The following is a 144179-nucleotide window of genomic DNA, read 5'->3' on the forward strand; positions in this document are numbered from 1 at the left end:
ATCTGAATATACAGATTAAAGCATACTCCCCCCCCCACACATTTAATTTTTCTTGAGAGTTTCTTTTTTGTGAGGGAGGGGGACAACAATGTTTTCTTCTGAAGCATGACTTTTATGTAAATGTTTTGCCTAACTTCACATGTGCCTTCTCAATGGGAGTAGGGGTAGAGGGAGTAAGTGAGTCTGGAGCTCAAAGTTTTAAAAACAAATATTAAAAATTATTGTACATGTAACTGGGGAAAATGTTAAATAAAGAAAACTGTTTAAGTACTAAGCAGAAAAAAAAAGGATGCAAAAAGAGAAAGGGAAGGGAAGGAAAGGGAAGAGAAGAGAAGGATAAAAGGAAATATAGAGAGCAAGGAATTTTTATTTTTTTATAATTTATTTTGAATTTTCCATATTTTTAAATTTTAGGTTTTGAATTTTCTCTCTCCGTAATGCCTCTTTCTCACCCACTGGGAAAACAAATAATAACATCAAATATACATGCAAAATCTATTTCCATATTAGTCATATCACATACACACAAAACTGAATCAGAAAGTTAGAAAATATATACTCACTCTCAGAGTTCATCGGTTCTTTCTCTGGAGGAGGTTTGAAAGTTTTAATCATGAGTACTCTGCAATTTCCTTGGATTGTTTTATCAGAATAGCTACATTTTTCACAGTTGATCATCATTACCATATTGTTGTAATTGTGTATACTCTGGTTCTTCTCAAATCATTTTCCATCAGTTCATATAGGTATTCTGAAACCACTTCCTTCATAATTTCTTTTATCACAATAATATCCCACCCACAATCAGCCATTAGCCAATTGATGAACATTACTTCAATTTTTTTTCTTTTTGCCATCACAAAAATAGTTGATATAAATAGTTTTATACATATAAGTTGTTTTCCTTTTTCTTTGATCTCTTTAGAATATAGACCTGATGATGACATTGCTGGGTCAAAAATCATTCACAATTTTGTAATCATTTGGACATAATTACAAATTATTTCCAGAAGGGTTGTAAGCCATGAAATATATTATCTATCTTCCTGCATCCCTTCCAGCTTTTGTAATTTCTATGTGTGAGGTAGTATAATTAAAACAAGTTATACAGTATCTCATCATGATGCACCAGGAACAGTGTTTAAGAAGTGTGAAGTATAAATACCTCCAGGTTAGTTCCACAGAAACAGCAAGTGGGGAGTCATGGGGCTAGTTGGGTTTGGAGGGATCCTCAGTCCAACCCACAGAACTTTCACCTCCAAGACAATGTGGGAAATCAGGAGTCTGAGTCTGGGAAGACTGAAGGAACCTCTGCTGATTAAGAAGGGCCAAACCCAGCTGTGTTGCAGAGGCACTGCCCTGGATAAGAGGGAACCTGTACACTTGGTGAGTACAAAAGCAGTGGGGGAAGGATGCTGCTGGCTTGGGGCACTTCGGAGGAGAGTGGAGTTTTGGTCTGAGGTTTCAGGTTAGAGCGGAGAGCTGAAGTGAAGCTAGTAGCAATATTTTCCCCTACCTCAGGATTAGAAGTCCTTATACTAATAGTTCTCAATGAAAAAAAAAAAAAAAAAAAAAAAAAAAAAAAGAACAGGCAAAGAAGAAAGAACTCAACCATAGAAACTTACTATGGAAATAAGGAAGACTAGGGTTCATTTTCAGAGGAAGACAATAAAGTTAAAAAAGCTTCTTCAACCCCAAAGAGTAACATTAGATGGTTACCTGCTGAGAAAGAATTTATAGAACTCCAAAACGATTTAGAAAATCAAATGAAAAAAGATTGAGGAAAAACTCAAATTAAATAAATGCATAAATGAATGAATAAAATAATTAAATAAATAAGGAGAATCGTTCAAGGAAAAAAAAAAGAGATTATTAAAAAAAAAAGTTAACCAACTTGAAAAGAGATAGAATATTAAAGAAGAAAAGGAGTTCCCCGGTATTTTTTGTTTGTTTTGTCTATGAGGTCATATAATATGTCTAGAAGGCATTTATCAACACATGTCTGAAAGTTAGAAAAGGTAATCAATATGGCTATGTCAATCTGAGATACATATATGCATAATATTGGACATATGAGAACTTGTAGAATTACTAAAGACAATAGGAAGGAGAATAAGAGAGAGAAAGAAAGAAGGGAGGAGGGAGTATTCAGATTGGCAGATGGAAAAACAAGTGATAAAAGAATTGAAGAGAAAACATTATCTAGAACAGAATTCTAGGAGGATAGACTATCCAGAAGAAAGACATGGTCAGTATTGTCCAAAACATTTATAGAAACCAAGTTAATATTAGGAGGGAAAACTATCAGATTCATTTATCTGAGACAGAAATTTCAGTAGATTTTTTTTTTTTCTGAAACATTTGGGTTAAGTGACTTGCCTAGAGTCACACAGCTAGGAAGTTTTAAGTGTCTGAAGTCAGATTTGACTCAAGTCCTCCTGACTTCAGGGCTGGTATTCTATCCACTGTACCATCTAGCTGCCCCTACTAGATTTTTTTTAATCTAGGTTTTTCATAGTATACTATGCTTGCTTTATTGGAAAATCAGAGTAAAACATTCAGTAATGAAGAGTACAATTTATAAAGTAAAAACAAAACAAAAATGTTTGACATGGACAAATAAATTAACAATACTTTTAATTTACCTGAGATCTTTACCTTATGATGAGAAGTTCACAGATCTGCTGACAATAATTCTGACTGGATTTTCAGAGAGTTCAGAAAAGGAAATCAATTGAGAAATTAGAGATGTGATTTTTTTCTCCCTTTGATGAGGGAACAAGAAGGAAAATAACTCAGTAGATGAATCCAAAGATAAGGATATTATTTCTGAATATCTGAGAGTCAAAGTTCTTACTATAGCTGATATTTCTTATCTTTAGACCTTGATAAATTCAGATTAGATGTTTAAAATAACACAGAAATCACATTAAGGACTACTTTAGCACATAATTGAAAAGGTGGAAAGTCATAAAAGAACTACCCAAAATCAAAGATTCTGGGTTTGGTTCTTGGTCTCAAAGCTTCCTACTCAAATGACTTTAGCCCAGTCACTTAAAATTTCCCCTGGAAACAATTTCCTCCTCTTTAAGACACGATTACACAAAATATCTTATCTTTCTCTATAGTGTCTAGTTCAAATCATTGTCATTTCAGATTTGCTGATACATTAAACAAGGCTTCATGCAAGGAGCTTTGCTGCAACCTCCATCCCTAACTCTGGAACTCAAACACACTACTCCTGGGTTTCTTATACAAATTGAAGATTCACCTTATTATTCATAAGGTCTAACCTTGTCCCTAACCAAATGTGTAGCTTTTTAGCCATCTCCAAGTCTCATGCCCCACATTTTCTACTATTTTTTGGAGTAATAATCAAACTAATATTTCAATTCTATTTCTGTTAAGGATATGCCAATCAATTTTCCTGAAATTCTAATCGCTATTCCTTCTGACTTGCTTTCCTTAAATACTAGAGCTAAAGCCCACTTTCTTATTTGTATTGTCTTCATCTATCAGAATGTAAGATCCATGAAGGCAAGGACTATGCTGCTTGATTGTATTTTATTCTTACCATTTACTGTAGTGTCTGGTATATAGTCTTCCTTCCTTCCTTTCTTTTTCTACATTTCTTTCTCCCTATCTTCCTTTTTTCCTCCTTTATTTCTTTCCTCCTTCTTTCTCTTCCCCCTTCCTTCCCTCCCTCACTTCTTCCCTCCCTCCCTCCTTTTCTTCCTTCCTTCTTCTCCTTCTCCTCGTCTCCATTTCTTGCTATTTTCACCCCACCCTCACCATCTTACAGATGAGGAAACTAAAGCAGGAAGAAGTTAAATGATTTACCCAGCATCACACAGCTACCAAATTAATGATACTAGAGTTGAATGCAGGACTTTCTGACTTCAGATGTACTGCTCTGAACAATGGTTCTGCTTCTTAAAATCTGCAGAATCTTTCAGTTTCTGTATCTTATAACATTATTGGAAACTGGTGGAACCTTTTAGGTAAAATGAGTGGAAGACTGTGTGATGAGGATTGGGAGGAGGGGAGATTTTTTTTTCTCTTTCTTTTTCCTCTTTAAAGTCAAAAATAAAAGGCCAACTAGGCATTTTTGTGATTTCTACCTTTAATTTGTCAGTTTTAGAAATGGAAATTTTTCCTTTTTGAATGGGAAAAAAAATCACCTTTCATTTATAATACTTTTCTTAATGTATCAGACAAAGAATGAAAACTATTTTCATCCCCTCTTTTTAACTCCTTTTAATAATACTTTATGTTTTCTTCTTTTAAAGTATATCATTGCAAACTGTCTTTAATGATCTCTTCATTTGTATGGGTGATTGTAACTTAGAAACCCTAAAGCTCAGAAAGTTACCTTTTCTTTAAGGAAAAAAAAAATCCCCTTTCTCAAATTTAACATTAAAAAAGCAGTGTTTATCACATGCATTTAATATCCTTTAAATCAGGGGTCCTCAAACTATGGCCAGCGGGCCAGATGCAGCAGCTGAAGATGTTTATCCTCTCACCCAGGGCTATGAAGTTTCTTTATTTAAAGGCCCACAAAACAAAGGTTTTGTTTTTACTATAGTCTGGCCCTCCAACAGTCTGAGGGACAGTGAACTGGCCCACTATTTAAAAAGTTTGAGGACCCCTGCTTTAAATGTTAGGCTTCTGTGGAAGGTCCTAGATAATTAAAGCATAAAGATTGTTGTCATGATTCCTTTTCTTTGAAAGTCAGGTAAGTTAGAGTTTTAAAATTATTATTTGTTTTTGTTTGTTTGTTTGTTTTTAATTTTAAAAGGGAAAAAAATCCCAAATTATAATTTCTTCTACAGAGTTGTGAGTTGACACTGAAGTTTAGCCAGAAACATTTCTGCTTTAAACATTCAGAATATAGGCCTGGTTTTAATATGGACTGAAGCTTTGGGGAAAACTGTTTGGACTTATATAGGACTGTGTGGTACTGCTTGCCAGGAACTCCAAACAGCTGCAAAACTTACTAATGCAAAAGAGGACCATTCTCACCATCAGTTGTAATCAAATCACTCTCTCAATAAAGATTTGAGATAGAGCCAAATAAATGGGATCTGCTCAAAAATCTGTTGCATTTTCTTGGGGGTAAATGACTCCTGTCTTCCCGTGTAAAATGACAAACAGGAGGTGAGCTAATTTTGCACCTTCTATGCTGACTGTGTGGCAGGCCTTTCTCAATGTTTTTGCATTCTTCCTGACTCAAACCTACTCTAGCTAAGCCCTGGCAAAAGGCTGATGAGAATTGCAGTTTTAGGATCTCCAAAACGGAGGAAGTCATTTTCGATCTAAGATTTTTTTGGGAGTTGATCAAAGACTGGGAAATTACATTGAACAGCACCCATGTGCAATGAGTCTAGGAAAAAGGTCTGAGGTGAATGTTTATTTCATCTCTCATCCATATATTTACCCCTGTGACTGCAAAAATAGTTTTATGGAGAATGATCAAAATACTTCATATTTTTGGATAGATCAAGGAGGGAGGGGACTAATTCAATAATATAAATTGCTTAAAAATAACTATTGATCACCTTCCACATCAAGCATGAGAAGACTTTGTTGTAACAGCTGACAGAAATAATTTTTGAGGGATAACAGACTAGCTTTAATAGGACTATATTCTGTTTAAGACTGAAATATTCTTTACAAATGTGAACTAATCAGGCTACACTTTGCTATGTGTGGGTATGAATTCTCTAGAGAGATCATCGGAATCTCTCTATGACCTTGGAAGTCCTGTGATCCAGACTCTCCATTTTAGAGATGACAGAACTGAGAACCAGACATGACTTACTCAAGATCACAAAGGGCATAGTAAGGAACAACTCTGGGATTTAAATTCAACATTCTTTCCATTGTATCACATCACTAAGATAAAATTGAGACTGTCTTCCCAGTTTCTAATATGTAGATGGATAAGTGAAGACCAGAAAGAACTAACAACATTTCCATATATCTGGAGCATGGCAACAGAACAATTGAGAATAGATTTCCAGGCTTTGAAAACCCAAGGAAAAACTAATATACCCAGATTTCTACTAAATAAAGACTTTTGACCTATAGGGTACATTTAAAATTCTTAATTCTTTGGAAACAAAATTTACTTCCACCTCAACCTCATCCTACTCTTTTGCCTTCATGCTTTGCTATAACTATCATCTTAGCAAAATTTTCTCTGGGGTTGACAAGTAAAATAACAGATGATAGAAAAAGCATTGATGACCTTTATTAAGCAGGTTAATTGAAAGAAAGCTGAACCTGAGTCCTTTAACAGTATGCCTCTTCTTTGACTTTTTCTCAGCACAAAACAATAAATTTTCTTCACATAAAATTCTCCTGAGGATGCCCAGAAGCCTCTTTATTCCTCTGCTTACTTTTCTGGAAACTATTTCTTTAATTGTTCTTTTTGCACTTTGGGGAATAACTAGGCAAAAGATACCCTCCAGTCTTTACCCTTGAGAAATGAACTTGGGGTTTAGGTCTCAGTTTGTCATTTTTAGTTTTAGGTACAGAGAGTGAAATCCCAGACCCTAGAACCCTAGCCAGGGGACCTTGAGAATTTCAGGTTAAATATTACAACCAGTCCAACAGGAAGAAGAGAAGCTGAGTCTTCAACAACTAGCCCAGGAGGCTAGCTTGAATGTAAATTTATGTTGATGGAACTAATGCTATATAAGAATTCAGTTAAGCTGCTCAAAGAACAAAGACTTATGGGAGTGGGAGAGATCTGCACAGAAATATTGATCATAATGTTGTTTGCTTATTCTGACTATAGCTTAAAAGCAAAATTATTCTTTTGTAAAAGCTAATAACCAAACAAAATTCCAAAGGATTCATGAATAAATGTGCTATCCATCTCCAGATGATAGACAAACTACAAATTGAATTATATTGCCTTTTTCATTTCTTTTTCAAGGAGATGATGATGATAATGATTGATGATGATGATGATGATGATGATGATGATTTTTTGGACATAGCTAATGCAGGAAATTGCTTTACATATTTGTAATAGGTTTTATTTTTCTTGACTCCTCAATCAGTAAGGGAAAGGAACAAAATTTAAACCAAAAAAATAAATTAAAAAAAAATTTTAAAGTAAAAGATATTCTGATTGTTAAATTCTTACATGAACCTGGAGTACTTGGATCCCAAAATTTGGAAGGGGGACTGAGAGAAATAAGAGAAGCCCCAAATCCCAACAACTTTGAGGATATCAGAGAAACCTGTGGGAGTTATTAATATAATACATCTGGAATTCAGACAATGAGGGTCAGAGTATCACTGTTTCAAAAGGAAAGAATTCTTACTTATAGTCACAAGACTAGGAAGTTATTATTCGAATGTTGTTCTCATTGAAAGGCAGAGTTTTTTCTTCCCACTACCTCAGGATGTCACTGAAACATCCCATGACAGATTTAGAAGGGGCCAAGAACTGCCTTACAAATTATTTCTCAATTGTATATTCAGTCTCCCACCTCCAAGCATTTTTAAAGGCTATTCCCTGTGTCCAGAATGCACTATCTCCTCTTCACCTCTCAGAAAAACCTCTCAGATCAGCTCTGTAAAACAGAGGGGAACCCTCTGTCTTTTAAATTCTTTTACAACTTTTCCTCTTCCTACTTTTCCAACCTTCTCCTACTTTACTCCTCCCCATAGTCCTTCTGATTCAGTGACGTTAGTCTCCTTGGTGCTCCCCACACAAGATAGTCCATCTCTTGATTCTGGGCATTTTCATTGGTTGTTCTCTTTCACTGGAGCTCCTCCAATACTCTTCTCTGTTTCTTGACTGCCTTCAAGTCTCAGCTAACATGCTTTCTTCTGCAACAAGTCTTTCCCACGTCTACTTAATGATGGTGCCTTTCCTCTGAGATTTTTCCCAATTATGCTGTATATAACCTATTTGTACATAGTTATTTTTATGTTGCCTTCACTGTTACATGTAACGCTCTGGCTAGCTTTCTGGAGGTCCTCCGAATGGGCCTTGGTTTCAGCAGAATGATCACCATGTGAATAGTCAGGAATAAAGTCCAAAGTCTTTATTATCTCCTTCACAGTCTGTCTCCTTCGCCTGGGGCCTGGCTAGCTTTCTGGGGGACCTTCAGATGGGACTTGGTCTTAGTGGAAAAATGCAGAAGGCAGGAGAATCACCAGGATGGCGAGAGATGGAATGTCTCTCTTCTAGTCCTTGTTGGTCCTTATATACTCTCTTAGTTACATCATTACAGTGCACTATGCATGTGTGAACTTAAAGAACCATAATATCCCCATGCTAAGTACTAAGTATATATGCAAACTAGAGAATCATTATCTCAATTCCACTGAGTTAACACCTTGTATAAGATTACTTGTTTCAAGTACACTTGACCCTCTACAATTACATTGCAAGCTCCTTGAGAATAGGGGCTCTTTCTGATGTTTATATAGTCATTGCTTATCACAGTGCCTAGCATATTGTAAGTTTATAATATGTACTTTTTGAAGAATTGACTCAAATATTTACTTTTACTATGAGAGGCTGCACAATACAGTGGATAGACCCTTGCAGTTGTAATCAGGAACACCTGAGTTTGACTCAAATCTCAAACAATTTACTAGTTATGTAATCCTAGAAATGTCATGCAGCTTCTCTAAACTTTATCTATGAAAGATGGATAATAGTATCCATTTTGGATTGTAGCTCTGAAGATCAAAGAAACTCAGCATTATTCTTCCATACATATTTCCATAGTTATTCTACTGTACAACAAAAAACAGATCAAAAAGAAAAAAAATAGAAAGACAACAAAATGCAACCAAACAACAATAAAAAAAAGTGAAACTACGAGTGTGATCCATAGTCTTCTCTCTAGGTACAGACATCTGGTTCTGTCCATCACAAGACCATTGAAACTGGCCTGAATCACCTCACAGATGAAAAGAGCCACGTCTATCAGAATTGATCATCATCATACAATCTTGTTGATGTGTACAATGTTCTCTTGATTCTACTTGCTTCATTTAGCATCAGTTCATATAAATCTCTCTAAGCCTTTCTGAAATCTTCTTGCTGATCATTTCTTATAGAACAATAATATATTCCATAACATTCATATACCATGACTTATTCAGCCATTTTTCAACCGATGAGCATCCATTCAGTTTTTAGTTCCTTGACACTACAAAAAAAGACTGCTACAAACATTTTTGTATGCACAGGTCCTTTCCCCTTTTTTATGATCTCTTAGGGAAACAGATCTAGTAGAGACACTGCTGGATCAAAAAGTATGCACAGTTTAATAGCCTTTTGGATATAATTCATTATTGCTTTCCAGAATGATTGGATCAGTTCACAACTCCACCAACAATGTATTAGTGTCCCAATTTTCCCATAAACCCTCCAATATTCAATCCAATTATCTTTTCCTGTCATTTTAGTCAATCTGAGAAATGTGTAGTGGTACCTCAGAGTTGTCTTAATTTTCATTTCTGTGATCAATAGAGATTTAGAGAATTTTTTCATATGACTAGAAGTGGTTTTAACTTCTTCATTTGAAAATTATCTGTTCATATCCTTTGACTACTTATCAATTGGAAACTATCTGGTATTCTTATAAATTTGAGTCAATTCTCTCTATATTTTACAAATGAGGCCTTTATAAGAACCCCTGAATATAAAGATTTTTTTTTCCTGGTTTACTACTTCCCTTCTAATCTTGTCATCATTGATTTTGTTTGCACAAAACCTTTTTAACAACATAATCAAAATGATCCATTTTTGCATTACATAATATACTCTAGTTCTTCTTTGGCCATAAGTGCCTTCCTTCTCCACAGATATAAGAGGTAGATTATCTTTTGTTCTTCTAATTTTCTTGTGGTATCGCTCTTTATGTCTAAATCATGAACCCATTTCAACCTTATTTTGGCAAAGGGTTCAGGTGTGGTTCAATGCCTAGTTTCTGCCATAGTAATCTATAATTTCCCCAGCAATTTTTGTCAAATAATGAGTTTTTATCCCAGAAACTGGGATTTTGGAGTTTATCAAACATTAGATTACTATAATCATTGACTATTATGTCTTGTGAATCTAATTTGTTCCACTGATCAACTCCTCTGTTTATTAGCCAGTACCAAATGGTTTTGATAACAGCTGCTTTAATTAGTTTTAAATCAATCACAGCTAGGTCACCTCCATTTGCATTTTTTTCATTAATTTCCTTGAAATTCTTGACATTTTGTTCTTCCAGATGAACTTTATTATTATTTTTTCTAGCTCTATAAAATAATTTCTTGAGAGTTTAATTAGTATGACCATGAATAAGTATATTAATTTAGATAGAATTATCATTTTTATTACATTAGCTCAGCCTACCCATGAGCCCTTGATATTCTTCCAATTGATAAGACTTTTTTTGTGTGGAAAGTGTTTTGTAATTGTGTATATATAGTTCCTGGCTTTGTCTTACTTAGCAAGTAGATTCTTAAACATTTTATACCATCTACAGGTATTTTAAATGGAATTTCTCTTTGTATCTCTTGCTGCTGGATTTAGTTGGTAAGGTATAAAAATGCTAATGGTTTATGTGGGTTTATTTTGTACCATGCAACTTTTTAAAGTTGTGAATTGTTTCTAGTAGTTTTTTATTTGATTTTCTACTATTCTTCATGTATATCATCATGTCATCTATACAGTGATAATTTGTTTTCTTCATTACCTACTCTATTTCCTTTAATATCTTTTTATTTTCTTATTGCTAAAGCTAACATTTTGAATAGAATATTGAATAGTAATGGTGATAGAAGACAACCTTAACCTTGTTTCACCTATGATCTTATGAAAATGATTCTAGTATAGACCCATTACATATGATGCTTGCTGATGGCTTTAAGTAGATGTCCCTGGTCATTTTAAGGAAAACTGCATCTATTCCTATACTCTCTAATGTTTTTAATAGGAATGGATGTTGCATTTTGTCAAATGCTTTTTTTTTTTTTTTTACATTTATTGAAATAGTCATATAATTTCTGTTAGTTTGGTTATACCAATAACCAATTATGCTAATAGTTTTTCTAATATTTTACCAGCCCTGAATTCCTGTATAAATCATACTTGGTCATGGTGTATTTTTCTGGTGATAACTTGCTGTAATCTCTTTCCTAATATTTTATTTAAGAATTTGCACCAATATTCATTAGGGAAATTGATCTATAATTTTCTTTCTCTGTTTAGACCCTACCTGGTTTAGTTATCAGCACCATATCTATATCACAAAAGGAAATTGGTAGAATTCCTTCTTTCCCTATTTTTCCAAGTAATTTGCACAGTATTGGAATTAATTGTTCTTTAAATGTTTCATGGAATGTACTTGTAAATCCATCTGGCCTTAGAAATATTTTTATTAGGGGGTTGAGTAATTATAACATGGTAGATTTTTTTTTTTTAAATGGAACTATTTAAAGAATTTATTTCCTCCACTGTTAATCTGGGCAAGCTTTATTTTTGTAAGTATTCATCCATTTCACTTAAATTATCAGATTTATTGGCACACACTTGAGCAAAATAGCTCCTAATTACTGCCCTAATTTCTTCTTAATTGGTAGAAAGTTCTGGGCAAACTTTATTTTTGTAAGTATTCATCCATTTCACTTAGATTATCAGATTTATTGGCATACACTGGAGCAAAATAACTCCTAATTACTGCCCAAATTTCTTCTCAATTGGTGGAAAGTTCACCCTTTTCGTTTTGGTACTAACAATTTGATGTTATTCTTTCCCTTTTCCAATGAAATTAGTCAAAAGTGTACCTATTTTATTGTTTTGTTTTTTTTCATAAAATCAACTCTTAGTTCTTTTTTTATTAATTCAATAGTTTACAAACTTTCAATTTTTTTAATTCCCCCTTTTATTTTTAGAATTTCAAATTAGATTTTTAATTTGTTATTTTTCTATCTCTTTTAGTTTCATGTCCAAATCATTAATCTTCTCTTTCTCTATTTTATGCAAGTAAACAACTAGTGACACAAAACTGCCCTTAAGAATTGCTTTGGCTACAAATCATAAATTTTGCTATCTTTTCTCATTATTGTCATTCTCTTGGATGGAATTATTGAATATGTCTACAATTTATTGTTTGTTTTTTTCCATTCATTCTTTAGGATTAGATTGAAACAATTAATTTCATTTAATTTTTGCTCTATTTTTCCTTAGTCCTTTATTACATGTAATTTTTATTGCATCATGATCTGAAAGAGATGCATTTACTATTTATTTCTGCCTTTCTGTATTTGATGTTGAGACTTTTTTGCCCTAATATATGGTCAATTTTCGTGTAGGTTCCATGTATTGCTGAGAAAAATGTCTTTCTGTCTCCATTCAATTTTTTCCAAAGGTCTATCATGCCTAACTTTTAAAAAAAAATTCTATTTAACTCCTTAACTTCTTTCTTAATTATTTTGTGGTTCTATTTATCTAGTTTTGATAGAGTGAATTTGAGATCCCCCATGGTACAATTTTGCAATTTATTTCTTTTTGCAGCTCTGTTAACTTCTCCTCTGAGAACTTTGATGCTATAACACTAGGTACATAAATGTTTAGTATTGATATTAATTCATTTTCTATAGTAGCCTTTAGTAAGATGTAGTTTCCTTCCTTAACTCTTTTAATTAGATTTATTTTCTCCTTTTACTTGATCTGATATCAGGATAGCTACCCCTAAATTTTTTTAAGTCAGCTGAAACATAATAGATTCTGCTCTAGACTTTTAGCTTTAATTTGTATGTATCACTCTACTTTAAATGTATTTTTTCTTAAACAATATATTGTAGGATTCTGGCTTTTAATCCAGTCTTCTATCTACTTCCATTTTATAGGAGCATTCATTCCATTGACATTCAGTTAGAATTACTAACTCTGTATTTCCTGCCATCTTATTTTCCTCATGTTAAAATTTTCTCTTTCCTTTCCCCTTTTCCCTCCCCACCAATGTTCTTGCTCCTTCTCTTCACCTGCAACCACAACCTAGGACTCTCTGGTCTGTACTTGGTACTCAAGTCCAGTACCAACAGAGGATATGCACTGTCTTCTTCTGATCAGTCACCCAACTCCTTCTCACATTCAGGCATACACACACACACACATACATGGAATGAATGCTTTGGTAGCTAAGGCCTGCTACAAACACAGATGCCCCCAGGGCACTCTTTGCTTTAGTTCTGCTCCTTAACTTGCAATGCTATTACTTAACCTCCCTTCACCCATGGATTCCTCCTTATCTTCCCTCACCCTTTGCTTCCCTGTCTACCCATTCCTCCTTCCTTATTATTTTATAGATTTTGGAGGGTGATATATCATTTATAGTATATATGTATGTAGTATTTAACCCATTCCCTATGTGAATAGGTTTTTAGAACTATAAGCCCTCCTCCCCCTCTAATGTCTCTGTATCTATCCTTCTACTGCACCTTATTTGCATAATATAATTAGTATTTTTATTTCTGCCTCAATTTTTCTATTTCAGTTGCCATATTGTTGGTGTTGATCTTAAATATATGGTATACATTTCCCATGTAACCAAAAAATAAATAAATAAACAATTTGTCCATGTTGAGTTCCTTGAAATTGATGTTTAATATTAATAATATTTAATTAATTTATATTAAATATTAATTATATTTAATTAATGATATGTTAAATTTTCTATTAACTTCAAGTTTAATTGATAGTCCTGAAAACCTTCAAATTTATTGAATGTTCATTTTTTCTCATTCAGTATTATACATAATTTTGGAGAATATTTTTGGCCACAGTGTCAACAGACATTGTTTCAGAATTTGAGGTCTTTTATTGTGGCTGTGTTGATAAGTCCTATAAAATTCTAATTGTATCTCCAGAATATTTTAATTTTTTTCTTGTTTCTTGCTAAATTTTCTCTTTAATCTGGGATTTTCAGAATTTAGCAAAAATATTCCTGTGTCCACAATGGATCTCATTGTGTTGGTAATCAGTGGATTTTTTCCATTTCTACTTTCCCCTCACATTCTATCACTCCAGGACAAATTTCTTGAATAATTTTTTGCATTATTGTGTCAAGATTACTTTTTTAGTCACAACTTTCAAGCAGTCCAATTATTGTTATATTCTTACTTTTTGATCTGTTCTCAAGATCTGTTGTTTTTTCTGAGATGTTTAACATTCTGTTCTTTTCTTTCATTTTTTATAATCTTTTTATTATTTCTTTATCTCTCATAGCTTCATTGGATTTCCCTCACCTAATTCTAATTTTCAAAGAGTTATTTTCATCTTTGAGAGTCTTATCTCTTTTTCTGGTTGATTAACTTTTTTTTTTTTATAATCTTGCTTTTCTTGGATTTTTTTTTTTTAGTTTTTGTTTTTTTTAGTTTTTCTTCAATGTCTCCCATTTGACTTTAAAATTCTTTTTTGAGTTCTTCAATAAATTCTCTCTGAGTAGGGAGCCATTTCATGTTGCTCTTTGGGGTAAAGAAGCTCTTTTTACTTTAGTGTCCTTTGATGAAGATGAACCCTGATCTTCCCTATTCCTCTAAGTTCCTATAGTTGGAACCACAGCAAAGTAGCTTTTCTGAGTTTTTTGTTTCTTTGTTTGTTTGTTTTTTAAATAAGAGGCAATAGTGTAAATTCCTTTACTTGTGGGGTGGGAGATAGTGCCTCTGCCTTCACTTCAACTCTCCCCTCTGACCAGAAACTCTAAACCAAGAGATCCTCCTCCTGCAAGTGCCCACACCCAGCAACACCTATGCCTCCCTGTCCTTGCCCTCACCAGATATGCTGGTTCCTTCTCTTCCAGGGGCCATGTCTCTGTAGCATAGCTGGGCCTGGCATTTGTAATCAGCCAAGAGTCCCTCACTCTTACCAAATTCAGACCCCAACTACTCAAGCTGTACAGGGAGGTGAAAATTTCTATGGTTTCTGCAGAGGCTTCAGCTAATCGAAACTCGCCCTGAGGCTCCCCACTTGGTTTTTCTAAGGAGCTAGCCTGGAGGTGTTTATACTTCATATAGGTTAATCCTCAACCTGAGGTAGTTCTTTAAATCTTCTTGGGTTATATCTAGAGGATCCCTGTGTTACCCCAAGTTTTCTTAATTTTTCACCAGTCTATGTTCTCCCTGAGGCACAAATTTGTTTGATTTGTGAGGGAACTCAGAGAGCTTGAAATTTACCAACCCATTCTATGATCTTCCCAGAATCCTCTAGCAATAGTAATTGTAAAAATATTTTAAAGCAAGTTTTTTTTCCCTCATAAATCCTCATTTCTTAAGCATAAAAGAAACAGTCAAATTTATTTTTAAAAATGCTATAATTGATAAATGATCAAAAGATAAAAACTATGCTTGAAGGGCTATAAAATCACGCATATCCTTTGACCAAGAATACAATTGGTAGGCATAAATCCCAAAAAGAAATTAAAAAAAAAAAAAAGGAAAAGGAACTATCATTAGAAAATATTTATAACAAAACTGTGCATACTCTTTCACACAACAGTGCCATTACTGAGTCTGTATCCCAAGGAAATCATAAAGGATATAAAAGGATCCACATATGCAAAAATGTTTTGTACCAGCTTTTTATGGTAGCAAAGAATTGAAAAAGAAGTGGATGCCCATCAATTAGGGAATGGCTGAATAAGCTGTGGTATATCATGGTAATGGAATATTATTGTTCTATTAAAAATGGTGAGCAAGCTAATTATAGAAAGGCTGGAACTATTTATTTACATGAACTGATGCTAAGCATGTTTTAAGCATGCTTGCTTTTTTAAAATGCTTGTTTTAAGCAGAACCAGAAATACCTTGTACATAATAACAGCAAGATTGGGTGATGATCAAGTATAAAAGGTTTGGTTCTTCTCAATAATTCAGTGATCCAAGGCAATTCCAATAGACTTTGAACAGAAAAATGTCATCTGTATCCTGAAGAAAGAACTATGGAGACCAAAAAATCAACATATGCTATGTTCATTTTGTATGAACATAATGATAATAAAATTTAATTACTATTAATAATAATTAATAATTTAATAAAATAAAAAATTAATTATTAATTAATAGTTAATAGTAATAATAAATTCTGGGGTTTTTTTTATCTCTCCTGTGTTTTTTTTTTCCCTTTTTTCCTGAGACAATTGGGATAAGTAACCTGCCCATGGTCAAACAGCCAGGAAGTGTTGTGTCTGAATCCAGATTTGAACTCGGGTCCTCCTGACTTCAGGGCTTGTCTTTATCTACAATACTAACCAGCTGCCCCTGGTTTTTCTCTTTTGCTCTGATTTTTCTCTCCCAACATGACTCATAAACAAGGTGTATTAAAAATAAATATACATACTACAATAAAAAATATTTAAAACTGCTCTCTTCTCAGAGCAAAACAATTGGAAATTAAGTGGATGCCCATCAATTGGGGAATGGCTGAATAAACTGTGGTATGTGATTGTGGTGGGATATTATTGTTATATGAAAAATTATGAGCAGAATGCTCTCAGAAAAAAAAAAATGTGGAGAATCCTCCATGAACTGAAGCAAAGTAAAATATACTAAAATAATAGCAGTGTTCTGGGATGACGAGCTCTGAATGACTTTGCTATGTTCAGCAATACAATGATCCATGGCTACTCTGAAGGATTTATGATGAAAAATCTATCCATACCCAGAGATTAAAGTCCTCTCCCTCTCCTTCTCCTTTTCTCTCCCCCTTCCTCTTCCCCTCCCCCTCTCCCATCTCTCTCTCTCTCTCTCTCTCTCTCTCTCTCTCTCTCTCTCTCTCTTTGTGTGTGTTTCTCTGTATCTTTTTAACTTGATTTTTCTTAAGGGTTAGGGGAGATCTGTTTTCTTTCACAACATGACTTTTATGAAATTATTTTGCATAACTTCACATGTGCTTTCTTACCAGCCCTGATGATTGGGTAAGTTGGAGAATCTAGAACTCAAAGTCTTAAAAACAAATATAAAAAATATTTTAAATGTAACTGGGGTAAAATAATAATAATTTTTTAAATTGTTTTGAGGCATTATTCTATTGGGGGAAATTTGAGAAAGTCAGAAAATTTCCAGATTTATTCCACCATCTCCCTACAATTTTCTCTCCATAGATCATCTTTTGCTTCTCTTTTTATTCCCAGGGCTTCCCACATTGCCTGGCATATAGTAAGTGCTTAATAAATATTTCTTTTATTGATGGATTTACTAAAATGACCTGGTTCATTTCTAATTGGCATTAGTAGGCAACCCACTGAAGAATTTAAGGAAGCCAAAGTATATACTAGTCCCAAATAAAACTTTAAAAGAAAACTCTTAGGGAACAAAAGAAAATTGAATGTTTCTACACCTGCACAATTTTTTTTTTTCTTTTCTCTTCTTTGCTCTCACATATCTTTATGTAACTGTCGAACAAAACCTTGCTGTTTCTCCCAAGTGACCTTTCAAATTCTCCTTAAACCACTTTGCTTAAAGTCCTGCTGATTTGCACTGCTCTTTCTCCTGTTTGTCTGCTGGATTGACTCTATGGAACATTCCTCTCTAATCATGACCTAAGTCATTACTGATAAGGAGGGGATAGAGGTGGGATCCTCTTCCACTGCTATTGGAATAAGGCTCACAAATATTTTCATTTTAATTCCATATGTTTCTTTTCTTCCTCTCACTCAAAATATGAATCAAAAGACTCTACTGGCCCACTATGACCCCTTTTTAGCCCTTTCATAGGTGAGGCTGTCTGGTTTACTGCTATTTCTGCTGACTTCCCTTCCCTTCTCTGAAAGAGTCTGTTTTATCTAAGTAGAATAGGATATGAAAAGTCTACCATGGGTCCCTCCATCCTGCTGAAACTGGGAGGCACTTTCATAACCCATTTCTTATGCCCCACATAGAGATAAATATAGTCAGTTTTTGCAGATACACATTGCCATTTTCTCACTCTTAATGTGTGTGTGTGTGTGTGTACACATATACACACACATATATATGTATAATCTACAAAATATGTATTTATATCAAAACAATATAAACATAACATCATAACATTTATCCTGGTGTTCAGAGTGATTTTTGTCCAGGGAACAGGGAATAACTCCCTTTACCCTATACACACCAACCTCCTCTCCCACTCCCTCCCTTTCCATCTTCCTCCCCTTTCCTTTTTTCATCTTTCCTTTCTGCCTCTTCCTCCTCTTCTCTCTTTCTCTTTCTCCCTCATTTTCTTTCCCTTTTCCTCCCTCCCATTTCCTCTCCTTCCTGTCCCTACTTCCCTCTTTCTCTCCAACCTTTTTTTTCTTCCCTCCCCCTCCTTCCCCTCATCTTTCACCTTTCCTTTCCCCCTCTGGCCCCTCCCCTTGCTCCTTCTCTCTTTTTCCCTTCCCCCCCTTCTTCCTCCTCCCCCTCCTCCCTTTCTTCTTCTTCTTCCCTCTACTCCCCTTCCCCTCCCTCCCCTTCCTCCCCATTCTCCTCTGCACTACCTGAAGATAAGGTCCTTGAAGACAATAATAGATTTCCACTGTCTTTCTATCTTCAAGCAGAGGGCTTAGAATCTTTATTTATTAAATTTTATTGCTGAATCTGTGACTCTGCTGAATTCCTATTGGGGAAATTCTTCCACTAATGAAGATCTTTGTCTTCTCTGCAAGTTGCAGTCTTAGAAAATTGACGGGATCACTTAGAAATGAAGTGATTTATCTAGGGTTACACAGTATATATCAGAAGTAAAGTTGGAACTCAGGTCTTCTTAGCTTTAGGGGCACTTTTTTATCTATGTCATGATGAACATATAAATGTTTAATAAATCCTCACTGAGCTGACTAGGCTTGAGATTTCATTATAATCTCATTTCTTTCTTTCACACCCAAAAGCATGCTGGTACTCCATTTCTTTGTGCCCTTGGGCATCTTTGACCAACTGAGATACAAAGGAAGTATGGACCAGAATAATAAGAGCATCAGTAGCAACAGCAACCACCACAACAGTAACTAACATTAGGGCTTATTGTGTGCTGGGTACTGTGCTAAGTGCTTTATAAGCAATTCTGCTTGTCTTGTCTTTGATAAATGTTGATTCATTTGAATTTGATCCTTCTAATCCCTAGAGTAGAGGGAAAGATGTGTCATTCTTATCCCTATTTTAGGAATCTGAGAAACAGAAGTGACCAGCCTGGGTTCATAGATTTAATAAGTGTGTCAGGTTACACATGGAACTCAGGTGTTCTTGACTTCAAATTTAACACTATGTACTGGACTAGCTAGTTGGGTCAATATTGTGTTTTCCCTTACAAACACTAATTCATATTCTCTCAAATAATTGAAAGATAAATTTATTTGTTGACTTTGAAATACGTTGTTTCTGATTTCAAAATAAAATTAGGTAGTGAGGTATAGTGGATCAGAAGCTAGACTTATTGTCCTAATGAAGCAGGTTGTGGTCCCTTTAAAAAACTATATTTCCTATTAATTTGTGATCCCTTTCAGAATCTCAACCATTCCCGGGGAAGACATATCCTCCCTAGATAAGTTATCTTTCCAGGATGCCAGGGCTTTTGATTCAATTAGAAATCCTGGTCAAAAAGCACCCCTTTGAAGTGTTAATTCCAATAGGAGATCCAGGCTGTCCCATCCCCAACTGGGTCTGACCTGCTTGGACTGTCCCAGCCCCCACTGGGTCTGAGGTGCTCAGTCTGTCCCAGCCTCCACCAAGACACCCAATAGAATAGCTTCCTAATAGGTCTATAATAGATCTTTTGCAGATGGACCTCTGTAGCTCAATCAAATGCCAGGTCTTTCTGTCCATTGAAAACTGAATTCTCAGTGCAAAACTTCATTTTCTCATAGATCTGCCACTATACAAGTCAGTCTCTTGGTAAACTGATTTCTATCTAACAATAAACTTTCATTTTGCAACTAATAATTCAGGAATGAGTGAATTCTTTCACTCCTAAAACCTGTGGCCAATTTAAAGGGGATTCCTAACAACCCTCTTATAGCCACTAACCTCTAGACCACCAGGAATCTAAACCACTCAAACACCATCATTAAGATGCAGTTCCATATTCTGTCTTAGAAACCTAATTACTTTGAGCAAGTACAACTTTGCTTGAAGATACAGTTTATTTATTTGTAAAATGGAGCTTTAATACCATAGAATTGTTGGACTACACCACAGGTCAGACAGAAATAGTCCCTATGACCGTTTGGAGTTGAGATGTCTCTAAAATTGCACATCAATTAACAATAGCATTTACATAGTGCTTATTATGTGCCAGACACTATGCTAAGTACTTCACTTATTTTTCACTCACTCAATCCTTACAACAACCCTGGAAAGTAGATGTTATGATCCCCATTTTATAGATAAGAAAATTGAGGGAAAGGTTGAATAATTGTATTCGTCACATATCTAGTAGGTATCTGAGCCCAGATTATAACTAGGTTTTTCTGACTCCAAACTCCAAGCTCTGTCTACTTCATTATCTAGCTGCCTGCGATATATTTGCCTGTTCCTTGGCTTTAATCTGCCAAGACACAATAATATGAAAAGATTTTATTTCCTTTAATTTAGAGATTATGAATATTTGATCTGGTGACATTTATCAATCACTCAATTATAAAAAAAAAATTATCATATACTTACTACACACTAGCAATTATACTAAGCCCTCAAGATATGAAGGCAAAAGTGAAAGAATCCTTGCTGTCAAAGTCCATATGTTCAAATGGGTTGGGAGCTACAATTTCCAAAAAAATAAATTCAAAGTTACCTTAGAAAGGAAAGATGCCATATTCTTATGGATAAATTATTTCTAGGAGGTAATGGGTAATGGTTCTCTTTATAATAATATTCTTGCCTAGAACATTTTGTTGATTAAATTCTCATATAATTTGGGATTCACATTTATCTCATGATCACTTATAATCTATTTGTTTACAAAGGATATAGATTCTATGATGTATAATTCTAGGCATCTTAATGGATCTTTCTAATTTGATAGATACTACATTTTTGCAACCTATAATGATACATCACTGTTTCTACTTACCTACCTTCATATCATACTCTGCTTTGAGCAATGAGCACAATCTCATTAAAGATAACCTTTGTTGGAATCCTTACAAAGTGTTGACTCATTCGAGTTGATAGAGACAATAATTATCTAATTTAGCATGGTACTTAGCAAATTCTCTAGCTCACTAATGCATTTAAGTACTTAAATACTTAAACACTTAAGTACTTATTATTTAAATACTTAAATACATTAGTGAGCTAGAGAACTTTGTAAGGATTCCAACAAACCTTTTTTTAAAAAATTTCTAATGACAATGATCTGATCCTATAACAATAAAAAATTGTATTTCATTAATAAATCCATTTGACCCATCTATCTATTAAATGCCTAGTTATTTTACATATTGTTTCTTGGGTAAATATGGATGTCTCATGAAATATTTTTATTCCATTCTTGGATAGCTATTTTGTATGATTTTAGACTTAATTCAATATTTGTATTTTTCTGATTTAATCATGGGATTTTAGACTAATTATGTACACAAAAGCATAATTGAATCAAGGAAATGCATGCAAATGTTATAGTTTTATCCTCCAATCAAGAAAGGTATGACTGACCATTTTCTAATCTTTCAACTGAGTTGAAAAGATGAAGAATAAATTGGGGATAAAACAGAGTTAAAACAATTGAGAAAAATGAAGCACAAGATTAGACTGAAGAAAGGATAGTTAGCAGGACCCAGAAATTCAGTTGTTATTGGAAATTCTAGGAACTGGTATTATAAATCTAATAGGAGTTTTCTGTTGTTTTACATAAGCATAGTATTTCCTCCATTGGAAAAAATATTGCTTTATAAATTCTTCAGATTAACAATAATTAGTTCACCCAAAGGGCATTAAAATGATGGCAAACTATCTAGAAGTTTAATAAAATAACAGGTCTATGATTCTTCAATCTGAAAATTAATAACAGATACAAATTCAATGCCATGTACATGTTTTCAATCTGAGGCAGTGTGAATGCTCTCAATTTCTGGTGGTCAAGAGGTTACTGGCAATAAGAGAGCTATTACAATTGGCCACAGGTTTAGAGTAAAAGAATTCATTTATTCCCGAATTATTAGTTGCAAAATGAAAGTTCATTGTTGTATAGAAATCAGTTTGCCAAGGGACTGACTTCTACAGTGGCAAAGATCTATTGGAGAAATGGAATTTTGGTGCTGAGCATTTTCTCATTGGGCAGAAAGGTCCTGGCAGCTGAGCAAGCAAACTAGGCCATCTGCAAAGACTTTAGATGAGAGAAGCTGTTTTATTGGGTACCTTGGTGGGACTGGGACAGCCCAAGCTGATTAGACCAGGATTCCTCAATTGAATGAGAATGTAGAATTTCTAAGGAAGTTGATTTGCCACTTAATAGTATCTCTTCCAGGATCTCTTCCAGGACTTATCCTGGAAGGATGGGTCTTCTCTAGTCTCATTGGAGCTTGAGAGATCCTGATCTTTGAGAACACAGAAACAATCCAAATATAATATTCTGGTGTTAATTAAAATGCATGTTAAAGCCTTTTCCTCCATGTGTCTTCCCTGGGGAAAAAGTATTTTTCTCCATCTTCCAAATGTTCAATTTGACCTCTGAAATCAACATAAAACCCTTTAGTCTCTATTTTTTTAAGTACAATTTTGTACTTAGTAAGTTTCAGTGATATAAAAACCAAGCTAAAGTGAATTATTCCCCCACCTCATAGAGGGATGTGTATGTGAGAACTAGAGAAAGGTATTAGGAGAAAGAAATACTTGTATATTTGTTATTGCTATGTCCAGTAAGTATCCCTTTGTAAAAGCTCATCTGATATTAAGTGGTTAAACAGAATGGGAGTGCTCATCCCAGCCTTTCCCACCCCATCGAAAAAAATATGTAGAAGCATAATCAAGGAGGGCTTGAACCACTGGAAATAAAGAGAAATTCCCCAGATCCTTCAACCTACTACAGAAACCTGAAAGACAAGGTATAAATATAACAGACTTGGCTCTCACAGAGTGGGGCCAGAAAAATCATGTTACATATGTACATCAAGCATTTCATATGATATGTTGGTATAATTCCTATTATGACTTGAAATCTATACTCACTTCTCAGGACTTATTAGCTCAACCATAGTGCTTCCTAACCTCTACCAAAGATGTCATATGTTAGAACAATTGTCTCCAACATTATTGTTTGTGGTATATTTTAAATATAAAATAGTTCTCCATATGGATATGTTATTTTGACATTTTCCCTCTATTTGGGTGTATTTTATACAAGATACCCTAAAAGTCTTAGTGCAGTTTTAATCTTTAAGCTTTAAAACTGCACTAAGACTTTTGGGACATCCTGTGTAAGACATTGCTAAGCCATGAGTGCAGAACTGAGTTAAAGGCTTTCTGATAGTGTATGAAGGTAATATAAATGTTATGGAGTTCCTAGTGCTTCATTCACTAATCATGAAATTAATGATGAGTTGTTCTCCATCTTTTTTTTCTTTTTTGGTTACACATTCTAATACAGTTTTCTTGCCAGCGTTTTTAATTTTCTTTTAGCAGTACAATCTATGAATACCCTATATCAAATGCATAACATATAATTGACCTAAATTTAGAAGGGTCACTGGTATTCTCATCTTTTGGTAATAAATATATGATACCTTCTTTTCAGAAAGAAGGAAACAGGCTTCCATAGTCCATTCAGCTGGTAAAGTAATTTACTAGTAATTCCTGAACCATTGTGAAGTATTTGAGCTAGTAATTATGGCTCTTATTCAGCTCTGCTGCCTTTTAGTTTTTTAGGGGAGCTTGAGTTTCAGTCACCTTCCTTCTTATAACCCTTCTGTTGTTCATTATATTGCTAATATGCAAACTTTCTGTTTCACATTTCATCTAACTTGCATTTTCATGGTCCTGGCCTTTTTTCAACAATGGAAAAAAAATTACCAGAAATTTTCCATATCCTCTTTTTCTGAAATTTATATTTCTCTTCTAATTTCTTTGCTTTTCAATTCTCTACCATATAATTTTTGGCTAGGCTGTGGTGTTTTCCTTCTTTTCTCTCCAAGGAAGGACATGGTGGACCAAATTGAGTCCTCGGGGAGCCTGGACTCTAGAGAAAGCGATCAAGCTCTTTTTCTCACATTTTTGAATCTTTATGCTCCCACCCTGGAATCCCCGAAATAATCACTAAAGCTTGATCCTGGTTTGTATCTAGGATTCTTCTAATGAGGAAAATAGAAAGGTATTCAATTATATAATACAAATCAGGTCTAGGGCAGCTATTAATTTCCTCCACACAAAAAGAAATGCTTAACACAAGATACTCATGTATGTACATTAATAAAGACTTAAATAAGCAAGGGTAATGACATAACTACTACTATATATTCTCCAGAGTTTAAGGACTAAAATATCAAACATGACACTATTTTAGGACTGCTGAATCATCAATCTGTTGTTAATTTGGCTTTTCCCTCTTCCTCTCTAATTCCATCTCTTCTGGATAATAAGACTGGGAATTAGACTCATTTTCCTATTTATGGTCATCTTCTCTAATGCAGAAATGTCTCCTCATGGTCAGATCCAAATGAGAGGTGAGAAATATTGAAAAATTAGGTTTACACAGTTGCAAGCTTCAAAATAATGTAAGATAAATACTACTGACAAATGGATTTTCAAAATGTGAGAAATAAGGGAAGGTTAAGTTTCCACAGAACAATTAAGTTTCAGTCTCTCAGAAGCCTTAACCATACAAGGAATTGGGGAGCTAGAAAGACATTAGTGGATTTAATTACTCAGAAGGAGTCTTGTGGTTTTGAGAAAATCACAATTTTAAGATAAGAGCTGATCCAGCTCAAACTGATTGTGGTTAATGGCTAGACTTGACCAAACTACTATTGTGCCTACTTAATAGACTAATTGAATATTGAACACACCCCATAGGAGGAGTTTTCAGCCATTTTTGTACATGGGTTGTATGATAGGGAGGGGGACTTGTTTATATATATTTAGGGGGAAATATACACTGGACATATGAGAAAGATTGAAACCCAAAAGGGAATGGACCAATCATTCACTGAAGGGAGAGACTGCACCAGCTAACAAGTATAAAGCTTCTCTCACTTCTGTACTCAGTGCTTCCTCTTCTGGAAGAGGAAACATTAAGACAATTCCTTAAGAGTTTTCTTTAATATATTTTCCTTGATATCTGATTTTTAGTGTCAAGTATGTTTCTAACAGAAATCCAGGTCACCTATGTACAGGAAAAGACTTTAAAAGATAACCAGGACTCCAAGGCCCAGATTCAGTTTAGCTAGCCAATATAAGTAATTTAGTTGCTATTTCTTTCAGGATAAGTAAAGGACAACTTAGCTTCCATCCATTATGGTAAGCACTGAGAAAGAAAAGATACCTGAACTAACACATGGTTAGTTGAAAAACAAGACAGAAAATGAAAACGCTTCCTTTAAAAATAAAAATAAATGAAAATGTTGAGTCATAAATTCTTCTTTTCAAATCTTCTTTCTCAATGGCTGATAAAGAATTCTGCCATCTTATAAATATCCTTTCACTTTAAAACAAGTTCTTTAGTCACACACATTCTTAGAACCTTACTATACTCTTCTCTTTAAATCCTTATTCTCCTTAGCAATTAAGCTTATTTGGCTTTGAATTATGATTATCATCATCATTCTAAATAATTATTATATAATCTTGAATGTTGGTGCCATTACATTTTCTTTTATGGATAATATCTGTAGATCATAAAACTATATAGATCATTTTGGCAATTAGATTACAAAGTGTCAACAGATGTGGAACAGAGGGGAGAAACAAAGCATTATTTATAATTCCAGACTGATTGTAAAAACATGAGGAAATTGAAGTTAAATAATTAAGCCAAGCTATATATTCTTCTACCACTTAGAATTCTTAGCCATTTTCAAGACTTAGTTGAGATGTTATCTCATATTACATATTATCATATCATATACTATCATAATATATTTCTTACTTGGATGCCTGACTGGAATTTTTTACTGACTTTTAATTCCAGGCCCTGGGATGTTAGTTTGAAAGACCTTTATCATCCTATAAGATCCCATCAGCTTTGCAACTCCACATCCTCACTGTCTTCTGCCTCTCTGGTTGCAGGATTAAACCATGAGATCCAAATCTCTATTAAGAAGAAAGTTTGCACAGATATCTCATTTCTCACCTGGCTACACTAATTTAGGACTTTTCTGACTAACTTCACCACTACTCCCTGAGTCTCAAACCTAATTATCTCCTCTTGTGACCATTACTATCATTGCCATTTCCTCTTTTCCCTCCTACTTTTTTCATCTTCCTTTTCTTTTTTTGTCTTCCTCCATTAGATTGTAAGCTCCTTGAGGACTGGGAATTTCTTTCCTTTTTCATGTTTGTATTCTTAGAATTTAAAATAGTGCCTGACACATAGTAAGTGCCTGATAAATATTTATTGACTATTCTTTGTGATCCACAATTTTTCATGTTATCTTTTATTTTGTAGTCAGTCAGTCAACCAGTATTTACTGTCATGAGCTTGGACAGACTTCAAGAGATAGTGGAGAATAGGAGGGCCAGGTATGTTATGGTCCGTGGAATCAGAAAGAAATAAACATGACAGAACAAATGCACAATGACAGCAAACTATATGCCTTGTACTTAGTGTCAAAAATATGGTTAGGTAAACTGACTTTCAAGGAACTCACAGTTTAATGGAGAGACAAAATGCAAGCAAATTATCTACAAACAAGATAAATATGAAGGTGAGTAGCCTCAAAGGAAAATGCTAAAATTAGTGCATATTTGAGAAAGGTTTCTTGTTGAAGGTGTAATTTTAATTGACACTTAAGAAAGCCAGAAAAAGAAGAAAAGAGAGATGAAGAGTAAAATGCTTCAAGTTGGGAGATAGAATATTTTATGCAACATACAGTGTTCCTGAATTACAGAGGGGAGGAGAATAAAGTATAAGAAGACTGGGAGAAGGGAGGTAGGAAGGGACTAGAAAAAAAGACTTTGAACATCCCATGATTTTATATTTGATAATCTGTTTACATGTTTTATGAAACAGTATCATGTAAACTTAAGGACATGGATTTTTTAAAAACTCTTGTTCTACTGTGAAGATAATCTCCCAAGGTAACTTCTGTACAATTAGTGCTTTAAATTGCTTGCTGTCTTGGGGAGAAGAAAGAAAGGGAAAAAAATTGGAACTCAAAATCTTACAACAGCGAATGCTGAAAACATTTCATTGGGAAAAAAATACTGTTAAGTAAAAAATGTCCATTGTTTTGGTTTGAATATCATTATCTTTTTTATCCATCCTTGGGAATTATATTTGGTACATTGACCAATGTATGAATTTTTTTTGCTTGATTACATATACATATCTGTTACAAGGGTTTTATTTTCAGTGAGAGCTGGAAAAATTGGAGGGGGAGAAAATTAATGCTTATTAACTGAAAAAAAAAATTAAGAACAACTTGTAAGGAGGTTAAAAACAATATGTACATATAAGAAAGTGAAACAAGTAAAAGAAAATATTGAGCTCCTTCATCTTTTCCTTCAGTATTACATTCCAGTCTTAGAAATGAACATCATCGATTTCATTTGACTATTGGAGACAGCAGCCAAGTCAAGGAATGAAACGAATGCAGGATGCTGTGGCCAGATTTCTATAGGATTCAGCCAAAACCTGCACCTCAGGACTTAGAGCATGCTGGTCAACCAGCATCCCCTGGGATTTCTGCTGCCCTGGACTTGTTTTCATTGGAATCCAGGAAAAATTGGCTCAGTCACATAGCTCTGTGGTGTTTTTTGTTTGTTTTTCACTGGGACTGTGCTGTGCTTTTAAAAATATAATTCGTCCATGCCGAGCCCTCTGGCCCATGATTTATACAGCAGAAGTAAGTTAATATTTTCACAGATCATCTTGACAGGAACCTGTACTGTGTAAAATGATCAGGTCTGATTAAGGAGGAATTCAGCATTTCTTTGTGGGTATGTGAATAAGTTTAGGTTCACATACAAGTAATGCCTTTTTTATTATTTGGTTTTGCTTGACTTTTTTTCAAGATAAGAAATAGACGAAGAATATTTTCTTCCTGATATTTATTTCCATTATAGTGCTATGCACAAGGCCCATAGAAGAGTATGATGTTAGGGAGTTAGAGGATCTAGATTTAAATCTGAGTTTTGACAATTATTCATTACATGAACTTTAGCAAATTATCTTTTCTCTGAGTTTCAGATTCCTCACCTATAAAGTCAGGGGATTGAGTTATGTAAACACAAAAGTCCTTTCCAATTCAAAATCCATGATTCTGAGGTAGCCCTAATCAACAAAATTTTCCCTCAGACCTTTCTAATAACCAAAATCTCTATAGTTGTGCCTCAGTTTTTTTCTCCACTTCCTCTTCATTTCTTTTGCAATCTGCTTTATAATCTTATCACTCATCTTAACCATTCTCATCAAAGTTACCAGTGATTGTTTCATTGCCTGATCTGATGGTCTCTTTTAATTCTTGATTTATTATATTTGGTGCTACTGAACATTCTTTTTGGATACTCTGTTTTCTCTAAGTTTTTAATGAGACTTCTCTTTCCAGATTCACTTCTGACTTGTTTGACAGCAGCTTATCAATTTTTATTTCTGGTTTTTCATCCATTTCACTCTCCTTAGCTACAAGTATACAACCAAAGCTTTATCCTGGGTCCTGTGGTCTTTACTTCACTTATTCTTACACATGGTAATCTCATCAACTCCCATAAATTTAAATAAAATTTTTAGGGAGATGACTCTCAGATCTAGATATCCAGTTCCAGTTTAATCTTCAGTGTAACTTTACTAATTATCTCCTTCAATTATCAATTTCCATTTGATTAGCTGGATTTTATACTCAAAATATCAAAAATAGAATTCATTTAAAGTCTCTCCTTTTCCAAATATCACTAATTTTGTCAAAGGTCTCACTAACCTTGCAATGTCTTGGGTTCATAATTTCCTAGACCCCGCCTTCTCTATAAACCAGCATATCCAATTAGTTGAAAACAATTTTTTTTCTTTACTATTTTTACCTTCACAATATTCTTTATGTCTGATTGCTTCTTTTTACTCACACAGTTACCGTCTTTCCCTAGATTATTCAACTGACCTCTCTCCTTTAAGGAAGTCAACAGACTTGTTTATCTTGTAGGTTACTATCAAAGAAATGTTCCTGATTATGTGACTTAATTATTTAACTTATGGCTTTCTATTGCCTTGAGTATCAAATATAAACTGCTAGAAAGCTCAAAAGATAAAATGCTGGATCTGGAGTCAGAAAGACCCTGTGTTCAAATCCAATCTTAGACACTTACTAGCTCTATGATGGACAAATCATCTAACTAACCATCCTCAATATCAGTTTTGTCATTTTAAAAATGATCAGAAAAGCACCTGTGTCACAAGGTTGTTGCTAGAATCAATTGAGATAACATTTGTAAAGCTCCTATTGTAGTGTCTACATATAATAGATGCTTAATAAATTCTTATTCCCTCCCTCTTCTTGTAAAACTTTATACAAGTAGCCCTAAACTATCTTTCAAGTTTCATTTTATATTTCTCCTCTTATCACAATCTGAAATCTAGCCAAATTGGCCCTTTTTCTGTTCCTTGCACACACACACTTCATTCCCCAACATAATGTCTTTGAACTGAGCCAAAGAGAACAAAGGACAACAACCAACATGAATTCTTAAATTCCTATTACAGGTAGCATCATTGTCCTTTTTAAGCATATATATTTTTTTTTACTATCTTACTTTTTCTTTTTTAATGTTGTGCCTTTCTTTTCCCAAAGAAGTAGTAGAGAAAGAAGAAGAATCTGATCAATAATTATAATTTAAATTACATTGTTTTGTTCTGTTCTCATATTATCATCTCTCCTCACCAAAACCGGGATCCCAAAGTCTGTTTCTTATCTGTTTTTTATATCTCAACTCCTTCCTAAACAAAACAAAACAAAAAAACAAACAAACATCATAAGCAGATGCTTATTTTGCTTGTAACCATCACTTTCCCCAACTCTAGTGGAATTCAATATTCTCCTCTCCCCTTACCTTATGTCTTCCTGTTACCCTATGGAACTTAAAATATTTTCCATCAAACACTATGGTATATATGTGGTTACTTTATTGAGTTTAAATAATGATGAGATCCTTCCATATTTTTCTCCATCTTTGCCTATTCTTTTGCATTCTCTTGATGTGAAATACTAAATTCTTTTGCTTCTCTTTTCTTTTTTTCCTCCACATTGTTCTGGTTACTCTTCTGAATTCTCTTTAAAGAAAACATCATTCTCTCAAGAGAAAATTTATTATTTTAAATAATTTTATTAATTAACAAAATTTAGTTTCTCTTCCATCTCTCTCATCATTTTTTTAAAGGAAAACGTAAACCAAATTTAGAACAAATAAACATAGTCAAACGTAACACTTGTGTCAGTCGCATCCAAAATATATGTCTTAACACTCTAAATCCATTCTCTCTCTGAGAAAATTGGTATAATATTTAGAAACACACAAACTCTCTGTATAGGCAATCAGAAATAAAATATTTGATCTTAATTCTTGTATACGTATGTTTAATAATTTAAAAGCTTAATTTTACTCCAGTCTGATCTTTCCTACATATTGTTGGAATCCATCTTTCTTTGCATCAGAGAGTAGATGGGTAGAGAAAGATATCATCAATATATTTTATTTTGCATTCCTTGTCTAATTTATTTTGCATTCTTCTCACTTAGAGATAGTTACAATGCCTAGCACCAGTTAGACGTTTCAGTTAGGAAATCTAAGAGCTATCAAAATGAAAAGACTTCCTTTTATTCAAAATTTTCAAGATATATTTTAGGACATTGTCAAGAAGATTGAATGTGCCCCATGAGGGGAAAATGAGCTGCAGGATGCAATAACTTTGTAATTTGCATAAAGGCATCAGCCCTCTGAGAGGTAACCATTTCTAAAATAGACCCTTTTTCCCTCACTACCAAACTGGACTTGGATTTAAGGAAATAGCCCATTTTTATTATCCATTCCTGGCTTCCATGCTTGCTATAATGGTGGCTATAAACTGTACACAGTTAAGGCAACTCGGCTGGAGTCTGAGCCAGTAGTCATTATTCTATAATCCATCTATTTCTGTGAGACTATGAATTTCTGGTTTCTTTCTCTTCTATTGTTGAGAAAAGCCTGTGTGAGGTCTCAAAGTTGTCTGCTCTTCTATTAACCTTCTTTTACTCCCCTACCCCATGCATATACACCAACCTCTATGTGAAATTTCTTCTTATTTTTCCATTTCCCTACCCTCCCAGTGACATTTTACCTTGTCACAAAGGACCTGATTTTCACATTTAGAAACTGTCATCTTCAGTAAAATCCAAAACGGAAAAGAGGTAAATGGAGTAATATACAAAAAAGTGGAATAATTTGCCAGAGATCTTTTAATTTGCTTTTACTCATTTCCAGCAACTCCCACTAATGTTTCTGTACCTAGACATATTCTTTTATTGTGATATTCTCTAAAAATGAGAAAGCTAGGCACTTTAGAGTATATTTCCATTTCTTCCTTAAATTTTCATGCCAGTAACTTCTCTGAAAGTTTGACATTAGCATTCATGGTTTCTTAAAGAAATTAAAATTACCACTACATTCCCAAAGCAGAATTGTGACATCAGAAGCTTAATGTGAAAGAGGAAAAAAGTTCCTACCAACTAATCATGCAGAAGTAGATTGGCCTGCCTTGTGAGGGATCGGATTTCTTTTGATAGAGGGTTTTCATTCTTTTGATCGAATTCAGCAAATTTGTTAGGTATTTACTATGTGCTAGGCACTAGAGGGATACAAAGACAAAAAACAAAATCTGTCCTAAGTGATATTAAGTGCTACTCCAAGAAAAACTACCACAACATTATGTATCCAGAAAATCACATAAGTATGGGAATAAGGATTGAATAGTCAACTAGGTGGTGCAGAGTAGGTCTGGAGACAGAAAGATTCATTTTCTCGAGGTCAAATTTGCCCTCAGACACTTACTAGCTGTATAATCTTGGGCAAATCCCTTAACTCTTTTTACCTCAGTTTCATCATGTGTAAAAGAAACTGGCAAACCACTCCAATATCTTTGCTAACCCCAAATGGAGTCACCAAGAGTTGGCCACAACTGAAAAAATGACTTAAAAATAACAAGTGATTAGATCTATAGTTTCAAGTTAGGGAAATGCATTGATCCAAAACTCCATTACAGATTAAGAGCCTTAGAAAGTTGCTTAGATAAATAAATAGTTCCCAACATTTTGGTCTCAGAACCTGATTAAACTGTTAAAAAAAAAATTACTGAGGCCCCCAAATAGTTTTTGCTATTAGAGAGAAATTATTTCTCTTTTGTGTTAAGATCCAGGTTTTTCCCCCTGTTTCTTCATTGAGGTTCCTAGATAAGCTTTAATTGCCAAACCTATACCAGTTTCACAGTGTTCCCCTTCACTGAGACCATTCTACAAAGAAAAAAGAAAAAACAAAAACATGCATTCAGCTCCTACTTCAGTAAGCTGACCTTCATTTGCCATCCTATTTCACTTAGGGCTATTTGGATGTTATATCTCTTGAGTTCTCTCACAACAAAAGCTGTTCATATTTCAAGTCTCTACTGGGTTTTGTGTTGTGAGCACATTCTATGTACTGATGGGTGAGCAGAATCAACTTTGCACAGACTTTTTGTACATTTTTAGTGTTGGGACCTCAGGGTGGGATCCCCACTTGCCTCGGTAATCAGCCAGGGTTGGGTAAACAGACAATTTTTAGGGCACCTTTCCTAGCCCTTTCCTCACTCTTGGAGGTGAGGAGTGTGATACTTAAAAGCCTATTCAGATATCCAGGGGATTGAAGAAGAATACCACTGCTGCTTCCAGTGACAAGATAGCCCTACGGCCTGGATTACTTGTGTGTAGGAGTATGACTATACCTCCCAGTGCATTCACACTGCTGCTTTATCACCCATCCAATTCCATAGCCATAGGACTTTGAGACAGGTTGAAATGGTGAAGTGGTATGGTGATGTCTTTTGATTTGTGGATAAATTAGATTTAAATGAGGCATTTTAGCCTCATTCTTTCAAAGAGGACAAACAGCAAACTCTTCAACTTGAAAAGGCTACAAGGCAAAATTAAAATGGAATATTGGTGCATGATTTTTTATTTGCAGATGATTCTGCACCCAATACAGCCTCCAATCTGAGATGTAACAAAACCCTTATCAATTATGTGCTGCTTGTGCTAATTTTGACTTAACAGTTAATACCAAGAAAACACATATTCTATCAGCCAGCACCAAACCATCTATGTATTGAACCATTGGTTAGAGCAAATGGAGAAGCTTTGAGTGTGGTAAATGAGTTTATTTACCTTGGCAATATAGTGTCTAGGGATGTATAAATGAGGTTGACACATGCATCACCAGAGCTGGTTCAGTTTTTGGGAGGTTCTAAAGGAAAATGTGGGAGAAGAGAGGTATTAGACTGACTAACAAACTGAAAGTGTATAGAGCCATTGTGTTGACTTCATTGTTATATGCCTATGAAACCTAGACAGGATACCAGTGCCATGCCAGGAAACTGAACCATTTCCTTTTGAATTATCTTAGGAAGATTCTGAGATCTCCTGGCAAGATAAGGTACCAGACACTGAGATCCTTTATCAAACTAAACTGCCAAGCACTCAAGATCTTTTGCTGAGAGTATAACTCTATTGGGCTGGCCACATTGTTGAAATGCCAAATGCCAAAAAAAGACTATTTTATGAAAAACTCAAATACGTCAAGCATTCACAAGATGGTCAGAAAATGCAACATGAGGATATTCTCAATGTCTCTCTTAACAATTTTAGGATTGATTATATAACATGAGAGACACCGGCACAAGACTGATCAATATGGCGTGCTCTCATCAAAGAAGGTGTTTTGCTCTATGAACAAAATAGAATTAAATTAGCTCAGAAGAAATATGAGGCATGCAAGTTAGAGAATCCACACCAAATACAGGGATTATTTGTGTCTGATATATGGCAGAGTAGTCTGAGCTCATATTGGTCTGATCAGCTACAGTCAAACACATTAGCATGACGATAACCTAGAGATATCATGAATGAAAGACAACAGCCAACCAACCAACCAGCACCCAACTTTCACCTTTTAGCCAAGAAGTTGTAGTAGGCAAGCAGCTATCCTCCAATAAACTGTCTCAGCAGGTTCAGTAAACTATATTGAAGGTAACTGACAGGCCACATATTTATTCTTCAATGAGTTAGGGGATTATCTACCTCAAGCAAGGTAAGACTTCCCCTAGGTGGGAGGATGAGAAACAATGTGTTCCAATGGTCATGAAAGCATTGTGCAATGCTTAGAGCTTGGTCAGACATAGAAGAAACCAGCAAGATCATCCAGCATCCTCAGTTAGTCATCTTGACTTTTGTCTTGGTACTTGGGGTTGGACAATTCTGGAGGAGAATGAGGCTAATGACTGTGCAAACTGCCACATTTAAATTAAGTTCATTTATGATATCAAGATGTTATTGGTCCTCTTCAAAAGCAAAGAATAAACAAGAGCAATAATATTAAACACAAGAATGCTTATGATTATACACTCATATAAAGATGAAACAGTCTCTCAGTGGGTTGCAGGGCTAGGATTTCAATGGTCATTCTCTCTGTTTTGGTTTGGAGAGCTGTCACACACCCCAAGCCACTAAACAAAGGGATATAATAAAATGCAGACAGAATCAACCACCAGAGTTTGAGATGAGAAATTAGAGTACAATCTTTAAGAAAATGAAGGACAAGATTAAAAGTGACTACTGGTCACACCCAGCTGAAGGAAGACTCAGAATAGAGGTTAAGAGCCATTAGTTAGTCTACATAGCTTCCCAGCTCCCCTCTCAGTAATATAGTCACTTGATCAAGAAACCACCATTAGGAACAAAAACTAAAACAAACAAACAAACAAAAAGCAGTTAAGTCTAGAAGGTACTTCCTATAGCTAGAATATCCTTTGGAGGCTTGAATTTGAAGAATGGAACTGCAGAAGTTACTACTTTGTTCTCAGTGCTGCTCCATATATTGATAAGATTGGAGGTAGGAAACTATAGTACAATTGGGGAGTTTTTGAGATTTTTTCCAGTTAAATATAAAACAACCTCTTTTTATATTTATATTTAAAACTTCCAAAAATTGCATTTATTATTTCAAAGTCTTTAACTCAGTTTCATTCAAAATTTTTATTCATATATTGAAAGCAAAATAGATCAAAACATGGTAAAAAATTCTTTAGTATTTGAGTTTGATGTACTAGATGGCTCAATGGATAGTGGTTGACACAGTCAGAAAACCTGAATTCAAAACATGACTCAAATGCTTATTGTGTGAATCTGGGCAAGTCACTTATTTACTGTCTCCATCAGTTTCTTCAACTATAAAATGGAAATGATGATGATAGCATCTATCTCCCAGAGTTGTTATGAAGATTAATTAAGATAATATTTTATATATATGCTTTATAATTCATAAAGTCCTGAATGAGACTGATTGGATGAAGTTTAAAAGATCTAAAAGGTCAGACTCTCAGTTATAGGAAGTTACAGAAAATGATGTGACCCACAGGAAGCAGACAACTTTGTTGACCATTGGCCAAGGATGGTTACTTCCTTTTAGTCTATTCAAAGAAAAGGCTTGGGTCTTTTGCCTTTAAATCCCAACAAGCCTGAAACTTGTCAGGTTCATGGGCACATGGTGGGAGCTAGGATGGCTCCTAGGTGTGCTGGGACTCTCTCTGCAGGGACTAAATAAATGCTTTCTCTTTGTACTGAAGATGTCTCTGATTTTAATTTGAGAAAGGGGGGTCTAGCATCCTTCCCACACAATTTATTGGGTCTTGTCCGGGATCTGTGGCTTCCCAAAGAGATGGCTGGGATCCTGATTCAAGGCCGTGCTAGGTTGGGTTTTCTCTGACAATACTTGAGATCAGACTCTCAGCCACCCTTTCTGTGAAGAACGGGCCTGTGCATAAGTTATGCATAATTCATGGGAGCACTATCTGTGAATGTGTCCTTGGATTGTCCTTAGGAAGCATGGTGAACCAGAAAAGAAGTCCTATAAACAACAAGAAGAAAGTGGAGCTCTGTGGTTGGCTTTGAAAACTAGGTGACTGCTTCTGAGTTTGATGTCAGAGTCATCAGAGGGTTATCTCTGCATATTAAACAGAATCAAGCTGTGAGACTGGATTCTCTGAGAGGGAACAGTACCACTCAAATCTTTGGAGCAAGAAAGAAAGGAGAAAAAATGCACTTGATGAGGTATTTCTGTTGTGTATGGGGAAGAGATAGTTTTCTTCTATGTAATTTTTGTCTGTGTTTGTGTCTTTGTGCAGAATGTCTTTGTCATGTTTGTTCTGAAAGCTAGAATTTGTTAAAAAAAAAAAAGAGAAAGCTTGATTTTCCTGTAGATTCCAACCCAAAGGTAGAATTGCAAGAAAGTCTGTTGAAAATCCATTTCAAGATTTCAAAACAAATACTATTTGAGTGTTAAGATAAATGAATTTTATTTATGTGTGTAAGGTAATTTGGAAGCATTTCAATTAAATTGGGGCCTCCTGGAGAAGGAGAGTGCATAGAGTAAAGTCTCATTTTCTTCCCCTTCCCCAATCCCTGTATGCAGGGATACATGAGGCTAGATGGAGAGAAAGAAACTATGCTCAATCAGTTTAGTAAAATTTGTTATTTGAGATACAATAGTAAAAATAGTTTTATATTTTGAAAATTTAAAGCCGTATTTGATTTGATTTAAAGTTAAAATATAGGTTATTAAAACAAAGTTCTGGTAGTAGTTTACCTGGGGGGGGGGTTACTTTTGTATCCCCCCAATTGATGGTATGTTGCTTTCTAAAGCTTTCTATTGGGTAATTTGTAAAATTATGAGTTATAACTTAAAATTTTGTCAGCTCTGCTGGATACATGTGTAAGTTTTATGAAACTTTTTGAAATCTATGAATCAAAGTTTAAAGTTTAAAAAATGATTTAATGACAATGGACAAGAAAGATTGATTTTCAAAACCAATTAATTGTTTAAATGGAGCATCTAGTTAGAAGGTTTATTGGTTTGGTATCATGTTAGAGAAAGGGAAAGAGTATGTTGGAGAGGAAGAGAGTATGTTGGAATTGGGAAGAGCGAGAGAGATGGGATGAATTACAGGGGGAGAGATGGCATGAGAGAAAAAGAGAAAGAAAGAGAGAGGAAAATGGTATATTGGAAATAGGGGGAAAAGAGAGAGAGAAAAGCGCAGTATTTTGGAAAAGAGAAGTTAGGTTGAACAGAAAGGTGCAAGCTCCTAGTAGAACTTGACATTTGCCAGGGAAAAGGAGACACCCCATGAGGTCGGGGCACATCTTTGGCTGGCAGCTGGATCCTGGGGAACTTGGCACCCTAAAAAGAGTTAGCTGTGAGAAGTGGGGGTCAGGAAGCATGGTGGAATTGGGAGAAATGCCACATGGAGTGGGGGAAGGGATAAGAGTTGTCAAGTCAGATTGTCAGGTAACAATCTAAATCCCCTTCCCCCACTAAGGGAAGTGTGGCTTACTTTTAACAAACTGCAACTCTTTGGAGCTCCCCTCCCCATTGCTGGTTGAAACATTAATTGCTCATATTGTTGAAAAGCCTACATTTACTTGGTATTAATAAATGAATATTTTATTTTCATTTTTCAAGTCTACAGCCACTCTAAGAGGTTTGTTGGAACCACAAATTTTCTGAAAGTGATTTATTTCTACTAAGGTGTCCATCTGTCTTCAGCAAATTATTTAATGCTTATCTAAGTGCCAATGATCTCCTTGTTTAAGGAATATGATAATACAACCATGAGCAGAATTATAATCTGATTTGATAAATTGATAGAGCTATTTCCAAAAAGTTTATAGAGACTCCTCAATTGGAGGAAGTTGACAACTTTTTTTTTTTTAAGAATGAAGAAATTATTAATTGATAATGATAAGGTTCTTTTATGTATAGTTAGGATATCCTATATTCTGTATGCGTTTTAATTGATTGCATTGAGTCATCTTAAAGTTGTACCTATTATTTAAAGGGACTCTGAGAGTAATAGTTTTTGCTTTTGTTCCTTTGAACATGTTTCTGTTATGGACAATATGCAATTTAGAGTTTTTCTATTTAGTGGGCATATTAAAAGCAAAATGATTTGTGTAATATTGAACTTAAAATCTAATTAGATATGAAAAATAAGTTATGAATCTCTTACTGTGATCCTTGAGAGTTAAGATTCATCTGAAGCTTTGATTAATGAGAATTGTTATTGGAGATAAAATCTCTTGGGACTGTAGTTAATATTTATTTGGAATTTTAAATTCAGCTATGATTGTCTGATCATCAAGTCAGTGATCCACCATTTGAAAGGAATATGCCACAAACTACTCAGAAGAAATTGTTACAGATGGAAGTTAGTATCTTGAAATGAATTAACAGAATGATCTTGGCCTCTACTGAAGGTAGAATCCTTGTGACTCAATTTCCCAGTGATCTTTTGAATGAGAACCCACCTGATTATTCCTGAGTCTGGCTTAAGGGGGAATTGTTAAAAACTAGGACAGTCACCTGAAGGAAAACTGCATTAAGGATGCTTTATCCTATATGTGCTCTCAGGTCAAGACTTGAAGGATCAGTTTTGATACTATTTAAATCATATCCCTGATTTTTCCTCTTATACCAAATTTCTGCAATCAAAGCAAGTAGTCAGTGGAAAATATAAGGCACAATACAAGTATATAGATAATATTCTGATTTGTAAACCAGCCCTGGAGGATTCTCTGGTTGCTGCTATAAAAATCTTTAACTTTGTTGCTTCCCAGGGCTAGAGTTTCTTTGTCTAAGGCCCACTTTCTTAAATATTTGGGACCATTCTCACTTTCCCTGTTGCTCACTGGAAGAGGAAGCAGACAATCTCAGCACTCCCTGATCAGGTCAAAGTTTTTAGAACCCTGAAAACTAAACTAATCTGCCTAGAGCCTTTTACACTGTATGTTGATGGAAGGTGGGGCTTGGTCCTAGGGATCTCTGTAACTCTATCCTATCCCTCTTGCTTATTTTGAAAAGATTTATACTGACTTCAAATGTGTTTTTCATGTTTTACATGATCATGGGGGCTATATGGAAAGAAAGGGGATTTTTGACAGCCAAACAATTCTCCATTAAGTATGCAGGGAAAACAATTACTTCTAGCTGTCCATGGACTTAGAAAGGTTTCTGTTTGTTTCCTAAAGGAAGGAGAATTCACTTTAGGTAAAAAAAACACATTACTAATTGCATTAAAACCTTCCCTTGTAAGGTCTAGGGATTTTTCTGGGGAAAATCATACTCACTAAAGGACACAATGTTCTACCCACTGCACCTATTCCTTTGAGTAAACAAAAGCAAGAATTTTGGGGAAACATTCTTTGGGATTTATCCTAGCAAAAGCTGTTTGGATGAGAGGCATTTATGATAGCTTCATTTCCCCACTCCCCCAGTCTTCCTCTGGATGGGGTTTCTGGTTACCATTAACTGTCCCTAGTAACTTTCATATTAACTACAATTTGTTTATTTTTTCTCTTTTGTTCATATTTAGTCCTTGTATTTTTAATATGTTTGTGAGAGTTACTTCTTCCAGACTCTGATTCATGAAATTCTGACTACTTGGTCAACTTGAAATCACCCGAGATCTGATCCTAACATTCAGCCCTAGATGCTGCTAATGCCCTCTACAAGTCACTTATCTCCCCTCTTCAGTCTGGACCCCACTGGACAGGACTGAATCTATGCCCCTTGTCAGCCTGAAACAGCTCCAGAAGATGAGACCTTTGTCTCTCTGTCCCAAATGAATCTGGGTCTGGACTACTTGAGGTAAGAATGATGTGACAATGGCCTTAAAGCCACAGATCTCCACAATATTAAAGTTCCATGCTTCCAGATGCCAGTCTGTTCTGTACTGACTGGGTTTCCAAGACAGATTGTGGGAGTTGGTAGAAGCAGGGTGTCTGATTCCTGCTCATTATTTTTAAGCACCAATATCCTGTCACCTGCTTGCTTATGCACTTAATCATTAGAGTAATTTAAGATTTAGCTGAGTTCAGGAGTAGCTAACTAGGTTCCTGAAAACTTCCACTGAGGAGAGGGTGTTGGTTCTAAATGGTAGAGGGCAGATTACAGTTAGTAGCAAACAGGGACCAATATGAAGGCCTAGGTCACAAAGATGCCCTAGTAGAAATATATATATATATATATATATATATATATATATATATATATATATATATATATACTTATCTCTGACTTCCTGTCACCAGTTCTTATATACCCTATTACAATTACATCATTACAGCATACTGAATATGTGTAAACTAGAGAACCATTACATCACCATGCTAAGTGCTAAGTATATGTAAAGTAGATAACTATTGTCTCATCAATTCCTCTGAGTTAACACCTTGTTTCAAGTATATTTCTCCAGAGTTCTGGCTCTCTACAGATAAATACATTAAGGTGTTTTTTGTTTTTTTGTTTTTTTCTTTACTTCATGCCAATTAAGGTAGAATCTGAAGACTTCAAGTTTAAATCTAAAAGTCATTTGGGCCTAAAGGATGATGTTAATATCTACAACTATCTTCTCCAGAAGATGCTTTGGCCATAAAGATATGTTAGAGAAAAGATTGTGACTAAACATGTAGAGACTCATTACCATCCTAAAATCAAAGCTGAATAAAAAGAATACTTTTAAAGTAACTAACATCTATGCACTCCAATTTTAGCATTCTCCTCTTCCTAAATTCAATTCCTTTTAAAGGGACCACCACTTTGTCAGTAACCCAGGTCTACACCCTTGACATTATCCTAGACTCCACACACTTTCTTATTAACCCCTCCATCCAATCTGTGCCAAAGTCTAATGATTTTGCCTTCATAACATTTTTCAAATGAGCCACCTTATGTCTTCTAACACTGTTATCAACCTAGTGTAGATCTCACCCTCTTCTTCTTGGACTATTTTAACAGCCTGCTGATTGGTCTGTTTTTCAGGAATTATCACACTCCTTTCCATTTTCTACTTATCTATTAAAATGATCTTCTTAAAGCATACCTCTGATTACTTTCCTTCCCTCCTTCTTTCCTTCTTGTTGTTGATTGATTTATTAGTTATTTTAACAATAAACAACAAATCATGTTCAACTGATCTCTCTTGGTTACCAAAGACCTCATCTGAAATCACAATCATAGGTGTGTCTTCTTTCTGATTAATCAGATCATACATCATTGGGATTTCCTCTGGCAAACATAAGGCAGTTCTTTTTGGTAAATAGGTTAGCCTTCAAGTGTGGTTGATTATATCCCTCTCTGATATTCAGGGAATGCCAGTTGCTCCATTAGAGAGGGCTGCCTCCAGCAATCTTGGATCATATTTTTCGTTGGGTAGATCTTTGCTTTATAGAACTGGTGTGATATAGCAATGATTTTGAGGTCTCCTGATTTTAGAGGGACTTCTGTTGTAACAATAAATCAGTAATCCTAAATCTTCTGGCTTTCGATTCTACCTTAGAAACTTCCACACCCAATCTGTCTGATTCTAAATAGACCACTTTTCAGTCAGATAGCTTCTGGCCTCAGGATAGTCCCACAAACTCCTCAGACAATAGTAAATAGACCACTCCTCAATTCATAGTTGACTGATGATCTGGTCAGTGATAATCAAATTCCAGAGATCACTCTTCAATTCATTACTGACAGATGATCTGAGTAAGGATAATCTGGTGAGTGATAACCAAATTCCAGAGACCACTCCTCTGAGCCATTAAATTGTCATGTCAATGATAGAAAGCTGGACAAATGGGTCTCCTCTCTTTTAGGACCTTGCTAATATCTTTCCGAATTTAGCCTACTTATAATGGCTTTACAATTACAAAAAACTTTGCCCCTATTTGGTAATGGGATCAAGCCTGCAAATTCTTTTGTAAGACACTCTGGACACCAGTTTGTAAACCTAAACTTTTGGAGTCTCCTTTCCCAACCTCAACAGAACCAGGTCACCACACACTTTGATCAAAGAAAAACCAAGCAAGAAAGTCACCCCCTGCGATGAACTTAATGCAGACTAGGTTTTGTTTGTAGGATAAACAAAAGCAAGGTCTCCACCCAAATTAATTAATGACTAGATCCTTTGGGAGCTGAGTTATGTTCTTAAAACAAAGCCTGCATTTCTGAGGAAATTAATTTATGGAGGAAGATTTTAATTATTAAATAAAACAATCCCATATCAGTCTTTCAAACTTCCTAATATCTCTGTGTTCAATTATAAAATTCTCAGATTTTCAAAGCTCTTCCTAACCAGTTACCCATTGCTCCAATTTTTTTATAACTCACAATTCCTCTTTCCCAGCCCCTCACACTCACACACACTTACATACTTTTGTGTTTCAGTGACATTGCTCTTCTAGGTTTTTGAACAAGAAACATGTCTTTATTCTGAATATTTTTTCTGATTGTCCCACACATCTGGAATTTTCTTCCTTCCCATCTCTACCTACAGACTTCCCTGGCTTCTTTCAAGTACCGGATAAAATCCCACTTTTCAAAAAATGCCTTTCATAGCCCCTCTTCCTTTCCTCTTAATACTAGTGTCTTACCTTTATTGATTATCTCCAAAATATTCTTAGCATAAGACTTGTATGACACTGGAGGAGAGACTGAGGACAATAATTTTGAGGTGTTCAACCTCCCTAAAATTCAATTCATACATAAGTCATTATCTTAATGATAAAAATTGATCCTCTTCCAGAATAAAAAAGGAATGGTGACAGCATAGGGTCTGGACGATAAGAAAAAATACATTGCTAGTATGGATAACATGAACAAGAAAAAAGATATGGAGACAAGAAAGAGAAGGATGAATTAAGATAATTGTGACTGTCCAAAGTACATACTACATATGGAGGAGTAGTGGAAGACAATGACAGAATTGTAATTTGATACAAGATTTTAGAGAACTATGAATACCGAATATAAGAAGTTGAACTTTACTCAATAATAAATAGAGAGTTAGGGCATGTATTTAAGCAGGGAATTACAGTAATAGTAGTTGATTGATTGGTTTAGTTGTTCATTCTGCAAGGTTCAAAATGACATTGCCAAGATAGTTCAAGGTAGAGTATAGTTGATCAAATCAATGTGAGGTGGAAAGACTTTACTATAGGTTGGTCATAAATAGTCCTCATGATCATTGGAGTAGCTATGCCTCTAGTTTTGAACTTCTCATCTTGCTTTTGAACTACTCCAATTCTGTTTCACTCACAGAGCTTAGCATTTTTATTTATTTATTTTTTTTTTGAAGAGGGTATACAATACTGGGCAGTTCTATATCAGAGTTCCCCATGTCACAAAATCAATTCCAAAATTCATCAGTGAGAATTGAGAGTTCTTTGTATCAATTCTTCTAAACACATGCCTTGTGTGAGTTGTCTATATAATATTTTAGGCAAATGTGCCTTTGGCATTCAGGCTAGCCAATCAGAGTTTTGTCCTTTTGGATATTTAGATTTGACTCAAGAAAGGACTCAAGAAAGGTAACTTATTTTGCTAGGTGATCTTCCAGAATCTAAGAGTTGCTAAAAAGAAAGAACTTTGGGAACTTTTGGAAAACTTTAGGATTTAGAGATTTTTGTCTACAGAGTTGAGCAAATTTAATTTTCCTGCTACTTTCTTTCAGGAAGAAATTACAATGCATAGTCAGTAGCTAATATAAGATGAAAATCAAGAAAAAGAAAAGCTCTGACAGTTTACCTGTTACTTCTATTTCTGTTTTCACTTTTCTGGTAAGCATTTTTAAAATAACTATAGCTAGAAAACAATTTTACTGCATGCTAGGACTCTCATGTTCCAGGCTGAATAGAGATCTAGCAAAAGAATCTTAAACTAGGCATTTGTTTTATTCAGAAGAAAAGTAGAGATTTAATTTCATGTTTCTAGCTTCAAAAACAAAAACAAAAATAAATATTCAAAATATGATAGCTTCTAAAAAATTTATCTCTCTGGATTAATGAGATAACTACATAAATGAGATAAGGCAAAGCTATAGTGTAGAAAAAGTCATTTCTCACTTCATCTTCAGGTATTTATTCTACTTCATAGATTTTCAGCCAGACTTTGAAGAAGAAACAAGAGAAGCTTTAAAAAAAAATTTCTAAGTACCTCAAGAGGCATGACTCTCTACTCTATAGTTAGAACACTCAAACTTGCGTCAGTCTCTGACAATTTTTCCTTGGTCAGGGAGCATTTTGTTGCTCTCCTCTAGAGAAGAACAAGGAGCTATAGTATCAGGGACACTGTCAACAGTCAGATGAGGAGCTATTGAATTAAGAACATTAATTTTCCCTCAAAAATCAAGGAATTCAGTCTTTCTAGTGAAGGCTGACTTCTCATTTGGTGGCCCATTCACAAAGCTGAAGTAAGCCCACCACCCTACCTTTTCTATAGTGGGGTACAGCTCAAACTCCCCAGGGTACGGTTGAGCTGTCTGGAGGTCTTGTGCCTCAGCAGAATTATCTGTCTGGGACACTTCGATAAACAACTTCTGTTAATCCCCTTACTAAGGAGAGCTTTTGTCATATCTTTCTCTCTCTTAGGGATGCCTATAGAGAACGAAAAAGCTATAGAATGGGGAAAGTTTGGGACTTGAGGCCTGTGCTTCTATAAACATTCGGCTTGAAAAAAAACCCCTCAGAACTTGAAAGCTTAAGCCACTGATTAGATCAGCTGAAAGGGAATTAGTCTCCTTCCACCCACCAGAAGTCTTTGCCTCTCCGTGCACTCCTAAAATGCCTTTTTTCCCTCTCAAATCTTGGGACTGATTTTTGACCTTTGCCCTTGGGCAGAAAAAGCCAGCTGAGATACTCACTGTGGAAGTGCCTCTTCCAAAGATGTACCCCTCCCAGCCTAAGAAGAAACCTGGCTACTCGGAGGACTCCACCCAACTTTCAGGGTCCGGGTCCGATTTTGAGCCCTTGTTTCTCCCACTCACTTTGCTGTTACAAACAGCTCTGGCTCTTCTGAGCTAAAATCTGAGACTCTCAACTTTTTTTTTTTTTTTTCTTCTCCTCAGGGCAACTTTTGCCTCCTGGGAAAGACACTTAGAACAAAGGTGCCTCTTAATACAAATTAGGCTGGGAACCCCAGAGGTTTGTGCTGTAGGTGTCATGGAAACTGTCCCAGGAGACTCCTCAGTCCCTGTCCTGAGTTGGAGCAGGAGGAGCACTGGAGGAACTGCCTTTCTAGCATAGTCAACATTTGGTGATTGTTTGATACAAGGGTTGAGCTGTCCCCTCTTCCCTCTTACCCCCTCACCTCTTGCCCTCTGGTAGGAATTTAGGGCTTGGTTAAGTTCCCCCTTGCTCCACCATGACAGCCCAGATACCTGTCAACCAGTAAGATGGGTGGGGCCTCTACTTCACTCTTGCTCTGGCCTTCTGGTCAATCCTACCCCTCCCCCATAGAATGGGAGATAGCAGTGGGGGGCTCAGGACCTGTCTTGAGATATCTTCTCTGCCTAAGTTAGCTTGATGATTTTATGGTGAGACCCAACTCTCTCTTTCTCAGAATTTCAAAGGAATTTTTTTTTAAAGCAATAATCTTTAAGCAGACAGTTAAGAAATTTGCACTCTTTTCTTGAAACCTAATAGATATCAAGGCCTCCTACCTGGCCTGACTCTCTGGGTCTGTCACACCCTTAATCCTTGCCACCCTGACTCCACCTACCCAGGAGAAATTAGCTTTCTGGGAAATCAGAGAGAAAGGGCAGTTAAGACCCTAGACTCTAGGCTACTTAACTTTTTTACTATGGAGAAGAACTTTTTGCTCCTAGCATTTTTCCCTCCTTTTTATTTGATTGTCATTCTATGCCCCTGCCAGCAATTAAGTCCTTCAGCTGGGAAGCTCTATGGGCAGTAGGGTCATTTGGTATTTTTAGGTGGGCTCAGCATTCTTAAAGGCAGCCCACAGACTGGACCTGATACATTCCCTGCAAAGGCCCCATTTTCAAATGTCACCATCTCAATCCTGGATGACACCCCACTTTTAATCTGCTCCTGAGATGCATTTTCTTTAGGCTTCAAGCTTTGGATTTTCAACTGCCCTTCATCCTGGAGAACATGGGACTACTGACTGGGACAAACACCCCTTAGATGCCCTGCTGCTGTTTTCAGACCTCACACCTCATCTGGCATGAACCCCCAAATGAACTAAAGTCATCCCTTGCCAGCTTGAAGCAGTCATGAAAGAAGAGACCTCCACTCTTTATCCCAAATGAATTTGGGGGTGACTACTTGAAGGGGAATGATGAGGGTGTTGTGCCACAGTTCTCTTTTAATATCCTAACCCAGTTTCTCTAATTGTCCTGTTCAGTTACTCTGCCTCAGGTTATAACGATTCCTTCTTAATGTTTGATAGGATAAAGGTCTTATGTCTTAGACCTTAGGCTATACTTATTCCCTCTTATGCTTGATGGGATACAGGTCTTTATCCATTTTAGACATCATTATAATATCAGAAGCCTCTCCAGGACCTCCCATTATGTCATCCTAGGTGCCTCCCCCTATTAGGTCATCCCCATCCAGGTATCTCCCCCATTATGTCATTGTTCTTGTTACCCTATAAAAAAATCTTGTATCTGACATTCAGGGCTGGATTCTTTGAGACGATATTCAGTCCTGGAAGCAAACCATGGATCCATTTGGTCCCAGTAAATCTCTCCATTAAATAAATTATTAAATTGTTCTCAATGTGGCATTAGCTCACAACTTTAATCTCCTTTGAAAAATATAGGTGTTCCCCAGTTTGGCAATCAACTCTGTATTACAAAGAGAGCTGGTCTTTACACAGAGAAGTTGATCCATTCAAAACAGGGGCTGAGAGTGACATCATAACACTCTTGGGTAGATAAAATTATCTCTATCCTCTGACCACCACAACCTCAACCCACCCTCACCCCACCCCCAGCCTTGGGCAATTTAGACAAAAAAGATTATCTCCACTGAAGCTTGATTGACTAGAATTCACCTTAGACTAGAGATTCCTTATAAGATTGGGTGACATCAGAGATTAGCTCAAACTTCAGAAATTGAGATCTTGAAATGAGGATAGAGAAAATGGGGAAAATGGGGAAGGGATGCCCATCAGTTGGAGAATGGCTGAATAAATTGTGGTATATGAATATTATGGAATATTATTGTTCTGTAAGAAATGACCAACAGGATGATTTCAGAAAGGCCTGGAGACTTACACGAACTGATGCTGAGTGAAATGAGCAGGACCAGGAGATCATTATGTACTTCAACAACAATACTATATGATGACCAGTTCTGATGGACCTGGCCATCCTCAGCAAGGAGATCAACCAAATCATTTCCAATGGAGCACTAATGAAGTGAACCAGCTATGCCCAGAGAAAGAACTCTGGGAGATGACTAAAAGCCATTACATTGAATTCCCAATCCCTATATCTATGCCCACCTGCATTTTTGATTTCCTTCACAAGCTAATTGTACAATATTTCAGAGTCTGATTCTTTTTGTACAGCAAAATAACGGTTTGGTCATGTATACTTATTGTGTATCTAATTTATATTTTAATGTATTTAACATCTACTGGTCATCCTGCCATCTGGGGAAGGTGGTGGGGGGTAAGAGGTGAAAAATTGGAACAAGAGGTTTGGCAATTGTTAATGCTATAAAGTTACCCATGCATATAACCTGTAAATAAAAGGCTATTAAATAAAAAAAAAGTTATTAGTTATTATCATTTCTCTCACTGGAAAGTAAAATTATAATTAATTCCAATAACATAGGTGATGGAAACAACCAGAATACTAGGCAATTCTAACCTTCCTTTTATATATGGGACCTTAAAATTATAGTTTTAGAGTTGAAAGGGACCTTAGAAGACTATTGAGTATAATTTCTCATTTTACAGAGGAGAAAATGAGAGCTCAGGTAGGTTAAATGGTTTGGCCAGGATTATATAGTTAGTATTGAAAGCAGGAGTTTGAGATCTTCTGAATCTGTGACCTATATCCTATTCAGTGACCCCAATATCTTAAAAGCTGTACAAGTCTTGGAAATTTTCTCATTAAGCAAAATAGACATTAAAAAAAAATCACCCTACCTATAGCACATGATTATTGTGAGGAAAACAATTTGTAAAATGTTATAACTATGAAGAGCTACTGCTTTATATTTCTTTATTTACACGGAAATGGCATTGGTTGATTTCCCCTGAGACAAGTGTCCATAGGCAGTGATGAGAGTCAAAGGAAGAAACCTTATTGAATGAATACAGAATTAGGAGAAGCCTGAAGCACTGTTGTTTATGCTCATTAGCTTCTGTTCCCATAAATTAAATATAACTCCACTTTTATATGACTTTCCTGACTCATTATTCTCTTAAACTAGCCCCCAAATGACACTGAGTCACTAGAAAAAAAACTATCAACAAACCAATATGGATTGCTAAATACTATGCTAGAAAGCTTGAAATAGAAGATAGAAATTCTATTTGTATTTTATAGTTGGAAAAATAAAATAATAATGATTATTTAAGTAGAGGTTTTATTAGAGTCATCCTATATCTATCAGAAACTAAAATTAGCTACCTATTTATTGGGCATTTGGAAATAGCTTCCAGGCCTAGTTGCCCAGATAAAGGGTTTCTAGGTTTTAAACTGAATGGTTTTAATGTTTAGATGTGCCCAAAATGTGCTGATAATCAGTTTTCAAGAGTGGGTGAAGGGACTTCACTAAGAAGAGAATAAGATGCCTTGCAATATTGTGTTGTTGCTTGTTTTAAAATTGCAAACTAAGATTCTCTTTGTGAACTACTTTGACTTCCCTTTGCTCTCATAAGATCCTAGATCTAGAATTGGAATGGACCTTACAAGTCATCTATTTCAACTCCTTGATCTTATAGATTAAGAACCTGGATCTGATAAAGGTTACTCTTTCATTTTTTTTTTTTTAACCAAATGATAAATTGATATTGTATCAGGGATGAGGTTTGAACTCAGGTCTTCCAACTCTAAACTTAGTTCAATTTTCACATATTTTCTTCTCAGTGTAACCCACCTTTCCCATATTCCTTGCCCACTAAGAAAGCTGACTTCCTAGCAAGCTGTCTTCTTGGGGTAAATAAATTCTCTTTTGGCACACAGGTTCTTTTCCAAAGAACCTTAGACACTGACCAGAGGGGACCTCTCACCCTCTATTCTCACACCTCATCATTTGGTGGCCCATTATGGGGATCCCTGAGAACCTGACTGAGGTAAAGCCTTTTCTTGTTGTTGTTCTACAGCTAGGACAACCCAAGGTTGTCTGGAGCTCTATGTACAGCAGAATTCTGTCTGGGGACTCTCACACTGGAATCCCTGCTCTTTGACAAAAAGTTCCCTTAATCAGGGAAAGTTTTTGTCATATCTCTCTCTTTGGGGATGCCTAGGAGAATAAGGAGCTATAGAATTGAGAAATTTGGGGCTTATGGCAAAATGGGACATTCTCTCCCTAAGGATTCTCCCTTTAGAAAGTCTCTCAAAAAAAACAGAGACAAATTTGGCTGAAAAGCTCTCAAAACTAAAAAGCTTAAATTAAAACAGAACTGCAGGATGATGCTTAAATTTGCTAGAGGGAAATCAAACTCCCTCCTTCCTGCTCCTCTAGGGTCACAGTGTAATGCTGGAGAAACTGAGCAAGATAGAGATTAGAAAATCTTTAGTAATTTATTTAATGGAGAGATTTACTGGGACCAAATGGATCCATGGTTTGGTCCCAGGGCTGAATGAGACTATTGTTTCCAAAAGCAGTGTGTGTATCTGACATAATGGGGGAGGAACCTGGGATGGGGATGACCTAATGGGGGGAGTCACCTAGGATGAGGATGACATGATGGAGGCAGACACCTAGGATGACATAATGGAGGGAGGTACTGGAGAGGCTCCTGATATTCTAATGATGTCTAAAATGGATAAAGACCTTTATCCCATCAAACATTAAGAGGGAAAGGTTATAACCTGAGGCAGAGTGACTGAATAGGACAATTAGGGAAACTGGGTCAGGACATTAAGAAAACTGTGGCACAACATTCTATATTCTCTGTCTTCTAACTATTCAAATCGTTGAATTACCTTCCTCTAGAAGGTCTTAGCACCACAATTTTGAGCAATACTATCTTAAGTAAATAAACCAAATAAAAATCAAAACAAAGCTAGAACAATGCAAGGACAAGTCTCTCCCTGATAATCCCAGAGTTTATACACAAAGCTCCTTATTGCAGTCATGATAGGTCCTCTGCAAGTGGGGAGCATCTTAGCCAGAGAATCCAGTTTGAGATGGACAGTTCACTGTGAGTTAGGTCTGTGGTCATTTGTGCATTTAACTCAGCCTCTCCTTATAGAGCAGTAGGGCTTAAGACAGCTCTAAATTCACTGCCCATCTTAAGAGGGGCACCCCAAGTCCTAGGGGAAAAAGTGGGGCCTGAAGTAGCTCCACTTGTCCCCTCAATAGAACAGAAGCAGCTACTAGGATCCAGATTTCTGAGCATTGCTCTGATTATAGAAATCGGTTACAGGAGGAAAAAAATGCAGTCACATATTAACTACAAGCCCAAGAAATTTTATCTCCAATAACAAATCCCATTTACCAAAGTTTCAGATAAATACTAAACAGATATTTACCATAGCCTTATATTTATACAAATCGGTTTGCTCCTTTTAGTCAAGAACCAGGGGGTTACAAGTTGATTTAAAAAAAAAAAATCTGGAACAGTTTAGAGGCAGGGGGGAAGGAAGTCACACTAAAAACTTCACTCCAGGCTAACTAGATGCTCCATAGAAGTAGCAGAGAGCAGTGGGGGGGTGAGTTTAATCTTTACCTTTGAAGGCAAAAGATTCCTACCCCACCCAACCTTTAAAGTAGCAGAAAGCAGTTGGGACGGGGTGGGAGGGGAAGATTCCATAAAACCCACATGTCCAGCAGAGTAGATTTAAAACATAACTTAGATGATACAGGTAACAAACTCTGAACCAAAATACAGCTTTAAATTCCCAATAATATAAAATTGCTTTTCCTATCATATTTCAAATAATGAAACAGCACAGTTTCTTTCTCTCCCTTTGGCCCCATGTGGCCATTATTTCCAACGGACTTCTTCTAAGCTCCAACGTGGCCAGAGTTGAAGCCTTCAGAAAAGTCAGATCCTTTTTGCTACATACTTTACCTAATTAGAGGCACATTAACTTTCACACATAACTTTCAGGCAAGTTAACAGAACTTCTTTAACAAGCTATTGATCTTTTTAAGATCTCATACTTAGAGATAACTAAATCTTGCCTGCATAGGCAACAGTAAAATTATTTCCCACAATTTTAAAACTGACCAAAAGAATACTCACAAATCTGGTATGCAAAGGCAAACTAGCAAAATTATTTCCACAATTTAAAATCATCCTTAAATTCCTAATCAAATGTTTCTCCAGCTCGAGTTCAGAATGATACTAAGTACAGTTGCAACATTGAAATTCCCAAATTTCTTGATCATCATTCTTAAATTTAATAGAGCTCTTAAATTAACAAAACAGACAAACAAATTACACAGAACATAGAACACACATAGACAGCACAGTCAAAACATTTAACACTTACCAGGGGCTGTCTGGGAAGAATAGCCCTGAGGGAAGTTGTCAGCTCCAGGCTTCCCTCCCATAATCCAAATGGAGCCTTTTTTTTTTTAGCCAGATGGTGTCTTAAAAAAAATACTGGGATGCCCAGAATTGTGCCAACAGCACCAGATGTGTTTTAGACACCCAGGTGGAGTCCCCTGCGTCCAGAAGACTCTACTCCCAGAATTTATGCCCGTCAGAATTTCATAATTCTGGGAATCCAGATGCTAGCATACAGAACAGAACAGAACAGGTCTTAAGACTTAACCAGATGGTACCCCAAAAGGTATCCAGACAGACTTAGACAGACTTACTCTCCTGTGGCCAAAATGGGGGTGTCTACCATCAAGCTGTTGTGGCTGGAAACTGCTCTCTTTCCTGGGGCGGCTTCTCCAGGCCAAGAATTCAGATCTGCAGCCACCCTGAGGCCCAAGCCAGAGACCAGAAAGTCTCTTATCTCTAATCCTGCTCATTTTCTAACATCTCGCTGGGGCCTCCAAAATGTAATGCTATAGAAACTGAGCAAGATGGAGAGTAGAGAACAATTTAATAATTTATTTAGTGGAGAGAGTTACTGGGACCAAATGGATCCATGGTTTGATCCCGGGGCTGAATGAGACTATTATCTCAAAGAATCCAGTCCTGAATGTCAGATACAAGATTGTTTTATAGGGTAACAAGAACAATGACAAAATGGGGGAGGTACCTGGGATGGCGTTGACCTAATGGGAGGAGGCAGCTAGGATGACATAATGGGAGGTACTGGAGAGGCTCCTGATATTCTAATGATGTCTAAAATGGATAAAGACCTTTATCCCATCAAACATTAAGAGGGAATAGTTATAACCTGAGGCAGAGTGACTGAATAGGACAATTAGGGAACCTGGATCAGGACATTAAAAGAGAACTGTGGCACAACAACAGGATCCTTCCTCTGCACCCCTACACAGTCCTTATCAGGAGGCTTCTGTATCCCTTCCAGAACAGAACCTTATGTCCAGCAATATCTCTTTAACTCTATCACCTTCACCTGAATCAGATCCTGAGACTTCCAAGCCCCCACTCCTCAAACACTCTGAAATATAGAATAGAACTCTTTTTTCTCCTTCTCAGGATATTGATTTTAATCTGTCCCCTGGGAGAAGCAGCAGACTGTCAGGGAGAGACACTCAGAGCAGAGATGTCTCTTTCAATGTCAAATCTCTCCGAGACTAAGGAAAAACCTGGCCATTACTCCAAGGAGCCCACCCAGTTTTTTGAGGGGTCCAAGGCCAAGACTCTCCTTCATCTTTCCTGAGGAGATATTAATATTAAACAATCAGCCCCCGATATATGGAAGAAGCTGCAGAAACCATCTTTGGGTCCTCAAATTTCTCCCTCTCAGCTGCTAGAAATAGCTGTTGAAGTCTTTAATGATAGGGATCAACTCGAAGCAGAGGAGAGAGGCTACAGAATTAAAGCCAGATTTGGAGAGCAGTCCCTACTCTTGGCTGCAGCCATTTTTGGGAACCATAGAGGTTCATGCTTTAGGTGTCATGGAAACTGTCTGAGGAAGCTCCCCAGTGTCCTTGCCCTTAGGAGAATTGGAGGAGAGACTGCCTCTAGGGGATGAGCTGTACTTCCAGTACCCTGCCCTCTGCAGGAGTTTGGGACTTGGACAATCTCCCTCTCCATCCACCACAATAGCCCAACACCTGACAGCCCAACATCCCTTTATTAAGACAACTGAATTTCTCTTTGCTATGGGGATTTCATTCTTGCTCTGGCACTCTGGTCTCACTTGCTCCTCCCCCCATAGAATGGAGATTGCAGGGGAACTTAAGAACTGTTTTGAGACTTTTCCTCTGCCTGGGATGCTTAGTGACCTGTCATTTAAACACTCATTCCTTATTATGCTCTCCTATCCTGCCCCCTTATTGGGACATCATTTAATGGTGAAATTGGGGACTCAATTTTCTCTTCTCAGACCTCCAGAGTCTCCCTGCAATACTCCGATGCTTTCTGTTAGAAAACAGAATGGGGAGTTTCAACATGGCGCAGGATCTTAGGATAGTTAATGAAGTAGTCACAGAATGGTTCTCCACCCTAGACCTTAAGGATGCTTTTTTTTTGTATATCTTTGCATAATGACTCAATTTTTCTTTGCTTTTGAATGGATGAATCCCCACGAAATAACTTGGGAAGTTCTGACCCAAAGCTTCTGAGATAGCTCACACCTATTCAGACAGACACTAGCTAAAGAGTTAAGACATTTGGAGGTGCTTAACTACAGTCCTATCCTGCTTGGCAATCCTGAAAGGCAGGGTTATGCCCTGGGCATTCCCAGACTCATTCTCAAAGAAACTGGACTCAGTTTCCCTAGAATGGCTCTTGTGCCTTAGAGAAAAACCCTCAGAATTTACCTTAGGGCACCAGAGCCTTTTAGAAGCCAAAGGGCATCAGTGTGGCTTGATAGTAGGAGGCTTACTAGATATCAGGCTCTCCTACCCAACCTGACTCTCTGGGTGTGTCACACTCTTAATGCTGCCACTTTGTTCCCTGAAAACACTCAGTCATGAGACTTTATTCATAAAGGCTATTGTTTCTTAAATGAAGGGGAATTCACTCCAGGTAAAGGGAAGCAGGCTCACAGATCAGCTGTCCTTGTTACTTATTGTTTGCCCCTGACCATGGCAACTTTAATTCCCCAACTTCTGACTCCTGCAAAGAGCCTACACATGTGCCCCTTGTGTGTGTGTGTGTGTGTGTGTGTGTGTGTGTGTGGCGGGAGTGGGGGGGGGGGTTCAAACTGCTTTCAGTTTTGTTAACAGCTTTACTAATTGAGTAGAAGCCTTTCCCTGCAGATTCTGTAGGTATCAAGGCACTTGCTAAAAGAGATCATACCTCTTCTAAGCCTATCTAGTTTCTTGCAGAGCAACAAATAGTCCACCTTTTACTTCTTGGGTATTTTAGCACTCTGGGGAAAGAAGGGTGGAATTGTCTGTGTCCTTCTTACTCTCACTCTTCTACCTTACTTTTTCTCACTCCAAGGATGAAAACTTTGTTTTTAGCATTTTCTCTTTGGCTTTTCTTGATGTCCGTGCCAGTAGTTAATTCCTTCTTAACCTTTTAGCTAGGAAGCTCTGTGGATAGTGGTGTTGTGCTACAGTTCCCTTTTATTTTCCTGCCTCAGTTTCCCTAAATTGTCCTGCCTCGGTTTCCTTAAATTGTCCTGCCTCGGTTTCTCTGAATTGTTTTGCCCCAGTTTCCCTAAATTGTCCTGCCTCAGTTTCCCTAAATTTTCCTGCCTCAGTTTCTCTGAATTGTTCTGCCTCGATTCCTAATTGTTCTGCTCAGTCCAATAACACCACCTCTCTTTCCTAATCATCATGATTCAGATAAGGAGAAAGACCTTCTTAGACATCATGACCCCAGCTCTTCCCTTCTGATCAGAATGTCTGGTGCCTCCCCCCATTTTGTCATTGTTCTCCTTTATCCCAACTTATCAGAATGACCAGTGCCTCTCCTCATCCTGTCTGAACAGGACTGATAGTCTGTTCCCACTCTCAGTGCTCTGACTCTGCCCCTGGCTCAGTTTACCCCCGGTAGCTTAGAGACATGTGTGTATATATACTTCATGGGAAGCACACATTAGTTGCTGGATGCTTTGGACATCAGCCCTAGGGGCAACGTGCCCCCAACACAATCTCTCCCTTTCAAATAAATTATTAAAAACACTCTAATCTCTATCTTGCCTCAGTTTCTCTGGCATTACAGTGGGGGCATTCAGGATTGTTGGGTGGGCTTATCAGCATCCTTAAGGCAGCCCACAGATGGGAGCTAATGCATTTTTTTTTTTTTTTTTTTTTTTTTTTTTGCAAAGGCCCATTCCCAAATGTCACCATCTCCACCTGGATCTCTACACTCTCCACACTTTTAATCTGCTTGTGAGATTTGGCTCCTCAGGCTCCAAGCTATGAACTTCTAACTACTCCTTCAACCTGAAGATCATGAAACACTCCACATCTCCTAGCCTGAGCTGCTACTATATTCAGATCTTTCACTTTCCCTCCTGGCCCAAACCCCCATTAAATATAGTGACAGCATTATGACCCTTGCCAGCTTGAAGCAGCTACAGAAGATGAGACCTTTGTCTTGTTACCCCAAAGGAATTTGGGTCTGGACTGCTTGAGGGGGGGAAATGATGTAAATTGTGTTCCCTTTAACCTTTGGGGGAACACTGAAATTATCTCCTTTAATCTATGATAGAAAGGTGATCTCAACCTCTCCCCTAGGAGGGGGCACACCCTCATGTCCATAAAGGAAACTCCATAACAAGTGATCTCATTCAATTTTAATTGAATTGAATTAAAAATCAGGCTTTCAGATTCATCCAGAGATTAGGCCCCAAGTTCGGGGGCCAAAGATCAAAGCAAGTCCCAATATATCTAGGGCTGCATGCCCAGACATCTTCGCAGAAGTCCTAACAGGATGCCCATTGCCCACTAAGAAGTCTGTCTTCCTTGCAAGTAAGTTTCTTGTTAAGAGACAGGTCATTTCTCCAAGAACCTCCACAGCCGTGGACCATAGCATTCGAAGGAGCTGCAAGGCAGCCTTTGCTGACACAGGTGTTGCAGACTGGGAATGAGATAAACTGGAGGCAGAGGGAAGAGGAGAGAGGTCAGAGAACACAACAGTCTCTTAGTCAGAGAGGTCAGAGAACAGCAACTGCCTCTCAGTCTCCTTGAATCACACTCTCACAAGAGAAGATCCATTCTACAGGTCTGGGTTATTTTTCCAGCAGCCACTATCAGATGACTCCCATTATTCCAGCAGCTCTCTCATGAATTCCAACAGTTTCTTAGTGCAAATAAAGCCATTCTTTGCCACAAACCTCTGTCAGTATTTATTGGGATTTGCGAATTCTTTCACAAAGCTTGCCACCATCAGGGGATCCCATTACTGTTAAGGGATCTTTTACCCTCCATTTTCACACCTCATCATTACTCATTTTCTAGGGTGGAGGAAAAACAAAGCTATTTCATTTCTGCTAGACAGAAAGATTGTTATCCACCTTGATATGACATGACTCTCAATATGAGCCAAAACCTAAAGATTCTTTTAGAAACTTTACTAAAAGAATCAAGTTAGGAACATATAGAGTCAAAAACATAAGACTCCACTGGATTTTATGTTCCCAGGATGAACACAGACCATGCAAGTTGAGTTCTCTGCTGAGGGGCTATCAAAGGGAGACCAAGGGCTTTAAATGTTGGGACAAAGATCACCAGCCCAAATAAATCAAGGGGATTCTCAAGGTGGAAGCAGAAAGGATTTTTATTTCTATCTCATGAAAAAGATCATCTCTCAACAAGCAGTCAGAGAAGGAAAGTCGAGGTACAATAAACAGACAATGATTATATATGGGTCTGGGGTAACATTCCCTATACACAGGACCTGTGCCCTGATTAGTCAGGACAAACGACTTCATATTCTAAGTCATAAATGAGGAAAAACTTGTAAACTTTAGGATCATTAAATTACCTTATATGAGAGTTTTAATGCCAAGATGGCCCTAACTTATTCTCAGAAAGAAAAGAGCTATATCATTCCAGTCTTTGCAAACTACATGATTTCTAGAGAAAGAAACTTGGGCCTGAGGCACTGTCACCCTTCACTTAGTTTTCAGAACACTGTTTCCATCTTGTGAGATAGCTTTCATAGTTCACTTTATTCCTAAGTTACATAAAAGTGGTTTAAAAATGAGGAAAGAAAAAACATGAATGTGTCTCTCATATCTCAGAGGATTATATCATAGGTTAAAAGAAAAAATTCTAGATTGTTCAACATTCTGAGGAAGAGGAAGAGGGAGTGTGGATTCTCTGATACAAAGTCACACAAATTGTGAGATCCAGATTGATTAATAACTAGGGAATTAAAAACCCTGAGAATAAGTATTTTGTCTAAGAACTTAGAATTGGCCCAGGTGATATGTTTCCAGTATGAGTAATGACTCTAATCAATGCTACCTCCAGAAGCAGTCAAATTATATCATACACAGTAGATTTGTCTTATTCTCATAAGGATTCCAGAACCAATTAACTACATTAAGCCAAGGTAATCAGCTAAACCAATGCTTCACTTTATTCATTTATTTGTTTTCCTTAAATAAAAGGGAAAATTCATGAAAGCTCTTTAATTATGTGGCTTGGAAACAAGTGTTATCATCACATTTTCATTCTATTTTTCACTGAAACTGAATGTAGTCCATCTGGCTCCAGAGGAAACAAAAAAGGGAGAGGGAGATTGCTCTGAAGTGACCTTATCTTTCACATATCCACATGCTAAAAATGTGTTTGGCCTCAGTGCTAAAAGCAAGTCATATAAGTACATCCCAATGTTACCCAAAGTTCACACCATAATTGAAAAAGGAAACATGCACAGGGATACCCATTCAGGTAATTTATAGGAAAAAATATGTCATAAGTCAACCAACCAATATGTTCTGTTTCTATAAGACAGTATAAATGCCCAAACAAAAATTAAATCTTCTAATCATTTTGCAATAAGAGGTGGTAGTTGGTAAGAGATATAGCATTTAATTCAATAAATTAAGGTTGTTTGTATTCAAGGAAGAGCCAAGAAGCTATTTCATTTGGTGAGGGAGGAGAGAAAGCAGAGAGGAAAGCAATATCTTAAAGATTCACTAGACCATCAACTCTGTCATAGTGCTGAAAAAAGAGTGTGTCTTGCAGTGCTGATAGTTTCTCCCTCCTTCACTGAAAATTCTCTTGGCATGAACATGAAAGCATTATGATAAATGTATTAAATGATAGAATTCCTTGTAAGAAAGGTAAAGAAAATGGAACACTATTTTGAGATCTTTGGTGCATCCAAGAAGACTTCTAAATCACTGAACTTACAAAGTATGAGTGAGAAAAATTATGATCTTTTACTTGTGTTTGAATTGAAAATTCTGAATATAGGGTCATGGCTGCTTCATTTCAAAGAATCAGATCTGTGGAAAGAGTGACTCTTTCATCTCAGAGTAAAACATCTTTACAAATTTCAAAGAAAAGCTGGAATAAAACCTTTCCCAAGAAAATAATAAAATAAATCAAACAAACAAAACCCCAACCCTGTTAGAATTATTCAAGTATGAAGAAATGTGCTGTTGAAATATAAATGAAGAGAATTATGAATAAGAGAGCAATGTAAAGTTAGGTACTAGGGAATCCAAGAATTAGGACAGATAATAGCAAAGATTTAAAAAGGAACTAGAGAGTAATAAACAAGCATTTTTAAGCACTTTTTCCAAGTTCAGTGCTAAGCACTAACAATATTAAGATAGATTAAAGGTCTTTACTCTCAGGAAACTAACATTCTAATGAGGAAATAATATGTAAATGCATGGAAGAGAAAAGGTAATATATGGGATGTGATTTAAAAGGGGAAGGAACAAGTAGCTGGGGAGATAAAGAATGGTCTCCTACCATAACTGATATGCAAACTGTGTCTTTCAGAATGCCAGCAAAAGAGTGAGTTAGATGACAAAAGATGATATTCTTGCATGTTATAGCATGGAGACAAGACACTGAGTCTCAGTGTATGGAGAATGTAATATATAATATAAGAAGACTGAAAATATATGAAAAATATATGACTGAAAAAGACTGAAAAATATGAAAGAATCTGGTTGTGAAGAATATTAAATAACAAACATGTGATTCTTGTGGTAATAGGGAATCCCTATAATTTATTGAGCCTAATATGTACAGATCAATGTTTTAGGAAAATCAACCATGGCAGCTGAATTGAGGATATAATCAGATTGAAGAGAGACAAAGAAGACTGATTTTAAAGCTTTTTTAATATTCCAGGTCATAGGTGAAGAAGAGGGCCTGACCCAAGGAAGTGATTGTGTGTGGTAGATTTTTTGAAAGTAAAAGTGTCAAGATTTTGCAACAAATCAACTATGATAGGAAAGTGAAAGTCAGGGAATTTTCCCAGCTTTCAGCTTCCCTTTTAATCTTGGCTTCATTGGTTTTGTTTGTGCAAACCCTTTTAAATTTAATGTAATCATATTTATTCATTTTGTATTTCATAATATTCTCTAATTCTTCTTTGGCTATAGATTCCTTCCTTCTCCAAAGATCTGATAGGTAATCTATCCCTTGCTCTCCTAATTTCCTTATAGTATTATCTTTTATGCCTAAATCATATACCCATTTTCACCTTATTTTGGTATGGGGTGTAAGATGTAGGTCTATGCTTAGTTTATGACATATTTTTCAATGTTCTCAGCAATTTTTGTCAAATAGTGTGATCTTATTATGGAAGCTGAAGTCTTTGGGTTTATTAAACAGTAGGTCACTATAATAAGTATTATATCATTCATATTTAACCATTTCCACTGATCTACCACCACTCTATTTCTTAGCCAGATGGTTTCGATGACGTTTTCTTTACAATATAATTTTAGTTCTGGTAGGAGCAGTAAATATTAAAACTTATCTGGAACCAGCTAAAAAGTAGAATGGTAGATCAATGAACTAGAGTAGACATATAATATATAGGAGCACACAAGATCATTAAACCTAATGATCTTGTCTTTGATATAAAGAGTTGGAAAAACTGGAAAATGGAATGGCATAAACTGGGCATAGACCAATATCTTACATCATTTCCCAGATAAAGTAAAAATGCATATACAACCTAAATATATAGAGATTTTACAAGAAAATTAGAAAAATTATATTACTTATCAGACTTATGGATAGGTGAAAAATTTATAAATAAGCAAGAGACAAAAAACAAAGTTACGTGTAAAATGGATAATTTCAATTATATTAAATTTTTAAAAATGTAAAAATAAAACAAGTGCAGCCAAGATCAGAAAGAAAGAAGAAAATTGTGGAAGATTATACATAGCTTATCAGATAAATGAGTCCTATCTAAGATATAGAAAGAGCTTTGTAAGAATATGAGGCATTCCCCAATTGATAAAAGATCAAAGAATATGAATAGGCAGTTTTCTAATGAAAATATCAAAACAATTGTAAAACATTATTGATTAGAGAAATACAAATTAAAGCACATTGAGATATCATTTTACACCTACCAGATTGAATAAATGGGTTGCAGGGGAAAATTAAAAAAAAAAAAGTTCTCCATTTTGAGAGCAATCTATAATTATGTCCAAAGAGTTATTAAACTACCCATGCCCTTTGACCCAGCAATACCACTACTAAATCTATTTCCAAAGATGATTAAGTAAAAAGGAACAAGTATGTGTTCTAAAATGTTTGTAATAATTCTTTTGTGGTGGCAAATAAGCAGAAATGCAGGGATACCCATCAATTGGGGAATACCCATCAAGTTGTGGTATATGATTGTGATGGAATACTACTGTGCTATAAGAAATGATGAGCTTAATAATCTTAGGGGGAGGAAAAAAAACATGAAATGATTTCCATTAAATAATGAAGAGCAAAATGAACAAAACCAGGAGAACACTGCATACAGTAACAACAATATTGTATTAAGGACAACTGAGTGAATAAGTCGCTTTGACTATTACAATACCCAAATTACCTATAAAGGACATATGAGGAAAAATGCTATCTGGATCCAGAGAAGAGCTGATAAATAGGAGTTTATATTTATATACATATTTATGTATAAAACAATTGTACCCACACATATACATTTATATTTGTATCTAATGGTAGCCATCTCTAGGGCAGGAAAGAGGAAAGAAAAAAAGGAAAAAAAGAAATTTACAAGATAACTTTGTTGTGTATTTGAAAAGAATGGCAAATTGTATATAATAGATTTGTGGATTAGTGTACAGGCATCTTTTTCTTTTTCATTTTACTGTTATGAAAATGCTTGTTGTTTTCCATAAATTTAAAAAAAGAAAAGTTAAAAAAAGAAAAAAGTCCCCCAGCTTTTGTGATAAGAGCTCACTATTTGACAAAAATTGCTGGGAAAATTGGAAACTAGTATGGCAGAAATTAGGCATTGACCCACATAAGGTAGAAATGGGTTCATAGGGGTAGCTAGGTGGCACAGTGAATAGAGCACCAGCCCTGAAGTCAAGAGGACCTGAGGTCAAATTAGGACTCAGCCATTTAACACTTCCTAGCTGTGTGACCTTGGGCAAGTTACTTAACTCCAATTACCTCAGCAAAAAAAAAAAGAAAAAGAAAAAGAAAAGAAAGAATAAAAAAAGAAAGAAAAAAGAAAGAAAGAAAGAAAGAAAAAAAGAAAGAAAAAAAAGAAAAGAAAACAAATGGGCTCATGGTTTAGACATAAAGAGTGATATTAAGCAAATTAGAAGAACATAGGATAGTTTACCTCTCATATCTGTGGAGAAGGAAGGAATTTGTGACTAAAGAAGAACTGGAATACATTATTGAATACAAAATAGATAATTTTGATTATGTTAACTTAAAACTTTTTGTACAAAACTAATGCAGACAAGATTATAAGGGAAGCAATAAATTGGAAAAATAATTTTTACATTTAAGTATTCTCATAAAGGCCTCATTTCTAAAATATATAGAGAATTGATTCAAATTTCTAAGAATTCAAGTCATTCTCCAATTGTTAAAGTCAAAGGATATGAACACTCAATTTTCAGATGAAGAAATTAAAACCATTTCCTGTCACATGAAAAGGTGCAAATTGATTGATCAGAGAAATGCAAATTAAGACAACTCTGAAATACCACTACACACCTCTCAGATTGGATAAGATGACAGAAAAAGATCATTATGAATGTTGGAGGGGATGTGGAAAAAGTGGGACACATACATTGTTCATGGGATTGTGAACAGATCTAGCCATTCTGAAGAGCAATTTGTAACTGTGCCCAAAGAACTATCAAGCCATGCATACCCTTTGATCCAGCAGTGTTTCTACCTATCTTGTATCCCAAAGAAATCTTAAAGGAGGGAAAGGGACCAACATATGCGAAAATGTTTATGGCAGTCCTTTTTGTAGTAGCAAACTGGAAACTGAGTCGATGCCCATCAGTTGGAAAATGACTGAATAAGTTATGGTATATGAATGTTATGAAATATTATTGTTCTATAAGAAACGATAAGCAGGATGATTTCAGAGAAGTTTGGAAAGACTTAATATGAACTGATGCTAAGTAAAGTGAGTAGAACTGGGAGATCATTATACATGGCAATGGCATGATTATATGATGACCAATTCTGATGGACATGGCTCTTTTCAACAATGAGATAACTGAAGCCAGTTCCAATGATCTTGTGATGATGAGAACCATCTGCACCCAAAGAGAGGACTTTGGGAACAGAGTGTGGATCACAACTTAGTATTTTCACTTTTTTTGTTGTTTGCTTGCATTTTTTTTCTTTCTCATTTTTTTCCCTTTGTGATCTGATTTTTCTTGTGCAGCAAAACAATTGTATAAATATGTATACATATATTGGATTTAACATTTATTTTAACATGTTTAACATATATTGAATTACTTGCTATTTAGGGGAGGGGATGGAGGGAAAAAGGAGAAAAATTTGGAACACAAAGCTATGCAAGGGTCAATGTTGAAAAATTATCCATGAATGCATTTTCTCATTTTCTCCCACCTCCCCTATCCCCTCTTCCCCCCCACCCCGAATTTAGTTCATAAATATTTAGCTTCTTAACACTGGGAGAAGATCTCTTTAATGAATATTCTCCTAGTGAAAAAAGAATGCTTGTGTAATGGTAGATAACGATATCATGATGGATTTTTTCTAGGGCAAGTTGGTACTTTGAGAGACAGTGTTCTCTGAGAAACAATTTTGACTGAATAGATAACATTTTGAACCAAGAAAAACAATGTGTAAATATACATATTATCCAAAATGAGGGGAAAAGGAACATGAACCAAAAGATAAGATAGCACAGAGCAGAGCCACTGTGGAAAGGGTAAGAATTTACCACATGAGTAAGGATATAAGGCATTTAGTACTTTGTCACACTGTTTCTATCCAGTGTTACAAAGCTGTGGGGTAAGACATTCTGAAGACAAACTTAAAGAAATCACTCAGAAAATAAATGCCTAATATGATACCTCAGAACGTTTTGCCCTATGAGGAACACTAGAAAATTAAAGAAGGAATAAATAATGCCATAGACCATGGATCATGCTCTTGCTCTATGTGAAAATTCAGTGATATGAAGATATTTTTATGTTTTTATGTCTATATTTATAATCACTGGGTAGAGCCCAAGGGATTAAAATCCTCTCTCAATACTACATGCAAGGAGATACTTAATATAAGGTGGGTTTTTTAGGTCCTATGTTATTTAAAGTTGTCCTTCCTTGTTGAAGATGACCAATGACTTCAAGAGGGTGATGTCTTGACTTACTAATAAATTGGATTGAAGTGAGGCAGGACTATACAAAGTCATCAGGCTCAATCTTTCCCCTAAGGTCATTTGAGTCCAGTGGTCAAATACAGGTCAGGACAACTGGATATGATTTCAGATGCAGTAGGAGACTTTAGCATTTTTAAGCTAATGTCTTTCCCAGGTTTCAATTTGTCTGAGGCAATACTCATTTAGTGACTTAAAGCTAGGTAAGAAATAATGCAAAAGATATACTAGGTTACCTACTTTAAAAACATCTTAGAGGGGAAGGCCCTCAGGGTTTCTAGTCAGAACAGAATTGCTATTTACACTCACTCTGAGTCTCAAGATCTAAACTGTGACCAAGTGAGGCTTGGGCTAGGATTTATTATTAGCAGTTATCTGGAGGCAGAGTAGATAAGTTGCTGCATTTGTAATCAGGAAAACCTAGTTTTGAATATTGTTTTAGAAACTTACTAGCTATGTGACCCAGGAAAAGAGAATAAATTTCTTCTTGTTTTTTACATTTATGAAAGAAAGGATCAAATTCCATGGATTGTAAAATCCCTCTTCTATTACTGATGAAAGACAATGTGGTATAATAGGTAAAGAGTGGCCTCAGAAGCAAAATGACTTAGTTCAAAGTCCTGCCTCTCACATATAAATTATGTGACCCTATAAAAGTCAGAGCTCTAGGCAACTTTGTAAGACTATAAATGGCAGAGATTATATTCACTTATTATTGGTAAAAGGAGTTTCTTAACCTGAGAATTGAGTTCATGATACCAATGAAGTCACATGTTTAGTTCTTCTCCTATGATGTCATTCAGAAGACTTGACAAAGCGAATAAAATTATTTTGCTTTTTAACAAATGACTGGGGCATGACATATCAGCTATTTAAACACATCTCATATCTCACATATAGCCCATCTTTCTGAGACTTTTATTTATATTAGTAAAGGGGGTTTTCAATAAAATTGTATGTCTAGTCAAAAGAAAAAAAAAACATTTTGCTAAAAGATCTTTCCTTCCTTTACTAAAAATAAGTAAAACCTATTTATTTCTATTATTTATGATTAAGCTGTCACTATTCTTATTTTCATGAAATTGAGGGCACTAACTATCCATGCACTTGGATAGAAAAAGGATCATGAAAATTTAGAGGTGAAAAAAAAATCTTAACATTATGGTATACAACAATATAAATATAAATATAAATATATATATTTACTTCCTTTCCTGTGGTTTAAGAAATTATAACCACCATCCAATAAAATCATCTGGTCAGATGAGCTAAACTAGACTTAGGGTAAACCAGAGTCCCGGAAACAATTGTTGAGTTGGAGGGGAGAGGAGTTATCCCAAATATGTATAAACCTCTTAGAGGAATGAATGGATAACAATTTGTTCCAATGACCATAAACATGGAAGAAGTAGGCAACTGGTTGAACCTCAAAAATACCAAGATGATCCACTGCATCCTAGGCCATCAAAAGTTCTATTGATTTTTATTTTGGCATTTCATTTGAATAACTCTGGAAGAGAGAGTAAAGTTAATGACTGTACACTTCTGCTTCACTTAAATTCAATTCACATAGAGTTAATATTTCATCTCCCAGAAGCCATTGGTATTCTTCAAAAATGAAGGATGAACAACAGTTGTGTGATTCTGGGCAAATAATTTTATGTCTCAGTTCTCAGCTTTTTCCTATGTGTACTGGAATTAATAATACGACTTGTCTCCCAGAGTTACAAGAATGAAAAGAAATGTAATATTGGTAAAATTTTTGGGGGAAATCTTAAAGTGCTATCAGTATTATTGTTATTATTTATTAATGTTGGCTATATATAAAATTCCTCCATAGAGGAAAGTCCACATTGGTGAGATTATACTTGTAATGAAAATATGAAATTATAGATTTTCTGTTTCAAGAATCTTCAATCCTAGATTTTAAAATCAAAGAGCTCAGACAAAGCTTCGAGTTCCAGGTCATTTTTTCTTTTCTTTCTTTTTCCTTTAATAGCTTTTTTATTTTTCCAAATACATGCAAAAATAGTTTTTGACATTAACCTTTGCAAAACCTTGTGTTCTCCCTCTCTCCTTTCCTCTCCCCAAGAGAGCAAGCAATCCCATATAGGTTAAACAACTGCATTCTTCAAAACATATTTCTATATTCATCATGCTACACAAGAAAAATCAGATCAAAAGGGAAAAACAAAACAAAAACATAAGATAGAGGGAAAAAACTATCAAATGAACAAATAACAATGAAAAAGGTGAAAACACTATGCTTTGATCCACATTCAGTCACCATTGTCTAGGTGCAGGTGGCTCTTTCAATCATGTCTATTAGAATTGACACATCATCTTTTCATAAATGAAAACAATGGAGACCTAAGCAGGTCATTAGGCAGCTAAATTTTGTCTCTCAGAAGTCCCAAGAGAATTTCTCTAATTAGGTTAAGTTAAAGTCATTAAATATTCTATATTAACTTGCAGCAATTAATTCACAATTTACAGGGAAAGGGTTCAGTGTTCAAAAACCAAGAGGTTTGTGCAGGACCTTGTTTTCTTCTTTCTATCACTGTGATTTTTATATACCATTTAATTTAGAATATAAATCCCCCTCAATAAAGTCTTGCATTTTTTTCACAATTTATACAGAAGTTTCTGTAGATGAGCATATACACAAGCATACACATGTGCACACAAACACAGACCACACACATGCATATCTAAATGGAAGAAGGCTACATCAATACATATTAAATTTCAGTTTTAAAGCCCATTTAAGTCAAGACCTACAAAAGGGAAGTTCTTATAGCAATTTGAAATTAGTCCTGATGTTCTTTCTTGTGATGACAATTTTCCATTACACCATCAGATAACCTTGCACTATGTGATATAAATATTTGGCAGTTTTTCATTTGGCAAACATACATTTACTGTATTGAAATAGACAAGTGAGATATACTGCATAGACAACTGAAAAATACAAGACCAGGGGTTTGTAAGAGAAATGTAAATATTTGGTTCTTCAAAGTTACTATCAATTATAGCTTCTTAACAACATGAAGGGTTAAGTTCTATAAGGCATCATTTTCTTTCCCAGAAGGTTTAATATCAAAAATTCCCCATGTTCAAGGATGAAGAACCCAAAAGAGTATACAAACAAACCATTTCTTCTTTTGGTTATTATACTGCTAAATTATGTATAAATTTCATTAAAAAGTTATATATATATATTAAAAACTAATAAATTGAAGGAGACAATTTTAAATTGAACTCATAACAAATAGCTCTAATTTTCTGATATATAAATTCATTAAAATTCATATTGTTTTCTGACTACATTGTATATTTGAAATAATTACCCTATAATTCAGTGTGATTATTCATTTGATGCATTTCTAATAATAAGCATACAATATAAACACCAAATTAAGGAAGACATTTTCTTTCCAAGTTGATCATGAAAAATGTAAAAGGAAAAAAAAAAAAAAAGACTTCCAGAAGTACTTGTTCAAGAAAGAGGATTATACCACAATCATTACTGGGGAAGTAGAAAGTTTCTGTTAGATAAATTTGGCAACTAGGAAAAGCCATATTAAATGCAAATACTAAATTAATTGTTGTGTCTTGTGTACCTCGCCTATTCCACTGATCCACTGCTCTATTTCTTAGCCAGTTTCAAATTTTTTTTGTCTTTTTTTTTTTTTTATGACCACTGCTATTTAATATAGTTTTAGGTCTATAGACTTAGGTACAGCTAGGTCACCTTCCTTTGCATTTTTCTATTTCCTTTTGCATTTTTTCATTAATTCCTTTGATATTCTTGATCTTTTTGTTCTTCCAGGTTATCCTTTTCTAGCTCTATAATATATAGATATGTATGTATATTTTACAGTTTCATTGGTATGTCACTAAATAAGGGGATTAATTCAGGTTCCTGGTTCTTCTACCCAAACTTCCCCTAAGAAGCTGGCATCTCTGGGATCATTACATCTCTCTGGGCATCAGTTTTCTTTTTGGTTAATCCACAAGCTTCTTTTGCTTGAAACCATTATGCTTTCTTTCATATCACAATTGTTGCTCATGCCAACAGTCAGGACGCTTTCATTTTTATTTAGTCCTCTTCTGTGAAATGAGGTCTATTATACTGCATGTCAAAATATCATCACAACTTTGAGATAAACGTTTGGGATTTTATTAAGAATGTTAATTGAAGGAGCAAGCTAGGTGGCAGAATGAATAAAACTCTGGTCATGCAGTTAGGAAAATCTGAGTCCAAATTTATACTCAGACACTTATTAACTATCTAATCATGGTGAAGTCACTTAGCCCTGATGGCCTCCAAGAAAAAATAAGAAAAGAAAATAAAGGAGAATAAAAAGGAAGGAAGGATGGAATGAGAATTACATGTTATATAAACCTAGCTACTCCTATGAAAAGCATCAGAACTTATTGAATTAGTTTAACATTGAATTGGGCAGGAACTTTTATGTACATATTCAATGAAGGTTTTTTTTCCTCTGCTTTAAATCTTAATTTTCATATCAGCAAAGCCATGTTAGTTGGGCTGACAGCAGGACTTAGTCAAATCAGAATGTTATTTATGTTCAAAATAAATCTACACACTGAATAATTAACTGTAGTCACTAAATGACATTGACACCCCACACACACACACTCAATACTGAACATGATGTTAATGATCCCATTACTTTGAAAAGCCTCTATTGGCCTGGAGATTATTTAAGCTTTAGTCATAAATTTACCATTTAAAGAGAGGGGGGAATAAGGAGGGAAAGAGAGAAATGCACTTAACTATGTTTCCACTCAATAAATTGACTTTCTCCCCCTAAAATAAACACAGCTCCATTTCCTCCTGGGTGCACACATATATTCCTGTGGTTTGTAGTTGCTACAAATAGGAGAAGGAGGTGATGGTTTTCACAAGGTGCTGATACATAAGTTGTTTTTATTTGCATTTTGAAGATGAGCACATTGGATCAAAAAGATTTTTATCATCTTCTTATTTATAGCAGTTGTCAAAGTAAAGAGTTTTAATTTGGAGAGCTACTTAATCTTTCAAACTAAAATAGTACTTGGAGAAAATTTCTAATACCAAGTGCTCTGTTTTTTGCCATACTATGGTAAGCAACCCAAATCACCCTAAAATGAATTCATAAGCTTCTTAATTGGCCTAGAATAAGACTGGGCATATTTTGAAAGGTATGTAAGTTGTAGGGACAAGAAGAAAAGCAGGACACAAATGGTTTATCAGAAAGGTTAGTAGGAAAGAAAAAAACTTAGAACTCAAAATTTAAAATAATTAGTTATTTTAAAAATACACATACATACACACACACACATATGATCAGAAAATAGTTAACAAAATAAATAAATATATATTTAAATATCTACCTTACAAAAAATAAAGTTATGCCCAATCTCAAAGATTGTAGAGATTCTTGTCCTAAAATAGATTGGTGCCTGGGACTGAAGTTGGAGGGAAGTTTTCGACTGTCATTGGCATTCTGCTGAGTGGAAACTGAGATAAGGTATGAACTTAAACTTCTTTCCCTATTTAGGGCCTGACATGGTTAAAAAAAAAACAAAACAACAAGGAGGGAGTATATGCCTTTTACATTGTACAAGGAATAAATGTGTCTATATGTCATTATAATTTTTCAAATAGTTACACATACATGTGTATGCATACATATATGTGAAAATATTATATACATGCATATGGAGATATGCATATACACACATATACACATATACATACACATATACACACATATACACATATACACACATTATGAAGATAAGGTTTTCAATATCTGTTTGAATATAAACAGCAAATTTAATGTAGATCATGAAAGATCAAATACATGTAAGTGATACCCAATATTTTGGGTAATTAGAAAACAATTTTGCAGTCATAGTTTTTCTAGTTTAAGCATTACCATTTCTCTGTGAGTTATCAGTGAGGTCTTAAACACTAGGTGTTGATACAAAGTGAGCAGATTAATTTTGATACCTGTTATAAACAAGAATTTGTTTTTGTTTTTGATGATACATATTTTTATTTCCATATTCAATATGGATTCAGATGAATGGAAAATCAATTTAGGATTTTTTCCAGTTGTTTGAATTTGAAAATTTCATTTAATTAATTATCATCTTCTTCATCATTCTGCTAGTCCCTTCTGGGGCAGATACATTAGAGATCCAGAGGAATTTTTCCCCGTTGAAAAAGAAGGAGAAAAACAAAGGCAAAAGGTCATTGAAAAGTAATATTTGGGGGACTATAGATTAGAGTTCCATCTGTAGCACTGTAAAATGCTATATGACCTCTGTCATAATCAAGGAAAATACCCACTTTAGGAATAGGTTGAATAGAGAATTGATTCAAATTTATAAGAATACAAGCCATTTCCCAATTGATAAATGATCAAAGGATGTGAAAAGGCTATATTCAGGTGTAAAATGTTATAAATCATTATTGATTAGAGGCTAAAGAAATGCAAATTAAAGCAATTCATATCTCTCAGATTGGCTAAGATGAAAGGAAAAGTTAATGACAAATATTGGAGGGGATGTGAGAAAACTGGGACACTAAGTTGTTGAAGGAGTTGTGAAATGATCCAACCATTTTGTAGAGCAATTTGGAATTATACCCAAAGGGAATAATGGAAGAGAGGAGTGGAGAGAGAAATAAGGGAGAAAAATTTGAAACTCAAGATCTTATATAAATGAATGCTAAAAATCTTTTTGACATATAACTGGGAAAAATAAAATAATATTAAAATTTTTCTTTCAGGCTTTAATCTTGGAAAGGTCAAGCATAAATGATATCCAATTCTTTTGAATATAGAAAAATTATTTTACATGCATAGTTTGCATGCTAGCATCAGCAATTCTCCCTGTAAGTTATCGGTGAGGTATGAAATACTAATACTAGGTGTTCATACAAAGTGGGGCATTCTAGTTTGGATATCCTGTATAAACAAGATAGATGTTTTTGTTGTTGGTTTTGATCATGATATATAACTTTATCGAAATGTTCAACATGAGTTCTAATAAATGAAAAGTCATTTCAGAGGTTGTTTTGTTGCTTGAATAGGAAAAATCTCATTTTAGTAATTACCATCTTCCTCTACATTCTACTTGTTACTCTTGGGAGAGATACATAGAGATCTAGAGGTGTTTTTCACCTTTGGAAAGCAAAGAGAGAAATAAGCCTCATTTGGGGAACTATAAATTAGAGTTCCATCTGTAGCATTGTAAAAGCTATGTGCTCTCTTTCATAATCCAGGAAAATGCCAACCTTATGAATAGGTTGGCATCAAACACCACAAATGAAAGTCAATGTCAAATGTGAAGGCTAAGCTATGCCCAGAGAAAGAACTCTGGGAGATGACTAAAAACCATTACATTGAATTCCCAATCCCTATATTTATGCCCACCTGAATTTTTGATTTCCTTCACAAGCTAATTGTACACTATTTCAGAGTCTGATTCTTTTTGTACAGCAAAATAACGGTTTGGTCATGTATACTTATTGTGTATCTAATTTATATTTTAATATATTTAACATCTACTGGTTATCCTGCCATCTGGGGGCAGGGGTGAGAGGTAAGAGGTGAAAAATTGGAACAAGAGGTTTGGCAATTGTTAATGCTGTAAGTTACCCATGCATATAACCTGTAAATAAAAGGCTATTAAATTAAAAAAAAAATGTGAAGGCTACCAGAGTAAATGTATTTCCAGGTAACTTCCAGACATTACCCTTCTTTCTGATCAATTCTTTACAGATGCTCACTTCCCACTCCCTTTTATTCCCTACCTCCACTTCCCAGTAGTGTTCCCTACAGGTGAAGCTCTGGGTAGTCAAAACACAGAGCAAAATCAAATCTTTTTGGGTTGTCAGGCACATCCTGTGGGATAGAACTATATTCAACACTCTGCAGAGCATCAGAAAGGATGAGACTGACTGTTTTAGAATCCAGACTTAAATTTCCTGTAGGAAAAAAGGGGGAATAAGGGTTATCATTCACCTTGGATTCTAGAGTTGAAGTTTAATAACTAACAGAAGTATTCTTTAATCCTGGGAGAACCTCAGACGTGGAATTCTGATCACAGTCCCAACTCACTGGGTTTTTGTCCTATTTCTTTCACTCACTTGGATGAGTAACTTAATTTTTGTAGCTTAATTTCCTTAAAACAAGGATGATAGGGTTGGATTGGATGATCTTTAGGATCTTCCCACTATTAGATTTACATTAGACAGCAATGATTATATATTTAGCAAAACCTGATGAAATACCAATTATGGTCAATCAGCATGCCAGGAAGTGAAATATAGAGAGATAATCATGTAGGTATGCTGAGGTTAGTGTAGGATGAACCTGAAAAAAGTTTATTATTGGCGTAACAATTTTATAATATAAAATTTAAAAGGTAGAGGTGATAAACATTTCAACACTGGAAGAATCAGTTGTTGCTTTTTTAAATTCATGTTTAAAAGGTTGACTCAGAGGGATTTGCTTTTTTTTATTATTTCAGAGAATGCTGTCTTCAAGGAGTTCATATTCAGTCAGAGACAATTTGAGAAATACACATCTTGATAATAGAGTATCAATATGGAGCACATTGCAAATAATTTGTGGTTTCCAGGAAATTCTGAAATGTTAATTGAGATCATTATGGATGTCTTACTGCACAAAGTCAGCAGTATTTCTGTCATTCCAGCGATGGGGTACATAGTCCATCTGGGTGAAGCAGTCATTGAACTTTGAAGAAGTACCTTCTCATTCCTAAAAACAAAATACATTCAAGTTACAAAGGTTGTACAGAGATCTTAGAGAACTATCTTAAATAAAAAAAAAAATCTCAGTGAGCTGCAGTAGTACATATCTCAACGAGGCACTTCATCCAACCATTCTTCACAGACTGCATGTCTGACTCAGTTTGTCATAGAATGGAAACTCACCTTTCCAATATGCTTTTTTTGTGGTCTAGAGGGAAGAAAGAATGAGATAGTTATTCTTCTACTCTTTAGTCAGTGCCCATAACATTATTATTATTATTTTTTTTTAGAGAATACATACACAGATTTCTGGACAATCCCTTTCCTTTGTACAAACTGTTTTTACAAGAAAAGTGCATTTATTTGAAAAAAAAAAATTAGAATTGCTAAGAACCACCCCCTGACCCCTGTTTCATTGCCTTGATGCCATCTAGATCCCTTGTGAAATGGGGATATCATTTTATTGTGAAAGAAGTACCATTCTTACTCATCTCTTCTCTTCCTCTCTTACATAAAAAATTCATGTGACAGACACTACCCATTGTTTTCATGGAGAAAGAGAACAACAGATGAGGAAAGTGGAAAAAGAGTTGGAAGTCTGAGAAATCGAAGAAATTTAAAATAATGCTGCATTCAGGGATTTGTTAATAATGTTAGTAAAGTTCTAGGTAACTCGACTATTGCTGTGCCAAAGCCCCCCAAAACAAAGAAAATCATTGGTCTTTACTCATCCTACACTAGAGAAGATTATTTCTTGGGGCAAAAGTATAATATTAGAATGAGTGGGAATCTCAAATCTTACCTAGAACTATTCTATGTGTGTGATGTCTATAGCATTTCAGAAAGTTAATCCCTCAACCTCCATTTGAAGTCTCACTCTGGTAGGGAAGTAACCACTTCCAGAGTGAAACCAAACCATTTTGAACAATTTTTCTACAGAGTGAGAACATCACATAGTATGCAGATAATGGAACTTAGAATCTTTAAGGCAAGAGTTGAAATACTGTCACCGATAATAAAGAGTTATGTGACACTAAACAAGCCTTTCAAATGCCCTGAAACTAAGTGCCCTACTTCTCTAGAATAGGTATAATAATAATTGTCTTGCCAGGCTCAAAAGATTGCTGTGACTTGAAATTAAGACAATAGATATGAGATATTTTAGATTTTTGAAGTATCAAATCAATTTGGATAACTCTCATTGTTATTCATACTTTTGGTTCTAGTTCTCTCTGAAAAATAAATTTGTCTAATTTCCATGGGGTTAGATCATCAAGTATTTGAATATTATAGGACTTCCCTTGTTTAGCTCCTCCCCCATTCTATCCTGAAACACTTTGTTCCCACCTTGAACTTTAACTGGGAATTGGGTATAGATAATAGAGTTACCAAACTGCATTAGATTCTGCTACCAGTGCTAGCATAGGGGTCTACCTGGAATCTGATTCTGACCAGTTGTCTATTCTCCTACTGTGAATAAAAGAAAATTGAGATCATTTGGTCCTGGTCCTTAGCTAAACTGCACTTGTAGAAGAAAAATTCTGGAATTAGGCCCAAAGAGTCATTAAATTACTCCAATAACGCCACTACTAAGCCCATTTCCAAAGATGATTCCAAAAAAAGAACCTAAATTTGCTTTTAAAAAGTTTATAGTACCTCTCCTTCTGGCGGAAAAGAACTTGAAATTGCAGGACTGCTCATTGACTGGGGAATGGCTATACAAATTGTGGCATATGATCCTAATGGAATACTGTTGTACTATAAGAATGAACTCAATATCTCAGAAAAAAATGCAAATATTTGCATAAAATAATGAAGATTGAAATGAGCAGAACCAAGAGAATATTGTATGCAGTAACAGCAATATTGTTTTAAGAACACCTTTGATAAAACTAATGCAACCAAAATTAGAAAGGAAGCAGGAAAGTTGGGAGAGGGGGAATTACATCCAGTTTCTGATAAAGGCCTCATTTATAAAATTAGAGAAAATTTACTGAAATTTATACAAATTTGTATATTTGTATTTTGTTGGAATCTTTACAAACTGTTAAGTCATTAGAGTTGATAGAGACAATAATTTTCTAAGTTAGTATGGTTCAGTATGATTGATCTGATCCTATAAGGAGATGTTATGGGGCAGAAGAAATGAGGTACTAAGTAGAACTGAGAAACAATGCTTGTGTTCACACCTTTACTTATTGGAATTCACAAGTATGGGAGATTCACAAAGTTAACTTTGTAACTGTGAATTCATACCTCCCTTGAGTTATCACCTTGTTTCAAGTTGAGTTAACACTAGGATTCCAACAGTATTTGTATAAATATATATCATTTCCAAATTGATAAATGGTCAAAGTATATGAACAGACAATTTTCAGATGCAGAAATTAGAGCCATTTTTAGTGATATTTAAAAAATGTTTTAAATCACTATTAATTAGAGAAATGCAAATTAAGAAAACTCTGAGGTGCCATTTCATACATCTCAGACCAAAACAGGAAAAGATAATGATAAAGGATATGGGAAAACTGGGACACTAATATATTGTTGGTGGAGTTGTGAAATGATACAACCATTTTAGAAAGCATTTTGGAACTATACCCAGAAGACTATAAAACATTCATATTCTTTGATCTAGAAGTGCTTCTATTAGGTCTGTATTCCAAAGAGATCATTAAAAAGAGGAAAAAACCCTACAGGTTCAAAAATGTTTGTAGCAGCCCTTTTTGTAATGGCAAGGAACTGGAAACTGAATGGATGTTCATCAGTTGAAGAATGGATGAATAAGTTATGGCATATGAACGTAATGGAATATTATTATTCTATAAGAAATGATGAGCTTGCTGATTTCAGAAATGTCTGCAAAGATTGATATAAATTGATGTTAAGTGAAGTGAGTAACACCAAGAGAATACATTATACACAGTAACTACAAGATTATATGATGATCAACTTGGCTGTTTTCAATAATAAGGTGATTCAACACAATTCCATTTTTTATTATAGTAAGTTTATTTTTAATACACATTAATTATGAATCATGTTGGGAGAGAAAAATCAGAGCAAAAGGGAAAAATGGGATTGATAAAAAAAAAAAGAAAAAAAAGTGTACATAGCATATGTTGATTTATATTCAGTCTTCTTATTTTTTTTTCTGGATGCAGATGGCATTTTCTGTCCAAAATCTTTTGGGATTGTTTTGAACACTGAAGCACTGAGAAGAACCAAACCTTTCATAGTTGATCATGTTACATTTTTGCTATTATTGTGTACAATGTATTCCTGCTTCTACTTGTTTCACTTAGCATCAGTTCATGTAAATCTTTCTGGGCCTTTCTCTTATCAGCTTGTTCATCATTTTTATAGAGCAATAATATTCCATTACCTACATATACCACAACTTGTTCAACCATTGCCCAATTGACGGGCATCCATTAATTTTACAATTCTTTGCTACTACAAAAAAAAGCTGCTACAAACATTTTTGCACATGTGGGTCCTTTTCCCTCCTTTATGATTTCCTTGGGATATAGACCCAATAATAGCACTGCTGGGTGAAAGGATATGCACAATTTGATAGTCCTTTGGGAATAGCTTTAGATTGCTCTGCAGAATGGTTGGACAATTTCACAGCTCTACCAACAATACATTAGTGTCCCAGTTTTCCCACAACCCCTCTAAGATTTATCATTATCTTTTCCTGTTCATCTTAGTCCATCTGAGAGGGGTGAGGTGGTACCTCAAAGTTGTTTTAATTGGCATTTCTCTAATAAATAGTGATTTAGAGCACTTTTTAAATATTATTATAGATGGCTTTAATTTCATCATCTGAAAATTGTCTGTTCATATCCTTTGAATATTTATCTATTGGAGAATTACTTGTATTCTCATAAATTTAACATAGTTCTTTATATATTTTAGAAATAAGCAAAACTGGCTATAAAGGTTTTTGCCCAGATTTGTATTTCTTTTTTAATCTTGTTTCTGTTGGTTTTGTTTGTGCAAAACATTTTTAATTGAATATAATCAAGGGTGCCTATTGTGTCTTTCATATTGTTCTCTAGTTCTTTTTTGGATATAAATTCGTCCCTTTTCCTTAGATCTGATAGTTAAATTATCCCTTGTTTTCCTAATTTGTTTATAGCATCATCTTTTATGTCCAATTCATGTATGCATTTTGACCTTATTTTGGTGTGGGATGTGAGATGTAGGTTTATGACAAGTTCTGAAATAATATTTTCCAGTTTTCCTAGTAATTGTTGTCAAATAGAGAGTTCTTATTCCAGAAGCTGGGGTTTGGTGATTTATCACATACTAGATTGCTATAGGTCTTGATTATTGTGTCATATGTATCTAATCTATTCCACTGGTCCACCACTCTATTTCTTAGCCAGTACCAAATGTTTTTGATTATTACTGCTTTATAATGGAGTTTTAGGTTTGGTACTGCTAAGTCACTATCCTTTGTATTTTTTTTTTTCATTAGTTCTTTTCATATTCTTGACCTTTTGTTCTTCCAGATGAATTTTGTTACTATTTTTCTAGTTCTATAAAATGTTTTGACACTTTGATTGATATGGCACTGAACAAGTAGGTCAATTAAGGCAGAATTGTGATTTTTTATTATATTAGCTTGGCTGAACCATGAACAATTGATATTTTCCCAATTGTTTAGATCTGATTTTATTTGTGTGAGAAGTGTTTTGTAATTGTTGTTCATATAGCTCTTGAATTTTCTTGGCAGGTAGACCCCCAAGTAATTTATTTTATCTACAGTAATTTTAAATGGAATTTCTCTTTCTATATTTTGCTAGGCTTTGTTAGTAATTTATAGAAGAGCTTGTGATTTGTGTGGATTTGATTTTGAAAATAAAAAAAGCATTTTTAATACTTAAACTTCATTTTCATGCAGTTTGTTTTTAATGCTTTAACTGCAGTCAATGGTGAAAAATTATCCTTGCATATGTTTTGAAAATACATTTTTATTATCTTGCTGTACAAGAAAAATCAAATCAAAAAGAAAAAAAATGAGAAAAAAACCAAAATGTAAGTAAACAACAACAAAAAGAGTTAAAATACTATGTTGTGATTCACACTCTGTTCCCGAAGTCCTCTCTTTTGGTGTAGATGGCTCTCTTCATAACAAGATCATTGGAACTGGTCTCAATCATCTCATTGTTAAAAAGATCCATGTCTATCAGAATTAATTATCATATAATCTTGTCATTGCCATGTACAATGATCTCCTGAATCTGGTCCTCTCACTTAGCATCAATTCATTTAAGTCTCTCCAGGCTGCTCTAAAATCATCCTGCTGATTGTGTCTTATAGAACAATAATATTCCATAACATTCATATGTGATATCTTATTCAACCATTCTCCAACTGATGGGCATCCACTCAGTTTCCAGTTTTTTGCCACTATAAAAAGGGCTGCTACAACCATTTTTGCACATGTAGGTCCTTTTTGTATGATCTCTTTGTAATATAGCCCCAGTAAGAACACTATTGGATAAAAGGATATGTACATTTTGATAGCCCTTTAGTCATAGTTCCAAATCACTCTCCAGAATTGTTGGATCAGTTCACAACTCCACCAACAATGCATACGTTTCCCAGTTTTCCCACATCATGTCCAACATTTGTCATTATCTTTTCCTGTCATCTTAGCCAATCTGAGAGGTATATTGTATTACCTCAGAATTATCTTAATTTGCATTCTATGATTGATAAACCAGTATTTCAAAATCCAATCAGAATCAAGAAAGCAAATTAGCAAGGCAAATTAAAGAGAAAAATGAAAGACTATTGAAAGAGTATGGTTTCTATGTGATGAGAGAATTGCCAACTTCAACCTTGAGCTTCCATGTCTTTTTCAGAGTCTTGGCAACCATCACAAGATGGAAATGTTGACAAGGTGACTTATTCCTGAAGATGTAATTATCAAATGTAGCAAAGAATCCACAGTTCATCCTCCTCCTCCTAGACATAATTGGAAAGAAGTTTGACATGATAACAATGTTTCCTGGTTGTTGGCTTGGACTAGAATATCCGAAGATCCATCGAGTAGATTATGCTTAACCCTAGATCACGAATCAAGGGAGAGAAAAATTGGCAGAACTATGAGACAGTTCAAAAATTAAAGAACTGTATAGACAAAATCTGGAACCAATACCAACAAGACTGGAAATCCAAGCAAATGAAAGTCCAGCAGAGGGCTGTAACATTGTGTTTCACTGAAAAACTTACTCTAAGAACTGGTAATGAGAAGGGGATAGCTGATACTGTGGATTGCTTTTCTCTCCAGGTAGAACACAATGCCTTATATCTGGAAATGGATAACAAGAATACATAGTTGAATTTGATTACTTAGGGAAGGATTCCATATGCTACTACAACAAGGTCTCTGTAGAGAAAAGGGTTTTTAAGAACCTTCAGCTATTTATGGAAAACAAGCAGCCTGAGATTATCTTTTTTGACAGACTTAATACCAGTGTCGTCAATAAACAACTTTAATATCTCATGGAACAATTGACAGCTAATGTCTTCTATGCATCACACTACAATAGCAGCTAAAGAAGCTCATTGACCCTGCAGAAATGATCCCAACAAAAATCCTTTTCATATAATGGTTCAAATAAAGCTCTTGTGCTTCTGTGTAACCATCAGAGGACAGTACCAAAGATTTTTGATAAGTCTAGGCTGAATCTGCAAACTAAGATTGTCACCAAGAAAGACCAGCTAACTGATGCAAGAAGAGATCTGAAAAGTGCCAAAAATGAGGTCAAGACCCAAAAGGACGCCAAGTCTAAAAAGATGGTACAAATTAAGAAGGTTGTATAGAGGCTGAAGGAGGAGTTGATAAAATTGAAGGTTCAGGGCCCAGAGAGAGAAAAAAACAACAGATTACCTTGGGAAACTTGAAACTTGATTATTTAGATCCCAGATGAATTCATCCCATATAAATTCACTATTTCATTGAAGGGTTTGAATTTTTATCTACTATATATGAAGTTTGATTATCATTTTACACAAGGTTTTGAAATAACTTCTATATTTTAATAGAAAATGAATTTCTAATCTGTACCCCTTCCCATTTTGGGAATTAAAAATTAAGTAAAACAAATGCAACATACCTATTAGAGCTATCTCTATTGTCATAGGAATCAATTTTCTTTTTATTTAAAACAGGTGTGATATTAGCAATGTTTCAATACAGACATCTGTTCACAACAAAGTATTATGGCAAAATGCTTCTTGACTTGAGGGTTCCTTTTCAAATGTGAATTATATTTATTGCAATTATTGCAAACTATTTAGACTTTTTCTTCATCTTAAAGATAGTATAGTATAGGTTAAGGTTGTGAAGGATTAAGGATGAATAACAGAATAATGAAATGATCAGTGACTGAAACAATTTTCCCATCATTCTTTATTCTGAGTATGTTTTGCATGTTTCTAAAATAGTTTATTCTCTCTCTTTTTTCTTTCTAAACCCCAGTGTTTCTACTTGAGTCTACTTAAAGATTTCATTCCTTTTTTCCTCTTGTATTTTTTCCTTTTTAAAAAATTTCTTTTTTTTTTGTAGCTTTTAATTTTTAAAATATGCATGGATAATTTTTTGACATTGATCCTTGTAATGTCAGGGCTAGCTTTCTGGAGGTTGTTCAGATGGACCTTGGCCTCAGCAGGATAGAACCATGAGAATGGTCAGGAATGAAGTCTAGAGTCTTTATTCTGGCCCAGTCTTGATCTTAGTGGAGGAGTGCAGAAAGCAAGAGAGCCACCAGGAGGATGATCAAAGATAGAATGTCTCATTTCAAGTCTCAATCCTTATATACCTTAGTACCATTACATCATTACAGCATACTGAATATGTGTGAACTAGAGAACCATTACATCATCATACTAAGTACTAAGTATATGTGTGAACTAGAGAAACATTATCTCATCATTTTTACTGAGTTAACACTTTCAAGTATACTTCTCCAAAATTCCAACTTTCTACAAATCCTTACAAAACCTTGAGTTACAAAATTTTCCTCCCTTCCACTCACTCCCTCCCCTAGATAGAAGTAATCCAATATATGTTAAATATGCTAAAATATATGTTAAATTCAATATATGCATATATATTTATACAATTATCATGATACACAAGAAAAATCAGATTAAAAAGAAAAAAAGTTTCCCTTGTATTTCTGTAAAAATAAATAAATAAAATGTAAAAAGCTGAACTGTAATATGAAGATTTTTTGTTGTTGTAATATTTAACATTCACTGTTAGTTTAGGTCATGTGCCAAGACCATTTTGCAAATTATTCTTCAAGTATCTTTTAGTTTTTTTTTTTTTTATGAATTTACTTTTATTCAAATATATGTTATTTAATTAAATTCCTACAACACAACAGAAAAAAAAGAATAGATGGAACTTTCATCATCTAGAGTCCTTGTATGAAGGAGCTCAGATTCAGCTCTAGAGCTATTAGGTTGCATGGTCCCCTAGACCAAAATGCATGAATACATGACAACAACTTTTTTATCTTCTTCAACATGACTAGAGATGGGGGGGGGGGCAAACTATGGACCCTTTCAGTGATCTTCTGTGCTGAATGGAGGGGCACAGAGTTGTCCCCCTGAATCAGAATTTAGTTTGTATAATATGGTAGGTTCTTGGTTAAAATATACAATCCTGACAACCTGGTCTGGGAGTAGGGATGACAATGAAGCTGAACTGGGAAAACTAACCCTCAATCCATGGAAAAAGAAAATTTACTAGGAAAAAAAAAAGACTATAAATGAAACACAATTCAGACTGGTTTCAGAAAAACCTAGACTTACATGAATTGATTTTGGGTGAAGTGAGAAGAAATGGGAAAATATTGTATGTGGTAACAATAACACTGTGTGATGATCACCTATGATTGACTTAGGCTCTCCAAGCAATTCACTAATTCAAGAAAATTCCAAAATATTCATAATAGTTTCAGAAATTGGGCAATCCCCCTAGAATTATGGCATATTTCCAATGGGTAGGGATTGTGACTAGAATCCCATAGTCTGAAGTTCTTTCAGGATTAGGGGATCTTTCTCTTAATTATTACAATCTAGCCTCTGAAACCCAAAGTGAATTATGCTTTTTCTGTTTTCTACAGAGCATTTAAGTCTAGATCCTAAATGGCCAATCTTTATCTTACCCTGTTTGATGATATGAGAAGATTTGGGTATAGTTATGTTTTACAGGATGTGGCTGACAACCCAGAAAGATTTAACTTGCTCTCCATATCTTGGCTCCTCAAAGCTTCATCTCAGGGGAACACTACTGGGAAATAAAAGTAGGGAATAAAACAGTGGGAAGTGAGCATCTTCCCAGAATGAAGGGCAATGACCACAGATTATTTGAATATAGATGTACTCTTTTAATCCTCACATTTGGAAATGACTTTGCTTCCATTATTCAATCATAATGTTTATGTATGCCAATGTATTTATAAATTGGGAATTTTCCTTGATTATGAAAGAGGGCACATAGCATTTTACAATGGAACAGATGGAACTGTAATCTATAGTTCCCCAAATGATGATTTTTAAGAGCCTCTTCACCCTTGATTATCTCTTTGCTTTCCAAAAATGAAAAAGCACCTCTGGATCTCCAAGTAGCTAGGAGATCCAAAATTAATTAATAAAATTCTATGAAAGATGACAGTTAATTAAATGAGATTTTCAAATTATTCAAGCAAGTAAGCATAACCTCTAAAATGATTTTCCACTCATTAGAACACATGTTGAGTATACCAATAAAGTTATGTATTTTTTTTTTTTTTTTTTTTTTTTTTTTTTTTGCTGAGGCAATTGGGATTAAACAACTTGCCCAGGGTCATACAGCTAGGAAGTGTTACGAATCTGAGACCAGATTTGAACTCAGGTCCTCCTGACTTCAGGGCTGGTGCTCTATCCATGGAGCCACCTAGCTGCCCCTATGTATCATTTTCAAAACTAATAAAAAAAAAGTCAATTGTTTATACAGGATATCAAAACTATGTGTCCCACTTTATATAAACACATAATGTTTGGACACTTCACTGGTAACTCAGAAAATTGGTGATGTGCAGACTAGGTACACCACATATGAAAAGTCATTTTCCTATATCCTAAGGTACTGGCTGTCAAATATATTACATATACTTGATATTCCCAAAATATAAACATAGATGTATATATAATACTTATGTCCATATAAAATATATTTACTTGCATTACCAATGTGTGCATGTATGTGTATGTGTATATGTATGTGTTATGTAACTATGGACCTTTTCCAAAGGAATATGTATTTACAATTTATAATAACAAGCAGGTATACAGTCAGACCTGGTCACACCCTAGGGAGGGAAAGTGATTTAGATTCATAACTTACCTCTGTTCCCACCCAGAATAGTCCTAATAACAAGTATAAAATCTCCCTTAAACTTGAGTCAAAGATACCAGTCTAACTCAGGACATAGCATAGTTCCTGGCACCAGGTAGATGAAAAATTAACATCAGTTGATTGATGTACATACTTATGTATACATTTATATTTTTGTGTATTTATATCCACATATATGATTATTGTAAAATGCAATTATACATTTAAATGGCACAAGACATTGTACATTTATGCATAACTTTCTGATAATGAGTATTTCCAAGTATTGTAGGATTAGGGCCCTGTTTTGCTTCAAATTGAACTAAAATCAATCTCATTTTATTGCATAAATTTTATTGCATAAAGTACTCATCATAATATAATCTTTTGCATTTTTCATATGATGTTTCACTGGAACAAGTCTTTCCACAAATTTTTAGATTACAACTCATCTATGCATGTCCACTATATGTATCTATTGGTTCCTATTCCTGAAAAACAGCATCTGTTACTATGGAAATTCTTGGAATTTTTACAATTTAGTAGTGCTGAAGTTTTATTTAATTGTAAAGATATTAAAAAGTACTCAATTAAAATTTAATTTAATATTTCCTTTTTCCATTTACATGTAAAAAATTGTTAACATTTTAAAAGCAAATTTCTCTTTTCCTTTTTCTTCTTTACCCCACTGCATGAAGAAGCAAGCAATTTGTTATATTTGTATAATCATAGAAAATAGATTTTCTTCTTAGTCATATTGTGAAAGAAAACAGAAGAAAAAGAAAATCAAAAATAAAAAAAATGCTATTAAAAATGTGCATTGATCTGCATTCTGACTCCATCAGTTCCTTTTCTGGAGATGGATAGCATTTTTTTTTAATCATAAGTCCTCTAGAATTGATTTGAATCGTATTTCTGATAATAGCTAAATCATTTATAATTCATTATTGTATAATATTCTTGTTACTATACACAGTGTTCTGGTTCTTCTCATTTCACATTGTATCATTTCCTGTAAGGCTTACTGTTAAGGCTTAATGTTAGCACAAAGGACCTCCTACAATATCTTTTTGATCATTTCTCCAATTCCCTGGTGTCAATAACCAGTATAAGAAAAGTGAATGACAGCTAGATGGTACATTGGATATAGTACCAGCCTTGGAGTACTACAGGTCAAATCTGGCATCAGACACTAAATGCTTTCTAGCTCTGTAACTCTGAGCAACTCTGACTTCCTGTCAAAGAAAAAAAAAAAGAAATGAAATTAAAAAAAAATGAAAAGAAAAGCAATGAAAAGAATTGAGAAAAGAAAAGCACAGAAAAGGAAAGGAAAGAAGAAAAGGAAGAAAGAAAAATTAAATCACTTGGATCCAATCATCACTGACCCGGGTTCTTTCATTGGTTAAAGTACCAAATTGTAGTAAACAATTCTGTCCTTAATTGCCTAGGTGTAAACACTGCGATTACCTAGTCCCATTACTAGTATGAAATACAAAGGTTAAAACTCAAAAAGGTGAGAACTCTCAGGAAGAAGAAACTGGAAAAAGTAGGCCATGGATTCACACTTTGATGATAAAATGAGGGGAGGGGCTAAAAAGACAAGTCCTATAAAAGAACCCAATATATTTGCTCCTGTAATTTTGTTGGTTTCCAGAGTTCAGGGAAGGAACTAATTCCATATCCTGTGTTGACTATTCCTGAAAAAAGGATTGCAAGGTAAGCTTTCTTTGGAAAATTTTTCTTTATTATGCATTTAGAAAGATAAAACTACCTTAGTTCAGTAAATAGATTAAAATTTCAGGTGGTAACAAAAATACATATTTCATCTTATTTGATGAGTAGCTAGTTTGAGAGGACATGATTATTTGAGGCTTTGCTACCCTATTATCCCCTCATAATTAAAAATTAGCTGTCCTGATTCTTATAAATGGGATCAGTATTCTAAACAGAACCCAATAAGAAAAAGCAATTAGAGACTTTGGTAAAACCTGAGAGAAGCTAAAAATGTGTTTTTTGTTTTTTAAGATGATAGAGACTGATTGGGGGAATAAATAGTAGATGGGAGTGTCCATCACCCAGGTTTACTAGTATGAGAGAGCTCAGGTTCAGTTGTAGAGATATGAAATTCCATGATCCCTTTAGCCAAAATGAATGATTATATGACAACAACTTGTTATCTTCTCCAAGAAGGCTAATAATGGGGAGACAGGACAGACTATAGGCCTTCTCAGTGATCCTCTTTGCCGAGTGGAAGGGCACATAGTAGTTTAAAACAGAACTCAGCTTGTGTCACATGGTGACTTCTTGATTAAAAGCCACTGTATTTAAAACCTGGCTTGTAGGGATGACAATGGTGGTAAACTTAGAAAAACTAATCTTCTACCCAGAAATAGAAAAGGAAAACTCATTGTCAAAACAAAAAAAGACTAGAGATGAGGCAAAGGCACTATATAGAATCATATCTTGGTCCCCAATCTGCGAGCCCCAGGATTTTTATTTCTCTGGTTACTTGAGGAGGCTGAGTTGAAACTTGGTGACTTTGATCCAGCTGTTTAGATGTGGGGAGGATATGGCTCACTTCTTGTCCAAGCCATCCACTGCTTCTCAATCCCCACAGAAGAGTCTGTCCATAGTATTGAAATATGCTCTATAGTACATGAATGCCCTACACAACCTTTCACTATTTTTTCTTCCCAGGCCTAGGAACATGGATGCCAAAAACTGGGTTGAAAGCCTCAAAGTGGATGTCACTTGTCCTCTTTGCTCATGCTATTTCATTGTCCCAGTGACTATCAAATGTGGCCACACTTTCTGCAAAGATTGTCTTCTCAGCTTCTGGAAGGAAATCGACAAACAAAAAAACTGCCCAATTTGCAGAACAACCATTGTATGTGAGGAAATTGTGTACAATAGAAGGCTGCAGAATCTGGCTAACATTAGCAAGATGCTCAGACCTCACTTACTGCAGACCATCAGGGATCTGCCCATCTGTGATAAACATGGTAAAGAACAGACCTTGTTCTGTGAGGAGGACCACAGACCCTTGTGTGGACCTTGCTTTTTAACCACAGATCACAAGGAGCACAAAGTTCTTCCCCTGGAAGTGGCTGTCAGTCAGTGCATGGTAAGATAATGCATTCATTTTCTTAACTTGGATACTGTCTGCTTCTTCATCTCTCTTCCTGGTCAACTGGGGACACACTGAGTAGAAAAGAGATGGGACTAAGACATGATTTTTCTTGCAGGAGAAGCTAGATGCTACATGCAATATTTTAAGGAGCAAGAAAGAAAATTTTCAAATGGAATTGGAATTTAAGAAAGGCAGAAGGGTACAGTGGGAAGTAAGTATCTGGTTGCATTTTTAATTTTTTTTTATTTTTCTTTTTCTTTCTTTCTTTTTTCTTTTTTTTTTTTTTTTTGTCCTGAGGCAATTAGTGACTTGCCCAGGATCATACAGCTAGGAAGCATTAAGTGTCTGAGTGCAGATTTGAACTCGGGTCTTCCTGACTTCAGGGCTGGTGCTCTATCCACTGTGCCACCTAGCTGCCCCCTTCTGGGTGCATTTTTTAAGGACACAAATGTGGAAGGTGTCTTCTCTCTTGACAATCCCTTTCAGTTAGAATTATAACAGATGTAAAAAGCAGAAAAAGTAAATTTTGATAAAGGAATACTCATATTAACCATGAAAGATAATACATATTTATTCATGAGTATTTTGATCCCCCAATAGTAGGAGACCTTTTAAAATATAATCATCAAACATGTATAAATTTTTTTTATCTAATTGACTTCATACAGTTTTGACTTCATACAGTTTTCTAAAGAATCAGTGAGCATATATTTGAAGAGTGTTCAATTTTATATTTACAGAAGATACTCTTTCTGATCTTTCCATGATCAACTTCTCCTTAGTAAAAGAGTTTTCAAGAAGGAGTTGCTATAAGTAAAGAACTGAGAAAGCTGGATAGTAAAACTTTATGTGTTAACATAGATCATGAGTCTTTTCACATATACAAAAGGAAATAATAGCCAGGAAAGACCTTTGATACTTTGTTAGATCCTGACACTCATTGACTTTCATTTCCTGCTTTTTTTCCAATTCATTGGGTGACAGGAGGAAAGCCACATTCTCAAAGCTTTGGTTGTATCTGAATATGAGCAAATGCAACAGTTATTTTGGGAGGAAGAACAAGTTAAATTGCAAACATTAGACAAGGAAGCAAGAGACTTGAACAAGGAATGCCTGCCCCAAAGGATCTTTAAACTGCTAATGAAGTCAAAGAAGCACCCTGAGGAGAGGATCAAGGTGAGTGTTTGATGTAAAAACATAACTGCTTCAGAAATGAGCAGTAGGAGGCATTTGAACTCTCAATTCCAGAATGCGGGAAAAAGGGTGAATTCCTTTCTTTATAATTTGACTCTTCTAAATGCATTTGTACTTGTATGAGCAAGACTCGGTATTGAGCTAGTGTAACCAGACAAAAAGTAGAGTAGGGAATCTTCAAAGATTGAGCCTTGAAAGTATGAGGCAGTTATAAGTTTCACTGGTTGTGCTCCTTGTTCTTAAGAACTTACACTCTGCTCATATTAGAGGGGGCCCCATTCTCCAATAGTCCACCACAAATCTTCATTGCAAAGCATAGTTCTCTGTGCTGAGCCAAAAGGGAAAAAAAAAATGATAAATTCAACATTTAGAAAGGATTTGCTAAATTCCAGATGCTATGCTAATCCCTAAAAATAGACATTTAAGGAATGAGTCTTTTCACCCCAAGAGCTTTTTATTTAATCACAAAGAGGATTTATAAGTAAATACAGAACAAGTAGAAGAATGATATATAAAGGTTAATTTGAAAGCTAAGACTACCAAAGGAGAGAATTGAGAAATGCTAAAGGAGAGGATAGAATTAAATTATATCTTGAACAAAGAGAATAACTCATTGAGGCAGAGTGAGGAGATCATGCATTTCAGGATTTTATTTTACTAAGACATAATTTTTCTTGTGACAGAAAAACCAAAAAATATGGACTACTTTAAAGGGGCAAATATTTTTCAAAAAAGAATTGGAATGTTTGTGTGAGAGAAGTCTGTCTTTTCTTAGTGATAAACTTGGAAGTATGTTCTTTCCTAAAGGCCATTCAGAGAAGGAATAGTTAAGGATGGACAGCAGAGAAAAAGGCTAATTGTTTACTGGAAGTAACTTGTATTAAAAAAAGAAAGGGAATAACATATTGTTGCTATTTTTGATTGTGATTTAATTAATATCCTAAAATATGTACAGAAAGAATCAGTTTTTTGATGAGCTTTTGAGAGTTTTGAAGAGAAACTCTCTGTACTCTACCTTTAAGGATTTCTCCTTTAAAATAAATCTCTCACTTTTCCATCATTTACTATTGCTTAGCAAAAGGGTCTTAAAGAATCAATTTACCTCAAGTTTCTCAGTGGAAATTTTGGAGAAGCCAGATATCTGGTATCATACATCAGTTCAGATGAAAAATAGGAATTAATAGCTGGAACATTTAATGTTTGATGCTGACCCTGACATTTATTCACACTGAACTTTTTTCGTTATCTTAATTTCTCTGATGACAGCTGGAAATCCAGGCTCAGAAGCAGTCAATTAAGTCTGAATTTGAGAAAAAGCACCAGTTTTTGTCAGAGGAAAAAGAGCTACATCTGCTAATATTGGACCACAAAGTCAAAGACAACCTGGCAAAGTTTGAAGAGAGCAAGACAAAAATGGAGCAAATGATCTACAATCTACAAATGATGATATCAGAAATAGAGAATAATTATGACAAGCTTCCCGTGGAAATGCTGCAGGTGAGTGCTTGTAACACAAATAGAGAATGATTAAAACAAGAAAAGTGCTGTGGGCTATGGAAGGGGAATGATATTACTATTTAAGTACTTGACTGTTTAGCTTCATAGGGATTACACTTGTTTTTCAGAGGAGAGAACTAGGGCCAAAAGATTGAAATATTACAATAATAGTATTCAAATTAGTTTGGTCCTTTAAAAATCCACAGGAATCCACATTCATCATCTGAATCTGAAGCCCCTTCCATCCTTAGAGGTTGGAAAGACAAAAACATTTATCCCTATTTTAGAGAGTAATGAGTTTTGGGCATTTGAAAGACTTGCATATTGTCACTTATTGTCACAACTATGTGACAATAGTTGTTAGTGTGAGAATCAGTATTTATAAGATTTTTGTTTTAATGATTCCAAGTCCCAAAATCTGTATGCTAAAGGATTTTCTCATTCTGCAGAGATGTTGTTCAAAATGATTTAGTCTGACCTCTGGAAGTGGTGATTTTCCTACCAGAGAAAGACTTCAAGTGGAGATTGAGGGACTATTTTTCTCAAATGCCATAAAGATATTTTTCATTCATTCACTCATCATGGATAGTACTAGGAAAGATCTGAAATCCCAATTTATAATGTTCTTGTTGTTTTCTGGCGTTCTTTGGACCAGCCTTCCAGTTCAGTAATCACCTCAAGAATAGCCAGGTGTTAAAGCCCTTTATTTTCTCCTTCACAATCTAGTTTCCTTGCCTGAGGCCTGGGCCAGTTTTCTGGAGAAACTTTCAGAAATGCAGGAGTCCAGCCACCATGGTGGTGTGAGATGAAATGAATGAATCTGGCTCTGAGTCCCACCTTGGCTGAGTTTGTGAATCTTGTAGAATAGATGTCAATCTTGTAGAACAATATTAAATACTCAGCACATGTACTGAACTAGAGAACTATTAATCATCTTGCTAAACTAGATCACCATTGTCTTTATCAATTCCACTGAGTTAACACCTTGTAAAATTAAAGTACAGAGTTCTGGCCCATAACACCAATTCATTCTAATATTCCACTTTCCCCCCCCCCCAATAAACCATCTCTAAAGTAGGAAGAATAAGGGCTTATAGTTTTCTTTGTTTCTTTGAGCTTTGAGATGAGTAATTGAGTTACCTAAAACTTTACTAACATTAAGTCCCTTGAATGCAACCTTACTTTACCATTATGGGTTCCACTATGTGGAAGTAAAAAAATATATATTTCTTTAATCCTTTTCAACAAAAGATGTATATAAGTATCCCAGAGTCTCAACCTTTTCCCCGCAATTTCCTCAGCTGTGATTTTCTTACTTCATGAAAATAATTGGTGGACTCTGTCACATGAATTTTCTATGAGAGGGAGAAAGCAGAGATAAGTAAAAAATGAAATGACTTCCTCATCTTTCCAAGCGATTCAAATGGCATCAAGACAATGAGAAAAGGGCCACTGTGTATATTATTTCAACTATACACTTCCTTTTTGGGGAATGAGGGAAGGTAATAATTTTATTTTTACTGGAAAATAGTTGTCAGGGAGAAAAGGGACTAAGAGGAGTGTGCAAGTACTCTTTCAAAAAGACAAGATTGTGGAAATTCTCTGAGAAGAGGAAAAATTAATCTCTTTTTTTTTCCCTTCACTCTAGGATGCAAAAGGCACATTGGAAAGGTGAGTTTCTATTCCATGGCAAACTGAGTCAGACATGCACAGTTTGTGAAGGAGTATGACTAGATGAAGGGGCTCAATAAGAACTGTAATACTGCAGCTCTCTGAATTTTTTAAATCAAGATAGTTCCCTGAGATCTCTATACAACCTTTATAAGTTGAGTATGTTTGGTTTTTAGGAGTATGAACCTGCATCTTCAAGATTCTATCATTGCTTCACCCAGATGGACCATGTACCCATTCTCTGGAATGACAGAAATGCTGCTGACTTTTCGCAGTAAGTAATCCAGAATAATTTCAATTGATACTTCAGAATTCCCTGGAAATCCCAAATTGTTTTGCAATGTACTCCATATTGAGCAAAATTTAATAATTGGACCATCCTAATGACCTTCCAGTTTGACCCTATCATCCTCATTTTAAGGAAATTGGGCTATTAGAAAATGAAACTACTCACCAAATTGAATGCCAGAAATAGGACAAAAACCTAGAGTGATAGTATATTTCTAGTGAGTTGGGACTATGACCACAATTTCACAGTCTGAGATCTTCCCAGATTAGAGGATCCTTCTGTTAGTTAATAAAATCTAGCTCTGGGACCCAAGGTGAATGATCCCTCTCCTTCCCCTCATCACCTTTATTTTTTTCCTTACAGGGCATTTATGTCTGGATCCTAAAACGGCCAATCCTCATCTTGTTCTGTCTAGAGATTTCCATAGTGTTGAATATAGTTCTGTCCCACAGGATGTACCTAACAACCCAGAAAGATTCGATTTTGCTCTTTGTGTTTTAGCTAATCAGAGGTTTACTTCAGGGAAACACTACTGGGAAGTAGTGGTGGGGAATAAAAAGGAATGGGAAGTGGGCATCTGCAAACAATCAATCAAAAGGAAGGGCAATATCCAGAAGTTTCATGGAGCTAAATTTACGCTTGTAGCCTTCACATGTGGTGATGATTTTCATTTGAGATATTCAGATCAAAATGTTCCTTTATGCCAACCTATTCATAAGGTAGGCATTTTCCTTGATTATGAAAGAGGGCATATAGCATTTTACAATGCTATATATGGAACTCTAATCTATAGTCCCCCAAACAAGGTTTTCCAAGGTCCCCTTTTCCCTTATTTCTCTCCTTGCTTTCCAAATGGAAAAAACACCTCGGGACCTCTACATCTCTGTCTCAGTAAGTAACAAGTAGAATGCAGAGGAAGATGATAATTACTAAAAATGAGATTTTTCAAATCCAAGTAACAAAAACAACCTCTCAAATGGCTTTCTATTGATGAGAACCCATGTAAAATATTTCAATAAAGTTATGTGTCATTGTCAAAACCAATGAAGTTTATTTTGTTTATACAAGATGTCAAAACTTAGCGTGCCCATTTTGTATGCACACCTAATGTCTGGGTGCCACAGTGGTAACTCACAGAAGTTATTGGTGATGCTCAAAGTAGGCACATTGGGCATGCAAAGTCATTTTCTTGCATCCTAAAATATTATATATCAAATATATTATGTATACTTGATATTTTCAAAATATAAATTATAAAATTTCTTGTGATTATTCAAACATAGATGTTTGTATAAAATCTATGTCCATATAAAATATACTTACATATATTACCAATGTGAGTATGTCTGTGTGTGTGTGTGTATGTATGTGTTATGTAGCTCTGGACCTTTTCCAAAGAAATATATATTTGAAAAGTTATAATAACAGATATACAGATTTACTCCTTGCACTACATGGGGGGCCTTAACCCATTCCTCTTTTCTACTAAATCATATCCTAGGAAGGGAAAGAGGCTTGGAGTCATATCTTATGTCATTTCCTACATGGAAAAGACCCAGTGACAAGTATAAAACCTCCTTGAAACTTGAGTTAAAGGCATCAATCTAACTCAGGATTTAGCTGAGTTCTTGGAATGAAGTAGATACGTAATCAACATTGGTTGATTGATTGATATATTTATCAATATACACATTTTTATTCATTTGTTCATATAATATATATATATATATATTATATGTGATCATTGCAAAGTACAGCTACAGGATAGGAAATTTTACATTCATGCATCACTTTCTGAAATTAAGATTTCTCAGTAACTAATAGGATAAGGGCTCTGCTTTGCCCCAAATTGAATTAAATGCAATCTTATTTCATTGCACAACATACACATCATAACAATCCTTTACATTTGTCTTATGATGTTTCACTGCACAAGTTTTCTTGTAAATTTTTACATCACCATTCATCTATGAATGACTACTACATATTTATTGGTGCTGATCCCTGAAAAACAGCATCTGTTTAACATGGCAATTCTGGGAATTTTCCCAGTGATTTAGTACCAGCACAAGCTTTTACTTAACTGAAAAGGTGTTAAATAATTCTCAATTAAAATTTTAATTTAATATTTCATTTTCCCCATTTACATGCAAAACAATTGTTAACATTTCAAAAGCAAGTTTCTCTCTTTCCCTTTTTCTTCTATACCCCACCATATTGAAGCAAAAATTTGTTATCAGTTGTATATGTATAGTCATAGAAAACAGATTTCCATGTTAGTCATATTGTGAAATATGACTCAGAATAAAAAGAACACCAAAAAATAAAAAAAGTCTTATTTTTTAAAAAGTATGCTTTGATCTGCATTCAGACTCCATCTGTTCTTTTTTTTTGGAGATGGATAACATTATTTTATTATCATAAATCCTCTAGAACTGATTTGAATCATATTTCTGAAAACAGCTAAGTTGTTTACAATGGATTATTGTATATAATATTCTTGTTACTATATACAATGTTCTCCTGGTTCTTCTCATTTCACATTGTATCAGTTTGTGTAAGTTTTCCTGGTTTTGGGGATAGCATACTGCTCGCCATTTCTTATAGCACGGAAATGTTCTATTGCAATCATATACCACAATTTGTTCAACTATTCCACAATTGATGGCAAGTTCCTCAATTTCCAATTCTTTGCCACTTCTAAAAGAAATGCTCTTAATACTTTTGTTTGTACAAGTTCTTTTCCTTTTATTTTTCTCTTTGGGATATAGACTGAATAATGATATTGCTTCATTAAAGGATATTAATGATTTTATAACCTTTTGGGCATATCTCCCAAGTGTAACAAAATGCTTGAATCACGGTATATTACCTCACTATTAGTGCATTAGTGTCTCAGTTTTCCCAGACTTCCTCCAACATTTTCCTTTTCAGTCATATTATCCAAACTCATAAGTGTGTTTTGGTAGCTTAGAGCTGCTTTGCATTTCTCTAATCAATAGTGATTTTAATCATTTTATATGATTATAGATAGATATGATTGTTTCATCTGAAAACTGCCTCTTCATATCTTTTGACCAAAGAATGGCTTGTATTTCCATAAATGTGACTCAGTTATCTATATATTTGAGAAATTAGATCTTTGTCAGAGAAAATCAGGATAAACTTTTTTTTCTTCACAATTACAATTACTATAGATTTCTTTCTCTCCTATTTTTCCATTTATACTACTACTACTATTGCTACTATTACTCTCTCTCTCTTTCTCTCTCTCTCTCTCTCTCTACCTTGTTCATTCTCAATAGTGTTTTGTTTTTTATTTTTACTTCCCCCAATCCACTCTTTCTTTATTAGCTTCACCTCCTTCTCTTATTCCATTCCTCTTCAGCTTTTCTGTACACTAACTCAGTGTGTGTATAAATGTATTTTTTAATCAATTCTGATGAGAATGAGGTTTGAATGCTTCCCCCACTACTACCACCTCCCCACCATCCCCATCTCACTCCAATGCAAAATCTCTTTCCCTCTTCTTTTATGTCAGATAATTTACCCCACTCTGCTTCTCCTTTTCTCTTTCTCCCAGTGTGTTCCTGTTTGCCACTTCTAAATTCTGGTTTTTAAAAATAATTTCCCCCTATAACACATACCCTTACCTTCTATCTATGGGTACTCCATCTGATTATCTTTAAAATGAAAAAAAAAAGTTTCTAAAAGTTAAAAGTATCATTTTCCACTGTTGGAATGGAAACAGCTTCACCTTATTAAATCCTGGATTTCTCTTTCCTGTTTAGTTTCTTATGCTTTTCTTGTCTTATATATTTAAATCAATTTGTTTCTTTTCAGCCTCTGTTAACTTTTACTTACTTTTGAGAAGCCTAAGGTATTTTTTGTTGCAATCCTAATTCTTTGGTCTTCTAGAATATCAAATTCAATTCCTCTTATACTTTAATGTAAAAACTACTTAACACTGTGTGGTGATTTAAAAAGTTTAGGCAACATAATAAGGTCAGCACTTTACTAATAAAGGATGTTTCTCTTAGACCCAATGACTGTGATGTCACCACTTATGTCTCCTTCAAGGTATTCCTGAGAGGTGACAACAACTCTGATTGGATGACATAGATGAGCTGAGAGTTTTATCATGTTACCCTTGTGCTGAGAACCTATGTCATTTGGTTGTTTCTCTTAGACCCAATGATTGTGGTGTCATCATTTATGTCTCCTTCAAAAACAAGGTATTTCTGAGAGGTGACAACCAACTCTGATTGGATGACATAAATGGGCTGAGAGTTTTTCATGTCACCTTTATGCTGAAAACCTATGTCTATACCCATTGCTTTGGATTCTTTATTCAAAGAATTTATGTCCCATCTTTGCCTGAGCAGAACATGATACCTTGTAGCAGGGTGGGATTTCAAACAAGAAAATTAGTCCAATCTCACTATCAGCAATGTCCTTTAAGAGGGCATTTTAAAATGAATTTTTAAAATCTGGACTTTCCAAGAAGGGAGGAGGGAGTTATTAATCTCCCCAAATTAGTGGATATTAATAATTTCTCTCAGTTTATGTTATCCTGATGCTGGCCCCATGATATTTGGATTATTTGTTTTTTGTGGCTTTTGATATTTTCTCCTCGACTTTGGATCTCTGGAATTTGCCTATTATATTCCTGGGAGTTTTCACTTTAATATTTTTTCTAAGAGTTGTTTGGTGGATTCTTTCAATTACTATTTTACTTTTTGGATCAAGAATACCATTGAAGTTTTCCTTGATAATTTCTATGGATTTTTATTTTTCCATTTCAACAATTATGTTTTTTAAGAAGTTATTTTCTTTTTCCACTTCACAAATTCTATTTTCCTGGAAGTTATTTACCTGTTCCAATTGATAAATTCTGTTTTCCTAGGAGTTTTTTACCTTTTCCATTTCACAAATTCTCTTTTTCAGGAAGTTGTTTTTCCACTATCTATCTTTTAATGAGTTATATGCTTTTTCCAAACCCTCTTGCAGGGTTTTCCTTTCTTTTCCCTATTTTTCTTCTAGCTCTTTCGAGATCTTTTTAAATTTCTTCTAGGAGAATCTTGTACAATGGGGACCAAGTTACATCACCCTTTGGGACTTCATCTGGAGACAGTCTTCTTTTAGTCTCCTCAGCGTTTGAAATCTGTTCTTTTCTTTCACCATAGAATCTATCTATAGTTAGGGTTCACTTTGCCTTTTTACTCATTTTTTTTAAAATGTTGGAATCTGCTTTTAGGGTAAGGGACTTACCCTAAACTTACCAAACTTCTGCTATAGGCACCAGTGGAGCAGTAGCAGCTGTACTGGGATTGTGCCGATTCACTCCTGTTGCTGGTTGGGTGTGGCCAGGTCCTGTGAAACTCTGACATTTTTGTGTTTGTGTTGGATGTTTTACAATTTCTCTGCTGATCTACTGGCTTGCAACCAGGGCACAGTGGCCAACACTGTGATATAGTCCTCCCTGTAGATTCTCTACAACATAGAGTCTGCACTATCCTGCAGAGACTGCACCCTCCCCCAGGACTGCACAGCATGCATGGGCCTCTGTGCTCTGTCTACCTGCCTGCTACTGGCCACCTCCTGCACCTGACCAAAACAAATCTTTTTGGCAATCTTCAAAATGATCTTCTGCTAATAATTTGCTGCATTCCCAATATTTGTGGATTCTTCCAGTCTAGAACTAATTTAGAGGCTGATTTTGGAAATATGTTAAGGATCCAATGAAAAGCTTAGAAAGAAGCATGTGTCCTCTTCACCATCTTGGCTCCTCCCTGATAATTTCTTGAATAATGATTTCTAGGCTATTTTCAAAAAAAAAATATGGATTTTGGGTAGTTTAGCAATTTAAAAATTATTTTCCCTGGATCTATTTACATGTCAGTTGTTTTTCCAAAGAGATATTTCACTATTTCTTCTATTTTTTATTCTTTTGCTTCTTTTTGATTGATTTTCCTGTTATCTCATGTAGTCATTAGCTTCTGCTTGCCCAATTCAAATTTTTAAGGAATTCATTTTTGCAGTGAGTTTTTGTATATTCTTTTACATTTGCCCAATTCTACTTTTAAGTTTTTTTTTTTTTTTTTTTTTGGTTTGTTTGTTTGTTTTTGTTTATTTTTAGGAGATTTCTGTACCTCTTTTTCTATTTAGCGGATTCTGGTTTTCAAGGCATTCTTTTCTTGGATTTTTGTGCCTCTTTTACAATTTGGCCTATTCTACTCTGAAAGGTGTTCTTTTCTTTACCTTTTTTTTTTTTTTTTTTGGGTGTATGTGCTTCTTTAACCAAATATAGACTTTTTGCATGTTTTTCTTGAATTATTTTCATTTCTCTCCCCAATGTTTACTTATTTTATTTTAAAAATCCTTTTTTTTGGAAAAATAGGGCAATATGATAAAAAAATAAAATAAAATATATATAAAAAAGAAAGTATAAGACAGCATAATATTTTGTGTGTGGTTATACAAAATGTTTACTGCTTGGTTCCTCACCTTATTGTTTACTTTCAATTCTGTCTTAATTAAATGCCCTTTTTGTTTTTGGAAAAAAATAAAAAAAATCCCTTTTTGGGGTATGGAGCTCAGATGGCAGAGAGTAGAACTATCTTTATCTGAACTCTTCCTGGTGTCACTCAGATCAACACCAGCTCAAACGTCTAAACTGATTTTGGCGTGACAGAATACACAAATATTTGGAGTATAATAAATTTCCAGTAGAGGATATTTTGGAAGAACTTCAGAAAATGTTTTTTTTTTCAATAGGTTGGGAAGGGGTAGAAAGAGGGGACAGAGGGAGGCCAAGTGCAGGCACAGCATAAGGGCCCAAGATGGTGTGGTTTCCATTCGGGAATCTATTGGGAGGCTATTAGCCAAAATACAGCAGCACTAGCTACACTGTCCTGGTTCAGAAGCCAGTGGATCAACAGATTAACTGTGAGACTTCTAAACGAAGTAGAAAATGTAAACAGTGAGCCTGTGAAACCCGGAATAATGTGGGACTTTGCCATGCCCACCCAGCATAAGAAGGAAGACAGCAGAACTGGAGCAGGGCAGCAAAAAGTCATTGTTGCCTGAAGAGTAAACTTGAGCAATATCCCCTTTGCCCTAAATGCAGACCTCAACCTTTAAAAAATGAGCAAAAAAGCAAAAAAATAATTCTTTGAACATAGATAGCTTTTATAGAGAAAAAGAACAGACCTTAAACTCAGAGAAGGCAAATTGCCTCTAGATGAAGCCCCAAAGGGTAATATGAGTTGGTCCCCATCTCAGAGGGCTCTCTTGATGAATTCAAAAAGGATTTTAAAAGAGTTAGAAGAAAAATGGGGAAAGGAAATGAGAAACATTGCAAAGTAGTTTGCAAAAAGAAAACACAGAAATTATGTGAAAAAATTCCTTACAAAATCGATTTGATGAAAAGGAAAAAAGTATATACCTCCTTATAAAAGAGATATGAAAAAAAAATCCAACTCAATAAAAAACAGAATTTGTGAAATGGAAAAAAAAATCAAATGAACAAAACAGCTCATTTAAAAATTCAATTGGCCAAATGCAAAATAAGATTTAAAAAGCTAACTGAAAAAAATAATTCACTAAAAATTAGAATTGAACTAATGTAAGTGAATGACTCTATTAGACATCAAAATTTATTCAAACAAAACCAAAAAATGAAAAAAAAATAGAAGAAAATGTAAAATACCTCATTGAAAAACAATTGACGTGGAAAATAGATTTAGAAGATGCAATCTAAGAATTTTTGGACTTCCTGAAACCATGATGAAAAAACCAGCCTAGACATCATCTTTCAGAAAATCATCAAGGAGGACTGCCCTGATGTCCTAGAACCAGAGGGTATAATAGACATTGAAATAATTTACCAATTGCCTCCTGAAAGAGACCCCCAAATGAAAACTCCAAAGAATATCATAGCTAAATTTTGGAGTTATCAGATCAAGGAGAAAATATTGCAAGCAGCCAGAAAGAAACAATTTAAATATAGAGGAGCTATAATCAGGATTACCTAGTGTGGTGATTTTTTCTTCTTTAAAACATAAAATAATGATGGTTCTCTCAGAGAAGTTTGGTTTCTTGGGGAGGTTTTCTGGAGACAGCCTTAGTTTCAGTTACAAGTAAATAATCAACCAAAATGCAGCCAGTTGGTAAAAATGCAAAACCCAGGATCTAGCTGCTTCCACTTTAAAGGATTGAAGGGCATAAAATCTGATATTCTGAAAGGCAAAGGAACTTGGATTGCACTCAAGACTCAATTATCTAGTAAAAATAAGTATTATTATTTTTCAGGGGAAAATATGGCTATTCATTGAAACAGATGAATTTCATATTTTTGATGAAAAAATAGAACTGATTAGAAAATATGATGTTCAAGAACAGAACCCAACAAAAGCATGAAAATGTAAAAGTGAAAGTAAATAATATAATTGTGTCTTTTAAAAGTTAAAAAGCTTTATATCCCTATGTGGAAAGATGCTATATTTAACTCTTGAGAACTGTACTTCTGTTATGGGTATACTTAGAGGGTCTAGGTATAATTTGATTTTATTGTGATTATATAAAAGAGAAATTAGAAGTAAAATGGGGCTTCTATTGTAAGAACAAAAATAGAGGTAAAATGGGATAAATTATATATCATGAAGAGAAGAGACTACTTACAATTGAGGGAAAGAAGAGGTGAACATTATGTGAATCTTACTCTCATCAGATTTGACTCAAGAAAATAGCAGACACAAGCAGAGAAACTTGTGTCACCCTATAGGGAAGTAGGAGAGGAAAGGGCAAAGGAAAGAGCAAAGCTAATAGAAGGGAGAAAAGAAGTAGAAAAAGAAAGGGATAAAAAAGGGGAAGGGACTATCACAGGGATGGGATTTTTGAGGGAGGTGGTGATCAGAAACTAAATACTGTGGAGGAGGGCAAAGGGGGAATAAAGAGAAAAATATAACTTGGGGAAAAATAAGATGGTGGGAAATATAGAATTAGTAATTTTAACTATGAATGTGAATGGGATGAATTCCCCCATAAAAATGAAGCAGAATAGCAGATTGAATTAAAGCCAGAATCCTACAACATGTTGTTTACAGCAAACACATTAAAAGCAGAGTGATACATGCAGAGTATAGGGAAAAAGCTGGAGCAGAATCTATTATGTTTTAGCTGAACTAAACTAAACAACAAGGATAGTGATCCTGATCTCAGATCAAGCAAATGCAAAAGTAGATCTATTAAAAGACATAAGAAAGGAAATTACATCTTGCAAAAGGGTACTATATGTAATGAAGTAATATCAATACTAAATATATGTGTACCAAGTGGTATAGCATTTAAATTCCTAGAGAAGTTAAGTGAGTTGCAAAAAAGAATTAGAAAGCAAAACTATACTAGTGGGGGATCTCAACCTTGCTCTCTTAGAACTAAATAAATCAAACCACAAAATAAGAAAGAATTTAAGAAGGTAAATATAATTTTAGAAAACTTAGGTATGATAGAGACCTTTGGAGAAAATTGAATGGAGACACAAAAGAGTATATTTTCATCTCAGCAGTACATGGAATCTACCAAAAAAAAAAAAAAAAGATCATGTGTAAGGGCATAAAAATATCAAAATCAAATGCAGAAAGGCAGAAATAGTAAATGCATCTTTTTTCAGATCATGATGCAATAAAAAATATATGTAATAAATGGCCAGGGAATTAAAGACTAAAAATTAATTGGAAACTAAATAATCTAATCCTAAACAATGAAGGGTAAAACAACAAATCATAGAAACAATTGAGAATTTCATCCAAGAAAATGATACTAATAAGACAAACATACCAAAGTTTATGGGATATAGCCTAAGTAGTTCTTTGGGGATCCTGTATATCTCTAGATGATTACTAGTATAAATAGAGGAAAAGAAGATGAATGAATTGGGCTTACAAATAAAAGAGTAGAAAAAAACAAATTAAAAACCCTGAATTAAATACCAAATTTGAAATACTGAAAATAAAAGGAGAGATTAATAAAATTGATAGTAAAAAGCTAATAAAGAAAACTAAAAGTTGATTTTATTTTTTAAAAAGCAACAAAATATTTTGTTAAGTTTATTTAATGTTGGATTAGAAAAAGGAAAGAAAAAAATCAAATTGTTATTATCAAAAATGAAAAGGGTGAACTTTACAACAATGAAGAAGAAATTAGAACAATAATTAAGAGCTACTTTGCCCAATTATATGCCAAAAGACCTGATAATATTAGTGAAATGGATGAATACATACAAAAATAAAGAGTTCCAGATTAACAGTAGACTGAATAAATTACTGAAATAGTTCCATTTCAGAAAAAGAAATTGAACAAGATATTAATCAGCTCCTTAATGAAAAAAAAATGTCTAGGGCCAGATTCATTTACATGTTATATCTATCCAATGTTTAATAACAATTAATTCCAATATTTATAATTTCCAAACTATTTAGAAAAATAGGGAAAGAAGGAATCCTACAAAATCTTTTTCATGATACAGATGTGGTGCTGATAACCAAACCAGGTAGGTTCAAAACAGAGAAAGAAAATTATAGACCAATTTCCTTAATGAATATTGATACAAGAATTTTAAATAAAAAATTAGCAAAGAGATTACAGCAGGTTCTCACCAAGATAATAGACCATGACCAAGTTAGATTTAAACTAGTAATGCAGGGCTGGTTCAAAATGAGGAGAACAATTAGTATAATTGGCTATATTAATAACCAAACCAACAAAAATCTTATGATAATCTCAATAGATTAAGCAAAAGCATTTGACAAAATCCAACACCCATTCTTATGAAATATACTAGTGAATACAGGAAGAAATATAGTTTTCCTTAAAATGATCAATAGCTTCTATTTAAAGCCATCAACAAGTATCACATGTAATGGGGATAAACTAAAACCATTCCCAATAAGATCAGGGGTGAAACAAGATTGCCCACTATCACCATTACTATTCAATACTGTATTAAAATCATTAGCTTTGGCAATAAGAGAAAAAAAAGACATTAAAGAAATTAGAATAGGTGAGGAGGAAACCAAATTATCACTCTTTGCAGATGTTATGATGGTATATTTCATGAATCCTAGAGAATCAACTAAAAAACTACTAAAAACAATTCACAACTTTAGCAAATTTGCAGGAAACAAATCTACATAAATCATCAGCCCGCTCCTGTGTTGTTGAGTCCATGTTTGTGCTGATCAGATCTTCTCTGGACTGTTCTTTATTCTCATTCCAATGTAACAGACTTTTCTTTTCTTTTTTTTTTTTTTAATAGCCTTTTATTTACAGGATATATACATGGGTAACTTTACAGCATTAACAATTGCCAAACCTCTTGTTCCAATTTTTCTTTTTTTTTTTTTTATTTAATAGCCTTTTATTTACAGGATATATACATGGGTAACTTTACAGCAAACAATTGAAACCCTCTTGTTCCAATTTTCACCTCTTACCCCTCCCCCCTCCCTAGATGGCAGGATAACCAGTAATTTAAATATTTAAAATAAATTAGATACACAATGGTATACATGAAAAACGTTATTTCGCTGTACAAAAGAATCGACTCTGAAATTTTACAATTAACGGAAAAATAAAAATGGGTGTGCATAAATATAGGGTTGAATTCAATGTAATGGTTTTAGGCATCTCCCAGATTCTTTTCTGGGCATAGCTAGTTCAGGTTCTTCTGCTCCATTAAATGATTTGGTTGATCTCGTTGCTGAGGTGGCCAGGTCCTAAGAACTGGTCATCTTGATTTTGTTGAGTATATAATGATCTCCTGGTCCTGCTCATTTTTACTCAGCATCAGTTCTGTAATCTCTCAGGCCTTTCTGAAATCATCCTGTTGGTCATTTCTAACAGAACAGTAATATTCCATAATACTATACCAAGTTTATTCCACCATTCTCAAATGGGACTCCATTCGTTTCAGTTTTTTAGCCACTAAAAATTTAACAAAATTTAACGGTTCCTTCCTTGTTTAATTTCTCTTTGGGATATAATCCCGATAAACCTCTGGATCAAAGGGTATACGTTGATAACTTTTTGAACATATTCCAAAACTCTCCAAAATGGTTGGATTCTTCCAACTCCCCAACAATGCATCAATGTCCCGTTTTCCCATCCCTCAACAATCATCATTATTTTTTCCTTCATCTTAGCCAACAAGGTGTGTGTAAATTTTGATTGTTTTAATTTGCATTTCTCTGATTAATAATGACTTGGACATCTTTCATTGCTAGAAATAGTTTCAATTTCTTCACCTGGTGTCTGTTCATATCCTTTGACCATTTTCAATTGGAAATGGCGATTTTTATAAATTAGAGTTAATTCTCTATATATTTTGGAAATAGGGCCTTTTTCAGAACCTTTGACTGTAAAAATATTTTCCCAGTTTTTCTTCCCTTCTAATCTTTTGCTTTTTTTTGTACAAAAACTTTTCAGTTTTGGGTATAATCTTTTTTCTTTTTGTGATCAGTAATGATCTCTAGTTCTGCTGGTCATGACCTTCCCCACAGGTCTGAAATAAACTATCCTGTGTTTCTCTGATTTATTGATAATTTCATTCTTTATCCTAGATCATAACCCATTTGACCTTTCTTGGTGATGTTAAGTATGGTTCAATGCCTAGTTTCTTATTAGTTTCCAATTTTTCCCAACAATTTTATCAAACAGTAAATTCTTATCCAAAAACGGGATCTTTGGTTTTCAAAGACTGGTTCTTTTATTTGTTGACTGTTTTATCCCATGAACCTAATCTATTCACTGATCCTAATCTTTCCTTAGCCAATTAAAAATGTTTTTGGTAACCTGCTCTGTAATATAATTTTTGATCTGGTACCTAAACCACCTTCATTTGATTTTTTTTCATTAATTCCTTAAATTCATTTTGTTTTCCATTTGAACTTTGTTGTTATTTTTCAGGTCATTAAAATAGTTTTTTTGAATCTATTGGTATGACTAAATAAATAGATTAGTTTAGGTAATATTGTCATCTTTATTAACTCGCCCTATCAAGGCATTTAATATTTTCAGTTTTAGATCCGACTTAATTTGTGTGAAAAGTGGTCTATAATTTTGTTATAAAGTTTCTGATTTTCCCTTGGAATGATTCCTAAATATTTTATATTATCAATGTTACTTTAAATGGAATTTCTCTTTGTAACTCTGACTGTTGGTTTTTTAGTGATATAAAATGCTGATGACTTATGTGGGTTTATTTTTTAACCAAAACTTTGCTAAAGTTGGGATTATTTCTAATAACTTTTTGCAGAATCTCTGGGGTTCTCTAAGTATACCATCATGTCATCGGCAACGGTGATAATTTGGTTTCCTTTCCTATTCTTATTCCTTTAATCTCTTTCTCATCTTATTCTTATAGCGTTTCTAATCAATATTAAATGTAACGGGATAGTGGGACCTTGTTTCCTCCAGATCTTTTGGGAATGGTTTTGGTTGTCTCCATTACATATGATGTTATGATGGTTTTAAATAGATGCTGTATTATTTTGGAAAAGTCCATTTATTCCTATACTCCAAGTGTTTTTAATAGGAATGGATGTTGGTTTATCAAATGCTTTTTCTCATCTTTGGATGATCATTGGTTTTTTTAATTTGGTTATTAAATGGCTTTATATTTATAGTTTTCCTAATATTGAAAAACGTTCCTGCTATAAATCCTACTTGATCATGTGTATTATCTTGGAATGATTTTCTGTAGTCTTTTTGCTAATATCTTATTTAATTTTAGCTCAATATTCATTAGGAGATTGGTTATAATTTTCTTTCTCTGCAAACCTACCTGGTTTTATCAGTACCATTTTTCATAGAAGGAATTTGGTAGGTCCTTCATTCCTATTTTATCAAATAATTTATATGCTTGGTTGTCCTTTAAATTTTGGTAAAATTCACATTAAATCCATTGGTCCGGGGATTTTTTTGGGGATTGTTTAATTCCTGTTTTTTCTTTTTCAAAAGGATTATTCAAACAATTCTTCCTCCTCTTTAGTCGGGAAGTCTATATTTTTAGGTAGTCATCCATTTCCTTGGTTTCAAATTTATTGGCATAAAATTGGCAAAATAACTCCTTATTTTTCTCTAATTTCCTCTTCATTGGTGGAAAGTTCTCCTTTTCATTTTTAAGACTACTAATTTCATTTTTCCTCCTCCTTTTCTAATCAGATTTACCAAAGGCATCTTTTTATTGGCTTTTCTAGAACCAACTCTTAGTTTTATTAATTAGTTAATAGTTTTTTTATTTAATATTTTTAATTTCCCTTTTAATTTTAAATTTCAATTTAGTATTTGATTGGGGTTTTTAATTTGGTTTTTTTAGTTTTGAGTTAAAAATTCATTTCTTTTCTTTCTCTGTTTTATTCAAGTAAGCCTCTAAGGATATAAAATTCCCTCTTATTACCCTTTGGCTGCATCCCACAAATTTTTGGTATGATGTCTCATCATTTTTATCTTGAGTGAAATTATTAATTTATCTATAATTTTGCTTCAAATCATTCTTTAAGATAAGTTGTTTAGTTTCAATTACTTTTTGGTCTATTTCCCCCTAACTTTTTGTTGAATTAGTTTTATTGCATCTGATCTGAAAAGAAAGAAACCCTTTTTGTTTAATTTGGGTCTTTATGTCCTAATATTGGTCAATTTTTGAATGGTTCCATGAACTCTGAAAGAAAGTTATTCCTTTCTATCTCCATTCAATTTTCTCCAAAGATCAACATACTAATTTTTCTAAATTCTTTTACTTCTTTTCTTTCTTATTTGTTTGTGGTTTGGGTTTGTCTAATTCTGAAATCGTTAGGATCTCCCTATTTTACAGTTTTTTGTCTATTTCTTTTCAACTCTCTTCTTTCCCTTTAGGAAGTTTGCCTACCACTTGGTGCATATATGTTTAATATTGATATTCCGTTGTTTATTCCCTTTGAGGATTGGTTTCCTTCCTTATCTCTTTAATTAGTCAATTTTGCTTTTTGTTGATCTAGATAAGGATGGCTCCCTTTTTGTTTCACCTAGATAATGATTTTGCTCCAGCCTTTTACCTTTACTCTATAGATCTCCCCAAATGTGTTTCTTTAAAAACTTTATTGTAGGGTTCTGACTTTTGTCCAGTCTGCTATCTTTTCCCTCTTTTGGGTGTTCATCCCATTCCATTTCGTTAAATTACTAAATCTGTATTTCCTGCCATCCTAATAACTCCAGTTATCTTTCTTTTCTTGCCTCCCCCAACCCTCTTTCCCCTTTTAAACTTATGTCCCCCTTGTATCACGATACTTCCCTCTTTATAATCCTCCTCCCCCTTTGGGTTTTCCCCTTCCTTCCCCTTATTACTCTTTTTCTTTTCCTTTCCCCGTTTTAATAGGGCGAGAGAATTTTCTCTAAAAACAAATGTCAAAATTTTTCTTTGGAACTCTGATAGGAGTAAGATTCACAAATTCCTCCCCTCTCTAAATTCCCTCAGATATGATAAGTTTCCTTTGCCTCTTTGTGGGATTGGTTTTACCTCTTTTTTATCCCTCCTTACCTTATTCCCATCATCCCTTTTCCATATCTACTTCCCTTTTTATGTTTATCATACAATCAAATTATACATGTATTCTTTTGTATATCCACAACAAATACAATTCTCGAGTTATTTTTACCTTTTGCATTCTTGAGTTCTTGGGAATCAAATTTTTTGTTTTAGTTCGGTTTTTTCTTCAAAACAAATGGAATTCATTTTTTCATTAAATATCCTCTTCTTCCCTGGGAAAATGCTCAACACTGGGTAGTTTTTTTTGGTTGCATCCCAATTCTTGTCCTTTCGGAATATCAGATTCCAGGCCCTTCTTTCCTTTAATGTAGGGGCAGCCAGATCTTGGGTGTCTTTTTGTCCCTTTATTTAAATGGGTTTTCTGCTTGAAAATTTTTTCCTTTCTGATAGTTCAAATTTGGCCCAAATATTCCTTGGGTTTTATTTTAGGGTCTCTTTCAGAAGGTGTTTGAAAATTCTTTCAATGCCTTTTCCGATTCTTTCCTCTGGGCAGTTCTCTTTGATGATTTCTTGTAAAAAATAGGCCTTTTTTCTTAATTTTCAGAAAGTCCAATAATCCTCAGATTATCTCTCAAATCTATTTTTTAAGTCTGTCATTTTAATAGATAATTCATGGTTTTTTCAGTTTGTCATATTTTTTTGTTTTTTGACTGATTCTTTTGTCTCAATGAATCATTGTTTCTATTTTTCAGTTCTAATTTTTAAAAAATTATTTTCTTCATTAGCTTTTTTACTTCTTTCTGTATTTCAATTGGTTTTTAAATTATTTTTTTTGTAAAAGTTTTTCCATTTCACTAATTTTTTTTGTAAATTTCTTTTCAATTCACAGATCCTACTTTCTTCGGTTCTTTATTTTTCCAATTCACCAATTTTGTTTCCCTGCACTTCCCTGGGTTTTTTAACTTTTCTAACTTGTATTTGGAAGTTGTTGCTCTCTTGTAAGGCTTCTTTCCTTTCCCATTTTCTTCTCTCTTTTGAGATTTTTTTTTTATTTAATAGCTTTTTTATATATATACATGGGTAACTTTACAGCTTAAAATTGCCAAACCCTTGTTCCAATTTTTCCCTTTACCCCCCCCTCCCTAGATGGCGGATAAATAGTGTTAAATTTTAAAATTAACTTGATACACAATAAGTATACATGACCAAAACATTTTTTTTTAAAAAGAATCAGACTCTGAATTTTGACTTGCTTGTGAAGGAAATCAAAGATGCATTGCATAAATATAATTGAATTCAATTAATGGTTTTTAGTCATCTCCCAAGGTTCTTTTTCGGGTATAGCTAGTTCAGTTCATTACTGCTCCATTAGAAATATTTGGTTGATCTCCTTGCTGGGGATGGCCTGATCCATCAGAACTGGTTCATCTAAATTTTGGTATATAATATCTCCGTCCGTCATTTCATCAGCATCGTTATGAAGTCTCCAGGCCTTTCGAAATCATCCTGTTGGTTTTCTTACAGAACGTAATTTCATTTTATATCCACATTTATTAATTCTCAACTGTGGACTCTTAGTTCCAGTTTCTACCACTACAAAAGGGCTCCCAAACATTGTCACATCAGGTCCTTTCCTTCTTTTAATCTCTTTGGGATATAATCCATAGTAACACTGCTGGATCAAAGGGTATGCCGTTTGTAACTTTTTGACATAATTCCTCTCTCAAAATGGTTGGATTGTTACCTCCACCAACAATAATCAATTCGTTTTCCCAACCTCAACTTATTTATTTTTTCATCTTAAATCTGACAGGCGTGTGGGTATCTTAGGGTTTTTTGCATTTCTCTGATTAATAGCTTGGAGCATCTTTCAATGACTAAAATGTTTTAATTTCTTCATCGGGAATTGTTGTTCTATCCTTTGACCATTTTCAATTGGAGAATGGCTTGATTTTTTATAAATTAGAGTTAATTCTCTATATATTTTGGAAATGGGCCTTTATCAAGAACGACTGAAAAAATTTTTCCCAGTTTTTGCTTCCCTTCTAATCTTGTCTCTTGTTTTGTTTGTCAAAAAACTTTCAGTTTTATAATAAATTTTCTTTTTGTGATCATAATGGTTTTAATGGTCTCTTCTTGGGAGCATCATGTAAAGGAGGACAGTCTGATGCATTTTTTCTTTGAGGTCTCTTCAGGTTTGCGCCTGTCTTTTTCTGCAAAAGCTGTCGTCCCGTTCTTTTCATCTTTTTATTCATGTTTTAAAGCCTTTGGGTATTCTCTGGCAAAGGGGTTAAGCTTCCCTCTCGAGAAGGGAGATGTAAACCGGTTTCCAGCTCAAAGGTATGGGGTCTCTGGTGGGAGTTTTCCTTCCCCAACAGGAAGTGGATTCGCACTGGCCGACTATCAAAGGGTGAATTGGGCTGTGTGGGTTAGCGATTGCCCTTGGCTGAACTAAGGGTGAAATTCCTGCCCCAGGCGGAGCCTCTTGTGGGGTTGGGTTTCATGACGCGACCGCAAACGCCCCCAAACTCTGCAGCGTCTCTGCCGTCCGTCGGCCCCTGGAAAAGCTCTTGGCCCCAAGCGGGGGCTCCCCTCGCGATTGGAGCTAACCGGGCTCGTCCTCCTGCGGTGGGATCCTGCCCCAGGAAAGCCCCATCGGGGTTGGGGGCTGCACCTTTGCTGAGATCTGGCTTTCACCGGTTTGAGACTCTCCTCTAACCTAATTTCTCTCCCGTCTGGATCTCCCCCTGGGGAACCAACCTTTTTTTGGCGAGACTGCGATTTTTCTTTGGCAGGTGGTTGTTCTACTTCTTATCTTTCAGTTGTAGATCAAGACTATTTTGGGCTATTAATATAGATAAAGGGTAAAGAAGAGCTTAAAATGTGTGTCTTCTCCGCCATCTTGGCTCAGCCCTGTAACAGACTTTTCTTACTGACTTCTGAGGAGTCAGGTTAGAAAATTGCTTCACTCCCTTCTTTTGTGAGTTATACCTCTATAAAATTTGTTTTGAGTGATTATTTATAGATACTTGAAAGGGTTTGGAGAAAAGTTAAGGTGGGTGCCTGCCTTTTCCCCTTCACTCCACTGGAACTCTAAATCTTATTTTAAAAAAATGAATATTGAAAAGAATCTTTACAAAGTATATTTTCCCCAAAAATTCTATGAACAATACAAAGAATTTTTCCTTAAAATTTCATAATCAATTGAGCATAACCACATTGGGCATGCAGTCATTTTTTTGCATCCTAAAGTATTGAATATCAAATATATTATGTATACTTGATATTTTCAAAATATAAATTATAAAATTTCTTGTGTATATTTAAACATACGTGTGTGTATAATACCTATGTCCATATAAAATATACTTATATATTTTAACAATGCATGTTTATGTATGTGTGCATATGTATGTGTTATGTAACTCTGGACCTTTTCCAAAGGAATATATATTTGAAAAATTATGATAACAGATATACAGATTTACTCCTTGCACAATATGGGAGACATTAATCCACTCCTCTTTTCTACTCAATCATATCCTAGGAAGGGGAAGTGACTTAGAATCATAGCTTACGTCAGTTCCCACATGGAAAAGTTCTAATGACAAGTATAAAACCTCCATGAAACTTGAGTCAAAGGTATTAATCTAATGCAGGATTTAGTTTAGTTCTTAGAATAAAGTAGATACATAATTAACATTGGTTGATTGATATACTTAGCAATGTAGAAATTTTTATTCCTTTGTGTCCTCATCTACATATATTTCTAGATTGCAAAGTACAGTTACACATTAAATAGTAAAGGGAATTCTACATACATGCATAACTTTCTGAAACTGGGAATTTCTCAGTAACAATAGGATAACGGCCCTGCTTTGTCCCAAATTAAACTAAATGCAATCTTATTTCATTGTATAACGTACGCATCATAACAATCCTTTAAATTTGTCTTAGGATGTTGCACTACAACAAGTTTTCTTATAAATTTTTAGATCACCACTCATTTATGCATGACCACTCTATATATTTATTGGTGCTGATCCCTGAAAAACATCACCTGTAAATCATGGTAATTCTGGGCATTTTCACAGAAATTTAGTAGCAGCACAAGCTTTTACTTAATTGAATATATGTTAATGCTCAATTAAAATCTTAATTTAATAATTAGCTTTCCCCATTTACATACAAAACATTTATTAACATTTTAAAAGCAAATTTCTCTTTCCCTTTTTCTTCTATACCCCCCTCATGATGAAGCAAGTATTTATTATCAGTTGTATATATATATAGTCATAGAAAACATATTTCCATGTTAGTCATATTGTGAAAAAAAAAACTCAGAAGAAAAGAAGACCAAAAAAAATTTTTTTAATGTTATCTAAAAAATGTATGCTTTTATCTGCATTTAGACTCCAGTTTTTTCTTTTTTTTGGAGTCGGATAGAACTTTTTATCATAAGTCCTGTAGAACTGATTTGAATCATTGAATTTCTGAGAATAGCTGTTATTTACAGTTGATTATTGTATAATATTCCTGTTACTATACATAATGTTCTCCTAGTTCTTCTTGTTTCACATTATATGGGCTCGTATAAGTTTTCCCAGGTTTTTGGGATAGATACTGCTCATCATTTCTTATAGCACAGAAGTGTTCTACCATAACAATCATACCACAATTTGTTCAACTCTTCCACAACGTTCTTATTTTCCTTTTAAACTCTTTTATGAGCACTTCCAAGAAGTCTCTTTGGGTTTTATAACAATTTATATCACTTTTTGAAATTTCTCCTGTGAACATTCTGTCTTTGTCTGATTTGTGTGTTTCATTCTATGGTCAAGGTTCTTTTCTGTTTCTTGTTCATTTTCTTTCATTTTCTTTTGGTATTTCCTCTTTTTTTTTTTTTTTTTTTTTTTTTTTTTTTTTTTTTTTTTTTTTTTTTAGCTTTGCTCCTGGGGTAAAGGGGCCATTGTCCCAAGCTTCCTGGGCAACTCAGAGTATTGGCTCTGAGAATAGGGGCCCCTTCTGCTTGCAGGGGGTAGTTTTACCTGCTCTTTTCAGGAATCAACCTTGTTTCCCAGAGTTTACTTTATGAGCTGGGCCTGAAAGTTACCTCACTGATTTGCCCCTCGGCTGAGCCATGACTGAAGATGTTGGTTGCTGATTTGTTATGATTAAATGTTTAACACCCTTTTCACCCTAGTGAGACTCACCTTTTTTTTTTTTTTTTTTTATTATACCTTTTTATTGACAGAGCATATGTGTGGGTAATTTTTTACAACATTATCCCTTGCACTCACTTCTGTTCTGACTTTTCCCTTCCCTTCCTCCATCCCCTCCCCTAGATGGCAAGCAGTCTTATACATGGTTAAATATGTTATAGAATATCCTAGATATAATATATGTGTGCAGAACCTAACAGTTCTCTTGTTGCACAGGAAGAATTGAATTCAGAAGGTAAAAATAACTTCAATTTGATTTCAATTGGAACTGAGTTAGATCTTCTCTTTGTCGAAGATATCCACTTCTATCAGAATACATCCTTATACAGTATTGTTGAAGTGTATAATGATCTCCTGGTTCTGCTCATTTCACTTAGCATCAGTTCATATGAGTCTCTCCAAGCCTTTTTGTATTCATCCTGCTGGTCATTTCTTATAGAACAATAATATTCCATAACATTCATATACCACAATTTACCCAACCATTCTCCAATTGATGGGCATCCATTCATTTTCCACTTTCTAGCCACTACAAACAGGGCTGCCACAAACATTTTGGCACATACAGGTCCCTTTCCCTTCTTTAGTATCTTCTTGGGATATAAGCCCAGTAGTAACATGCTGGATCAAAGAGTATGCACAGATTGATAACTTTTGGGGCATAGTTCCAAATTGCTCTCCAGAATGGCTGGATTCATTCACAACTCCACCAACAGTGCATCAGTGTCCCAGTTTTCCCACATCCCCTCCAACATTCATCATTATTTTTTCCTGGCATCTTAGCCAATCTGACAGGTGTGTAGTGGTATCTCAGAGCTGTCTTAATTTGCATTTCTCTGATCAATAGTGATTTGGAACACTCTTACATATGAGTAGAAATAGTTTCAATTTCATCATCTGGAAAATGTCTTTTCATATTTTTTGACCATTTACCAATTGGAGAATGGCTTGATTTCTTATAAATTAGAGTCAATTCTCTATATATTTTGGAAATGAGGCCTTTACCAGAACCTTTAACTGTAAAAATATTTTCCCAGTTTGTTGCTTCCCTTCTAATTTTGTCTGCATTATTTTTGTTTGTACAAAGGCTTTTTGACTTGATGTAATCAACATTTTCTATTTTGTGATCAATAATGATCTCTACTTCTTTGGTCACAAATTCCTTCTTCTTCCACAAGTCTGAGAGGTAAACTATCCTATGTTCCTCTAATTTATTTATGATCTCATTCTTTATACCTAAATCATGGACCCATTTTGATCTTCTCTTGGTATATGGTGTTAAATGTGGGTCCATGCCTAATTTCTGCCATAATAATTTCCAGTTTTCCCAGCAGTTTTTGTCAAATAATGAATTCTTATACCAAAAGTTGGGATCTTTGGGTTTCTCAAACACTAGATTTGCTATAGTTATTGACTATTTGAGACTGACCTTTCTTGAAGTTTGTCCAGTTTATCTTGAGCTAGAGAGTGGTTTTATTCCATCAGACTCTCTTCAAAGCCTTGATTTCAAGTGATTTTTATAGGAAACTGGGAAAGCTCAAGCAATTTCCTGACTTCACTCTGCCATCTTGACTCCATCAGATCTTTCCTGCTGACCTTCTATATTCTTTTCTGCTAGAAAATGTTCTAATTTTTTTCTTTATTTGGGGGGGGCCTGTTCTCATGAATCATTATTTAAATGAGTTTTGAGTGGTTTGGGGGCAAGGTTAGGGTAATTCCTGCCTTTACTCTACCATCTTGGTTCCACCTCCCTCATTCTCTTCCAAGATATTTTAGATTGGAAAATTATTAGAGTTCTAATGTTTGTAAGTTATATCTTTCCAAAATATGACCAGAAGGTTGATCTAACATTAATTTGGGTTATGGGGGAAAACATGAATGTTTTTTATCTCGCCACGCCTCCCTCCTCACTTTGACCATTTCTCAATGGGGAATTGTAATGGGCTGAGGTTTGAGCTGATGCACTGAGGTCCCAAGTACATGAGGCTAGATAGTAATTGGGCATACTCTTTAATAACATATTGGATTAGAATGGTCCCCCCCTCCTTGGTCCAGTTTAAAAAAGGATTTTGGTGGGTGGGGAAGGAGGGAAGAAGACAAGCTGGGAGGGTTGGTCGGTTCGAGACCTGTGTGGTTGTTGGTCGGCTGTCCGCGCACAGTTTTATTCTCTTCCCCTGATCCCTTTTCACTGGAAAATAAAGATGGATTTTCCCCAACCAATTCCTTCTCGTGCTGATCTTAAAATACCCGATAAACTTTGGCCCCAGGGGGAACCAAGGACTGAAAACTCCGTGACCAGGAACTTGGGTGAGTATTATTAATAGACAAATAAGGAACTTTTTTTAAAAATAAACCAAATTTTTTTTTTTTGGCTAAAATGGGACAAAGGCTAGCAAAACTCTCCATCCCCCAACCCACCAAGTGGTTATGGAAACATGATTAAGCTGACGAAAACATGGGTTACTTTAACGGGGAACAGATGGAATTTGTTTAAAAACCATCTCCCTTGGACTGAAAAGGGCGATCTCGGAACTGGTCCCGGGTTGGGAATGTTCATAATTTGGGAAATGGGTCCCATTCAATTCCCATGGGATTTTTATTTTCCAATTTTTCAGGATAAATCCCTAGAAGAAAGAAAAAGCCCTTGATCCTTCCCCCTCCTCAAATTAGCCATGATATTAAGGAGGAGAAGAAAATTAATGACCCCATCCCCACGGGCATGGAGACAAGGAGCGGGTGGGGGACCTTTCCCTCAGGAGGTCTTCCCCCACCCCCAGGACAAGGATTGATTGTCTCCTCCACCAACTCCACCCTCGGGGATGGAGGAGGGGGCAGTGGGGGGCAGGGGGGACCAACCTTTAATTCAAGAGGGCTTAATAAGGCCAAAAAAAGGGGTGGACATCCGGGAGCTACAACCACTTATTTTCCTGTAATTTCCCATCTAATGCCTCAGGTCAACAAAGTCAAGTTTCAATGAAAACAAAAGACAAAACCTACAATTATTCCCACGCTATTTAAGATGTTTAAGAATTTTGGTTTTGAAGTCTTGATCCGATGAAACTACAGGGTAGCCTAGAACCGGACAAATTACATGTGGCTTTCTGAATATAGTAGCCGGGATACAAGCCCAACAAAATAGTCAAATGCTTTTCTTTGATCACCTGCCTACTAAAGGTATGGTCCAACAACGTCCAAGCACAGGTTAATTTTCAGTAGCAGCATAGGGCAAATTGTGCCATGCTATCAAAGCGTGGGATTCGATTCACAATAAAAATGATAAAGGTGGGCCTTCAAAAATAATGCAAGGGCCAGATGAGCCCTTTGCTGACTTTTGGGACGTTTGAGACTGCTATCACAAGCAATGGGAAAATCCAAAGATGTTTTAATAAGGCAACCTGAAATGCTAATAGGGTGGGAAAGGATTATACAGGACTGCCAAGGATGTCCTTTAGGAGTTCTGGCCGCCACGTGGGCACAAATGCCTTTAAGCCAGACTATGATGCAGACTTCCCAAGATCCCAACATGGGGGCAGGGTCCCTTCCAAAGGGACTTCAGAGAAAGCAATGCTTTCAGTGTGGTAAAAGTGGGCATCTGAAAGCCTGTTGGTGAGGCAGATGGGCAGGGTGGGAGAACAAGACCCATTCCCATGTCCAAAATGAACAGAAACTTCCATTGGGCCTCCCAATTGAAAGGTTCAGGGCGGGATGAGGCCCCAGCCCCAGGGCCCCAGGCAAAACACTTGGGCATGTGCCAATGGTGCCCCAAAGGTCCTGCGCCCACCCCAATATGACCAACGCCAGAAGCCAAGATGGCGAAAGGATTACAAAAATCAGCCGGGAACCTGAAAGGGATTAAATTAGGGAGAATAGGTTGATGGGCCTGGAAACAGAACCCCTAAGGTGAAATCTTTTCTCCTGCCTTGGATCCTGCCTGGCACGTACGACCATTTTACCTCCTGAGGTATGTACAAAACGTGTCCATCCACTACGTGGGGAAACTGGGGTGGGAAATATCCCATCAAATAAGGGAAATGTGGGGCTTATCACCCAGGAGAAATAGATAGGTTTACTCTAAGAACTAATAACCCTGGTGATAGTCACCCAGATTCTTTTTTTTTTTTTTTTTCTTTTTCTTTTTCTTTTTTTATTTATTTATTTATTTAATAGCCTTTAATTTAAGGATATATACATGGGTAACTTTACAGCATTAAAATTCCAAACCTCTTTTAATTTTTCCCTCTTACCCCCCACCCCTCCCTAAATAGGTGGGTGATGTTAAATATATTAAAATATAACAGATACACAATAATTGCAACCAAAAACATTATTTGCGTACAAAAAATCAGATCTGAATTATTGTACAATTAACTTTGGGAAAAATCAAAGATGCGGTGTAAAATAGGGACTGGGAATTCAATGTAATGGTTTTAGTCTTCCCAGAGTTCTTTTTCTGGGTATGCTAGTTCAGTTCATTACGCTCCATTAGAAATGTTTGGTTGATCTCGTTGTGAGGATGGCCTGCCAAGGACTGGTCATCATCTATATTGTTGGATATAAAGATCTCCTGGTTCCATTTCACTTGCATCAGTTCTTAAAACCCTCCGGCCCAAATCACCTTTGGTCACACAGAAATTCCAAATTTTCATAACCACAATTTATTCAGCCATTCCCAACTGATGGACATCCCATTGTTTCCAGTTTCTACCACTACAAAGGGTTCCACGACATTCGTGCACATACAGGTCCCTTTCCTTCTTTATAATCTCTTTGGGATATAATCCCAGTAGTAAAAATGCTGGATCAAGGTATGCAAGTTTGATAACTTTTTGGATGTTCCAAAACCTTAAAATGGTTGGATTCGTTCACAACTCCAAAAATGCATAATTATTTTCCCATCCCCTCCAACAATCATATTATTTTTCCTGTCATCTTAGCCAATCTGACGGTGTGTATGGTATCTTAAGTTGTCTTAATTTGCATTTTTGATTAATAATGACTTGGAGCATCTTTATATGCGAAATAGTTTAATTTCTTATTTGAGTTGTCTTTCATATCCGACCATTTTCAATTGGAGAATGGCTTTTTTTATAAATTAGAGTTAATTTCATATTTTTGGAAATAGGTATCAGAACCTTTGACTGTAAAATTTTTCCCAGTTTATTGCTTTTTAATCTTGTCTGCATTAGTTTTTTTGTAAGAAACTTTTCAGTTTGGTATAATCGAAATTTTCTATTTTGGATCGTAATGATCTCAGTTCCTTTGGTTAAAACCTTCCCCTTCCACGGTCTGAGAGGTAAACTATCCTATGTTCCTCTAATTTATTAAAACATTCTTTGCCGGTCATGAACCCATTTTGGACCCTTTATCTTGGTGCGGCGTTAAAGGGGATCAAAGCCAGTTTCTATATTAGTTTCCAATTTTCCCAAATTTTTTATCAAACAGTAAGTTCTTATCCCAAAAGTGGGATCTTTGGGTTTTCAAAAAGACAGGTTGCTATTTTGTTGACTGTTTTCCTTGAACCTTCTATTCCATGTCAAAAATTTTCCAAAATCCTTTTGGGGTCTTGCTCATATAAGTTTTAGATCTGGAAGCTAAGCCACCATCATTTGATTTTTTTTTTTATTAATTCCCTTGAAATTTTGACCTTTTTGTTTTTCCATATGAACTTTGTTGTTATTTTTCTGGTCATTAAAATTTTTGCATTGTAAGCACTAAATAAAATAGTTAGTTTAGGTAATTTTCACTTTATTATATTTTGCCCTATCCAAGGCATTTAATATTTTTCCAGTTGGTTAGATGACTTAATTTGTGTGAAAAGTGGTCTGTAATTTTGTCATGTTTCTGTTTTCCCTTGGCAGATGATTTAAATATTTTTTATATTATCAGTATTACTTTAAAGGAATTTCTTTGCTTGCTTTGGATTTTGTTAGTGATATAAAGAATTATTTATGTGGGTTTTTTTAAACCAACTTTGCTAAATTGTGGATTATTTCTAATAACTTTTAAGTCTCGGGGTTCTTAATTATCATGTCATCGGCAAAGTGAAATTTTTCATTTACATTTTTAATCTTTCTACCTTTATTTAGCTAGCGTTTTAATACAATATTAAATAGTAACGGTGATAGTGGGCAACCTTGTTTCCTCAATCTTATTGGGAATGGTTGGTTTGTTCCATTACATATGATGCTTTGATGGTTTTAAATAGATGCTGCTGTTATTTTAAAAGTCCATTTATTCCTATATTCAAGTGTTTTTAATAGGAATGGATGGGATTTTATCAAAGCTTTTCTGACATTGGATATCAATGTTTTTTAATTTATTTATTGCTGGCCAATTATTTGATAGTTTTCCAATATTGAACCCGCCTGCATTTCTGGTTAAATCCTACTTGATCAAGTTATTATCTTGGGAGATTTTCTGTAGCTTTTGCTAATATCTTTTAAGTTTTAGCATCAATATTCATTAGGAGATTGGTCTTAATTTTCTTTCTTGTTTTCAAACCACCTGGTTTTTTATACCATGTCGGCAAGAATTTGGTGGACTTTTTTCCTTTTTATTAATTTAATACATTAAATTGTTCTTTAATTGTTTGGAAAATTCAATAAACATCTGGTCCTGGGATTTTTTCTTGGGAGTTGTTTAATTGCCTGTTCTATTTCTTTTTTCTGAAATGGGACTATTCAAACAATTTCTTTCTTCCTCAAGTTAAGTCTGTATTTTTTAGGTATTCCATTTCCTTGGTTTAATTTTTCGTTGGAAAAATTCCTTTTTTCTCTAATTTCTTTCAGGTGGAAAGTTCCCTTTTCTTTTTAAGACTACTAATTTCATTTTCCTCCTCCTTTTTCTAATCAGATTTCCAAAGGTTTCTATTTTATTGGCTTTTTCATAGAACCAACTCTTAGTTTATTAATTAGTTCAATAGTTTTTTACTTTCAATATTTTTAATTTCTCCTTTTAATTTTAAATTTCCAATTTAGTATTTGATTGGGGTTTTTTGGCTTTTTTGTTTTTTAGTTCAAGACAAATTTTTCTTTCTCTGTTTTTTCAAGTTCTGGATTAAAAATTTCCCCATACGCTTTGGCTGCATCCCACAAAGGGAGCCATCATTGTCATTATCTTGGTGAAATTTTTTGTCTTAAATTTTGCTTCACCCAATCATTCTTTAAGATGATTGTTTTGTTTAATTACTTTTTGGGTCTATTTCCCCAACTTTTTGTTGAATTAGTTTTTATTGCAATGATTGAAAAAAAGCTTTACTATTTCTGCTTTCGCATTTAATTTTTGGTCTTTGTTCCAATATATGGTCAATTTTTGAATGGTTCCATGAACTGCTGAGGAAAAAATTTTCTCTTCATTCCATTCAATTTTCTCAAAGATCCAACATACCTAATTTTTCTAAAATTAATTTTTTTAATTTTTTCTTATTTGTTTTGGTTTTTGTCTAATTTGAGGTGCAAGGTTGGATTTTCCTACTTTAAGTTTTGTTGTCTATTTCTTCTTGCAACTCCTTTTCCCTTTTAGGAAGTTGGTGATACCATTTGTTTTAAATTATATTTTGTTTTTATTCCCTTTTCAAATTCCTTCCTTATCTCTTTTAAAGATAATTTTTACCCGGGGTCTTCCCTTTTCACCAACTTAATTTTGCCCACCTTTTCTTTTTTCTTATGCTCCCCCTTTTAAATGGGTTTTCGTTTTAAAAAGGGTTCTACTTTATCACAACCTCCCCTCTTTATATTCATCCCATTTACATTTACGGTTAAATTACTAAATCTGTATTTCCTGCCATCCAATAACCCAGATTGTTTTTACTTATTCTTGCCTCCCCCCCCTTTTCCCCTTTTTAAACTTATGTCCCCTCTTGTTCACGATCTTATCCCTTTGTAATCCCTCCTCCCCTTTGGTCTTTCCTTCCTTCCCTTATTACTCTTTTTTTTTCCTTTTTTCCCCCGTTTTTAATGAGGTGGAAATTTTCTTAAAACAAATGTCAATTATTTTTTTCTTTGAGCCAACTCTGTGGGTAAGATTCACACAATGTTCCTCCCCCTCTAAATTCCCTCAGATAGATAAGTTTCCTTAGCCTCTTTGTGGGATGTGGTTTCCCTCTTTTTTCCCCCTTCCCACCTTATTCTGCCATCATCCCTTTTTCCATATCTACTTCCCTTTTTGTTATATCGTACAATAAATTATACATGTTTCTTTTTTGTTATCCACAACGAAATACAATTCTCAAGAGTTATTTTACCTTTTCTGTCCTTGAGTTCTATTCTTGGAGATCAAATTTTTTTTTTCTTTTTCTTCGAAACAGTGAATTATTTGTTTCATTAAATTCCATCTTCTTCCTGGAAAAATCCACTTAGTGGGTAGTTTATTCTTGGCTGCATTCAAGTTCTTTGCCTTTCGAATATCATATTCAGGCCCCTTTTCCCTTTAATGTAGAGGCAGCCAGATCTTGGGTGATCCTTATTGGCCCTCGGTATTTAAATGGTTTTTTTTTCTTTAAAATTTTTCCTTAATCCTGATGTTCTGAAATTTTGCCACAATATTCCTTGGGGTTTTATTTTAGGGTTTCTTTCAGAAGGTGTTCGATGAATTCTTTCAATTATTTTACCTTTGTTCTTTAATCTGGGGTTCTTTTAGATTTTTGTAAAAATATCATTTTTTTCATTAGTTTTCGAAAGGTCAATAATTAGTTATCTCCCTAATCTATTTTCCAGTCTGTCTTTTAAATAGATAATTCGTGGTTTTCAGTTTGTCATTTTTGTTTTTTGACTGATTCTTGCTGTCTCAATGAATCGTTTCAATTTTTGAATTTTTTTAAAATTATTTTCTTAATACTTTTACTTTTTCTGTATATTCAAATTGGTTTTGAATGTTTTGTTTTGGTCTGTGGAATTTTTCCATTTCACTAATTTTTTTTAGTAATTATTTTCTTTTTCAACCAGATCCTCCTTGTGTTCTTTGTCTTTTTCCAATTCACGGATCCTACTTTCTTGTGGTTCTTTGTCTTTCCAATTACAGATCCTATTTAGTGAATTCTTTATTTTTTCAATTCCAATTTTTCTTTCCTGAGATTTTTTATTTTTTAATTCACCAAGCCCTCCTTCCTGATTTTTAACCCAATTCATTTCAGGAAGTTGTTGTCTTTAAAGGCTTCTCTTTCCTTTTATTTATCTTCTAACTCCTTTGGACTTTTTCTCTTATGAGGATTATGTAAAGGACAGTCTGGCTTTTTGTGTTTGGGGGTCTCTTCAGGTTTGCTGACCTGCTCTTTTTCGCATAGGTCTTGTTTTTTCTCTTTTTATTCATTTTTAAAGCCTTTGGGTGGTCTCCCACAAAAGGGGGAGCTTCCCTGCAAAGGGGAGATTAAACCATTTCCCCCGGAGGAGGGAGTGCTCGGTGGTTTTCCCTTCCCCAACAGGAGGTGGTTCCAGCACTGCCATACAAACCCGTTGCTGGGGATTTCATTGCCCCGCGAATTTTGAAAGTGCCCCCGGGCGGCCTCTTGTGGGACTGTGGTATTGAGCTGGCGCGGCCGCAGAAGCAGACAGCCACAACCTGCCCCGTCTCTGCCTGGGCCTCGGGCCTGGAAAAGTTTGGCTGCCGATCCCCCCCCAGTTTAGGCTAACCCGGGCCCCCCTGCCGGAGGAACCTGCCCAAGGCCCCTTTGCGGGTTGGGATGCCCTTGTGCTGAGATCTGTGCTTCACCTGGTTTGAGACTCTCCTCGGAACTAATTTTCCCCAGTCTCGCCCGATCTCCCCCCCGGGGAACCAACCTTTTTTGGGGACCAGATTTTCTTGGCGTGAGTTTTCTACTTTATCTTTCAATTGGCAGTCAAGACTATTTTGAGGTGAAAATATTGATAAAGGGTAAGAGAAGAGCTTAGAAAGCGTGTGTCTTCTCCGCCATCGCTCCGCCCCATCAAATTCTGACCGATCCATAATCCAGCAGTTTACTGGACAGCAGCTGTAACAACTGACCGACCTATCTTTAAAAAATGGCCTTCCATTGGAAGGATTGGAACACTTAGATGGGGCCGGTCATTGAGGGCCACTGGCCCATCACTAAAGATTAAACGAACCATGTCTGGCGGGAGGATCAAAGCTGAAGTTAGTGCGCCCAAATGAATGGACTTTGAAGGCAAAACAGGGTTTTCACTTTTTAAGGAAAAATCCCATCAATCTGTGGGAAGAGACGTTTCAGCATGGGAAAAAAGGTACTTCGGTTTTTTAAGCAGGGCTGCTGTTGGGCTTCCAACACTTTCCCTGTTCTTCCAATGGAAAACTGATACCCCTGTGGAAACGTGGGTGTAAAGATAAAATTCAGGCCTTATTAGATATAGTACAGGAACAAACGACCAAGGACCTAAAACCTTTCAACCTTGGAATTCCCCATGTTTTTGTGAAAAATCTGAAATGGGGATGTTACGTTTAAGAAAAGTGAATGAACAGATGGAAACTATGGGAACCTTCAGCCTGGACTTCCATCTCCTACTCAGTTGCCTAGAGGGCCTCTTTTGGGTATAATATTAGTTGTTTCTATTTACCCTCTGGATAAGGAGGAATGAAAAGATTTGCCTTTCAGCTAGCGTTAACAATGAGCCTTATAAAGATATGAATGGACAGTTTGCCAGGGGAATGAAAAAAAGCCTACTATTGTTGTATGTTGCTGCTCTTGTCAGTAAGAAAAGTTAAAAGTTTGTATTACAACATGGATGACATTTTTGGGATGTACCTGAGGAACAAATGTTAGACATGTCTACAAAAGACCATAGAAACACTAAGGAATTACAAATTATACATAGCCCAGAAAAAATTCAAAGACATGTCCCTTTTCAATATTTAGGATATGAAGTTACCTAAGGTGCTTAGTTCAAAACTCTCCTTAAGAACAGAAAAGCTAAACACATTGAATGATCACAGCTCCCTATCTTTTGAATAATGCCAGGTGATGTAAGAGCAAAGTGGTGAATGGAAAGGACCAGATGGCTAACTTTTTGGGAGAGGGTTTGTATCTCACGGTGGAAAGGAATGATGGGTCCAACGAGCCATATTGCCTTGTCCATCGAGAGGGCGGGGAACCTTTAAAACAAAGGAGAAGACCCAGAAATATCGGGGTGTGTTGCTGATTGTGCTCACCATTGAAAGAGCTTTGATTATGGCGTTTGACTCATGGACATCAAAGTTGTATTCAAAACCCTCAGGAATCATTGGTTCTCGGCCATAGGACAAAAACCCTCAGGAACTTGGTTCTCTGGTGGATTGAAAACCTCAGGAATCATTGGATTCTTGGACATAGGACAAAACCCTCAGGAATCATTATCTCGGCCATAGGATTTTCCCCAGGAATCAGGATTCTCTGAGACATGGAAAAACCCTCAGGAATCATTGGTTCTCTGGACATAGGTTTGAAAACCTAGGAATCAGGTTCTCTGAGAAATGATAAGACTGTTACAACACTTAAAATCTGCTGGTCATTGGATTCCCCTAAACATAAAAAGACTTTTCGGAAAAACTCAGGGGACTTGTTCCCACATGTGAAAAATGGACAATAGATTGGTTTTGGATATCTCTTGGCTGCTGAAGAAGGGATTGTGACTTTGTTTTACCCATTCTAGGACTTCTGGGTCTTTTCCAACACCATTATTTTATATTGTTTGCATTTCTTTTTTTTACAATTATGTTTTTTTCCCACATCGAGCCTGCCTGACTGAGGGAGGGTCATCCTAAAACCTCTGCGTTATTGCTTTTGCTTTTATACCCATGCTGATGGGTTTGTGCATAAAAACCCTTCGCCAGAAACCCCTAGCAACCTCCATTTCCCTTTGGTGCTTTTCATCTCCCTTCCGGATGTCGGAGGCGGTCATTCCTTTTTGTGCTTTCCCGCCTTTCCCAAAGTAGGGGGCTGTGATCCCCCCGGGGCTCGATCCGGGGTAGGGATGGCTGACCACCGGGGTTTAAAATAAAAGGGGAAATGTTGGGGGTTTGAGCGTGCCTAGGTCCCAAGTACATGAGGCTAGATAAATTGGGCTATACTCTATTAATATACATGATTGGATTAAAATGGTCCCTGCCCCTCTCCTCTCCTGATGTGTTGTATAGGAATGCATTTTGGTGGGTGGAGGCAGAGGGAAGACAAGCTGGGAAGTTGGGCTGAGTTGAGACTCGAGGCTCGGTTTTGTCGCGGTAGCTAGCCACCAGCTAAATTCTTCGCCGATTCTCTTCACCTCCCGATCCCTTCATGAGAATAAAGGAGTTTTCCCCTAACCTGAATTCCTGACTCCTGTTGATTTAAAAATACACGATCTTAACAGGGAATGACTTGTATTGTTATACATTTGATTCATCTCTCTCTCTCTCTCTCTCTATATATATATATATATATATATATCTGTGAAATTTGAGGCCTTTATGAGAGATACTTGCTGTAAAGATTACTTGCCAACTTTCTGAATTCCTTCTTGCTGCTGGGTCTTTTTTTTTGTTTTTTTGGTCATATAAAGAAATATTGATGATTTATGTGTGTTTATCATATATTCTGACACTTTCCTAAAGTTGTTAATTATTTCATTGAATTTTTCAGTTAATATTCTAGGGTTCTCTAAGTATATCTTCATAACATCTGCAAAAAGTTATAGTTTTATATCTGAGTTATCTATTGAAATCCTTTTATTTTTTTTTCTTTTTTGTTAAAGCTAACATTTCTCATGTTATATTGAATAAAACTGGTGGTAATGGATATCCTTGCTTCATCCTCGTTCCTACTGGGAAGATTTCTAGCTTATTTCCTACATAAATGTTTGCCAATAATTTGAGGTAGATATTGCTTATTGTTTTCAGGAATAGTCTCTTTATTCCTGTGCTTTCTAATGTTTTTAATAGGAGCTGCTGCATTTTGTCAAAGGATATTTTAGTGTCTATTTAAATAAACATATGATTTCTGTCAAAACCTGTCAATTATGTTGGGGATTTTCCCAATATTGAACCAACCCTGCATTCCTATTTTAAATCTTACCTGGCTATAGGATATAATCCTTGTGATACATTACTGTAATTGCCTTGCTAATATTTTATTAAATTTTTTTGCATCTATTTTCATTAAAGAAATTGTCTTATATTTTATTCAATTTTTTTGCATCTATTTTCATTAAAGAAATTGGCTTATAGTTTTCTTTCCCTGTTTTAGCTTTTATTGTTTTTAGTATCAGCACCATAAGTTTTGTCCTGAATGTAATTTGGTAGGACTTTTTCTTTGCCTATTTTAAAAAATAATATTAGTTATTTTTGAATATTTGGTAGAATTCACTTGTAAATTCATCTAGCCCAGGATATATTTTCCCTAGGGAGTTCATTAGTGGCTTATTCAATTTTTCCCCTTAATACAGGGTTATTTAAGGTTTCTGTTTCCTGATCTGTCATTCTAAGTCAGATTGTAAAATGTATTGGAATATAATTTGACAAAATATCTCTTAATGATTGTTTTATTTTCTTCTTCATTTGTGATTTCATCCTTTTCTTTTTTTGATACCAAATATTTGGTCTTCTTCAACCAAGTAAACCAATGGCTTAATTAGTATATATTAAATATGTTTAAATCACCTTCATTTATTAATTATATATCTTTCTTTACCCTGCCCCAGTGAGCCATCTTTTATATTAACAAAGATTATAAGAGAAACAGAAGAAATAGCTCAGCAAAATTTACTAATACCTCATTTACGTCTGACAGGATTTCTAATATGTCACATTTCTTTTTTTTTTTTTTTTTGCATTTTTTTTTTTTATTTAATAGCCTTTTATTTACAGGTTATATGTATGGGTAACTTTATAGCATTAACAATTGCCAAACCTCTTGTTCCAATTTTTCACCTCTTACCCCCCACCACCTCCCCCAGATGGCAGGATGACCAGTAGATGTTAAATATATTAAAATGTAAATTAGATACACAATAAGTATACATGACCAAATCGTTATTTTGCTGTGCAAAAAGAATCAGACTCTGGAATATTGTACAATTAGCTTGTGAAGGAAATCAAAAATGCAGGTGGGCATAAATATAGGGATTGGGAATTCAATGTAATGGTTTTTAGTCATCTCCCAGAGTTCTTTCTCTAGGTGTAGATGGTTCAGTTCATTACTGCTCCATTGGAAATGATTTGGTTGATCTCATTGCTGAGGATGGCCAGGTCCATCAGAACTGGTCATCATATAGTATTGTTGTTGAAGTATATAATGATCTCCTGGTCCTGCTCATTTCACTCAGCATCAGTTCGTGTAAGTCTCTCCAGGCCTTTCTGAAATCATCCTGTTGGTCATTTCTTACAGAACAATAATATTCCATAATATTCGTATACCACAATTTATTCAGCCATTCTCCATTCATATTCAGCCATTGATGGGCATCCACTCAGTTTCCAGTTTCTAGCTACTACAAAGAGGGCTGCCACAAACGTTCGTGCACATACAGATCCCTTTCCCTTCTTATGATCTCTTTGGGATATAAGCCCAGTAGTAACACTGCTGGATCAGGTATGCATAGTTTGATAACTTTTGAGCATAGTTCCAAACTACTTCTCCAGAATGGTTGGATTCTGTTCACAACTCCACCAACAATGCATCAATGTCCCAGTTTTCCCGCATCCCTCCAACAATCATCATTATTTTTTCCTGTCATCTTAGCCAATCTGACAGGTGTGTAGTGGTATCTTAGAGTTGTCTTAATTTGCATTTCTCTGATTAATAATGACTTGGAGCATCTTTTCATATGACTATAAATAGTTTCAATTTCTTCATCTGAGAATTGTCTGTTCATATCCTTTGTAATATGTCACATTTCAAGTACTCCATTTCTGGGGATAACTATATAGAACAGTGAATTTAACACTGGAATTGGAGTCAGAATATTTCATTTGAAATCCTTCTTCAGACATGTACTAGCTATATGACCCTAGACAAGGCATTTAATTCTGTTTGCCTTAGTTTCTTTATTATTAAATTGAGCTGGAGAAGAAAATAGCAAACCACCATTTACTATCACTGTATTAGATATCTGTAAACACAAAGAGGACTGTGCAACAATTTTCAGATGATGAAGTTAAAATCATTTTTGGTCATGAAAAAATGCTTTAAATCACTTTTGATCAGAGAAATGCAACAACTCTGAGGTACTGCTATACACTTCTCAGATTGACTAAGATGATAGGAAAAGATAATGATAAATGTTGAAGGAATGTGGGAAAACTGGGACACTAATGCATTGTTGGTGGAGTTGTGAATGGATCCAACCATTCTGGAGATCAATTTGGAAGTATACTCAAAAAGTTATCAAACTGTGCATACATTTGATTTAATAGTGCCTCTACTGGGCTTGTGTCCCAAAGAGATCATAAAAAAGGAAAAAGGACCCCCATGTTTAAAAATATTTTTAGCAGCCCCTTTTTTTAGTGGCAAAGAATTGGAAACTGAGTAGATGCTCATTAGCTGGGGATTGGCCATAAGTAATAAGTACATGAATATTCTGGAACATTATTATTTTATAAGAAATGATCAGCAGGATTATTTCAGAAAGACCTGGAGAGACTTCCAAGAACTGATGCTAAGTAAAGCGAACAGCATCTTTGTGCCCAGCAACTTATTATGTGATCAGTTCTGATGGATGTTGCTTTTTTCAACAATGAAGAGATTTAAGCCACTTCCAATAGACTTATAATGGAGAGAGCCATCTTCATCCAGAAAGAGGACTGTTGGGACTGAATATGGATCACAACATAGTGTTTTCACATATTTTGTTGTTGTTTGCTTGCTTTTTGTTTTCTTTCTCATTTTTTTAAACTTTTTGATTTGATTTTTCTTGCACAGCATGATAAATGTGGAAATATCCTTTTGTGGAAAGTATGGTGGAAATGTGGAAAAATCCTTTTAGAGGGTCTACAAATTCAAAAATATTCCAATATGGTAAATGTTTATAAATATAATCCAGATAAACAAAAACACTTTGGAGATATCCTCAATAATTTTTAATAGCATAAAGATACTGAAAATAAAAGTTTGAGAACCACTGGTCTAGGGGAAGAGTTGGGGAAGAGAAGGAGAAAAATTTGGAACAAGAGGTTTTTCAAGGGTGAGTGGTGAAAACTATCTTTGCATATATTTTGAAAATATAAAACTATCATTTTTTATAAAAGTTGTGTAGGTAATTGTTTAACAATCAGCTCTTTAGAGGAAAAAATAAAGTAACATATAAAAATATATTGTTTTTCACTTTATTTTCCTTGTGTCAAAAGAAAAAAATTCCTAATATACAAATATGTTTTCATGACTTTACATGAACAAAAAATATCACAGAGCTGAAGGGAAAGAGAAATTTTTGAATTCAAATTAAAAAAAAAGAATGTAAAGAAATAATCAATTAAATTAACGTAATTGTAAACATAGGGAACTTCCAGCTTGAAGGCATGAATATAGAAGATGAAATTAACTTGTAGTCCAATTTATAAGACATATATTTTCATTCATTCCATTACTTATTCAGTATATATTAAGTACTTACTATATGGCAGTCACTACACTAAATGCTTGTCATACAATGAAAAAAAATAGCCCTTTCCATCAAAGAACTTCCATTTTGTTGTTGGTAATACCTACAGATATATAAGTGGATAAAGAAGAAATACTAAATGCATATCACCTTTAAGATTAAATATCAAATATGATGTGTGGTGTTCCAAGACTTCCATAATTTGGCCTTCTGCTCCTTTTCCAGTTATTTTACACTTTACACTCCATCAGAAACTCATCATTCCAATGACACTGGCCATTTTACCATTACTTGAATAACACATTCCATTTTCTGAATCCAGTCACTAATTCTTGCTGTTCCCCATATATGAAAATCTATTCTTATTCACAGCTTCTTGACCTCACATGTTTCCTTTAAGCCCCAGTTAAAATCCCACCTCTCAGGAATTCTTTTCTGATCCCTTTTAGTTTTGCTTCCATGCCTCTATTGATTATCTCCAATTTATTATCTATAAAGTTTGTTTCTATAAAGTTGTTTTCATGTTGTTTCCATTAATTAACTGAGAAACTTATCTTTTTTTCCTTTCTTTGTATCCCCAGTGCCTAGCAGAGTAGCAGACTCATAGTATGCGCTTAATAAATAATGGAAATATAATTATATCATAATTTATAAATAATAAAATATTTATTGCCAGTTAACATTTTAAGGTTAATAAGTGGTTTATAAATATTATTTTATTTTATCCTCACAGTACCCACAATGAGATACAAGCTATTATTATTGCCATCTAATAAATAGAAAAAAGAAAAAAAAAATGTGTCAGCCAGGTTAATTGATTTGCCTAAGATAACACAACTGACAAATGTCTGAAGCTGGATTTGAACTCACAACTTCCTGATTCCTGGACTAGGGCTTTATTACTGAATGGAGTAATATATATATATATATATATATATATATATATATATATATATATATATATAATGAGATTGGAGAGAGATTGGATTCAGTATAAAATAGACTTTAAAAAGCCCAACAGAGAAATTTCTAGTTTATCTTAGAGACACTAGAGAACCAGTGAAGTTTATTAGGTTGTTTATCACATGATCAGGAAAATCACTTTGGCAACCATGGAACGATTAGGTTGGAGAGATTTGATCCTATGAGACCAAATAGTAGGCCACTGTAAGATGTCTAGCTGGGGGCAGAGCCAAGATGGCGGAGAAGGCACACATGACTTTATAAGCTCTCTGATACCCTCACGCCCAACATTAAATTCAGCCTCAAAAATAGCGCTTGACTGGTAAAACCCATGAAGACTAGAAGTACAACAACTCACCAGCCAAAGATAATCTGGAATTTCTTCAGAAAAGGTTTGTCCTGAGGGGTCAGAGAAGATCAGTGCAAGCAGGGAGAGAACTGGAGGCTAACATATTGTGCAGGCCAGGTGGGAGTGGTGTCTGTGGTTAGAAAATTACAGAAATGACACTGTCATAGACTGATTGCTCTGCAAAACAGTAGATAAGCAGAGAAATCAAACCCACTCTAAAAAATGCCAGAACCTAACAGGATCTGGCTTTACCCACCCCAAATGAGAACTGACTCAGCCTAGATTACAGCACAACTGTGCAACCCCAATCTGCAGTACAGGACTTCTCCTTGGGGCAGTTAGGAACCTGCAGAGCAGGGGGGCACAGCCTGGGGAAGTCTCTAATCTACACAGTGGGGGACTCAGCCTGGGGCAATAGAAGTGCCCCACTGTGATTTGCTTTGAGACAGAGACACTTCCAGTCTGAGCAGGGCTATTCTCTGGTCAGCTGCTAATACCTACAGCCCCACTGGGAGCCTTGGCTTCAGGTAGTGGCACTTTCACTGCTTAGTCTCTAGAGCCTTAGGGCAGTTGCTAAACCACACAGCACGGTTCTCCAATGGGTACTTCTGTAGCTTGCCTGTGCTGAATCACTTCCTGTTGGGGGTAGAGGTAACTTTTGCCCAGAGTACTCCCATACCTCACTGTTCAATAGCTTCTATACAGAAAAAGAGCAGGTTTGCAGTCCTGAAGAGACTAATAGCAAAGAGTTTCCAGACAATACCTCAAAGGGGAATGTTTTCAGGCCCCTTTACCTAATGCTCTCCTAGAAGAGACCATTAAAAGTCTCAGAAAAGAGTTAGAAGAAAAATGGGGAAAGGAAAGAGAAGCTTTGCAAGAAAAGTAACAATTTCCTGAAATATGAATGGGAAAAGGTAAAAAAAAAATCCCAGGAAGTGCAGGGAAACAGAATTTATGAATTAGAAAAAGTAAAAAAAAAAAAAAATCTCAGGAAAGTAAGATTTGTGAATTGGAAAAGATAAAGAATTTGCAAGAAAGTAGGATTTGTGAATTGGAAAAAGAAAATAATTCAATAAAAAAAATGAGTGAAATGGAAAAACATTCTATAGAGTAAAACAACTCATTTAAAAACTCAATTGGACATATACAAAAAGAAGTAAAAAAAAGGTAATGAAAAAAATAACTCATTAAAAATCAGAACTGAACAAATAGAAACCAATGATTCATTGAGTCAGCAAGACTCAGTCAAGCAAAACCCAAAAAAAAAAAAAAAAAAAAAAGATAAATTGGAAAAAACCATGAAATATCTACTTGGAAAAATGACAGACCTGGAAAATAGATCTAAGAGAGATAATCTGAGGATTATTGGACTTTCTGAAAATTATGATGAAAAAATGAGCCTAGATACTATTTTACAGGAAATCATCAAAGAGAAATGTCCAGAGGTAATAGAATCAGAAGGCAAAATAGTCATTGAAAGAATTCATTGAACACCTTCTGAAAAATACCCTAAAACAAAAACTCCAAGGAATATTGTGGCCAAATTTCAGAACTATAAGATTGAAAAATAAAATATTACAAACATCCAGAAAAAAAACAATTCAAATACCGAGGTGCTGCAATAAGGATCACCCAAAATCTGGCTGCCTCCACATTGAAGGATCGAATGGCCTGGAATATAATATTCCAAAAGGCAAAAGAATTTGGAATGCAGCCAAGAATAAACTACCCAGCTAAACTGAGCATTTTCTTCCAGGGAAGAAGATGGACATTTAATGAAACGGGTGAATTCCATTTGTTTCTAAGGAAAAAAACCAGAACTAAACAAAAATTTTGATCTCCAACCATAGGACTCAAAAGAAGCAAAAAAGGTAGAAGGAACTGTTGAGAATTGTATTTCTGTTGTGGATATACAAAAATACTACATGTATAATTTAATTTTACTGATATAACATAAAAAAGGGAAGTAGAAATGGAAAAGGGATAATGTCAGAAAAAGGGGAAAGGGGGCATAAAAAGAGGGAAACTACATCCCACAAAGTGGCAAAGGAAACATCATATGTGAGGGAATTTAATGAGGGGGGAAGAACATTGTGTGAATCTTACTCTCATCAGAGTTGGCTCAAAGAGAAAATAATTGACATACTTGTTTTACAGAATATCTTCTCTCACCTCATTAAAAAGGGGGAGAGGAAAAGGGAAAAGGAAAAGAGTAATAAGGGAAGGGTACAAGAAAGGGGAAGAGATTCAAAGGGCAGAGGGAGAGTTCCTAAAGAGGGTGAGTGGCATGATACAAGTGGGGCACATAAATTTAAAACTAGGAAAGAAGGTTGGGGGGGCAAGTAAAAGAAAAGCATAATCTGGGGATAATAAGATGGCAGGAAATACAGAATTAGTCATTTTAACCATAAATGTGAATGGGATGAATTCTCCCATAAAGTGGAGGCGGATAGCAGAATGGATCAAAAGTCAGAACCCTACAATATGTTGTTTTACAAGAAACACATTTAAGGCAGGGAGATACATACAGAGTAAAGGTGAAAAGCTGGAAAAGAATCTATTATGCTTCAGGTGAAGTCAAAGAAGCAGGAGTAGCCATCCTTATCTCAGATCAAGCAAAAGCAAAAACTGATCTAATCAAAAGACATAAGGAAGGAAGCTATATCTTGCTAAAGGGTAGCATAGACAATGGTGCAATATCAATACTAAACATATATGCACCAAGTGGTATATCATCTAACTTCCTAAAGGAGACGTTAAGAGAGTTGCAAGAAGAAATAGACAACAAAACTGTAATAGTGGGAGATCTCAACCTTGCACTCTCAGAATAGATAAATCAAACCACAAAACAAATAAGAAAGAAATTAAAGAGGTAAATAGAATATTAGAAAAATTAGGTATGATAGATCTTTGGAGAAAACTGAATGGTGACAGAAAGGAGTATACTTTCTTCTCAGCAGTTCATGGAACCTACACAAAAATTGACCATATATTAGGACATAAAGACCTCAAAATTAAATGCAGGAAGGCAGAAATAGTAAATAACTTCTTTTCAGATCACAATGCAGTACATTAACAAAAAGTTAGGTGTAAATAGATCAAAAAATAATTGGAAACTAAATAATCTCATCTTAAAGAATGATTGGATGAAACACCAAATTATAGACACAATTAATAATTTCACTCAAGATAATGACAACAATGAGACATCATACCAAAATTTGTGGGATGCAGCCAAAGCAGTAATAAGAGGAAATTTTATATCCTTAGAGGCTTACTTGAATAAAACAGAGAAAGAGAAGATCAATTAATGGGCTTGCAACTAAAAAAACTAGAAAAAGACCAAATTAAAAGCCCCCAATCAAATATTAAATTTGAAATTCTGAAATTAAAAGGAGAAATTAATAATATTGAAGGTAAAAAAACTATTGAACTAATAAATAAAACTAAGAGTTGGTTTTATGAAAAAAAACAATAAAATAGATAAGCCTTTGGTAAATCAGATTAGAAAAAGAAGAGAGGAAAATGAAATTAGTAGTCTTAAAAATGAAAAGAGAGAACTTTCCACCAATAAAGAGGAAATTAGAGAAATAATAAGGAGTTACTTTGCCCAATTTTATCCCAATAAATTTGATAACCTAAGTGACATGGATAACTACCTCCAAAAATATAGGCTTCCCAGATTAACAGAGGAGAAAGTAACTTCCTTGAATAGTCCCATTTCAGAAAAATAAATAGAACAAGCTATTAACCAGTTCCCTAAGAAAAAAAGAAAAAATATCCCCAGGACCATATGGATTTACAAGTGAATTCTACCAAACATTTAAAGAACAATTAGCCCCAATGCTGTATAAACTATTTGAAAAAATAGGGAATGAAGGTGTCCTACAAAATTCCTTTTATGATACAGACATGGTACTGATCCCTAAACCAGGTAGGTTGAAAACAGAGAAAGAAAATTTTAGACCAATCTCTCTAATGAATACTGATGCTAAAATCTTAAATAAGATATTAGCAAAAAGACTACAGAAAATCATCCCCAGGATAATACACCATGATCAGGTAGGATTTATACCAGGAATGCAGGGCTGGCTCAAAATTAGGAAAACTATCAGTATAATTGGCCATATTAATAACCAAATTAACAAAAACCATATGATCATCTCAACAGATGCAGAAAAAGCATTTGATAAAATCCAACATTCATTCCTATTAAAAACATTTGAGAGTATAGGAATAAGAGGACTTTTCCTAAAAATAAAAATTTTCAGTAGCATCTATTTAAAACCATCAGTAAGCATCTTATGTAATCAGGACGAACTACAACCTTTCCCAATAAGATCAGGAGTGAAACAAGGTTGCCCACTATGATTATTACGATTCAATATTGTATTAGAAATGCTAGCTGTGGCAATAAGAGTTGAGAAAGTGATTAAAATAATTAGAGTAGGCAATGAGGAAACCAAATTATCACTCTTTGCAGATGATATGATGGTATACTTAGAGAACCCCAGAGATTCTACTAAAAAGTTATTAGAAATAATCCACAACTTTAGCAAAGTTGCAGGATACAAAATAAATCCACATAAATCATCAGCATTCTTATATATCACTAACAAAATCCAACAGTCAAAGTTACAAAGAGAAATTCCATTTAAAGCAACTACTGATAGTATAAAATATTTAGGAATCTATCTGCCAAGGGAAAATCAGAAACTTTATGAGCAAAACTACAAAACACTTTCCATACAAATTAAGTCTGATCTAATCAATTGGAAAAATATTAAATGATCTTGGATAGGGTGAGCAAATATAATAAAGATGACAATACTACCTAAACTAATCTATTTATTTAGCACTATACCAGTCAGACTCCCAAAAAACTATTTTAATGACCTAGAAAAAATAAAAGTTCGTATGGAAAAACATAACGTCAAGAATTTCAAGGGAATTTAAAAAAAAATCAAATGAAGGTGGCCTAGCTATACCAGATCTAAAATTATATTAAAAACCAGCAGTTACCAAAACCATTTGGTATTGATTAAGAAATAGATTAGTTGATCAGTGGAATAGATTAATTTTAAAGGACAAAACAGTCAATAACTTTAATACTCTAGTGTTTGTCAAACCCAAAGACCCCAACTTTTGGGATAAGAACTCACTGTTTGACAAAAATTGCTGAGAAAATTGGAAACCAGTATGGCAGAAACTAGGTATTGATCCACACTTAACACCATACACCAAGATAAGGTCAAAATGGGTTCATGACCTAGGCATAAAGAATGAGATTATAAATAAATTAGAGGAACACAGGATAGTTTACCTCTCAGATCTGTGGAAGAGAAAGGAATTTATGGCCAAAAAGAACTAGAGATCATTACTGATCACAAAATAAAAAATTTTGATTATATCAAATTGAAAAGTTTTTATACAAACAAAACAAATGCAGACAAGATTAGAAGGGAAGCAATAAACTGGGAAAACATTTTTACAGTCAAAGTTTCTGATAAAGGCCTCATTTCCAAAATATACAGAGAATTGACTCTAATTTATAAGAAATCAAGCCATTCTCCAATTGATAAATTGTCAAAGAACATGAACAGACAATTCTCAGACAAAGAAATTGAAACTATTTCTAGCCATATGAAAAGATGCTCCAAGTCATTATTAATCAGAGACATGCAAATTAAGACAACTCTGAGATACCACTACATACCTGTCAGACTGGCTAGAATGACAGGGAAAGATAAAGTGGAATGTTGGAGGGTATGTGGGAAAACAGGGACACCAATACATTGTTGGTGGAATTGTGAATACATCCAACCATTCTGCAGAACAATTTGGAACTATGATCAAAAAGTTATCAAACTTTGCATACCCTTTGATCCAACAGGATTACTATTGGGCTTATATCCCAAAGAGATCTTAAAGAAGGGAAAAGGATGTGTATGTGCAAGAATGTTTGTGGCAGCCCTGTTTGTAGTGGCTAGAAACTGGAAACTGAGTGGATGCCCATCAATTGGAGAATGGCTGAATAAATTGTGGTATATGAATATTATGGAATATTATTTTTCTGTAAGAAATGACCAACAGGAAGATTTCAGAAAGGCCTGGAGAGACTAATGTGAACTTATGCTGTGTGAAATGAGCAGGACCAGGAGATTATCATATACTTCAACAACGATACTATATGATGATTAATTCTGATGGAAGTGGCCCTTTTCAGCAATGAGATGAACCAAATCAGTTCCAATGGAGCAGTAATGAACTGAACCACCTACACCCTGCAAAAGAACTCTGAGAGATGACTAAGAATCATTACATTGAATTCCCAATCTCTATATTTTTGCCTGCCTGCCATTTTGGATTTCCTTCACAGGCTAATTGTACAATATTTCAGAGTCCTATTCTTTCTGTACAGCAAAATAACGGTTTGCACATGTATGTTTATTTTGTCTTTAATTTATACTTTAATATATTTAACATGTATTGGTCATCCTGCCATCTAGGAGAGGGGGTGGGGGGAAGGGGGGGAAAAATTGGAACAAAAGGTTTAGCAATTGTCAATGCTGTAAAATTACCCATGAATATAAGTTGTAAATAAAAACTTATTAAAAATTTTAAAATAAATAAATAAAAAGGTGTCTAGCTGACAGAAGCTGAGTTCCTAAACAAAGATAATGGATGTACAATTAGTGAAAAGAGAGAAATGAAAAACATGTACAGATCAGATTGGTAAAAGTTCACAAATGTTTGGCTATATCTAGTGAAGAAAGGAACTAAGAAATTTTAGTGAATTTTGGGGCTTCCTTCTCTATTCATACACCTCCTCCCGTCACTCATGTTAAGTGTGGTGGGAGGTGGATGATAGTAAAATAACCCCCCAATTTGGATGTCCTCCTCCCATATCTAGTATAGAAGAGTGATTGACCATGAAGGAACAAAACCCTGCTTTATAATTTAAGGAAATTTTTCACTTCCTGTTATAAATATAACTTAGAGAAATCAAAAGTGTGAGAACATACAGAACTTGAAGAAGCCTGATACTATGGATTAAATGGAAAACAACAGCTAATGTGTTTGTTTTAAATGAATTCCCTTTTTCCTTCAAAGTTTGGACATTTGTACTTAAATTGTACATATGTACTGCACTTATTACATAGAGACAAAAATATGTTCCTTACTTTAATTATGCCAGCATTGTTCTTACTAAGGAACCAGGATTAAATAAAACTGTAAGAGACTCAGTACATGTGGTTTTAGGTACTATGAAGATCAAATTTCCACCCCAATAAGTAGAATTGAAAGACAAGACTCCTATACCATCCTTGGCTCTCATGGTGTTGAAGAATTAACAAGGATGTATGGGATAAACTCAGCATGGGTTTCAGACTCCAGTTATTCTTGTCAATGGTACTATTTCATTCTTGGCTTTTGAGAAAGTAATTTGATAACTGAGTCATTTACATGAAATATTCTTGAGGAGGGCAAAGAACACTTGTTTGAATAAAATATTCATGCATCATTAGTACTCTTTCTGCTGGCTTTTATGGTTATGCATCATCATAATGAAACAATATGGCAGATGATAATTATTCTGGATACATGGTGATTATCCCCTTGCTTTCTCAAACTCCTTTTAGAGTACAAGCTGTTAGTCTAATTTTTATTGTTACTAAAGAAGGAATGGTGTGTGTTTGTTTTTTCTCTGAGGTATTCCAAATAAATTTTTGTTCATATAAGTCTTTTTATTTTTTAAAAATCTCTTTGGATTCATGAATATGCATGATGTTTTTAATGTTTTAGGAAATGTTTGTATCTTTTGATCATTTATCAATTGTAGAATAGCTCTTTTTTTTAAAAAATAAATTTGAATCACTTCCCTATACATTTGAAAAATGAGGTCTTCATTAAAAAGACTTGCTTCAAAATTATTTTCCCAATTGCTATTGTGAATTATTTCTCCCTGTTTATTCTATTTGCTCTCCATTTACCCTGATCTTTCTCAAAAATGTTTTGCTACTGACCACCCCAAAGTGCTTTTTTCCTATCCCCCTTTTTCCTTCCCATATCTCCTTCCCCTCATATTTTCTTGCAGAGTAAAGTAATTTCCATGCCCATATTGAATATATGTGTTTTTTTTTTCTCTTGGAACTAATTCTGTTACTCGGGAGTGCACTTGGCTCATTCCTCCACTTCTCCCCCTCTTCCTCTCCATTTGAAAAGCTTTTTCTTGCCTCTTTTATGAGAGAAAATTCAAACCATTCCACCTCTTTCCCATTCTCCCAGTACATCTTCTCTCTCCCCTTAATTTATTTTTAAGGTATCATCCCTTTATATTCCAGTCAAACTTGTTCCATCTATCTATCTTTCTTCCTTCTGACTGCCATCAGAAAGTTCTAATGAATTACAAGTACCATCCTCCCATATAGTGAAGTGCCCAGGTGAGAGAAAAACAGGACAGCCAAAATAATGAAGTTTTAAGAGCGTTTATTGCTAGCTAGCAACTGAACCCCAACACCAAGTTGGGAGGGTTCAGTAAAGAGTGGCCTCAGAGCCATATTTATAGAAAGAAGAGAGAGACATCAAAATGTTTCTGGATACATTTGTCATAATAAAGGAATTTCTATTCTAAACAAGAGGCAAAAAAAGTTATCACTCTAAGGATGTCATTCTCAGGGAGCAGCAAGCAGTATTTCTTTAAGCTTATCAGATTGTCAAGGTCTCGGGGCTTTCAGGACAGTACATCTGGGTTGTTAAAAATACCATCTGCATTAGGGAGTGAAGAACTAGTAATAAACTTCTAACTACAAAGATTCAAAATTATGCTTCTCATGGACCCATTTTGGGGTGCTTTTCCACTTTCACTAGTAGTCCCCTTAAATTAACAAACCTTATTAAGTCTTTTATGATATCCCTTTCTTGATTATCTCCTTATGTTTCTTCTGAGTTCTGTATTTGAAAATCAAATTTTCTATTTAGCTCTGGTATTTTAATCACAAATGCTTGAAAGTTCTTTATTTTATTGAATAGCCATTTTCCTCTTGAAGGATTATACTGAGTTTTGCTGGGTGAGTGATTCTTGGTTGTAATCCTAGCTCTATTGCTCTCTGGATTATCATATTCCAAATCCTCTGATCTTTTAATGCAGAAGCTGCTAAATCTTTTGTTATCCAGACTGTGGCTTCATTATACCTATTTTTTCTCTTTCTGGATGCTTGTAATATTTTCTCTTTGATCTGGAAGTTTCAGAATTGGCTTTAATATTCCTGGGAGTTTTCATCTGGGAATCTCTTTCAGGATGTGATTGATAGATTCTTTCCATTTCTATTTTACCCTTTGATTCTAAAATATCAGGAAAATTTTCCTCAATATTGTCAAAAGATGATGGCTAGGTTTTTTTTTTTAACATGGTTTTTAGTGGACAATATTTTTAAAAATTATTTCTCTTGAAATAATATTCCAGGTTAGTTGTTCTTTCAGTGAGATGTTTCACATTATTTTCTTTTTTTTTTTTTTCATTCTTTTGATTTTGTTTTATTTTTTCTGGATTTCTCATAAAGTTATTATCTTCCACTTCCTCAGTTCTAATTTCAAGGAATCATTTTCTTCATTGAGCTTTTGTCCTTCCTTTCTCATTTGGCCAATTTTGTTTTTTAAGGCATTCTTCTCCTCCATTTCTTTTTGTATTTCCTTTTTTTTTTTTTTTGCAATGATATCTTCTTGATATTTTTGGACTGAGAAGTCTGGAAACCACCAGTGCCAAAGCTGATTCAGTGGCCCAATACTCATTTCTGTTTTGATGGCACGATGGCTGCATCTGAGGCTGGGATTGGGCCTAGGGTTATGCTATCACTCTGGTGCCACACATTTTTCCCTGTTGATCTTCTAAATTGTCTTCATCTAGAAAATGTTACACTCGATTTTTTTTTCTGTGTCCTGACACTAAAATTTACTTAGTCATTATTTAAAGGAATTTGGAGTGTTTTGGAGAAGAGCTTTGCAAGTTTTTTCTTTACTCCATAAATTTGGTTTTGCTGCCTCTGGAGTCAGTTTTCAATAGAGTGTCAGATCTTATTCATGGATGAAAGTTGTTTTTTTCAACCATATTATCATTACTTTAGCCATCGTAGTCTGCCTCTTGGTGGACAAGTGATCTTGGGATCTTAAGAAGTTTTATTAAATGATAAATAGTTTTGAGCATAATCCCAGATTATTCAGGAAATTTATCACAATAGAGGTTGCATCATCTTTAGTATTCATACCATATATGTATTTTTCATAATCTCTGTCTTAACAAAAGAACTGGAGAGTAAAAAAAGAGAGAAAAGAAAAATTATTCCTGCCAGAGCCTTCATTCTCAGAAATCCAGCTCTTCATTTCTCACCTGCTGCACTCTTTGGATTCAACTTCACCATATCATGCCCTTAAGTTTGAGTACCCTCTTCTCTCCATCTCTTCCTTATCTTCAATTTCTTTTTATAAGTGTTCTTCTCCTATTATATTATTTATAAACTGAGGATAAGGGCTTTTCTTTATTTGTAATGAGGCTAGTTAATTACAATGTAAGCCTTTTTAGAGCAGGACCTTCCTTTTTCTATCTCCAGTGTTCAGCACAGTGCCTGGCACTCAATAGGCATAATAAATTTGTATTGTATCTTGTTGTGTTATTTAGTGTTATGTTGTGATATGTCAAAATTTTCTTACTAGAAAAATGAGGATCAGGATATTTAAATAAAGAGAAGCTAATTACCAGAATGATTTGGCCCCCCAACTGATGAATTTGACAATTACACTATAATTTTTTTTTTAAAAAAGAAAAACAACAGATTAATGGGCAGATGTAGTGTTCATTATAAAGAGAAGTAGACTTGGTTTCAAGTGCTACTTTGGATACACACTGGCTGGGCTACTATGAGCGAGTCATTCCTCCTCTCAAAGATTTTAAAATCCCTCCAAGATAATACATTACAGAAAATATATAAATCTACATTGATAATAGTCAGGTTTTCTCAGATGGAATTATTTTTCTTTTTTTGTGAGGCAATTGGGATTAAGTAACTTGCCCAGGCTCACACGGTTAATAAGTGTTAAGTGTCTGAGACCAGATTTGAACTTGGGTCATTTTGATTTTCTTCAGGACTGGTGCTCTATCTACTGCAACCACTTAGCTGTTCCTCAGATGGAATTTCTTAAACCACTGAAATAATGTCTTAGAAGAAAAGAGCAATAACAAAATAGAGAAAGAAAATCATTTGCCTGACATCTGGTTTGGAATTAATGAACAGTCACATTGTTTATGTTTATTTAAATTGTGTTTATTTATACTTGTTCTCTCTCTTCTATGATCAAACTGATTTGAGGACATTCCTAAATTTACCATCTAATCTCCCTTTTGTAACATTTAGTTATAACAATAGGACTTTTGGGGACACAAAAATAGTATTTGCCATGCATTCAAATTTTTGGTAGGGTCCACCTAGAGGAAACATTTTTACCATGATGTAAGGGACCAGACCCTTGCAATAGTTATATGATCATTTCAACATCTTAAAAGTCCTCCAAACTGAGCAGTTATCTTAGGTCAGACTGGACTTCCCAGCCTCATCTCTCCTTCTACAGTTTTTGCTATATAATAGAAAATTTCTGGCGCAACAAAATATAAATAAATTCTCTGCTGCTGCTGCTAATTTGGCCTAAAAATTAACACCAGAAGAGCACAGGTCTTCCATCAGTCAGCATCACACAATACATATGTAAAATCATCAGTTACAGTAAATGATGAAGTTTTGAATGCTGTGGATAAGTTCATTTACCTTGGTAGTATACTTTCCAGAACTGTTCACATTGAGACTAGATTGATATATGTACTGCCAGAGCTAGCTCAGTGTTTGGGAGACTTCAAATGAAAGTGTGGGAAAGGAGGGGTATTAGACTGGTTACAAAACTGAAGGTCTATAGAACTGTTATGCTGACCTCATTTTTGTTTGCTTGTGAAATCTGGACAATATACCACATCATGCCAGGAAACTGAATCGCTTCCATTTGAATTATGTTAGGAAGATTCTGAAGATCACGTGGTAGGATAAGATACCAGACACTGAGACACTTTTCTCAAACTAAACTGCCAAGTATTCCAACCCTACTGAAGATAGTACAATTCCATTGGGCTGGCCATATTGTTCAAATGCCAAATGTACACTTGCCAAAAATATTATTTTATGGAGAACTCACACAAGACAATTGCTCACAAGGTCATAAAAAGTGATGCAAGGGGATTCCTTCCCCTTATCACATATGTTTTCCCTGTTATACTCTCAAGGTATCTCTTAAGAACTTTAGAATTGATTATATGACATGGGAGACACTGGCACAATACTGCCCATCATGGCATGTCTTCATCAGAGAAGGTGCTGTGCTCTCTGAGCAAAGCAGATTTAAATTAGCCCAAAGGAAATGAAAAATATGTAAAATTAGAAAAGCTACTACAAATGTTCATATGGACTATTTGTTTCAACCTGTGGCAGAGCATTCCAAGCTCATATTGGTCAAATCAGCCATAATTGGATACATTGTAACTAGACTCTTAACATAGTAATATCTTTTGATCCTCTTCAAAAACAAAGGACAACAATAAACAGATAATAGAGTAGATACAGACGAACTAGCCTATCAATAAGTAGTGTTCCAGTCACTGTGCTAAATTCCAGAGATAAAGAAAAAAAAAAAGATGAAAAACAAGCCCTGCTCTCAATGAGCTTACATTTTAATGAGAGAGATAACATATAAACTCACAGGTACGTATAAGTTTTAGACAGAGTAAAATGAACATAATGCCAGAGCAAAAATCACTAAAAGATTGAAACACCGAAAAAGGGTATCTATAGTTGTAATTTTGACAGGATTCTGATTGTGGCCTTCAGCCCAGACCTGCACCATTCCCAGTCCAAATCCCACAGAAATCCCCAATCACCTGCTGACAAATAAGGGTACAAGTCTACACGGTTTATAATTCCATCATCCATCAAGCTTAAACATACCATAGAAATCAATCAATAAGAAAGTAGCACCAACAAGGTGCAGAACAGAACATTGTGCTGCTAACCTCAATTAATCTTTCCACCTACATGGTCTCTGCACACTCTCCTTCTTTGTTGCCTTTGAGTAAACTTAAGATGAAATCAGGATAATTAGATTATCATTACATTAATATCTTCTAAGTGGTCTCTTCTGTATGAAGTCTGGGTTATCACATGTGCAATTCCACCAAGGTTTTAGGACCTCCCCATGTTAGCAAATTCCTCCTATAAGCTCAGAATTTGCATATCTTGTGATATAATCAGCATCATTTACTCCATAGAATTCCTTGCCTTCTTTGTTTAGCTATTGACCCCTTAAGGAAGTTTGACCAGCCCATCAAGTGCATAAATTAAAATGCCTTTGTTTGGGTTGGAGACTGAGCCCGAATTCTTTCAGAGCTGATGCCATGACACATATTTGATACCTCAACAATTTGAGGAGAGACTTAGAGGAAACAAGGAAAATATAAATAGAGGCAAAAAGACAGGTGGCAGGTGTGGGGGGAGCAGCCCTTGTATGTAGAGTTATATATGAAGAATAGCAGGTACGCCATTGTGGCTGGACTATGTGTTTAGGGTTTAGGAAAAAAACAAAGATTTATATAAAGAATGGAAAAATGAAAAGAGGTGAATATATGGAAAATTTTAAGTATCAAACAGATGTCCTAGATGCAATCAAGTGCCACTAGAGCCTATTGTGGAAAGAGATGTTTCAGATATGGTATATAAAATAATTACTTTGGCAACTTCCTCTTAAATCATTCCTTCCTCTTATCACACATGCTTTCCCTGTTATAGTAGAAAACAATGTCACCCTCCGGAGACCCCTAGCTTACATCATGGGAGTCATTCTTAACTCCTCACTATCTCTCCCTGCCCACAGCCATGCTGTTCAAAAGACCTGAGCATTTTACCTCTTTAGCATCTCTCATAAGCCCTCTTTTCTCCTCCAACAGTAGCACCACTCAAGGGCAAGTCCCACTTCATGCTTGGAGCCTGACCAAATCATCCCTATCCCCTTCTCCTGCCTAATCAACAAACTCCAAGCCCTTCCTATTGCTAAGAATGCAAAATGCTTTCTTAGGCTAAAATCCCTTCTCCACCTGAACCATTCCTACCTTAGCAATCTTTTGACACCTTACCCCTCAATATATACGCTTAAATCCAGTGACTCTGACCACCTGGCTATTCCACAAGGAAGAGCTTAGCTCTCTCTATGGGGACTTTCTCTGTATGGTCCCCATGCCTGCAATAATCTT

At 35.0% G+C, this 144179-nt stretch overlaps 1 pseudogene; it reads left to right on the forward strand.

The window, feature by feature from the left end:
• Positions 1-1203: 1203 nt before the first annotated feature.
• Positions 1204-80010, forward strand: LOC100931517 (annotated as a pseudogene).
• The last annotated feature ends 64169 nt before the right edge of the window (positions 80011-144179 follow it).

Source organism: Sarcophilus harrisii, chromosome 6 (assembly GCF_902635505.1).
Source record: "Sarcophilus harrisii chromosome 6, mSarHar1.11, whole genome shotgun sequence".
In the NCBI taxonomy this organism is placed as follows: domain Eukaryota; kingdom Metazoa; phylum Chordata; class Mammalia; order Dasyuromorphia; family Dasyuridae; genus Sarcophilus; species Sarcophilus harrisii.